Consider the following 144,179-nt stretch of genomic DNA (forward strand, 5'->3'; position numbering starts at 1 on the left):
GGCAATACAAAGAGATCTGGGTGTTCTTGTACACCAGTCAATGAAGGCAAGCATGCAGGTACAGCAGGTAGTGAAGAAGGCTAATAGCATGCTGGCCTTCATAACAAGAGGAATTGAGTATAGAAGCAAAGAGGTGCTTCTGCAGCTGTACAGGGCCCTGGTGAGACCACACCTGGAGTACTGTGTGCAGTTCTGGTCTCCAAATTTGAGGAAAGACATTCTGGCTATTGAGGGAGTGCAGCGTAGGTTCACGAGATCAATTCCTGGAATGGCGGGATTACCTTACACTGAAAGACTGAAGCGACTGGGCTTGTATACCCTTGAGTTTAGAAGACTGAGAGGGGATCTGATTGAGACATATAAGATTATGAAAGGATTGGACACTCTGGCAGCAGGAAACATGTTTCCGCTGATGGATGAGTGCCGAACCAGAGGACACAGCTTAAAAATACGGGGTAGACCATTTAGGACAGAGATGAGGAGAAACTTCTTCACCCAGAGAGTGGTGGCTGTGTGGAATGCTCTGCCCCAGAGGGCAGTGGAGGCCCAGTCTCTGGATTCAGTTAAGAAAGAGTTGGATAGAGCTCTCAAAGATAGTGGAATCAAGGATTATGGAGATAAGGCAGGAAGAGGATACTGATTAGGAATGATCAGCCATGATCATATTGAATGGTGGTGCAGGCTCGAAGGGCTGAATGGCCTACTCCTGCACCTATTGTCTATTGTCTATTTTCTATTGTCTATTGTCTAACTCTAATGATAACTCTAACTCTAATTCTAAATCCAATTCTAACTCTAACTCTAATTCTAACACTAATTCTAACTCTAATTCTAATTCTAACTCTAATTAATTCTAACTCTAACTCTAATACCAACTCTAACTTTAATACTAGCTCTAATTCTAGCTCTAATTCTAATTCTAACTCTAATACTAACTCTAATTCTAACTCTAATTCTAACTAACTCTAACGCTAAGTCTAATTATAACTCTAATTCTAATTCTAACACTAACTCTAATTCTAAATCTAACTCTCACTCTGATTCTAACACTAATTCTAATTCTGACTTGATCTCTAATACTAACTCTAATGCTAAATCTAACTCTAGCACTAACTCTAGTTTTAATACCAACTCTAACGCTAATTCTAACTCTAATTCTAACTTGAACTCTAATTCTAACACTAACTGTAACTCTAAATCTAATTCTAACTCTAATTCTAACTTTAACTCTAATTCTAATTCCAATAGAATTCTAATTCTAACTCTAATTCTAAATCTAATATTAACTATTATTTGAAATTTAACTCTAATGCTAACTCTAATTCTAACTCTAATTCTAATTCTAATTCCAATTCTAATTCCAATGCTAATTCTAATACTAACTGTAATTCTAAATCTAACTCTAATTCTAACTCTTACTCTAATTCTAAACCTAATTCTAACTCTAATTCCAACTAATTCTAATTATAACTCTAATTCTAACTCTAACACCAATTCTCACTCTAACTCTAATTCTAACTCTAACTGTATTTCTAATTCTAAACCTGACTAACTCTAACTCTAACTCTAATTCTAACTCTATTTCTAACTTTAATTCTAACTGTAACTCTAATTCTAACTCTCACTCTAATTCTTACTCTCACTCTAACACTAATTCTAATTCGAACTCTAATTAGTCATAGAGATGTACAGCACGGAAACAGACCCTTTGGTCCAACCCGTCCATGCCGACCAGATATCCCAACCCAATCTAGTCCCACTTGCCAGCACCCAGCCCAAATCCCTCCAAACCCTTCCTATTCATATACCCATCCAGATGCCTTTTAAATGTTGTAATTGTTAGAGCCTCCACCACTTCCTCTGGCAGCTCAATCCATACACGTACCACCCTCTGTGTGAAAACATTGCCCCTTAGGTAACTTTGAAATCTTTCCCCTCTCACCCTAAACCTATGCCCTCTAGTTCTGGACTCCCCGACCCCAGGGAAAAGATTTTGTCTATTTATCCTATCCATCACCCCTCAGCCTCTGTCACTCCAGGGAAAACAGCCCCAGCCTGATCAGCCTCTCCCTATAGCTCAGATCCTCCAACCCTGGCAACATCCTTGTAAATCTTTTCTGAACCCTTTCAAGTTTCACAACATCTTTCCAATAGGAAGGAGACCAGAATTGCACGCAATATTCCAACAGTGGCCTTACCAATGTCCTGTACAGCTGCAACATGACCTCCCAACTCCTGTACTCAATACTCTGACCGATAAAGGGAAGCATACCAAACGCCTTCTTCACTATCCTACCTACCTGCGACTCCACTTTCAAGAAGCTATGAACCTGCACTCTAAGGTGTCTTTGTTCAGCAACACTCCCTAGGACCTTACTGTTAAGTGTATAAGTCCTGCTAAAATTTGCTTTCCCAAAACACCGCACCTCGCATTTATCTGAATTAAATTCCATCTGCCACTTCTCAGCCCATTGGCCCATCTAGTCCAGATCCAGTTGTAATCTAAAATAACCTTCTTCACTGTCCACTACACCTCCAATTCTGGTTCTAATTCTAATTCTAACTCTTAGTCTAATTCTATTTCTCACTCTAATTCCAATTCAAGCTCTAACTCTAATTCTAATTCTAACTTTAACAATAATTCTAACCTAAATTCTAACTCTAACGCTAACACTAATCCTAACTCTAATTCTAATTCTAATTCTAATTCTACTTCTTGTTAAGTGCTCCGCCATGAGCCCTGGGCCTAGCGGTCAGGTGCCAGTCTTTTCTGCCTCACCACCATCGCTCGAATGAACGTCTTCACACTTTTGCACAACCTTACCTCTGCCAACGCTCTCACCATTCTGAGTAGGCAAAAGTAAGGACTGTAGATGTTGGAGATCAGAGTCTAGATCAGAGTGGTGCTGGAAAAGCACAGCAGGTCAGGCAGCATCTGAGGAGCAGGAAAATCTACGTTTTTGGCAAAGGCCCTTCATCAGGAATAGAGACTGGGAGCCTGCGGGATGGAGAGATAAATGGGAGGGGTTGGGGCTGGGGAGAAGGTAGCTAAGAGTACAATAGGTAGATGGGGGTGGGGATGAAGGTGATAGGTCAGAGAGGAGGGTGGAGCGGATAGATGGGAAGGAAGATTAGCAGGTAGGACAGGTCATGAGGACGGTGCTGAGCTGGAAGGTTGAAACTGGGGTAAGGTGGGGGAATAGGAAATGAGGAAACTGGTGAAGTCCACATTGATGCCCTGGGGTTGAAGTGTTCTGAGGCGGAAGATGAGGTGTTCTTCCTCCAGGCATCTGGTGGTGAGGGAGTGGCGGTCAAGGAGGCCCAGGACCTCCATGTCCTCGGCAGAGTGGGAGGGGGAGTTGAAATGTTGGGCCACAGGGCGGTGTGGTTGATTGGTGCGGGTGTCCCGGAGATGTTTCCTAAAGCGCTCTACTAGGAGGCGTCCAGTCTCCCCAATGTAGAGGAGACTGCATCGGGAGCAACGGATACAATAAATGATATTGGTGGATGTGCAGGTGAAACTTTGATGGATGTGGAAGGCTCCTTTGGGGCCTTGGATGGAGGTGAGGGAGGAGATGTGGGCGCAGGTTTTGCTATTCCTGCAGTGACAGGGGAAGGTGCCAGGATGGGAGGGTGGGTTGTAGGGGGGCATGGACCTGACCAGGTAGTCACGGAGGGAACGGACTTTGCGGAAGGCAGAAAAGGGCGGGGAGGGAAATATATTCCTGGTGGTGGGGTCTGTTTGTAGGTGGCGGAAATGTCGGCGGATGATTTGGTTTATGCGAAGGTTGGTAGGGTGGAAGGTGAGCACCAGGGGCATTCTGTCGTTGTTATGGTTGGAGGGGTGGGGTCTGAGGGCAGAGGTGCGGGATGTGGACGAGATGCGTTGGAGGGCATCTTTAACCACGTGGGAAGGGAAATTGCGGTCTCTAAAGAAGGAGGCCATCTGGTGTGTTCTGTGGTGGAACTGGTCCTCCTGGGAGCAGATATGGCGGAGGCGGAGGAATTGGGAATATGAGATGGTATTTTTGCATGAGGTAGGGTGGGAAGAGGTGTAATCCAGGTAGCTGTGGGAGTCGGTGGGTTTGTAAAAAATGTCGGTGTCAAGTTGGTCGTCATTAATGGAGATGGAGAGGTCCAGGAAGGGGAGGGAGGTGTCAGAGATGGTCCAGGTAAATTTAAGCTCGGGGTGGAATGTGTTGGTGAAGTTGATGAACTGTTCGACCTCCTTGCGGGAGCATGAGGTGGCAACCGATGCAATCATCAATGTAGCGGAGGAAGAGATGGGGAGTGGTGCTGGTGTAATTATGGAAGATGGACTGTTCTATGTAGCTGACAAAGAGACAGGCATAGCTGGAGCCCAGTCTTCACTGGATCTCATCGATGCAGATGCCACTGATGCCATTGGGTACCGCACCCACCTGAACCCAACTCCGCCACCACCATGAGACCCCTTCGGGCCTACCTCACCGACAAGTCGCCTAACCTGGAAGACTCTAGAAGGTTCTGTGGAGAGCATTCTCACAATGTGCCAGAACATTTTTCACAAACCCACAAGAGTGTTGACAGCTGTGGAGTTTATTGATTGAAACACAGAAACACAGCAAGGTTCCATAAAGAGGGGACAAATTATCCCACCCACACCACTCAGGGACCCACTGCTAAAACCAGAGTTGGAATTTGAATTACAATCCATGCAGTTAATGGTTTCTGAATGTGAGACAATAACATGCCTTTAGACTGCTCACAGCACTCTACAAGATTCTTTGATCTGACTACTGAACCTCAGATATTTCATCGTAAACTGAGCAAGGGGGGACAGACCTCTGAGTTTCCATTTTCAGGTCCACACCTAATGACAGGTTCTTGTGGAGGGTGGGGGAGGTGGGTTGGGATAGAAAGTTCTGGAGAAACTCAACAGGTCTGGCAGCGTCTCTGGGAAAGCAAACGAAAATAACGCCTCGAGTCAAAACAGGATTCTTCGCTCAACCAAATGCTGCGAAATGTTTCCTACTGGCAGGGTGAGAGGACAGGCTCTCTGAGGTTACCCACCCTGGAATAAGGAACTGAAAACTGGTGTCTCTGATCTGCTGAGCTGGCCCTGCTAATCTAATCTCCCCAGCTCTGCAAACTCCTGGCCCAGACTGAATCCAGATCTGAAACTCTAGAATGAGTAAAGTGTATCACTCCATGTGTACACTACAAAATCCAGATGGATCCCTGCTCTAAGCAAATCATTATAATTCCAGACACAGCTCCAACAGTCACTTGTCAACGAAGGTAATTCCGAAATTTTGACTGTGACTTGATTTATACTGAGGTTCATTGAAAATATAAGTGTCAGCAGCACGATATATACACATGGAACAAGGCATTCCGTAGATCATACAAAGTTAGTTCAGCCAAAGGTGTGCTACGTGCTCACTTTGGAAAGGATGTGGTTGCATCTGAGAGAGTGCAGAAGAGATTAAACACAGACGTTTGAAACAAAAGCAGAGAAACTCCCCAGGTCTGGCTTCATTTATAGAAAGAGAAGCCAGAGTTAAGGTTCCAACTCCTGTGACCATTCATCAGAGCTGACACTCTCCAGTACTTCGCTGGTTTTGTGTCAGACTGGAGTTGGGACATCACATTGAGGCTGTACAGGACATTGGTCAGGCCTCTTCTGGAATAATGTGTCCAGTTCTGGTCGCCCTGTTACAGGAAGGAGATTAAAAAGGTAAAAACAATGACTGCAGATGCTGGAAACCAGATTCTGGATTAGTGGTGCTGGAAGAGCACAGCAGTTCAGGCAGCATCCAACGAGCAGCGAAATAGACGTTTCGGGCAAAAGCCCTTCATCAGGTTCAAACTTCCAGCTCAGTAACTGTCCCCATGACTTGTCCGGACTTGTCCTACCTGCCTATCTTCTTTTCCACCTATCCACTCCACCCTCTCCTCCCTGACCTATCACCTTCATCTCCTCCCCCACTCACCCATTGTACTCTGTGCTACTCTCTCCCCACCCCCACCCCCACCCTCCTCTAGCTTATCTCTCCACGCTTCAGGCTCACTGCCTTTATTCCTGATGAAGGGCTTTTGCCCGAAACGTCGATTTCGCTGCTCGTTGGATGCTGCCTGAACTGCTGTGCTCTTCCAGCACCACTAATCCACAGGAAGGAGATTGTTAAACTGGAGAGGGCTCAGAAAAGATTTATCAGGATGTTGCATGGTTTGGAGAGTTTGAGTTATAAGGACAGGCTAAATAGGCTGGGACTTTTCATTCACTGGAGTGTAGGAGGTTGAGGGATGATCATAAGGAGTACAGGTAAGGTGACTGGAAGGTGTCTTTTCCCAAAAGGGGTGGGGGGGGGATTTCAAGACTGGCGGGCATATTTTTAAGGCACGAGGAGAAAGATTTTAAAAAGACATGAGGGGCAATTTTTTTACACAGGGAGTGGTTAGTGTGTAGAATGAACTTCCAGATGAAGTTGTGGGTGCAGATGCAATTACAACGTTTAAAAGCTATTTGGATAAGAACTGTTTAGAGGTATATGGGCCAAGTGCAGTGAGGTGGGACGCATTTAACTTGGGATTACAGTCAGCGGGCACTGGTTGGACCAAACGGTGTGTTTCCATTCTGTATGACTCTATGACTTTATTTCCAGCATCTGCTATTATCTGTGTTTACTTTACTAGGATGTTGCATGGGGTTGGAACAATTCAACTGTAAAGAGAGACAGGATAAGCTGGAATGGCTTTCCTTTGAGCAGAGGAGGAGGGGGAAACTTGATTGAGATGTACAATATCCATAGAAGGTACAGAAAAAAGAACAAAGAAAACTTACAGGCTAGGAACAGGTCCTTCGGCCCTCCAAGCCTGAGCCGATCCAAATGTACTGTCTAAACCTGTCGGTCAATTCCTAACCATTTGTATCCCTCTGCTCCCCACTTACTCATGCATCTGTCTACCGTGCCTGCCTCTACCACCTCTGCTGGCAACTTGTTCCAAATGCCCACCACCCTCTGTGTGAAATACTTGCCGCGTATATCCCCCTTAAACTTTCCACCTCTCCCTTGAATGCGTGACCTCTTGTTATTGAATCCTTCACCCCAGAAAAAAGCTTGTCTCTATCCACCCTGTCTATACCCTTCATAATTTTATAAACCTCAATCAGGTCCCCCCTCAATCTCCTTTTTTCTAATGAAAACAATCCTAACCTACTCAACCTCTCTTCATAGCTAGCACCTTCCATACCAGGCAACATCCTCGTAAACCTTCTCTGCACCCTCTCCAAAGTGTCCACATCCTTTTGGTAATGTGGCGACCAGAACTGTACACAGTATTCTAAATGCGGCTGAACCAATATCTTGTACAATTTTAACATGACCTGCCAGCTCTTATACTCAATACCCCGTCCAATGAAGGCAAGCATACTATATGCTTTCTTGTCCACTCTATCCACTGTACAGCAACCTTCAGAGTACAACGGACCTACACTCCCAGATCTCTCTGCCCATCAACATTTCCCAAGGCTCTTCCATTCATTGTATAATTCGCTCTAGAATTAGTCTTGCCAAAATGTATCACCTCACATTTGTCTGGATTGAAAGCCATCTGCCACTTTTCCACCCAACTCTCCAGTCTATCTATATATCCTCCTGTATTCTCTGACAGTCCCTTATGCTTTCTGCTACTCCACCAATAGAGACAAGGTAAATCAGGAGAAACCTTTCCCCTTTAGTACAGGGGTCAATAACCAGGTGCCACAGTTTTAAGATAAGGAGCAGGGGGTTTAGAGGGGATTAGAGGGGAAAATAACAATCACCTGAAGGCGAGTGAGAGGTCACTGCTGAAAAGGGTGAGACAGGCAGGAACCCTCAAGTCATGACGATGAGCACTTGAAGCACCACAGAATACAAGGCTATGGGCCAAGAGCTGGAAAATGGAATGAGAATAGACAGATATTTGGTGACCTGCAGGGACACAATGGGCCAAAAGGCTTCATTTGTGCTGTAAGAACTTCGTCTGTGTTTAGCAGATGAGATCAGCCATGGCTTCTTTAATGGCTGAGCAGACTCGATGGGCTGAATGGCCCACTTCTGTTCCTATGTCTTAAGGTCTTTTGTTCCAAATGAGCCTCCTCCCACCCTCCTGATTATCATGTTCTCTTCCATCAGTCTCCCTCATGTGGGTCTAGCTTTCTCCTTGCACATTCTCACTCTGTCTTCATCGTTGGGTGAAAGTACACTGAAACATAGGAGCAGGAGAACTCTGTCTGGGCCCCTCAAGCCTGATCTGTCATTATTGCTCAGGGCTGGTCACTTACCTCAATCCCATATTCCTCAATCTCATTAGTCTCTAATCATGCATTACAGAGTCATAGAGATGTACAGCATGGAAACAGACCCTTCAGTCCAACTCATCCATGCCGACCAGATATCCCAACCCAATCTGGTCCCATTTGACAGCACTTGGCCCATATCTCTCCAAACCCTTCCTATTCATATACTTAACCAGATGCCTTTTAAATGTCTCAATTGTACCAGCCTCCACCACTTCCTCTGGCAGCTCATTCCATACATGTACCACCCTCTGGGTGAAAAAGTTGTCCCTTAAGTCCCTTTTAAATCTTTCCCCTCTCACCTTAAACCCATGCCCTCTAGTTTTGGACTCCCCTACTCTGGGGAAAAAAACCTCGTCTATTTACCTTATCCATGTCCCTATTTTATAAACCTCTATAAGGTCACCCCTCAGCCTCCCCCTTCCAGGGAAATCAGCCCCAGCCCATTCAGCATCTCCCTATAGCTCAAACCCTCCAAGCCTGGCAACATCTTTTCTGCACCCTTTCAAGTTTAACAACATCTTACTTACAGCAGGGTGACCAGACCTGAATGCAGTGTTCGATTCCTGTCTAGGAGAAAGTGAGGACTGCAGATGCTGGAGATCAGAGCTGAAAATGTGTCGCTGGAAAAGCGCAGCAGGTCAGGCAGCATCCAAGGAGCAGGAGAGATTCCTGAAGAAGGGCTCGTGCCCGAAACGTCGATTCTCCTGCTCCTTGGATGCTGACTGACTTGCTGCGCTTTTCCAGCAACACGTTTCCAGCTCGATTCCTGTCTGCCAATTTCATAATGACTGTGGTTTCAGCAGCTGGAGGATTACCAAAGATTCATGGTCCCTCTCAGGGAAGGATTCCTCCTCATCTCAATCCTGAATGACAGGATTTTGTTTTGGAGACTTTGTTTGGAAACCACCCCTTCTACATCTACACTGCCTATCCGTACTAGTAGTTACTAAGTTTCTATGATGTGCTCTAAAAACATGATTACGTTTGTCAAACACAATTTCTTCTTCATAAATCCTTCTGGTTCCACCTAATTCTGAGATTTGTTTACTAAGTATCCGGTAAGCACATCCATAGTAATAGTATTTTCCCTGAAACTGATGTCAGTCCGGCCAACAGAAAGTTGTGGTTTCCTGTTTTCTGACATGGTTTTGCTTGAAAGAGTGGGATTAAATTTCCAACCTTTCACACTGCCAGCACGTTTTTGCACAATTAATTGAAGATTGAGAGACAACCACAATTTGTCACCCCAAGGTGAAGGTCATCAGCTATTGGAGAACTCTCAGTACCACTCATTTCTCCAGTACTACCTTTCGTTTAAGAAAAGACCGATTTATTTCAGTTCCACACTCTCTCTAGACTCTTGGATTTTAATTGTGTCAAGTTTAAGGTGAGGAGTAAGTGTTTGAGGAAAGAATTTTTCACACCCATAGGATGGAAGAAATATGGAAGATGTTGCCTGAGAGGGTGGTGGAGCCAGATACACTTGCAGCATTTAAGAAGCATCAGGATGAACACTTAAAATGCCCCAGGGCACTGTCGGTTACGGACCAAATGCAAGTAAATGGGATTAGTGCAGTTTGGTGGTTGTTGGTCAGCACAGACATGGTGGGACGAAGGGCCTGTTTCTATGCTGTGAGACTTTATGATTATCTGACACTTCTTCTGCAAAGGCAAACACAAGGTGCCTTCTCAAGGACAACTGGGGACGGGCAATAAATGCTGGCCCAGCTAGCGATGCCAACATCCCGCAAATGAATTTAAAATGATTCAGCTTCTCTTCTATTTTTCTGTTTCCTGTCACTGTCTGTCAAGGATATACATTTGTCTTTGTTATTGTTTTGATTTTACTTTTCGCAAACCCCTAAAAGCTTTTACGCTCTGTTTTTATGTTTCTTGCTAGTTTCGATTCACAATCTATTCTCTCTTTCGTTATCAGTTTCTTGGTCCCCACGGAAATTCCAGAATTCTCTCGATCCACACAGCCTGACTTTTTTTCTGGAAATCTAATAAACCTCCTGGATTTTTCTAATACAACTTATGGGCCAGGCCAGGCCTATTCAAAATATTTGAAGAAGGTAGCCTAGACCCTAACTTTTCTTATTTTAAGGGAGGTGTGAAGTGCTGTGGTATGGATGCGATGTGACTCGTCAAACTACAGAGGGACATCAATTATCCAAATGACACAAGTAAGGAGTATTTTGTTGGGATAATCGAATGTCCGGATAATCGAATGCTGGATAATACAATTTTGCCAAGCATTGGGACTTTGCGATCTTGTCTGGATAATCCATAATTCGGATAATTGAATGCCGGATAATCAAGGTTCCTCTGTCCTCGATGCTAAGAAAAACACAACTTATTTAAAACACTATAATTACAAACAAAAGAAAGAATAATTTAGACTAACAACTATTGGAACATTTAAACAAATAATAGATACGGTACCTATTACTAAATAACTGTTCTGATATAGTAACATCCAGTAAACACAGCCCTTGGCAAAAAGGCAAATTCAGACACAGATTGTCACATGCAGTTCTCCAATCCGGGAGGAAACAACATCAAGACAGAATTTTTTCTGCACCCTTTCAGGTTTAACATCTTACCTGTAGCAGGGAGACCAGACCTGAATACAATATTCAATTCCTGGAATTTTATAATGACTATGGTTCCAGCAGCACCCGGGCTGGAGGATGCCAAAGAGTCACGGCCCCCTCTCAGGGAAGGATTCCTCTTCATCTCAATCCCAAATGACTTGATTTTATTCAGAGAGTGTGGAAGCTAGAGCACATCCACTGAAGCTTCTTTTAAGACCCTGAACAGCTTCCGATGTTTACTGAAAAAAAAACCCCAGAAATCTGGATTTTGAGAACCCATTCAGGTTGTGTCCACTGGTCCAAGTTTAAAAATAAAAGCTGAAGGCCTCCAAAGGTGTTTATGAAAGACATCTTTAGGAGTCAACTTGGTACCTCTGCCTTACAACCTCTGTTCAAAAACAAAACCCAGGACAAAAGAATCTTTTAAAGTGACACACACATCTTGTTAGCCTTCACTCTTCCTGTCGAATAGTGTTACCTTAAAGCAACGTGCGTTGTTTTTTTTGAATTGGAAGCTAGTTTCTGTGTCGGATATCGTGGAGGGAGATGGTTCATCAGAGGGATGTTGTGAGAGCCAGGTTTGTGGCATCGCAACCGGTTTAGCAGCAAAGATGACTGGGAAGAAGAGGGGCAAAGGAAATAGTAAAGCCATGAAGGGCATGGATCGGGGTAAATAGACAAAGTCTCTTCCCTGGGGTGGGGGAGCCCAGAACTAGAGGGCATAGGTTTAGGGTGAGAGGGAAAGGTTTAAAAGAGACCTAAGGGGCAACTTTTTCACGCAGAGAGTGGTACGTGTATGGAATGAGCTGCCAGAGGATGTGGTGGAGGCTGGTACAACTGCAACATTTAAAAGGCATCTGGATGGGTATATGAACAGGAAGGGTTTGGAGGGATATGGACTGGGTGCTGGCAGGTGGGGCTAGAATGGGTTGGGATATTTGGTTGACATGGACAGGTTGGACTGAAGGGTCATGCTATACATCTCTATGACTCTTGTGGATGATTTGATAGGCATCTTTGTAACTCCATGTGACTCCAGGATGGTATGTTGTCCTTGGTGCTAGGGTCAAGGATATCACATAGCAGCTGCACAACATCCCTTTGGGGGCAACTCAAAGACCCTGAGATTGGAGCTGGGTCACTTTGGCATCAATAACATTGGTAGAAAGAGGGAGGAGATCCTGCAAGTAGCATTTGGGGAGTTAGGCAAGGGACTGAAATCAGGACCTTCAAGGTAGTAATAGCAGGAGTGCTTCCAGGCTCAAGTGCTCGTGAGTTTAAAAAGAGGAGGAGTGAATGAGTGAAGGTATGGCTGGAGAAGTAATGCAGGAGAGAAGGCTTAAGGTTTCTGGGACAGAGAGAGATCAGTTGGGGCAACACAGTGGCTCAGTATTTGGCACTGCTGTCTCACAGCGCCAGGGACCTGAGTTTGAGTCTACCTTTGGGCATTTGTCTGTGTGGAGTTTGCAATTCTCTCTGTCTGTGTGGGTTTCCTCCGGGTGGTCCAGTTTCTTCCCAAAGTCCAAGGATGTGCAGATTAGGGTGAATTGGCTATGGGAAATTGCCTGTAGTGTCCAGGGATGAGCAGATTGGGTGGATTGGCCATGCCAAATTGCCCATTGTGTCCAGGATGTGCAGGTTAGGTGGATTACTGGATTAGTGGTGCTGGAAGAGCACAGCAGTTCAGGCAGCATCCAACGAGCAGCGAAATCAACGTTTCGGGCAAAAGCCCTTCATTAGGAATAAAGGCAGTGAGCCTGAAGCGTGGAGAGATAAGCTAGAGGAGGGTGGGGGTGGGGAGAGAGTAGCATAGAGTACAATGGGTGAGTGGGGGAGGAGATGAAGGTGATAGGTCAAGGAGGAGAGGGTGGAGTGGATAGGTGGAAAAGGAGATAGGCAGGTCGGACAAGTCAAGGAGACAGAAACTGAGCTGGAAGTTTGAAACTAGGATGAGGTGGGGGAAGGGGAAATGAGGAAGCTGTTGAAGTCCACATTGATGCCCTGGGGTTGAAGTGTTCCGAGGCGGAAGATGAGGCGTTCTTCCTCCAGGCGTCTGGTGGTGAGGGAGCGGCGGTGAAGGAGGCCCAGGACCTCCATGTCCTCGGCAGAGTGGGAGGGGGAGTTGAAATGTTGGGCCACGGGGCGGTTTGGTTGATTGGTGCGGGTGTCTCGGAGATGTTCCCTAAAGCGCTCTGCTAGGAGGCGCCCAGTCTCCCCAATGTAGAGGAGACCACATCGGGAGCAACGGATACAATAAATGATATTGGTGGATGTGCAGGTGAAACTTTGATGGATGTGGAAGGCTCCTTTAGGGCCTTGGATAGAGGGGAGGGAGGAGGTGTGGGCACAGGTTTTACAGTTCCTGCGGTGGCAGGGGAAAGTGCCAGAATGGGAGGGTGGGTCGTAGGGGGGTGTGGACCTGACCAGGTATTCACGGAGGGAACGGTCTTTCCGGAAGGCGGAAAGGGGTGGGGAGGGAAATATATCCCTGGTGGTGGGGTCTTTTTGGAGGTGGCGGAAATGTCGGTGGATGATTTGGTTTATGCGAAGGTTTGTAGGGTGGAAGGTGAGCACCAGGGGCATTCTGTCCTTGTTACGGTTGGAGGGGTGGGGTCTGAGGGCGGAGGTGCGGGATGTGGACGAGATGCGTTGGAGGGCATCTTTAACCACGTGAGAAGGGAAATTGCGATCTCTAAAGAAGGAGGCCATCTGGTGTGTCCTATGGTGAAACTGGTCTTCCTGGGAGCAGATACGGCGGAGGCGGAGAAATTGGGAATACGGGATGGCATTTTTGCAAGAGATAGGGTGGGAAGAGGTGTAATCCAGGTAGCTATGGGAGTCAGTGGGTTTGTAAAAAATGTCAGTGTCAAGTCGGTCGTCACTAATGGAGATGGAGAGGTCCAGGAAGGGGAGCGAGGTGTCAGAGATAGTCCAGGTAAATTTAAGGTCAGGGTGGAATGTGTTGGTGAAGTTGATGAATTGCTCAACCTCCTCACGGGAGCACGAGGTGGTGCCAATGCAGTCATCAATGTAGCGGAGGAAGAGGTGGGGAGTGGTGCCGGTGTAATTACGGAAGTTCAACTGTTCTACATAGCCAACAAAGAGACAGGCATAGCTGGGCCCCATACGTGTGCCCATGGCTACGCCTTTGGTCTGGAGGAAGTGGGAGGATTCAAAGGAGAAATTGTTAAGGGTGAGGACCAGTTCGGCCGTCCCCAACAGTACCCTTCCACCGACACTCTCATTTGTTTACAGAATTACAGAACTGTCTTGAGAAGGCAGAATCAAAAACAGAATACATGCAGTGCTGGCAACAAGACGGTCAAATTGATATCACCACGAGAGGCAAAAGGATATCAGAGTGTCCCACAGAGACACGTTGGCCATGGCTGGGAGCTGGATTTCAATGGATCTTGTATAGTGAGGGGGTATAGACAGTAAAAGGAGTTGGATTGTGCTGATAGTAAGAGACAGTGTTTGATTGAGAGAGTATCTCTGATCAGAACAAGACTGTTCAGGTTGAGCTCAGAAACAGTGAGGGGCCGTGGTGATGTAGGGCATGGCTTTAATGAGGACATTAGAGGTGGATATCGCAAGGGGAATGCAGCAATCTTGAGTCCTGACCATCTACAGGTGCATTGTCAATGACCTTCCCACCGTCTGTCAGGTGCAGGATTTGGAATGTGCTGCCTGGGACAGTAATACAGGTGGGTTCTGTAGGAGCTTCCAAAAGACGAAAGTGATGAGTTTAGAGGGCTATGGAGATCGGGCTGGAGGGTGGGACTAGCTGGGTAGCTCTTTCAGGAGCCAGGACAGACATAATGGGTCTAATGGCCTCCTTCAGTACTGTAACGTTTCTATGACTCAGTGATTCCAAGTGGGGATGTTCACTGATGATTGTACCTGTCTGTCTCTGCCTGTCTGGTCGTGCTCTGCCTTGATGACTCTTTTGTTAAACATGTTTCCTCCATGGATTTCAGCGTTGTGATGTGTCATGGTAACTCCATTTGTGTTTCAAAACTTGGAGCTCTTCCTGCTCATCGCTTCCTCCTCCTCCCGGTCTTGCTGCCTGCTGGTCTCTGGAAAGCAAATCTTAGCAGGACTTATACACTTCATGGTAGGGATTCTGCATTAGTGGTGCTGGAAGAGCACAGCAGTTCAGGCAGTATCCAAGTAGCTCCTTGGATGCTGCCTGAACTGCTGTGCTCTTCCAGCACCACTAATCCAGAATCTGGTTCCCAGCATCTGCAGTCATTGTTTTTACCTACTTAATGGTAAGGTCCTAGGGAGTGTTGCTGAACAAAGAGACCTTAGAGTGCAGGTTCATAGCTCCTTGAAAGTGGAGTCTCAGGTAAATAGGATAGTGAAGAAGGCGTTTGGTATGCTTTCCTTTATTGGTCAGAGTATTGAGTACAGGAGTTGGGAGGTCATGTTGCGGCTGAACAGGACATTGGTTCGGCCACTTTTGGAATATTACGTGCAATTCTGGTCTCCTTCCTATTGGAAGGATGTTGTGAAACTTGAAAGGGCTCAGAAAAGATTTACAAGGATGTTGCCAGGGTTGGAGGATTTGAGCTATAAGGAGAGATTGAATGGGCTGGGGCTGTTTTCCCTGGAGCGTCAGAGGCTGAGGGGTGATCTTATAGAGGTTTATAAAATCATGAGGGGCATGGATAGGATAAACAGACAAAGTCCTTTGCCTGGGGTGAGGGAGTCCAGAACTAGAGGGGCATAGGTTTAGGGTGAGAGGGGAAAGATATAAAAGGGACCTCAGGGGCAACTTTTTCCATGCAGAGGGTGGTGCGTGTATGGAATAAGCTGCCAGAGGAAGTGGTGGAGGCTGGTACAATTACAGTATTTAAAAGGCATTTGGATGGGTATATGAATAGGAAGGGTTTGGAGGGATATGGGCTGGTTGCTGGCAGGTGGGACTAGATTGGGTTGGGATATCTGGTCGGCATGGACAGGTTGGAGCGAAGGTGCTGTACATCCATGACTCTTTGACTTTAATCCTCTCAGTGTTGCTGACTGCCTGAGTCAGTATCTCCTCTCTCCCACTCCTACATGACCTGCTGACTGCCTGTCTCTGTCTCTTACAGGTACAGCATTAATTAACGAGTCATAAATTTATAACAATCAGTTTCAGATGGCAACATCTCAAGCATTAAATCTTTCAAACTCTTAAAGGTGTTCCTGACCCTTCATTTCTGAAGGTAAAACCCCCAGACCCATTCAATTAAAAACCCCAAGGTCAGGGATAACCAGGTGCTGAAAGAGTGTGCATTTAACGGGTTGGAACTCCTGTGATGGCTCTGCCTTCATGTGTTCCATATGACAGTTCCCTCGTGCTCTCTCTCACTGGCTCACTCTCTCTCTCACTCTCTCTCATTCACTATCCCTCTCTCTCACTCTCTCTCTCCCTCAGTAACTCTCTCTCTCCCTCAGTCACTCTCTCTCTCACTCTCTCTCCCTCCATCTCTCTTTCTCTTACTCATTCACTCACTCACTCTCCCTCAGTCACTCTCTCTTACTCATTCACTCTCTCTCTCCCTCAGTCACTCTCTCTCTTACTCATTCACTCTCTCACTCTCTCCCACTCTCCCTCTCTCACTCTCTCTTACTCATTCACTCTCTCACTCACTCAGTTTCTTATTCATTCTCTCTCACTCTCTCTCCCTCAGTCACTCTCTGTCTTACTCATTCACTCTCTCACTCTCTCCCTCTCACTCACTCTCTCTCTCTTATTCATTCATTCTCTCACTCTCTGTCTCCCTCAGTCACTCTCTCTTTCTCATTCACTCTCTCACTCTCTCACTCTCTCTTACTCATTCACCCTCTCACTCACTCAGTTTCTTATTCATTCACTCTCTCACTCTCTCTCTCCCTCAGTCACTCTCTGTCTTACTCATTCACTCTCACTCTCTCCCTCTCTCACTCTCACTCACTCTCTCTCTCTTACTCATTCATTCTCTCTCTGTCTCCCTCAGTCACTCTCTCTTTCTCATTCACTCTCTCACTCTCTCTCACTCATTCACTCTCTCACTCTCTTTCTTACTCATTCACTCTCTCACTCTCTCTCTCCCTCATTCACTCTCACTCTCTCACTCTCCTTCTTACTCATTCACTCTCTCACTCTCTCTCCCTCTCTCTTACTCATTCACTCTCTCACTCAGTTTCTTACTCATTCACTCTCTCACTCTCTCTCTCCCTCATTCACTCTCACTCTCTCTCACTCTCTTTCTTACTCATTCACTCTCTCTCTCTCTCTCACACACACACACACACACTGTCCATCCTACTCCCTCCCCCTTCTGTTCAAACCGATCCAATTTCGGGTCGGGTTCCCTGAGCAGCCTTCCCACTGCAGAAGTAGCTGTCAGGCGAAGCAGATACACACACATACACACACCGCGCTCTGCGCCCTGGAGCAGACAATTACCGCCAGATTTTCCGCCTGTCCACCGGAGCTGCCAGACTCTCTGAAATGGACCGACCCTTTCTCCAGCTCGCCTTGTGTCTCCTCTTGTCCCCACTGGTAAGTCTGATCTTCCCAGAACTGTACAGACAGATTGAATATTCTATGCACACTGGAAACGGGGTTAATGCACTATCTGACTGCTTCTGGAGTTGGGACTTTGGACAGTCGAATCTCCTCCTGTCTTTATTTGAATTGTACTCTCCACTTGAGTGTGTTTTGAACCAAGGGGAGTGAGGACTTCAAAAATATAGAGCTGAAGTTTACGGATTTTTGGAACTGAGGGGGTCAGTAAACCAGATGCTTTTGGAAGAGGGACTCAGAGCAGTGTGTGCACGATTTTGAATTACCAGCCCAACCTGAACTACGTCTGACCTCCATCCCCTGTCAGAACCAGGGCTGAAAGCTGCACTTTCAGTGAAGGTGATTTGAGGTGAATAAGTCCCCATTTCTCCCCTGAACCGCCTCGCCTCTCGATTCCAACCTCGAGGGTTTATAAATCCCTGTGTCAGAGGCGAGTGTTTCTCTCTGTCCACCCCTCTGAATCCCACCAACGTGAGAAGCGCTTCCACCCTCGTCTGTACCCGACCAGACAGGTTTATGAAGGCTGCTTGCTCTCCATGTCGATTGGTCAGCTTAAAGGAGCTCTTGGTGTGTCGTTGGGTCTCCCTGCTATCGGAAAGATGTTGTGAAAATTGAAAGGATGCAGAAAAGATTCACAAGGATGATGCCAGGGTTGGAGGGTCTGAGCTACAGGGAGAGGCTGAACAGGCTGGGGCTGTTTTCCCTGGAGCGTCGGAGGCTGAGGGGTGACCTTATAGAGGTTTACAAAATCATGAGGGGCATGGATTGAATAAATAGACAAAGTCTTTTCCCTGGGGAGTCCAGAACTAGAGGGCATAGGTTTAGGGTGAGAGGGGAAAGATATAAAAGGGACACGAGGAGTAACTTATTCACACAGAGGGTGGAATGAGCTGCCAGAGGAAGTGTTGGAGGCTGGTACACATTCCAAAGACGTTTGGATAGGTCCATGACTGGGAAGGGTTTGGAGGGATATGAGCCAGTTGCTGGCAAATGGGACGAGTTCAGGTTAGGAAGCCTGGTCAGCACGGATGTGTTGGGCCAAAGGGTCTGTTTCTGTGCTGTGTGGCTTAGTGACTGTGGTCTTGAGTCTCTCCCACACAGGGCGACAATCTCTCTGCACCCGCCCTGTCACAGTCTTGTCTGCTTGAGCAATTTCACCACTAGCCTGACCTACTCAACCTCTTGTCCGAACCGAATCCCTCCGTGCCCAGCATCAGCTGAGTGAACCGGCTCTATTGTGTATATGGTCACTGACACCTGGACTCTCTGAGTGAACTGCAAACCACCAGCCTGTTGTTTTTAAATCGACTCTGCACTTGTATCTTGCAGTCCTTCACGTTTCCATTCCTTCTCCATGCCTTGCCAATACTCTGATTTGTCAATCGCCGGTCCAGAATAGATGGCCATATTGAAGCCCACCTGATACAATTTGCCCACTCAGTCAATCTGTCAAGGTCTCTGCCTGAGGTTGGAGGGTCTGAGCTACAGGGAGAGGCTGAACAGGCTGGGGCTGTTTTCCCTGGAGCGTCGGAGGCTGAGGGGTGACCTTACAGAGGTTTACAAAATCATGAGGGGCATGGATTGAATAAATAGGCAAAGTCTTTTCCCTGGGATGGGGGAGTCCAGAACTAGAGGGCATAGGTTTAGGGTGAGAGGGGAAAGATATAAAAGGGACACGAGGAGTAACTTATTCACACAGAGGATGGAATGAGCTGCTCTCATCTCACAATGTACTGTCACTTTTAGAACCAGAGAGGTGATAGAGCACAGAAGGGGATCGTTCGGCCCGTCTGGTCCATGCCGATCCAAAGATACCCAGCCTCCTCTTTTTAACCCCATCTTGCTGCATACGTCCCTGTAGTCCTGCAGCTTACAGTCCTTAAAGTGCAGCTGCAGTACTTTGCTAAAAGAGTTTAGGCTTTCTGCCCCCACCCCCAACTCAGGCAGCGAATTCCAGACCCCCACCACGTTCTCTGCAAACAAGCTGTTTCTGCACATCCCCTCTAATCCCTCTGCCGCTGAGCTCGAATCTATGACCCCTGGGTTATAAAGTCTCTGCCAAGAGAAATGGCTTCCTCCTGTCTACTCTATCTGTACCCCTCACAATTTTGTATACCTCAATCATATCTCCTCCTCCTCCGCGGCCCCCCCCCCCCACCGCCCCACCTCAGCCAAGCCTGTTGCAAGGAAAACAACCCCAGCCTCTCCATCCCCTCCTTGTGGCTACAATTCCCCAGCTCTGCATTAGCGTTTTTGGAGAAAGCAGTTCTCTCCACATTTGTCCAAGCCATTAGTAAATGTTTTGGAGTTTCGGGACCCCTAGTTCAGATCCCCAGGGAGTGACACATACCACATGCGGTCAATCCAAGGCTCCCTCATGTAAAAAGTCACAGTCAACAATTACTCTTGTTCGTCCCTGGGCTATCTCTAATTCTATGCTCATTCATTTTTTTTCCAACAATCTTTTCTGGGGATCCCTACATCCATGGTTCTAATAGATAAGCAACACCTTTCCCTCTTTCATCAATACCCTCATCCAAAAATTCAGCTGAGTTACTGAAGCTGCTGTTATCTCAAGCGTAGCTGAGCTCATTCTCTCTGATCAGCTTGGATTCGGTGAGTTGCTCAGCAAACATATCCAAAATGTTCTGTTAGTTTCATCACATAATAACAAGCCATAAACTGCTGTCTTAAAAGTGCTGGATAAACTCAGTGTTGGAATCCCGTCAATAGTGGGGTGCTGGAAAAGCACAGCAGGTCAGGCAGCATCCGAGGAGCAGGAGAATCGACGTTTCGGAAAAATGCCCTTCATTAGGAAGCCCCTCTAGTTGGAATGCTGTATCCAGTTCTGGTCACCATGCTATAGGAAGGTTACTATTAAATTGGAACGGGTGCAGAAAAGATTTAGCAGGCTGTTACCAAGTCTGGAGAATGAGGGGCAGAAATAAGGCAGAATAATAAATGTCTTTTTCCCAGCGTTCAAAACTAGAGGGCATTATTTTAAGGTGAGAGGCGAAAGAATTAAAAGGACCCAAAAGGCAGCTTTTTCACATAGAGGGGGGTTTGTATATGAAATGAACTGCCTGAGGGAGTGGTAGATGGAGGTACAGTTACAGCATTGGAAAAACATTTTGACAGGTACGTGAATAGGAAAGGTTTAGAGGGATATGGGCTAAGCATAGGTAGGTGGGACCAGTTTAGTTTGGGGAACTCGGTCAGCATGGACTGGCTGGACTGAGGAGGCTGCTTCTGTGCTGTATGACTCACTGTGGTCTGGCAGCATCTGCACAGAGAGTTCTCTGAAACCTGCAATCCTGTGCAGCTATGAACAAAATGATGAATTATAATCTTGTAGTGGTTTGGAGAGACTGTCCAAAACGCTTGTTGTAAAGCACTCCAATTCACTGGAAAATTCAATCAGCATTAGATTTAATCCTGAGGAACTGACGTATTCTCTTGTGGAAATCGAAAGTGCAGGTTTCACAGAGTTTGCTTATATCTGGGTGGCACAGTGGCACAGTGGTTAGCACTGCTGCCTCACAGCGCCAGAGACCTGGGTTCAATTCCTGCCTCAGGCGACTCTCTGTGTGGAGTTTGCACGTTCTCCCCGTGTCTGCGAGGGTTTCCTCCGGGTGCTCCAGTTTCCTCCCACAGTCCAAAGATGTGCAGGTGAATTGACCATGCTAAATAGTTAGGTGAAGGTGTAAATGTAGTGGAATGGGTCTGGGTAGGTTGCGGGTTGGTGTGGACTGGTTGGGCCGAAGGGCCTGTTTCCACACTAAGTAATCTAATCTAATCTAATCTGCAGGAGGTTGGTACATTCCTTTCACTACTTTTCATGCTTGGCTTAATCAGTCAGGTGTTAGAAAGCAGGGGGTGTCCCTCCCCCCCACCACCCCCCAAGAACTCAAACTGAAAGATCCAAATAGGAGCACCTCTCCCTATAACCTGGATAAGGAGTGTGCAAAGTGTTGTGACCTGCTTTTCAGCAACTTCTAGTGGTTAGATAAATTAAACCCCTGACACTCACTTTAAAATCAACAAGTAACAATGTATTTATCTAACTCTAACAGTAAACCAATTGACAAAACTAATAACACACCGAATAAATCCCTTCTAACTTGTAACTATCCACGAATAAAGCAAGATTCTAATCGTCTGCTGTTTCAATAAATACAAATCCCATTCATATGTAGAGAAAATAACATTTACGATCTCAAAACTAAAGCCAGGTTACGTGTCTTCCAGAATGTTCTGTGGCTTCTCCGTCGATTCTTCTGTCAGGAATGTCTTTGCCATCGATGGTACTGTTGTTAATTGGATGGTGCTTTTTCTAACAATTAGAGGAGATTGTGAGAGCCACTGATTGTGAGGGCTGTTAGCTCTGGCAGACGGCAGCTAGCTCTGGGGTCCTTGAATGCCTGCCCCCTTCTTTTATATTCTTGATGACATATCAATATTTCATATCATATGTTGTCAAAACCACCAGATTTAGATTTAATAGGTTTTTCGCTTTCAGTATAAATGTTTCAGTTCTGGCACTCTGTGTACTTGCAAACTTCCAAGCTGCTGCTCAGAAACATCCATTTTAAATCCCTAAATGCAGAAAAAGCACACGATCGTTTAAAGGGACCATACAATGCTCCACCACCACTACCACCCCCCACCCATTCCCGACATTCTACAATATTACAGTTTTACAACCACCAAATGCTAACTTCCTGCCTCCCAATCTACAATTGCCGTAACCAACTTCGTGACTCAGGGCATAGAGTATAAAAATTGGCAAGTCATGTTGCAATTGTGTAGAATTGCAGTGAGGCCACATTTGGAATATGGTGTACAGTTCTAGTTGCCATCCTACCAGAAGGATGCAGAGGCTTTGGAGAGGGAACTGAAATGATTTAGCAGGATGTTGCCTGGTTTGGAAGGTATTAGCCATGAGGAGAGATTGGACACACTTGATTTGCTTTCACTTGAACATCAGAGGATGAGAGGGTGACCTGATCAAAGTGTACAAAATAATGAGAGGCACAGATAGAATGGATAGTCGGAGTCTTTTTCCCAGGAATAGAAATGTCATTAACTCGAGGACATGGGTTTAAGATAAAAAGGGGCAAGTTTAAAGGAGATAAGTTTTTTTTTACACAGAGGGTGGTAATGGACGCAGGTAATACCAACTCTTAAGAAGCACCTTGACAGATACGTGAATAGAAGATTACAGATTGCCCCATGATTTCTGTGCCTTGCATCTTGTCTGAATGTAATGTGGAGGTTGTCTGGAAACCAAAGCACCCAGAGTAAACCCCACAGGGGGGACGTGCAAATGCCACACAGACAGTCGTCAGAGGCTGGAATTGAACCTAGGTCCCTGGCGCTGTGAGGCAGCAGTGCTAACCACTGAGCCACTGCACCATCCTGTGAGAAAGTGTAAAGCTACAAATGTTTGATTTGCATGGAGACAGCTCAAAACATGGTGGTTTGAAATTACAGACATTTCCTTCCAAAGTGACTTACCTGTCAACACTTTCTCATCCATTTATGAATTGCATTTATTTATTTAAAAGGCAGAATTAACTTGCATTTACCCAGGGACCGCTGTTAACGGTAACTTCCACTCTCCAACTCTCATTAACCTTATTTTGACGGACTCTAATGTAGTTACCGTTGTCCAGGCAGAAGCAGCACCCATGCACAGCAAGATCCCACAAACCGCGCGGCGGTAACTATCAATATCACAAAGGGCACCAGCATAACGTCATACATAAAAGTGAGAGACTGCAGATGCTGGAAATCTGAAACAAAAGCATTGAAAAAGCTGGAGAAATTCAGCAGGTCTGAAGAAGATAGAAACAGAGTTAATGTTCTGAATCTGGTGTGACCGTTATTCAAAGGAGACTCATACAGGACATTATCTCTCTCCATTGTTACTCTGGTATAATATGCCTTCTATATTTGAATCTTTTTAATTTCCCTGCGAGGGATAATTTTGATCTCAGCACTGCACCAGAGCATCAGCAATGATATTTCTTGCTACCTCTGTGGAATAAAAATGTGCGAACCCTGGCAAATTTTATTCAGACCATAGAATCCCTACAGTATGGGAACAGGTTGTCAACCTACACTAGCCCTCAGACCCACACTCCTACCCTACTGCTGTAGCCCTAGATTTCCCATGGCTAATCAACCAAGCCTGCACATTCCTAGACACTATGGGCAATTGCCCATGACCAATTCACCTAACCTGCTCATCTTTGTACTGAGGGAGGAAACCAGAACACCCGGGGGAAACCCATGCAGACACAGGGCAAATGTGCAAACACCACACAGTCACCCATGGCTGGAATCGAACCTGGGTTCCTGATGCTGTGAGGCTGCAGTGCTAACCACTCAAGTTCTTCCTGTTCTGGGCATTCTATGAAATTAGCGTCACAGACCCATTTCCCTTTAATCTGGGATCAGACTGGGCACAGACCCAAGAACCTTCTACACAATGAATCATAGGATAGAATCCCTAGTGTGGAAACAGGCCCTTCGGCCCAACAAGCCCATATCGACCTTTGAAGTGTAACCCACCCAGACCCGTTCCCCTACCCTACTACTGTACATTTACCCCTGACCAACCTACACACGCATCTAACCTACACATCCCTGAACTCTATGAGCAATTTGGCTTGGCCCATCCACTCTAACCTGCACATCGTTGGACAGTGGGAGGAAACCCACACAGACACGGGGAGAATGTGCAAACTCCACACAGACAGCCACCCGAGGCTGGGATCCAACCCTGGTCCCTGGCGCTGTGAGGCAGCAGTGCTAACCACTGAGCCACCATGTCGCCCAGTAAGATTGATGCCTTTTCATATGAGCTCACTGATTAATTCTAACAGACATTTCCGTTTGTTTTGTATCTTCTTCACATGCACACTTTCCTCGCTCTTTGGGAAATAGCAAGGATGAGCTGGCTGATTGACAACTTATTAAAACTTCCATAGTCCGGAAACCCGAGAGTGGGACCTTCAACCCAAAGGTGCTGGCTGAGAGACGGAGGGTGGGGTGGGGGGGCAGGATGTTCTATACACTCAGTCAGACTGCAATCTGCAACCTGATTAATGTCTGGGGGATAGAATCCAAGTTGTTTGCTGCACATGATGACTGTTCACTGAAAAATATAATTAGGATCTGCTTTCTGCAGTTACAAACCGGTGAGTACTATCCACAAGACGCTCTGCAGAAATTCGCCAAAGATCCTTCCAAAACCATGACCATTTCCAAATAGAAGGACAAGGGCAGCAGATACGTGGGAGCCACCACCCCCTGGAAGATCCCTCCAAGACATTCACCATCTTGATTTGAAAATATATTGGTGTTCCTTCAGTGTTGCTGGGTCAAAATCCTGGAAACCCCTTCCTAAGGGCATTGTGGGTCACCTACATGCAGCAGTTCAAGAAGTCAGCTCACCCCCCACCTACTCAAGGGCCCAAAGGGTTGGACAATAAATCCCGGGACCAGCCGGCAACATCCACATAGAGTCATCCAGCACAGAGAACCAGTCCATGCCAACCATAATCCCAAACTGAACTAGTCTGCCTGTTCCTGGCCCATATCCCTCCAACCCCTTCCTATTCATATACCTGTCCAAGTGTCTTTTAAACATTATAACTGTACCTGCATCCACCACTTCCTCTGCAGATTCAGTCCACACCTGTGAACCACTCCCTGTGTGAAAGAAGTTGCTCCTCTTGTATCCTTTTTAAATCTCTCTCCTCTCACCTTAAGAAAGTGCCCCGCCAGTCTTGAAATCCCACGCGCCAGAAATAGATTTAAGAGAACCATCCAACAGTGCGACTATTGCATTCCCCAGCACAGGAAGCAGACCATTCTGCCAGCAGAGTCTGTGCTGGGTTTTCGAAAGACTCCCCATTTGCTCCCAACCCCCCGCCCTTTATCAAATATTGACCCACTGCCCTTTCCAAAGATGTGGTCAACTCTGCCTCCCCGTGCCTCCATTATTCCCAATAGATCAAGTAGTAAGCTGCTTTGCATGAAAGTATTGCTCCCGCGTGTCCTCACGGTAACTTGGAGAATGTCCATGTGATCACAGTGGCTTCATGCCAACAGTCCTGTTCAAAATCACCCTCATTAAAACTCTCCATAACCAGATATCCTTCAGCAAAACTAAATAGTGATTCATTTTCGAGGGAGACAAGAGGGAAGGCGTTCAAAATGAGACAGTCCCATTTTTACAACAGGGGCAGGGTCAGCCACAGCTCTTTGCAAGAGAAATGTTTGCAAGTGACAACCAAGTTGAGAAAACCCCTCAGGATTTATAAATAGAGTAGCAGCGTACTGAGACAAGGAAATTCTGCTCAAGATTTACAACCTAGTTAATCTTCAACTGGAATGCTGTGTTTCTTTCTGGACCCCACCCTTTAGGAAGTTGTCAAGGGCTTGGAGAACTGCCAGAGCTGAAGGACTCCAGTGACACTGAATGACTGGAGCACTTCAAGTTGCTGCTCTTTCGACCAGATAATTAGTTAAAGAGAGGGCTCAGGAAGGAGATTATCTTGGAGGAGAAAGTGAGGACTGCAGATGCGGGAGATCAGAGCTGAAAATGTGTTGCTGGAAAAGCGCAGCAGGTCAGGCAGCGTCCAAGGAGCAGGAGAATCGACGTTTCGGGCATCAGCAGGTCAGGTGAATTGGCCGTGCTAAATTGCTCACAGTGTTAGGTGCATTAGTCCGAGGGGAATGGGTCTGGGTGGGTTACTCTTCGGAGGGTCAGTGTGGACTTGTTGGGCCAAAGGGCCTGTTTCCACGCTGTCAGGAACCTAATCGAATCTAGTCTAAAACTCCAGAAATGACTAATTTTGAGATCCTAGAAGGGCTGATGCCCGAAACGTCGATTCTCCTGCTCCTTGGATGCTGCCTGACCTGCTGCGCTTTTCCAGCAACACATTTTCAGCTCTGGAAGGGATTACTTGAGTAAGGAGGACCTCAAAATTAGTCATTTCTGGAGTTTTAGATTAGATTCGATTAGGTTCCCTACAGTGTGGAAACAGGCCCTTTGGTCCAACAAGTCCACACCGACCCTCCGAAGAGTAACCCACCCAGACCCATTTCCCTAATGCACCTAATGCACCTAACACTACGGGCAATTTCCCATGGCCAATCCACCTGACCTGCATGTCTTTGGACTGTGGGAGAAAACTGGAGCACCCGGAGGAAACCCACACAGTCACGGGGAGAACGTGCAAACTCCACACAGACAATTGCCTAATGGTGGAAACAGACTTGGTCCCTGGCGCTGTGAGGCAGCAGTGCTAACCACTGAGCCTCTTTTCAAAAGTCATTTAGTACAGAACTGCTGATAAAGACACTTTTTGTTTGTGGGCGACACGGTGGCACAGTGGTTAGCACTGCTGCCTCACACCGCCGGAGACCCGGGTTCAATTCCCACCTCAGGCGACTGACTGTGTGGAGTTTGCACGTTCTCCCCGTGTCTGCGTGGGTTTCCTCCGGGTGCTCCGGTTTCCTCCCACAGTCCAAAGATGTGCAGGTCAGGTGAATTGGCCATGCTAAATTGCCTGTAGTGTTCGGTGAAGGGGTAGATGTAGATGTAGATGTAGGGGTATGGGTGGGTTACGCTTCGGCGGGGCGGTGTGGACTTGTTGGGCCGGAGGGCCTGTTTCCACACTGTAAGTAATCTAATCTAATCTAAACCTTTTTGCCTTGCACTGATTGGGACTATTCATAAGAATACCAATTTAAAGTGAAAGGTTATAACATATGACAACAGGGTGTTGATGGGTTAGAATCATAGAGACCTCTACAGCTTGGAAGCAAGCCATTCAGCCCATCAAGTCCACAACACCTACCCTCTGAAGAGGATCTCATCCAGACTCACCCCCGCCCCCGCACTCTATCCCTGTAACCCTGCACCCTCCCATGGCTAATCCACCTCACCTACACATCCCTGAACACTATGGCCAGTTAGGCATGGCCAATCCACCCTGACCTGCACATCTTTGGACTGTGGGAGGAAACCGGAGCACCCAGAGGAAAGCCACGCAGACACGGGGAGAATGTGCAAACTCCACACAGTCAGTCACCCGAGGCAAGAGTCAAACCTGATTCATGTGATGGGGCAGTAGTTGGCTGGGTTGAATTGTTCTGCTTTCTGTGTACAGAACATATCTGGGTGATGTTCCACACTTGTGGGGTAGATGCCAGTGTTGTAACTGTACTGGAACAGCTTGGTTAGGGGTGCGGCAAGTTCCAGATCACAAGTCTTCAGTACCATCGCTGGAATGTTGTCAGGGCCCATAGCCTTTGCAGTATCCAGTGTCTCCAACCATTCCTTGATATCACGTGGAGTGAATGGAATTGGCTGAAGACTGGGATCTGTGATGGTGGGGACCCACTGGGGGAGGCCGAGATGGATCATTCCCTCAGCACTTCTGGCTGAAGGTTGCTGGGAAAGCTTCAGCCTTATCTTTTGACTGAAGTTCTAAGGCTCTCCTATCGCTAAGGATGGGGAGTTTTGCGGAGCTTCCTCCTCGAGTGAACTGTTTAATTCTGCACCAGCATTCGGAGTATTTGGTTGTGGAGTCATGTTGCTTTGGCCTCAGAGTACAACGGGATCTTGATCAGGTGGGCAACAGGCTGAGGAGTGGCAGATGGAGTTTAATTTCGATAAATGTGAGGTGCTAGAAAAACAAATTAAGGTAGGACTTATACACTTATTAATAAGGTCCTCTGAAGTGTTGATGAACAAAGAGATCTTGGAGTGCAGATTCATTGCTCCTTGAAAGTAGAGTCACAGGCCGATAGGATGGTGAAGAAGGTGTTTGGTATGCTTTCCTTTATAGGCCAGAGTATCGAGTATAGGAGTTGGGAGGTCACATTGTGGCTCTACAGGATGCTGGTTAGGCCACTTTTGGAATATTGCATACAATTCTGGTCTCCCTGCTATAGAAATGATGTTGTGAAATGTAAAAGGGTTCAGAAAAGATTTACCAGGATGTTGTCAGGGTTAGAGGGTTTGAGTGATAGGGAGAAGTTGAATAGGGTGGGGCTGTTTTCCCTGGAGCGTCAGAGTCTGAGGTTTGTAAAATCATGAGGGGCATGAATAGGGTAAATAGACAAAGTCTTTTTCCTGGGGTCGGGGAGTCCAGAACGAGAGGGCATAGGTTTAGGGTGAGAGGGGAAAAATTTCAAGAGACAACTTCTTCACGCAGAGGATGGTACGTGTATGGAATGAGCTGCCAGAGGAAGTGGTGGAGGCTGATACAATTACAACATTTAAAAGGCATCTGGATGGGTATATGAATAGGAAGGGTTTAGAGGGATATGGGCCAAATGCTGGCAAATGGGACTAGATTAATTTAGGGTATCTGATCGACATGGATGAGTTGAATCAAAGGGTCTGTTTCCATGCTGTACATCTCTATGACTCTATGACCTATGCTTATTCTGTCTTGTCTGTAAGTCATTCTGTACGTGAACGCTTCAAAAGGACTAGAAACTGAAAGACAAATGCTGGAGAAACACAGCAGGTCTGGCAGCATCTGTGGAGAGAGAAACAGAGAGAGAAACATTGGTACTTCAAAACATGACTCGAAACATTAAGTCTGGTTCTCTCTACAGATGTTGCCAAATTTGGAATTTCTCCGGCACCTTTTGGATTCAAGGTGTTTCGGAAAGGAGGGAGAGTTAAATTACAAAGCACGGCGGATCAGTGGTTAGCACTGCTGCATCACAGCGCCAGGGTTCCATTCCACCGCTGGGGGACTGACTGTGGGGATTTTGCCCATTCTCCCCGTGTCTGCGTGGGGTTTCCTCCCACAGTCCAACAATATGCAGGTGGATTGTTCATGGCAAATGGGGACAGAATGGGTCTGGATAGGATGCTCTTTGGAGGGTTAATGTGGACTTGGTGGGCCAAAGAGCCTCCTCCTGTCGAGATTTCATTGATTCAGGAGAGCACGGTAGTAACAGAGAAAGCAAATGTCCCACTGGGGTTAAGGATAGAATTAATTTGGCCAGATTAAAGAAAGGATGCACATCGTAGTCCCATCGCTTTGTGTAAACTTAATGCCAACAACTCATGAGAAGGGTGGAGAGGAGCACATTTGGAAGGGAAATGCAGAGTGGTCTAAAATTTGTAAGGTGTTTTTAATGGGAAATTCCAACTATCTAAGTATAGACTGGGATAGTAGTCGTGTGAAGGGCAGAGTGTATTCAGGAAACGTTTCTGCATCAGTATATTTCTCAAGTCAAAAGGTGTGGCGCTGGAGAAGCACAGTAGGTCAGGCAGCATCAGGAAAGTTGATGATTCGGGCATAAGCCCGTCACCAGAATGAAGAAGTGGCTGGCAAGGTCTGGCAGCATCTGTGAAGAGGAATCAGAGTTAACCTTTCAGGTCCGGTGACCCTTCCTCAGAACTGATGGTAACTAGGTAGCAGGCAGCAGGTAGGGTTGGGGGGGGAGGGAGTAAGGAATAAATGGTAGGTGGGGATAGACCCCAAAGGTAAAGAAGAACAGTTGGACAGACACAGGGGTGGATAATGATCTGGCTGGGAGGGTGAATAGCTGTTAATGGGAAATGTTAGTGGCTAACGACAGGTAGATTAGGTTAGATTCCCTACAGTGTAGAAACAGGCCCTTCGATCCAACCAGTCCACACAGACCCACTTCCCTCTAACTGATGCATCTAACACTATGGACAACTTTAGCATGGCCAATTCACCTGACCTGCACACCTTTGTGACTGTGGGAGGAAACCGGAGCACCCGGAGGAAACCCACGCAGACACAGGGAGAATGTGCAAACTCCACACAAACAGACACTTGAGGCTGGAATCGAACCTGGGATCCTGATGCTGTGAGTGTGTAATGTTAGACTATATGATAAAAAGGCCTGGTGTGTGGGGTAGCTTTAACATCCCACTGTGTTCCCTGTCCAATGTCTCTGTCTCAGGCTTGCTGCAGTGTCCAGTGAAGCTCCGCACAAGCTGGAAGAACAGCATCTCAATTTCCCCTCGGGGACCCTGCAGCCTTTGGAACCCAATATCGATGTGGAGATATTAAAACTTGTGAGATTAAGCGACAGTATAACAGGGGTTAGATTTGCAAATGCTAATGCTCGTGTAAGATATTGACTTGCAAGTGCGGTAACATTGGCTTGAAGCAGAAAGGAACATACAGGTTGTTGCCTGGATGTTGTGGCTAGGATGTGGTGAACAGCTAACTCATAAATAAGCTAAAAAAAAATCCAAAACAGGAAAACTATTGCTGTGCAGGACTCAACATGTAACTGTCTGGTCAACATCCGAAAAGAAATGAAACCGATTATTTGAAAACCCTCGTGGACTTGTTCATTCTTTTTTAAGAACCTGACAACTTGGCGTAGTCGGCAGGATTGCAAAGATGAATGTTGGGACACTGAAGACTCCCTACACCCTATCGGAGAGGTAAGGACTCCTCGATTCTAAATGTTCTCTGGTGATAGTGAAAGCTCAGGCCTACTTCATCTACCGTCATCCGTATTCCATCCACGATCTCCGACTTGAGCCCATATTATGTACAGACGTCTACAACTGGCAGAGAAAGAGTGTGAACCCTGGCCTATGGCTCATCAAGTCTCATCAGCTCCAAGTCCATATAAATAACCAGAAACAGTGTCCAAGTCCGAATAACCTACGACAGTGAAAGGAGGACAGACCCCACCTGATATTATTGAAGCCAAAGTTCCCCAAAACATGAAGGAATACATTGAACAACAATTTGACCTCTTGAAAACTTCGACTGAGATCCATCAGAAGTGTAGAACGTCCACGGGACAATGTTCCCTGGATGATGTGAAACATATTTGGGGCAAAACCACTCGACTAAAAAATAAAAAAACAGATTCGCTGGTCTCTGTGTGCAGTATGACAAATTAAACAGCGACAAAACAAAACATCGATAAATCTAATCTTGATTGTGAAATAAATAATCTAAAGGAACAACTGAAAGCTGCTTGGGAAATGACAAAATAAAAATTGGCTGAGAAGCAAGAAGCTTCACTCATGAAAACTCCTCCACCCTCACCCTATCTGAGTACTCCCCTGATCTCTGGGATACCCTGAGACATGGGTAAAGTGCAGGTTCTGGGAAATGGGAGCGAACAATATGGTCCCAGCTCTACTGAGTCTGAAGAAGAGGACCAACCATTTAATTTACGGCCTGGTACAGACCAGGGCCCACAAGGAGGGACACATAAAGGATGATATTAGAGTCAGCAACATTGGGCGAAAGTGAGGACTGCAGATGCTGGAGATCAGTGTCTAGATCAGGGTGGTGCTGGAAAAGCACAGCAGGTCAGGCAGCATCCAAGGAGCAGCAACATCGACGTTTCGGGCAAAAGCCCTCCATCGGGAATCATTCTGCAGATGCTGGGTATCAGATTCAAGATTAGAGTGGTGCTGGAAAAGCACAACAGGTCAGGTAGCATCCGAAGAGCAGGAAAATCGATGTTTCGGGCAAAAGCCCTTCACGGTGGCTCAGTGGTTAACACCGAAACCTTACAGCGCCAGGAACCTGGATTTGATTCCAGCCTCAAGTGGCTGTCTGTGTGGAGTTTGCACATTATCCCCGTGTCTGCATGGGTTTCCTCCCACAATCCAAAGATGTGCAGGTCAGGTGAACTGGCTGTGCTAAATTGCCCGTAGTGTAGGTTATTAGTCAGAGGGGAATGGATCTGGGCGGGTTACTCTTCAAAGAGTTGGTGTTACTTGTTGGGCCGTTGGGCCTGTTTCCACACAGTAGGGTTTTAATTTAAGTGACTGTTGGACAAACACATGGACGGCAGTAAATTTAGGGGTGTGTAGGTTAGGTTGATCTTGGATTGAGATAAATGCTTGGCACAACATCGTGGGCTGAAGGGCCTGTACTGTGCTTTTCTAGGTTCTATGTTCTACGACAAAGGTGTAGTTAAATATGGGCAACTCACAAACCTCCCAATCCCTAACAGGTAGAAAGATGTTCCAAAGAGCTGCCTCACCCAAAAAAACAGGAGACATGCAAAAGGTTAAAAATATCCACCCTGCGGATGGAGTACAAGGGTTGTCTATCATGGTAGGAGGCAATGCAAACAGGAAACTGGAGAAGGAAGTTAGAGAGGGACTAGGTGACCATGGTTCAAGACCTTGATGATGAATGGAAAGCTATTAGGGATTGACTGAAGGTTAATGGCCCACCACTTAAGAGAGGTTGGAGTCAAACCACAGCATCCCAGCAAAAAAGCAATGAGGAATTATGGGACTACGCAGAAAGGCTTGTGGCCAACTGGATAGAACATTCCGGCCTGGCAAGGGGGCACAGACATGACAGAAATTGGCAGTAGTTGTCTGGCGTCCTGAAAGCGGCCTTTGTCGCAGGATCAAAACGCGAGCTGGCAAAAACGTTAAAGGTGACGGTCCCCGATTGGGAGAGTGGATTGTGAAATCGTTGAAGAGGACGGAAAGGGGTATGGAATCTAAACTTAGAACCGCGCAGTCTGTGGTAACAACTGACGGAGTTTCGGCACCTAGACTCCTGGGTAAATGTCACAACTGTGAGCAAGGTAGACATTGGGCGAAGATCTGTATGGTCAAGAAGATGGCTGCAGGTGGACCGAAGCCTGCACTGAGACAGGAATCTTATCCATCGGGGACTCTGTGACTGAATGGGCCTAACTGGAACACGTCGAGGGCATGTCCTCAGGACAGCAGAAGGCACTCCTGGATATATTGTCTTTTGGACACTGGAATTTTGGAACTGACTTGCTTACCTTTTGATAGACATAATCTGCTCTTTGATGGTGAGCGGCAGACTGCAGTCAGAATAGGGGGAAAAGGAAAGACCTGGGAGTGGCTGGTACAGGTATGAAGGAAAACAAAAACAGAGAGAGAGGGACAGAGAGACCAGCTTTTGATGTTGTGTTCACTGAACTAAGTGTTAACTCTTTGTGGTCTGGTTTGAATGCACCTTTGTTCATTGGTGGTGAAGTGTTGTCTTCTGTAGTATTTGTGTTTGCGTTTCGAGATCCAGGAACGCTTTGAACTTGGTTTGCATTTTGGGAAGGCGTGGTGATTTGTGGAACATGTGTGGTTACATCCTTTTAAGGCAACATATGTAGCAGTGTAAAACAACAGTCTGCAACAAAATGTTGATTTAAAAATTAGGGCGTTAAGCTTGGTTAAAAAAAAACTCCTTGGATTTGGAAATGGTCACGTTTGGAATTTCATTTTCTGGCCAGAGTGAATTGGGTGTTGCCAGAGTTGGAGGATTTGAGCTACAGGGAGAGGCTGAATAAGCTCGGGCTGATTTCCCTGGACCATTGGAGGCTGAGGGGTGACCTTATAAAGGCTTATAAAATCATGAGGGGCATGGATAGGATAAATAGGCATCCCTGGGGTCAGGGAGTCCAGAACTAGGGGGCATAGGTTTAGGGTGAGAGGGGAAAAATATTAAAGGGACCTAAGGGGCAACTTTTTCACGCAGAGGGTGGTACGTGTATGGAATGAGCTGCCAGAGGATGTGGTGAAGGCTGGTACAATTGCAACATTTAAAAGGCATCTGGATGGGTATATGAATAGGAAGGGTTTGGAGGGATATGGGCCAAGTGCTGGCAAGTGGGACTAGATAGGGTTGGGATATCTGGTCAGCATGGACAGGTTGGACTGAAGGGTCTGTTTCCGTGCTGTACATCTCTATGATTCCAAGACGTTAGTGAATCTTTAATTGTGGATGATGAGATTGGCTCGTTGTAAGTGTACTTTGGTGTGAAATTATCCAAGAAATAGGAAAATTGGAATTTTCAAAATTAGGAAACTGATAGCAAGGAGTTTTAAAAAGGAGACAACAATCTAACGAAGGAGGGGACCTTTCCCTTGTTAGTTATCACATACTCATTTTCTGTCCAGCAGGAAGAGACACACACGGTCAACATAATTATTCCCAGCAGTTTCATCCCAACCGTTAAACCGCATCTAGTTAATTCATTCTGCTTGGAGTGGAATGGATGGATACGCTTTGGTTTTGCAGATAACAGTATGAACTTCTGAAACTGTCTGCAACGTTGCAAAGCAGTGATCGTGAGCTGAAGTGAAAGCTGATGTCTCAAAAATGAGAACTGGGGAATTCCGAGTCCATGTGCGATGTTAACAAGCAACCAGTGACTGAACTTGAAGCTTAATAAGAACTGTTATAATAGCCCACGATGGGCAGGTTGATCGAATCACTTCTTATTGTCGTGATTTTGATTCTGTATTTCTTGTCGGCGTTGCTTAACTGTTGTATTCAGTAAAAGCTGTAGCTTAAAGTTCGGTACTTTACTGCTCTTTAACTCTCTAGGCGCCCTACTTATTATTATTAGCTTGTGTGATTCTGTGCAGAAAGAATCAAAGGGGGCGGAGTTGTGGAGTACACTGAAAATTGTATGATTTAAGCCACAGAGTTAAAAATCTCACAACACCCGGTTACAGCCCAACAGGTTTATTCGAAAGTACAAGCTTTTGGAGCGCTGCTCCTTCATCAGGTAGCTACCTCCAAAAGCTTATACTTTCAAATTAATCTGGAGAAAGTGAGGACTGCAGATGTTGGAGAGTCAGAGTCGAAAAGTATGGCGCTGGAAAAGCACCATACTTATGCCCAAAAAGTCGACTCTCCTGCTCCTCAGATGCTGTCTGACAGGCTGTCTTTTTTCCAGCACCACACTCTCGACCCTTCCAAAAAAAAACTGTCGGACTACAACCTGGTGTTGTGTGATTTTTAACTTTGTCCAATCCAGACCAACCTCCACATCATTGTTACAGCATAACAAGAGTTAGATTTGCAAATACTAGTGCAAGACAATGACTTGCAAATAGGATTGAAATTGGTTCAAAGGAGCGTACGTGACAAACAAGTTGTTGCCTGGATGTTGTGGTTAGGATGTGGTGAACAGCTAACTCGTAAGTAGATTCAAAAGAAATATATGAAAAACAGGGAAAGAGCTATTGCTGCAGCGGTCTCAACCGTCTGGTCAACATCTAAAAAGAAATACTTTCGGGTATTTGAAAAAGATCGCAGACTCATTCCTTACTTTTTAAGGAATCTAACAGTCAAGTTCAATAATTCTATGGCCGGAACTCTTCCATGTCCTAGCCCCCAACTCCACACACCAGGCCTTGTTGCCATATGGTCTGCCATTACACGCTACCTATTGTTAGCCACAGGTAGGAAGTCCTGTTTGACAAAACTTTTAGAGTTTTCAAAGAGGTAACGAAGAGGGTAGATGAGGGTGAGGTGGTGGATGTTGTTTCTATGGATGATAGGAAGGCCTTTGACAAGGTCCCGCATGACAGGCTAATCATGAGGGTTAGGTCACATGGGATCCAGGGAGAGTTTGCTAATTGGATTCAAAATTGGCTCGAAGTTAGGTGATGGTTGAAGGTTGTTTCTCAGCCTGGAGGCTTGTGACTGGTAGTGTCTCACAGGAGTCGGTGCTGGGACGTTTGTTATTTACATAAATAATCTGGATGTGAATGTACAAGGCATGATTAATAAGTTTGTAGATGATACTATCATCGATAGTGAGGAAGGTTATCGAAAATTACAGAAGGATCTTGATCAGATGGGGAAGTGTGCTGAGGATTGGCAAATGCAATTCAATACAGATAAGTGTGAGGTGTTGCACCTTGGAAAATCAAACCAAGGTAGGACTTGTACAGTAAATGGTAAGGTGTTGAGGTGTATTGTGGAACAGAGGGACCTAGGAGTACAAGTACATAGTTCTTTGAAAGCGGTGTCACAGGTAGACAGAGTGGTGAAGAAGGCGTTTACCATGCTGGCCTTCATCAGTCGAGGCATTGAGTATAGGAGTTGGGACGTTATGTTGAAGTTGTATAAGTTGCTGGTGAGGCCACGCGTGGAGTATTGTGTATAGTTTTAGTCATCCTGTTACAGGAAAGGCTTAGGTAAACTGGAAAGAGGGTGAAGAAGATTACAAGGATGTTGCCAGGACGGGTAGGCCTGAGTTATGGGGAGAGGTTGGCCAGGATCGGAGTTTATTCCTTGGAATGTAGGAGAATGAGGGATGACCTTATTGAGGCGTGTACAATCATGACGGGCATAGATAGGATCTATGTATTTAGTCTTTTTTCCCAGGGATGGGAAATTGAAAACTAGAGGGCACAGGGTTAAGGTGAGAGGGGAAAGGTTAGGAAGGACCTGAGGGGTGACTTCTTTACACAGAGAGTGGTGCGGGTATGGAGTGGGCTGCCAGAGAAAGTGGTTAAGGCAGGTACAATAGCAACATTTAAAAAACATTTGGATAAGTACATGGATGGGAAGGGTTTAGAAGGATATGGACCAAATGCAGGACATTAGGACTAGCTGAGTGGGCACCATGGTCAGCATGGGTCAGTTTGGGCTGAAGGGCCTGTGTCCACTCTTTGTCCAACTCTTTGCTCCCTTTAGCCTCTATCCCCACCTATTATGTATTCCTTACCCACCCTATCTTCTGCATATAAACCAACAGTTTCCAACCTACCATCGGCTCTGAGGAAGGGTCACCGGAACTGAAACGTTAACTCTGATTTCTCTCCACAGTTGCTGCCAGACCTGCTGAGCTTTTCCAGCAACTTCTGTTTTCATTCAGGAGCAGTGATCCCTGTACGGTAAAGGTTAAGATGGGTGTGCTGTTCGATCTCTTCGACTGGTTTTTGAAGAGGAACGTGTTATACAGGCATTTGGCTTCAGAAAACCTTTGTTTTGGAAGTAATATTTTGCAGAAAAAAAACTTCAGTTTGGCGGTCTACAGGAGGTTGTGTATTTGACAGTAGAGTAACTTAAAGCCTTTGAACTGCCCTGTCCCAGCCTCAACATCAGCGGCACGGTGGCACAGTGGTTAGCACTGCTGCCTCACAGCGCCAGACACCTGGGTTCAATTCCCACCTCAGGCGACTGACTGTGTGGAGTTTGCACATTCTCCCCGTGTCTGCGTGGGTTATCTCCAGGCGCTTTGGTTTCCTCCCACAGTCACAAAGATGTGCAGGTCAGGTGAATTGGCCATGCTAAATTGCCCGTAGTGTTAGGTAAGGGGTAGATGTAGTGGTATGGGTGGGGTGCTCTTCGGCGGGGCGGTGTGGACTTGTTGGGCCGAAGGGCCTGTTTCCACACTGTAAGTAATCTAATCTAATCTAATTCTGAGACTGTGGCTTGTCCTGGGAAACATAGTGAGTCCCTAAGGCGTAAAACGGGCCTGAGCAGACAACAAAATAGGAGAACTTCAAATTGATGACTATTGTGTTTAGAATGCTGACTGCCTCAGCCAAACTACAATGCAGCACTCAAACCTCAAACCACAACTAGTCAGCCCTCGTGATTGGAGAGATGACTCATCAGTCAGAGGAAGTTTCAGGAATAACTTGTAAAAAGAGTCATGGGGTCAATGCCAAAACAGGTCCTTTGACCCATTGCGTTGAGGCTGGTCTAAAGCAAACAATTGACAATTTCTAATCCCATTTTTCAGCACATGGTCCATAGTCTTGTACACCTTAGGCACCATCCGAATACTTCATAGAATCCCTACATTGTGGAAATAGGCCATTCAGCCCATCAAGTCCACACTGACCCTCTGAAGAGCATCGCAACCCCCTTCACTAACCTATCCCTGTAACCCTGTATTTCCCATGGCTAAGATGAAAATGTGTGGCTGGAAAAGCACAGCAGGTCAGGCAGCATCCAAGGGGCAGGAGAATCGACGCTCATACCCAAAACATCGATTCTCCTGCTCCTTGGATGCTGCCTGACCTGCTGCGCCTTTCCAGCAACACATTTTCAGCTCTGATTTCCAGCATCTGCAGTCCTCACTTTCTCCTTTCCCATGGCTAACCCACCTAGCCTGCACATCCCTGGACATTACGGGGCAATTTCCCATGGCCGTTTCCTTGGGCGGCACGGTGGCTCCGTGGTTAGCACTGCTGCCTCACAACTCCCAGGTTCGATTCTAGCCTTGGGTGACTGTCCGTGTGGAGTTCGCACATTCTCCCCGTGTCTGCATGGGTTTCCTCCCGCAGTCACAAAGATGTGCAGGTTAGGGTGGATTGGCCATGCTAAATTGTCCGTAGTATGAGGTGCATTAGTCAGAGGGAAATGGGTCTGGGTGGGTTACTCTTGGGAGGGTCGGTGTGGACTTGTTGGGCTGAAAGGTCTGTTTCCGTGCCGTAAGGAATCTAATCAATCCACCCTGACCTGCACATCTTTGGTCTGTGGGAGGAAACCAGAGGCACCCGGAGGAAACCCACAGCCTGAATGTGGGTTTTCCCCTGAGGGTGAATCACACCCCAGTCCTTGGCTCTGTTAACCACTGAGCCACTGTGCCACCCATCTTAAGTGCCCACTTCTTAAACGTTTTGATAGTTTCTGCCTGGACCACGCTTACAGACAGCGAGTTCTAGACTTCCGCCATCCTCTGGGTGAAACAATAATTTTTGAGAAGTTGATTTTGCTGGTGATAATGGCAGCTGTGAAACATGATGGTGAAAGCAATTGGTTGGACATGGCTCATGATTTCATAAGTTCATAAGACATAGGAGCAGAATTAGGCCATTCGGCCCATCGAGTCTGCTCCACCATTTGATCATGGCTGATATGTTTCTCAACCCCATTCTCCCCATATCCCTTCAACCCATTCCCAATTAACAATCTGTCTAACTCCTCCTTAAATTTACTCATTGTCCCAGCATCAGCCGCACTCTGGGGGAGTGAATTCCACAGATTCACAATCCTTTGGGAGAAGTAGTTTTCCATAACTCTGTTTTAAATTTGCTGCCCCTTATCCTACCACTATGGTTTCTTGTCCCAGAATGCCCCATAAGAGGAAGCATCTGCTCCATGTATATCTTATCCTTACCTTTTATCATCTTGAATACCTCAATTTGATCTCCCCTCATTCCAGAGAGTATCGGCCTAAACTGTTCAATCTATCTTCATACAACAATCCCCTCACCTCTGGGAGCCATCCAGTGAACCTCTTCTGAATTGCCTCCAATCCTCTTACATCTTTCCTCAAATAAGGATCCAAAACTGTGCACAATACTCCAGGTGTGGTCTTCCCCCGCAAAGATAAAGGACAGCATGCTGTGTGTTTGTGAGGGCAAATTCCTTGACTCATAGGGTCATTAATCCTTTCAATGTTCCAAGCCAAAGAGAATGGAATCTGAATTAGAATGAGTTGTCGAGGCTGACTGAGACAGAAATTTGATCAACAAGAGAGTCAAAGAGTCATAGAGAAGTACAGCATGGAAACAAACCCTTCGGTCCAACCCATCCATGCCGACCAGATATCCCATCCCAATCAGCACCCAGCCCATATCCCTCCAAACCCTTCCTATCCATATACCCATCCAAATGCCTCTTAAATGTTGCAATTGTACCAGCCTCCACCACATCCTCTGGCAGCTCATTCCATACACGTACCACCCTCAGCGTGAAAACGTTTCCCCCTCACCCTAAACCTATGCCCTCTAATTCTGGACTCCTCTGCCCCAGGGAAAAGACTTTGTCTATTTATCCTATCCATGCCCCTCCTGATTTTATAAACCTCTATAAGGTCACCTCTCAGCCTCTGATGCTCCAGGGAAAACAGTTCCAGCCTGTTCAGCCTCTCCCTATAGCTCAAATCCTCCAACCCTGGCAACATCTTTGTAAATCTTTTCTGAACCCTTTCAAGTTCCACAACATCTTTTCGATAGGAAGGAGACCAGAATTGCACACAATATTCCAACAGTGGCCTAACCAATGTCCTGTAGAGCTGCAACATGACCTCCCAACTCCTGTACTCAATACTCTGACCAATAAAGGAAAGCATGCCTAGAACCTTCTTCACTATCCTATCTACCTGCGACTCCACTTTCAAGGAGCTATGAACCTGTACTCCAAGGTCTCTTTGTTCAGCAACACTTCCTAGGACCTTACCATTAAGTGTATAAGTCCTGCTAAGATTTGCTTTCCCAAAATGCAGCACCTCACATTTATCTGAATTAAACTCCATCTGCCACCTCTCAGCCCATTGGCCCATCTGGTCAAGATCCTGTTGTAATCTGAGGTAACCTTCTTTGCTGTCCACTACACCTCCAATTTTGGTGTCATCTGCAAACTTACTAACTGTACCTCTTATGCTCACATCCAAATCATTTATGTAAATGATGAAAAGTAGAGGGCCAAGCACCGATCCTTGTGGCACTCCACTGGTCACAGGCCTCCAGTCTGAAAAACAACCCTCCACCACCACCCTCTGTCTTCTATCTTTGAGCCAGTTCTGAATCCAAATGGGTAGTTTTCCCTGTATTCCATGAGATCTAACCTTGCTAACCAATCTTCCATGGGGAACCTTGTCAAACGCCTTACTGAAGTCTATATAGATCACATCTACTGTTCTGCCCTCATCAATCCTCTTTGTTACTTCTTCAAAAAACTCAATCAAGTTTATGAGACATGATTTCCCACACACAAAGCCGTGTTGACTATCCCTAATCAGTCCTTGCCTTTCCAAATACATGTACATCCTGTCCCTCAGGATTCCCCCCAACAACTTGCCCACCACTGACATCAGGCTCACTGGTCTATAGTTCCCTGGCTTGTCCTTACCACATTTCTTAAACAGCGGCACTATGTTTGCCAACCTCCAGTCTTCCAGCACCTCACATGTAAGTATCAATGATACAAATATCTCAGTAAGAGGCCCAGCAATCACTTCCCTAGATTCCACTTGCTGAGAATCTTTTTTATTGGTTCACGGGATGAGGGCATTGCTGGCCAGGCCAGCAATTATTACCCATCCCTAATTGCCCAGAGGGCAGTTAGAGTCACCCACAATGCTGTGCGTCTGGAGTCACATGTAGGCCAGACGGCAGTTTCCTTCCCTAACCAGCATTAGTGAACAAGACAAGTTTTTTTCCAACAATGAACTCATGACATCAATAGACTCTAAATTCAAATTCCACCATCTGCCCATGGCAAGATTTGAACCTGGGTCCCCAGAACTTGACCTGGGTCTCTTGATTAACAGTTGAGAGTGTGGTGCTGGAAAAGCACAGCCGGTCAGGCAGCATCCGAGGAGCAGGAGAATCAACGTTTCGGGCCAGAGCCTTCCTTCCTGATGAATGGCTCATGCCCAAAACGTTGATTTTCCTGCTCCTTGGATGACCTGCTGCGCTTTTCCAGCACCCCACTCGCAACTCTGATCTCCAGCATCTACAGTCCTCACTTTCTCTGGATTAACAATCCAGTGGCAATATCACTAGGCCGTCACTGAGCATGAACTCTAAGGCACCAGTGTTTGTGTAGATGGGCACCATTGTGAAATATAAAACAAAGAGAATCACCAGTAATGCAGATTAAATCAATGTGACATATTGTATTCAGTGAATGAATTATTCATGGGCACCTTTAATCACGGAACCTTAGAATTAATCGGCTTGTGATGCACCGAATTCATCACATTCACTCAAAGTGACACTGACTGTCATTCTCAGGCCCCACCTTTTGCAGGCAGAAAATTCCAGTCAAGATTAGAGTGGTGCTGGAAAAGCACAGCAGGTCAGGCAGCATCCAAGGAGCAGGAAAATCGACGTTTCGGGCAAAAGCCCTTCACCAGGGCCCTTCCTGATGAAGGGCTTTTGCCCAAAACATCTAACCTTGACTCTAATCTCCAGCATCTGCAGTATCCACTAGAAAATTCCAAGTCATTCTTAGTCACATGGAAAAACACCCTTCCTTGTATTCTCTCTGTATCCCTTTTTCCCAAAACCTCGGACTCTGGTGAGTTGAAACACACAAGATTCTTAGCAGACTTGGCAGGGTAGATGTGGGGAGGAAGTTTCCCCTTGTGGGAGAGTCCAGGACCAGAGGGGGCATAATCTCAGAATAGGGGGTCGCACGTTTAAGACAGAGATAAGGAGAAATTTCATCTCTCAGCAGGAATTATTTATCTCTCAGCAGGAATTCTTTACCCCAGAGGGTTGCAGAGGCTGGGTCATTAAGTATATTCAAGGCTACGATAGCTTTTTAGTCAATCAGAGAGTTAAGAGTTGTTGGGGAAAGACAGGAAAGTGGATTTGAAGATGATCAGATCAGCCACGATCTTGTTGAATGGTAGAGTAGACCTAATGGACTGATGAAGGGTTTCTGCCTGAAACATCAACTGTCCTGCTCCTCGGTTGCTGCCTGACCCGCTGTGCTTTTCCAGCACCACACTTTTCAACTCTGACTCCAGCATCTGCAGTCCTCACTTTCTCTTAATGGACTGAATGGCCCCCCTCTTGCTGCTATATCTTATGGTCTTCTGTCAATCCTGAAAAAGACACTCTCTAACTGATTAAAAATCTACCTCAGCGTTGAAAATACTAAATGACCCAGCCTCAACAGCCCTCCACAGTAAAGACACATCTATACCTACTCTCTGTTTTCTGCTAGCCAGCCAGTCTTCTATTCAGGCTGGTGTGTTACCCCAACACCATGAGTTCCAACTTTGCTCAATAACTTTTTCTGTTGGACCTGATATGGAAATCCATATACAGTACATCAACAGGGTCCCCCTGATCTGCACCATGTTCTTCCTTTATAGCATTCCAAATAAATGGTTAAGCACAATTCTGGAGAAGGGACCCCAAAACATTGACTCTGCTTTCTCTCCATGAATGCTGGTGAGTTTCTCCAGCAATTTCTGATTCTTATTTCAGATTTCCAGCATGTGCAGATCTTTATTTTATTTTATATGAATATACCATCCTGTCCCAATATTAATTCAATAAATTTATGCAGAACCATAGAATGGTCACAGTGCAAAAGGTGGCTATTCAGCCCATCCTGTTCACCCCTGCTGACTAAAAGCAACACAGCTAGTGCTGCTTTCCCCTGTATACCTGCAACTTTCTCACAATAATGTCCTTTTAAAAGGTACAATTGAAGCTGCCTCCATCAAACTCAGAGCTGTCTCTGTCTCCTCTCATCTTAGATTTAGAATTTTTTTTTTAGATTTTACATTTCATTGCCACGTGTACTCAAGTGCAGGAGTACAGTGGAAAGTGTCTAATGTCACCCCACACTGCACCATATTAGGTACCTCGGTACAAAAAAAGCTTAGGTACAAAGTAGTAAAAGTTTTTTTTTTAAAGATTAGATTCCTTACTGTGTGGAAACATGACCTTTAGCCCAACAAGTCCACACTGACACTCCGAAGAGCAACCCACCCCCCCACGGGACAATTTAACATGACCAATTCACCTGGCCTACAGGTCTTTGGGAGGAAACCGGAGCAAACCCACACAGAGAACATGCAAACTCCACACAGACAGTCGCCCAACGCTGGAATCAAACCTGGGACCCTGGTGCTGTGAGGCAGCAGTGCTAACCACTGAGCCACTGTGCCACCCCAGTGCTTGCTAAAAAGTTAAGCATTACTTCATAGAATAGTAGAAAAATAAAGAAAGCAGTAATAGTTTACCTTAAAGTCTTTCACAGTTTAAACTGGGAAGATAAAGGAATCAGCAGCTATAACTGTCTTTGATGAGTCCTCTCGCTCTGCTGTCTGACCTCGATGCTGCTGCCCATCCCGGATACTGTCGCTGAAACCGCCTCCTCTCCAATCTCCCCCAGACTCTCGGGAACATGTCTGAGGAGGATCCACTCACACACCACCATGAGACCAGGGTGGAACCAGCCGAGAGACCAGAGGGGCAAGGGGAAGAAACAGGAGGAGTGCAGGAGCTCCAGCTGGAGGCTTCTACTCTGCCAGCATCTTAGCCAGAAGCACCCTTTGAACCTCCACTCAATTGCACATGCTATTTCCGCTCCTGTATCTGAGGATAGAATCCCCACGCTGTGTGGGAAAGAGGCCACTCGGCCCATTGAGGCTGCAGTAGCCCAGTGAAGACCATCCCACCCTAGCTCAGGCCAGCACCCTATCCCTGTAACCCTGCGCTTCCCATGGCTAATCCACCTCATCAGTCCATCATTGGACTGTGGGAGGGGACCAGACACAGGGAGAACATGCAAACTCCACACAGACAGTCACCCGAGGCTGGAATCGAACCCAGGACCCTGGCGCTGTGAGGCAGCAGTGCTAACCACTGAGCCACCCCAGAACACTCAGGCTCTTCCTGTTCTGGACATTCTATGAAATTGGAGTCAGAGCCCCATGGTGTTTACCTTTAATCTGGTGTCTGGGTTCGTTTGTACCAAGGTACCTAAGATGGTGCCATGTGGGGTGACATTAGACACTTTCGACTGTACTCCTGTACTTGAGTACACATGGCAATGAAATCTAAAATCTACATAAGTGTTGTGATGCAGCAGTGAGCCTATTTTACACTTAGCAATGAATAAACTCATTCTTCGTGTGAACTTGAGAAAGCCCAGTTAACCTGGATAGTTTTAAACAACAGAAAAATTAGACAGTGTTGACAGTAGGATAAAATCACAACAGGGCATGGACAGATGAGATAGCAAACAAGCAGCAGATAGTTTTAACATCAGCAAGTGTGACGCTGTGCATTGCAGACTGAGCATGGATCGATCAGGGTATTTTTAAAAGACACAAAGTTAAATACAGTGCATGTCCAATAAGATTTGGGGGCTTCAGGTATTTAGCTCTTGGTCAGAGAGTCATAGAGATGTGCAGTACGGAAACAGACCCCTCCGACCAACCCGTCCATGCCGACCAGATATCCCAACCCAATCTAGTCCCACCTGCCAGCACCCGGCCCATATCCCTCCAAACCCTTCCTATTCATATACCCATCCAGATGCCTTTTAAATGCTGTAATTGTACCAGCCTCCACCACATCCTCTGGCAGCCCATTCCATACACATATCACGCTCTGTGTGAAAAAGTTGCCCCTTAGGTCCCTTTAAAATCTTTCACTTTGCACCCCAAACCTATGCCCTCTAGTTCTGGACTCCCCGAGCCCAGGGAAAAGACCTTGTCTATTTATCCTATCCATGCCCCTCATGATTTTATGAACCGCTTTAAGGTCACCCCTCAGCCTCCAACGCTCCAGGGAAAACAGCCCCAGCCTATCCAACCTCTCCCTACAACTCAAATCCCCCAATCCTGGCAACATTCTTGTAAATCTTTTCTGAACCCTTTCAAGTTTCACAACATCCTTCAGATGAAAGGAGACCAGAATTACACACAATATTCCAATAGTGGCCTAACCAATGTCCTATACAGCTGCAACATGACCTCCCAACTCCTGTACTCAATACTCTGACCAATAAAGGAAAGCATATCAAACGCCTTCTTCACTATCCTATCTACCTGCAACTCCACTTTCAAGGAGCTATGAACCTGCACTCCAAGGTCTCTTTGTTCAGCAACACTCCCTAGGACCTTACCATTAAGTGCATAAGTCCTGCTCTGATTGCTTTTTCAAAATGCAACACCTTACATTTATCTGAATTAAACTCCATCTGCCACTTCTCAGCCCACTGGCCCATCTGATCAAAATCCCATTGTACTCTGAGGTAACCTTCTTTGCTGGCCACTATACCTCCAATGTTGGTGCCATCTGCAAACTTACTAACTATGCCTCCTGTATTCACATCCAAATCATTTGTATAAATGACCCAGCACCGATCCTTGTGGCACCCCACTGGTCACAGGCCTCCAGTCTGAAAAACAACTCTCCACCACCACCCTCTGTCTTCTACCTTTGAGCCAGTTCTGTATCCAAATGGCTAGTTCTCCCTGTATTCTGTGAGATCTAACCTTGTTAACTGGTCTACCACGAGGAAACTTGTCGCATGCCTTACAGAAGTCCATATAGATCACATCTACTGCTCTGCCCTCATCAATCCTCTTTGTTACTTCTTCAAAAAACTCAATCAAGTTTGTGAGACATGATTTCCCATGCACAAAGCCATGTTGACTATCCCTAATCAGTCCTTGCCTTTCCAAATATATGTACATCCTGTCCCTCAGGATTCCCTCCAATAACTTGCCCACCACCGATGTCAGGCTCACTGGTCTATAGTTCCCTGGCTTAACCTTACCACCTATCTTAAACAATGGCACCTTTCAGCCAACCTCCAGTCTTTGGGTTCCTCACCTGTGACTATTGATGTTACTAATGCCATGAACAGATGCAGAAAAATAGTCCAGATGGAAAATTCTAACAGGACTAGACAGGGTGGATGCTGGGAGGATATTCCCAATGGTAGGTGTGTCCAGGGGGTCACAGTCTGAGGATTTGGGGTGGACCATTTTGAACGGTCCCACAGGAAGGAGTTGATGCCGAAACATTGAATGTATCAAGAGGCGGCTGGATACAGCACTTGGGGGGAATGGGACCTAAGGTTCTGAGGAGAAAGGAGGATTAGACTATTGAGTTGGATGGTCAGCCATGATGGTGATGAATGGCGGACCAGGCTCGAAGGGCTGAATGGCCTCCTCCTGCTCCTATCCTCTCAATTTCAATGGTCCTCATGGCTAAAGGGCTGGAGTATAAGGATGCCGACATTATGCTGCAGTTGTACAAACCTCTAGTTGGACTCCTGGTAGAGGCGCCACACCTTAGGAAAGCGATTATGGCCTTTCACAGGTTCAGGAAGGATGAGACCTGGACTTCAGGGGTTACGTTTCGAGGAGAGATTATACAAATGCTGTCTGTTTTCTTCAGTGTTTAGAAGGTTAAGGGGTGATCTGATTGAAGTATCCAGGATGTTAACAGGGAAAGACAGGGTAGGTAAAGACAAACTATTTCCACTGTTTGGGGATTCTAAAACTACAGGCATAGTCTGAGAATTAGGGCCAGACCGTTCAGGGAGAGATGGCAGGAAGCACTTCGACACACAGTGGGAGAGGTTTGGAACTCTCTTCCGCAAACCGCAGTGGATGCTGGAGCAGTAGTTTGTTTTAAATCTGAGAGAAATACATTTTCTCATTAAACAAAGGGTATGAAGGGATATAGACCTAAGGTCTATGTGGAGTTAGGGCGATAGATCCGCCATGATCTTATTGAATGATGCAGCAAGCTTGAGGGGCTGAATGGCCTCCTCCTGTTTCTAGAACGTGACCTCGTTTAGGTCCAGCAACAAGTGCAGGAATTCACTTTCAACTTGACCTTATTGCAACCAAACCGGGGGGTTAAGGAGGTCTTCAGTCAAACATTATGGTGCTGGGAAAGCACAGCTGGTCAGGCAGCATCCAAGGAGCAGGACAGTCAACGTTTCAAACATAAGCTCTTCATCAGGAATTCCTGAATTCTTGGGATCCCTCCACATTCCTGATGAAGGACTTACACCGGAAACGTCGATTCTCCTGCTCCTCGGATGCTGCCTGACCTGCTGTGCTTTTCCAGCACCACACTCTCCAATCTGATCTCCAGCATCTGCGGTCCTCACATTCTCCCCGAGGGGGTAAGGAAGAGGAGCTATTGCATTGATCCTCACCCAGGGGGCTCAGTGGCTTGGGATAATGTGCCTGGGGTCTGGGATGGATTGGGGGGTCATGTGCCTGGGGTCTGGGATGGATTGAGGGTAACGTGTTGGGTCTGGGATGGATTGGAGGGTAATGTGTTGGGTCTGGGATGGATTGGAGGGTAATGTGCCTGGGTTCTGCGATGGATTGGGGGTAACGTTATGGGTCTGGGATGGATTGGGGGCAATGTGTTGGGTCTGGGATGGAGTGGGGGGTAACATGTTGGGTCTGGGATGGATTGGGGTGTAATGTGTTTTGGTCTGGAATGGATTGGGGTGTAACGTGTTTGGTCTGGAATGGATTGGGGTGTAATGTGTTGGGTCTGGGATGGATTGGGGTGCAACGCATTTGGTCTGGAATGGATTGGGGGTAACGTGTTTGGTCTGGAATGGATTGGGTATAATGTGAGGGGTCTGGGATGGATTGGGGATAACGTGTTGGATCTGGGATGGATTGGGGGTAACGTGTTGGGGTTGTGGATTGATTGGGGGTAACGTGTCTGAAGTTGGGGTTAGATTGGGGGTGACGTGCTGGATGTGGGATGGATTGGGGGTAACGTGCTGGGTCTGGGATGGATTGGGGGGTAATGTGTTTGAGTCTGGGATGGATTGGGGGCAACATGTTGGATCTGGGATGGATTGGGGGTAATGTGTTGGATCTGGGATGGATTGGGAGGTAACGTGTTGGGGTTGGGGATTGATTGGGGCGTAACGTGTCTGGGGTTGGGGATGGATTGGGGGTAACGTGTTGGGTCTGGGATGGATTGGGGGTAAAGTGTGGGGGTTAGGGATTGATTGGGGGTAACATGTTGGGTCTGGGATGGATTGGGGGTAAAGTGTTGGGTCTGGGATGGATTGGGGGGTAATGTGTTTGGGTCTGGGATGGATTGGGGGGTAATGTGCTTGGGTATGGGATGGATTGTGGGGTGACATGTTGGGGTCGGGAATGGATTGGGGTGTAATGTGTCTGGGGTCTGGGATGGATTAGAGGGTAACGTGTCTGGGGTCTGGTCCCCACCCCAGCCTTCCCATCCTGCTCTTGGGGGATCATGCAATACCCCCACCCCTGTTTCCATTCCCTCATCTCCTGTCGGAGTGGACCTCCTCCTGCACCCCCTCCATCCCAGCATCCTCTGGGGGCTTGGGACTGACCACGCACAACTCTCTGAGCACCCAGAGGGGTGTGGGGCATAGGGGTAACTTAGGGGCATTGAGTAATATACCCCTCATGGTGAAACACCATCCCAACCCCTGACCATGGCTGGTCCTAATGTGCTTAGGGAAGATGTATCTTGCTGCAAACAGACATAAGACGTTTATTAGCTTAAACTTGCAAAGTGAGTTATTGATTTGCTGACTTACATCCTGTTTAATATCTTTGGAAGGGAATGTGTCAGCTGTTCAGCACCTGGAAGTTTTCATGTTACTGATCGAAGGTTAATTTAAGAGATTAAATCCAAACCATTACTGCCCAGCGCTTTGTGTGAAATCCCGACTCTCCTTCAGCGCCAACACTAACCAGGCAGGCCGGCTACGGTTTGACCTCCCTGTCAAAAGCAACTAGCATTTCTACAGCACCATTAACACGGTAAGGCGTTTCAGTCACAGAGTCATACAGCATAGGAACAGGCCCTTCAGCCCACCACATCTGTACTGACCAGCAAACCCCAAACTAAATTCATTCCATTTACAAATCCAGCCAATCCAGTCTCTCCTAATTTCAGGCAATGTCCTGATGAATCTCTTCTCCACCCTCTCTACCATAGGGTCGTGAACAGAGCATAGGATTTCACCTGCGGCCTAACCAAGGTTTTATGAGGTTGTAATAAGATGTCCTTGCTCCTGTATTCCATGCTAATGAAGGCAAGCATTCCTTTATGCCTTCTTCACAACCCTGTCTACCAGAAGGACACCCAGGGCCCCTCTGCACAGTGGTAGACCCCAGCATGTTGATACTAGAGTATTCAGTGATGCCATTGAATATTAAGGGGTGGTGGTTAGATTCTCTCTTGTTATAGAGTCATAGAGTCATGCAACATGGAAACAGACCCTTCGGCCCTACCAGCCCATGCCAAACACGGTCCCAAGCTGAACTAGTCCCACTTGCTTGCATTTGGCCCATGTCCCTCCAAATCTTATCCAAATGCTTTTTAAATGTCGTAACTGTACCTGCATCCAATGCTTCCTCGGACAGTTCATTCCACACACGAACCACCCTCTAGGTAAAAAAAGTTGCCCCTCTTGTCCTTTTCAATTTTTCCTCCTCTCACCTTAATGATGGATTTTGAAATCCCCAACCTTAGGGGAAACGCCTTTGCTCGTCACCTTATCTATACCCCTCATGATTTTATAAACCTGTCAACTCCCTACGTGCCGGTGAAAAAAGTCCCAGCCTATCCAGCATCTCATTATAACTCAAACGCTCCAGTTGCAGCAACATCCTGGTTAGTCTTTTTCAAACCCTCTCCAGTTTAATAGTTACCTTCTTATAACGGGGTGACCAGAACTGGATACAATACTCCAGAACAGGCCTCACCAATGTCCTGTACAACCTCAACATGGCATTCCCCCAACTCCTGTACTCAAAGGTCTGAGCAATGAAGCCCAGTGTGTTAAACGCCTTCTTAACCATCCTGAAAACCTGTGACAGAAATTTCAAAGAATTATGTACCCGAAGCCCGAGGTCTCTCTGTTTTATGCTTGGCATTGATGTGATACAGAGGTTACATGGCACTTCTTAGCCCAAGCCTGGACATATATGTCCAATTCTTGTTGCATTTGGATGTGTACTGTTGGTATCTGAGGAGTCATAAATGGTGCAGAACATTGTGCAATGTAACCTTATGATGGAGGGAAGGTCATTGATGGAGCAGCTGAAGATGGTTGGGGTCTAGGACGCTCCCCTGAGGAACTCCTGCAGAGATGTCCTGGAGCTGAGATGACTGACCTCCAACAACCTCGACCATCTTCCTTTGTGCCAGGTATGACCCCAACCAGTGGAGAGCTTGCCCCCTGATACCCATTGATTCCAGTTTTGCCAGGGCTCCTTGATACCACCCTCAGTCAAATGCAGCCTTGATGTCAAGGGCTGTCCCTCTCCCCTCACCCTCTGGAATTCAGCTCTGTGTCCATGTTTGACCCAAGGCTGTAATGAGGTCAGGAGCTGAGTGACCCTGGTGGAACCCAAACTGGGCATCACTGAGCAGGTCATTGCTGAGCAGGTGCTGCTTGATAGCCCTGTTGGTGACACCTTCCATCACTTTACTGATGATCGAGAGTAGACTGATGGGGCGATAATTGGTTGGGTTGGATTTATCCTGCTTTTTATGTACAGGACATACCTGGACATTTTCCACATTGTGGGGTAGATGCCAGTGTTGTAACTGTATTGGAACAGCTTGGTTAGGGGTGCGGCAAATTCCAGATCACAAGTCTTCAGTACCATTGCTGGAATGTTGTCAGGGCCCATAGCCTTTGCAGTATCCAGTGTCTCCAACCGTTCCTTGATATCACGTGGAGTGAATGGAATTGACTGAAGACTGGGATCTGTGATGGTGGGGACCCACTGGGGGAGGCCGAGATGGACCATCCCCTCAGCACTTCTGGATGAAGGTTGCTGGGAGAGCTTCAGCCTTATCTTTTGCTCTGATGTGCTGGGCCCTTCCATCGTTGAGGAGGGGGATATTTGTGGAGCCTCCTCCTCCAGGGAGTTGTTTAATTGCCCACCACCATTCACAACTGGATGTGACAGGACTGCAGAGCTTAGATCTGATCCGTTGGTGGTGGGATCGATTAGCTCTGTCTATCACTTGCTGCTTCTGCTGTTTGGCAGGTAGTCCTGCTTGGTGGCTTCACCAGGTTGACACCTCATCTTCAGGGATGCCTGGTGCTGCTCCCAGCATGCCCTCCTGCACTCTCCATTGAACCAGGGTTGATCCCCTGGCGTGATGGTAATGGTTGAGTGGGGGATATGCCGGGCCATGAGGTTACAGATTGTGCTGGAGTACAGTTCTGCTGCTGTTGGTGACCCACAGTGCCTCATGGATGCCCAGGCTTGAGTTACTGGATCTGTTTGAAGTCTGACCCATTGAGCACGGTGATAGTGCCACACAACACCATGGAGGGTAGTCTCAATGTGAAGGTGGGACTTTGTCTCCACTAGGACTGTGCGGTGGTCGCTCTTTCCGATACTGTCATGGACAGATACACCTGCAGCAAATGAAGATTTGGTCAAATAACATAATAATGTGAGATTAGAGAAATATACTTGTCAGCCAGGATTCAAGTCTAGGTGACTTGCTGTGTGGTTCCACTAAGTGTACTGTGACAATCTCTGGGGTGTCTGATGCCATCATCTAGTGGGTGATGTTGGCATACTCACAGAGGGGTGCCACCATTACCCACTGCCCAAAGCCTGCCCCTCCTTCCCCCCCGCCCCCCCGTCACTTTAGCAGGTGGTTCTGTCTTGGTCTCGCCACCCAACCTCACCCACTACTCCACAGCCACTGCCCCCCCAAATGCCACTCCTCACCCTGGACTTGTGGGCGGGCCAATGTCAGGAAGAGGGTTCATGGATTTCCCATTTGGGATGGCCTCATGGGACCTTCAACTCGATTGGTCAGTTTGAATCTTACTGTTTGCCATCAGCGATCGAAAAAAATCGACTTGCCCATTTCCTCACAACAACAATATCGCTGGAGAAACTCAGCAGGTCTGGCAGTGGAGAGAAAGCAGAGTTAATATTTCAAGTCTGGTGTTTCTTCATCAGAATGGCCTACTGCTACTTCTAATTAACACGCTCTTAATAAATTCAATGAACTGTCAGAAAATTACAATAAATCTTTGACTGCCCACGTTAGGTAACTGTGATTGCAACCCCCTAATATGCACGAGTAATCCCCAGTGACTTATTCCCATACGTATCTCTCAATGTCAGTAAAAGTGATCTGTACATTGTTGTTTTGGGGGGGGGGGGGATCATAGCTATTTAGATTAGATTCTCTACAGTGTGGAAATAGGCCCTTTGGCCCAACAAGTCCACACCGACCCTCCAAAGAGTAACCCACCCAGACCCATTCCACTGTATTTACCCCTAACTAATGCACCTACACGATGGGCAATTTTGCACTGCCAATTCCCCTGACCTGCAGGTTTTTGGACTGTGGAAGGAAACCCACGCAGACACGGGGAGAATGTGCAAACTCCACACAGACAGTCGCCCGAGGCTGGGATCGAAGCCCGGATCCTGGCACGATGAGGTAGTAGTGGAGAGTGGGGACATGCGGATGCTGGAGATCAGAGTCGACAGTGTGGTGCTGGAAAAGCACAGCCGGTCAGGTAGTATCCGAGGAGCAGGAGAGTCGATGTTTCGGGCATAAGTGGGAATCAAACCCAGGTCCCTGGCGCTGTGAGGCAGCAGTGCTAACCACTGAGCCACCGTGCCGCTCCGTGGCATTTGGGCATCTTGGTCCTTACAATGCTTTAAGAAGTTGTCAATTGCCTGGGTGACTGTAGTCATTAAAATGCTGCAAAATGTTTGATGTTAATTTCATGCTTACAATCTTCTTTCGGTTGCTGGAGTGATTAACCGCTATTATAATAATAATGTGTTTGTGTTTTATGGTCACAGGCAAGCACTATACATCCAACGTGTGAAATTCTTCAACGCATCCTAGAGAATAAGGCCAGCTGTACACAGATCATAGCAAACCAGTCGAGAGAATTTAACAATGCCACTGCCGAGTCATCTGGTATGTGGCTTTGCTTCTGTTCTGTCCCAGCGTGCGCACTCTGTGGAAAGACAACCACCCCCACCACCAAGTTGCATAATTCCCAAATGAGAAATGTTCCTATTTTTAAGGTGCTATGTCAGAGAGACATGGAGGTGTAGGGCACGGAAACAGACCCTTCGATTTAACCTGATTTGATTTGCCGTCACATGTCCCGAAGTACAGTGAAAAGTTTTGTTAGAGAACAGTACGGACAGATCGTAGTAAGCAAGGACATACAGCGCATAGGGTGAAAAATAACTTGGACACAGTAAGACATCCATATTACAGTGCACAGGACGTGCACTAGATAAGATCAATATTAACAAGGTCAGCATTATTTGAAATTAGGGAATCCATTCATCAGTCTAATAACAGCTGGGAAGAAGCTGTTCCTGATCCTGCTGGTGCCTGTGCTCAGGTTTCTGTCCCCTCTGCCTGATGGAAGAGGCTGTAGGAGACCATTCCCGAGGTGGGAAGGGGGTCAGTGATGATGCTGGCACCCTTTCATCAGGAAACGCCCTTCATCAGGAATGAGGCATATTGTCAATTCCCATTCACACTATCTGTAACAGGTTTAAAATTCAGAGGATTTCAGTTGACACAAACCGATTCTGACAAATTTAAATGGGATGGATCACCAGTTTCCCCCAGATATAATTGCTAATAGGTGTGTCCATCGAGTGTAGGCATCTGTTCTAATGCAAGTGGTCCACGAAGCTCCCTTGGTCATGGGGGAGATCATGGGGGAAGGCTGTGAGGAGAGGTCACAAAGAGAGATGTGGGACAGTCACAGAAGGAGGTCTACAGAGGGGTCACAGGGAGGTCATGGGGAGGGTACACGGGGGGTCACAGGGAGGTCATGGGGAGGGTACACGGGGGTCACAGGGAGGTCACAGGGAGGGTACGGGGGCGTCATGGGGAGATCATGGGGAGGGTTCATGGGGAGGGTACACGGGGGGGTAATGGGGAGGTCATGGGAAGGGTACACAGGCGGGGTCATGGGGAGATCATGGAGAGGGTACACGGGTGCATCATGGGGAGATCATGGGGAGGTTACACGGTAGTCACGGGGGGCTCATGGGGAGGGTACATGGGGGATCATGGGGAGATCATGGGGAGGGTACACGGGGGGGGGTCATGGGGAGATCATGGGGAGGGTACACGGGGGGGGTCATGGGGAGGGTACACGGGGGGGGTCATGGGGAGATCATGGGGAGGGTACACGGAGGGGGTCATGGGGAGGGTACACGGAGGGGGGGGTCATGGGGAGGGGACACGGAGGGGGGGGTCATGGGGAGGGTACACGGAGGGGGGGGTCATGGGGAGGGTACACGGAGGGGGGGGTCATGGGGAGGGTACACGGAGGGGGGGTCATGGGGAGGGTACACGGAGGGGGGGGGTCATGGGGAGGGTACACGGAGGGGGGGTCATGGGGAGGATACACGGGGGGGGTCATGGGGAGGGTACACGGAGGGGGGGGTCATGGGGAGGGTACACGGAGGGGGGGGGTCATGGGGAGGGTACACGGAGGGGGGGGTCATGGGGAGGGTACACGGAGGGGGGGGTCATGGGGAGGGTACACGGAGGGGGGGTCATGGGGAGGGTACACGGAGGGGGGGGTCATGGGGAGGGTACACGGGGGGGGTCATGGGGAGGGTACACGGAGGGGGGGGTCATGGGGAGGGTACACGGAGGGGGGGTCATGGGGAGGGTACACGGAGGGGGGGGGTCATGGGGAGGGTACACGGAGGGGGGTCATGGGGAGGGTACACGGAGGGGGGGGTCATGGGGAGGGTACACGGAGGGGGGGTCATGGGGAGGGTACACGGAGGGGGGTCATGGGGAGATCATGGGGAGGGTACAGGGGGGGTCATGGGGAGGGTACACGGGGGGGTCATGGGGAGGGTACGGGGGGGGTCATGGGGAGGGTACACGGGGGGGTCATGGGGAGGGTACATGGAGGGGGGGGTCATGGGGAGGGTACACGGGGGGGGTCATGGGGAGATCATGGGGAGGGTACGGGGGGGTCATGGGGAGATCATGGGGAGGGTACAGGGGGGGGGTCATGGGGAGATCATGGGGAGGGTACAGGGGGGGGTCATGGGGAGGGTACAGGGGGGGGTCATGGGGAGATCATGGGGAGGGTACAGGGGGGTCATGGGGAGATCATGGGGAGGGTACAGGGGGGTCATGGGGAGATCATGGGGTGGGTACACGGAGGGGTCATGGGGAGATCATGGGGTGGGTACACGGAGGGGTCATGGGGAGATCATGGGGAGGGTACAGGGGGGTCATGGGGAGATCATGGGGAGGGTACAGGGGGGTCATGGGGAGATCATGGGGAGGGTACAGGGGGGTCATGGGGAGATCATGGGGAGGGTACACGGGGAGGGGTCATGGGGAGATCATGGGGTGGGTACACGGGAGGGGTCATGGAGAGATCATGGGGATGGTACACAGGGGGGGTCATGGGGAGGGTACATGGAGGAGTCATGGGGAGATCATGGAGAGGGTATCATGGGGAGGGTACGGGGGGGTAATGGGGTGGGTACACAGGGGGGGTCATGGGTAGATCATGGAGAGGGTACACAGGGTATCATGGAGGGATCATGGGGAGGGTATGGCGTGGTCTCAGGGAGGTCATGGGGAGGGTACATGGGGGGGGGGGGGGGGGAGGGGGGGTCACAGACAACGCCACACTCACAGGAATCCGATTCACGAGAGAGGAAGAAAAGGACAACCAACTCCCATTCCTAGACGTGATGGTACAGAGAACACCGAACGGAGAATTCACCACAAAGGTTTACAGGAAAGACACACACACAGACCAAGTCCTAAACTATGAAAGCAACCACCCCAACACACACAAAAGAAGTTGCATCAAGACACTGTTCAAAAGGGCCACAACACACTGCAGCACACCAGAACTGCAAAAAGAGGAAGAAGAACACCTATACAATGTATTCGCCAAAAACGGATACCCCCGCAATTTCATCAACAGATGCCTAAGGGAAAGACAACGGAATGAGGACATGCCACAACCCAAAGGACTAGCCACGTTACCATACATCAAAAACGTTTCTGAACTGACAGCCAGACTACTGCGACCACTAGGACTCATAACAGCACACAAACCAACAGCCACGCTCAGACAACAACTCACCAGAACGAAGGACCCGATACCCAGCATGAGCAAAACCTACGTAGTGTACAAAATCCCATGCAAGGACTGTACAAAACATTACATAGGACAAACAGGAAGACAGCTAACGATCTGTATCCATGAACACCAACTAGCCACGAAACGACACGACCAGCTATCCTTAGTAGCTACGCACGCAGATGACAAGCAACATGAATTCGACTGGGACAACACTACTATTATAGGACAAGCCAAACAGAGAACAGCCAGGGAATTCCTAGAGGCATGGCACTCATCCACAGACTCTATCAACAAACACATCGACCTGGACCCAATATACCGGCCACTGCAGCGGACAGCTGGAACTGACAACCGGAAGCGGCAGAGACAGGCCACTACAAATGCCAGAGGAAAGATCACAGAAGTGCTTCACAGGAGGCTCCCAAGCACTGAGGATGTCACCTAGACAGGGGACGAAACGTCTGCAACACAAATTCCCAGCTTGGCGAACAGAACCACAACAATGAGTCTAAATATTCCATTACATCAACGCAATGCAGATGGCTTTATTATTAGGTGGGCGCATTGTAAAGGATGAAGGAGTCCATTTGAGTGGAAAGGGAGTCCTTGAAAACCAAAGCATCATCCTAAAAGGCAAAAATATTCCTTGACAAATTCTCAAAGGGGTGCATGAACAAAAATGTTATTTTGAAATGGGTTCAGTTCTCTGGTGACAGTACTGAGCTTCCATCACTGAAACATCACTGTGCAGTTTGCCAACAAAATGGCTCAACTCTGAATATTCTGAGGTAAAAACAATAACTGCAGATGCTGGAAAGCAAATACTGGATTAGTGGTGCTGGAAGAGCACAGCAGTTCAGGCAGCATCCAACGAGCAGCGAAATCGACGTTTCGGGCAAAAGCCCTTCATCAGGAATAAAGGCAGTGAGCCTGAAGCATGGAGAGATAAGCTAGAGGAGGGTGGCATCTCCTCCCCCACTCACCCATTGTACTCTATGCTACTCTCTCCCCACCCCCACCCTCCTCTAGCTTATCTCTCCACGCTTCAGGCTCACTGCCTTTATTCCTGATGAAGGGCTTTTGCCCGAAACGTCGATTTGGCTGCTCGTTGGATGCTGCCTGAACTGCTGTGCTCTTCCAGCACCACTAATCCAGTATCTGAATATTCTGAGCTGAGGATTCACTGCAATGATCATGACAGAACAACAGATTTTTGAACGGATCTCTCATAGTTAATCTTTCTCTGCATCTTCTCTGTATCTGTAACACTGTATTCTGTATTCTGTTCTATTGCCCCGATGAACTTGTGTAAGGTATAATAGCACACAAAACAATACTTTTCACTGTATCTCAGTACATGTGACAATAATAACTCAAATTCATATGGTCGAAGGAAGGTGGGTAAAGATTCTCCGGTCAGGGAGCTTTCTTTAGAAGGTTTCACCTTGTATGAGGCATTGGCAATTTTTAAAATTTGTTCACAGGATGAGGGCCACACTGGCTGGACAGGCATTTATTGCCCAGAGGTCAGTTAAGGGTCAGCCACGTGGCTGTGAGTCTGGAGTCACATGTAGGCCAGACCTGGAAAAGATGACAGTTTCCTTCCCTAAAGGACATGAGTGAACCAGATGGGGTTTTTTTTCCATCAACTGACTCTAAATTTCAGATTTGTACTGAATTCAAATTCCACCACCTGCCCTGGCAAGATTCAAACGCAGGTCCCCAGAATGTTACTGGAGGCCTTGCGGTTAACAGCGCAGTGATAATACCACGAGGCCATTACCTTCCTTTGGTAAAGGGGAGTCTGTAAATGCTCATGAGGTAATATTGGAGGAATGACACTTACCTTGAGGCTCTGACATTTCTGTGGTTCCCTCTCTGCAGGTTGCCTTTGGGAATGGAGAACTTTGATCTGTTGGCCCTCAGCTATGATCGGGGAAGTAGTCAGCAGGCCCTGTCCGGACTTTGGGGACCCTCCTTCAGTGAAGACAAGTAAGCATTTTCTTCTGTTGGTAACATGTCCTAATCTTCATCTCAATGAGCAGCAGAACAGTGATCGAACTCTGGGCAGATCTTTTGAAAGAGCTGTCATAGTGAGAGTTAAGCAGTCACTTGCTGGCCTGTGAGATTCATCCTGTAAAGCTGATGATGGCTCCAGCTTGGAGCCTTTCCTCACTCATCTGGGGGTCGCTGGCTGGGCCCAGCATTTATTGCCGGTCGCTAGTTTCCCCCTTGAGAAGGTTGCCTTCTTGAACCGCTGCAGTCCACCTGCTGTGGGTTGACCCACAATGCCCTTAGGGAGGCAATTCCAGGATTCTGACCCAGAGACACTGAAGGAATGGTGATATATTTCCAAGTCAGGATGTGTGACTTGGAGGGGAACTTGCAGGTGCTGGTGTTCCCATGTATCTACTGCCCTTGTGCTTATAGATGGAAGTAATCAAGGGTTTGGAATATGCTGTGAGAGTAGAATTAGAACCAGGTTAGTCTGATAGAAGCCAAACTACTATTCCAAATATCAGGAAAACTGTTCAGTGTTTAGTGGATTGTGGGAAATAGCCTGAAACTAATAGTGGTGGTATGGTAATTTGTCTTATTAATGAGGCACTTAACTATGATCCAGTAGGATTTAGTGATGGTTCTATGGATGGAGAGAGTATTAACATCTTGCTATTGTGGATAATAATAAGAATGTATGTTGGAATTCAGTTAATTAAAGAGAGTATTGATGGGATTGGTGGTAATGAGCAGAATATTCTTTTTAGTTCACTGATGTGACATGCACATCACTATCCGGCCAATATTTATTATCCATCACTAATTGGCCTTGAGAAGGTGGGGGGTGAGCTACCTTCTTGAACCGCTGCAGTCCACCTGGTGTAGGTAGACCCACAATGCCATTACGGAGGGAATTCCAAAATCTTGACCCAGCAACAGTGCGAGAACAGCTGATGTATTTCTAAGTCAAAATGGAGTGTGGCTTAGAGGGGGATTTGCAGCTGGTGGTGTTCCCGTGTGTTGCTGTCCTTGTTCTTCTGGATGGAAGTGGTCATGGGTTTGGAAGCAGCTGTCTGAGGATCTTTGGTGAATTCCTGCAGTGCATCTTGTAGATGGTCCACACTGCTGCTACTGAGTGTCAGTGGTGGAGGGAGTGGATGTTTAAGGTGATGGATAAGGTGCCAATCAAGCGGGCGGCTGTATTCTGGGATGTTGAAACTAAATATTGGTGAAGACACAAGATTGACTTATCTCGAGGTTTCATGGTGGTAAAATGGTTTGAAGTACTTTACTCCGTTGCAAGCTCCATTCCGAATGTACCTGTATTTTGTTCTGTGATAGCTGGTGGTTTTACGAAACACTTTATAAAAACAAATCCTTCTTTATTTTCTCTTACATGCGATATTTTAGCTGCAGTTACCTGCACCGGTCATGTTAAAACTCTGAAACAGAGTTCTGTTTCTCTTTGAAAATGGAACAATGAATCTGCCCAAGGACAGAGTACAGGGACCAGAGGGGATCTCTGTTCACAATACTGTCTTACCATGGACTCCAAAGTGTAAGAGAGCTCATGGCCACTTATGACCCAGTCACAAATCGCTTTGACAACAAAATAAAGGTGGCATGGTGGTTAGCACTGCTGCGTCACAGCGCCAGAGACTCGGGTTCAATTCCCGCCTCAAGCAACACTCTGTGTGGAGTTTGCACATTCTCCCCATGTCTGCATGGGTTTCCTCTGGGTGCTCTGGTTTCCTCCCACAATCCAAAAATGTGCAGGTTAGGTGAATTGGCCATGCTGAATTGCCTATAGTGTTAGGTGAAGGGGTAAATGTAGGGGAATGGGTCTGGGTGGGTTGCTCTTTGGAGGGTCGGTGTGGACTTGTTGGGCTGAAGGGCCTGTTTCCACACTGTAAGTAATCTAATCTAAAGGCGGAGGTTATCTTACGAAAATAAAAAAGCTTGATGCCTCCATATTATCTTCGTTCTGTATGTTTTACCTTGCCAGCGTTAAATTCGATCTCACTGTTACTTCAGTCTTCATCCATTTGGTTTATTTTGTTTAGATGTCACTGGCGTGATATACCGCAAGTGCACAGAACATGGCTGGAGCAAACTTATTCCCGACTTCAATGAGACTTGTGAACTTCCGAGAGAACTCTCCTATGGATTCAGTAGTAACCTGGTGTGTGCATGTGGTGTTTAGGCATTTCCTGTCCGCAGCCTTTATTACGCGGCTACAGCACGTGAATTCCGAACATCAGAAGACCCTTATAAATTTAGTCCAGGAGGGTTGATTATTCTCCGAGGCTCATCGTTATTTATTTTTTTGATGAAGTGTGGCGGGGGGGGGGGGGGGGGGTTGTTTGTTGCCCAAGCCTGAATGACTCAAATTGAGTGGGTTGCTCGCCCATTTCAGAGGGCAGTTAGGAAGAAGCAGGAGCAGAGGGAGTTGGGTGGATATGTGCATGGGTCATTAAAGGTGGCAGGATGGCGAGAGGGCAGTGGGGCGAAACAGGTTGGCACTCCAGTCACTGGAGTTCAGGAGCGTGAGAGGTGATCTCATTAAAACATATGGGATACTTCAGAGCTCGACAGGGCAAATGCTGAGAGGATGTTTCTCCCCATTGGACAGTGTAGGAGCAGAGGGAGTAGTCTCAGAATAAAGGGGCAGCAATCGAAGACTGAGATGAGGAGGAATTTCTTTGAGTTGTAGAGTCGTACGGCACAGAAACAGACCCTTTGGTCCAACTTGCCAGTGCTGACCAGATGTCCCAATCTGACCTCGTTCCATTTGCCAGCAGCCGGCCCATATCCCTCCAAGCCCTTCCTATTCATATACCCATCCAGATTTCTTTTAAATGTTGTCATTGCACCAACCTCCACCCCTCCCTCCAGGCGGACGTGAGGACTGCAGATGCTAGAGAGTCAGAGTCGAGAGTGTGGTGCTGGAAAAGCACGGCAGGTCAGGCAGCGTCCGAGGAGCAGGAGAATCGACGTTTCGGGCAAAAGCCCTTCCACAGAAATGAGGCTGGGAGCCAAGGGGGCCCCCTCCCATTTATCTCACCACCCCCCTCAGCTCACAGCCCCTCACCACTTCCTCTGGCAGCTCATTCTATTCACAGTGCTACAAAGTTGCCCTTAGGTCTCTTTTATATCTTTCCCCTCTCACCCTAAACCTATACCCTATGGTTCTGGACTCCCCGACCCCAGGGAAAAGACCTTGTCTATTTATCCTATCCATGCCCGTCATGATTTTATAAACCTCTATAAGGTCGCCCCTTAGCCTCCGACGCTCCAGGGAAAACAGCCCCAGCCTATTCAGCCTCTCCCTATAGCTCAAACCCTCCAACCCTGGCCACATCCTTGTAAATCTTTTCTGAACCCTTTCAAGTTCACTAGCAGGAAGACCAGAATTGAATGCAGTATTCTAAGAATGGCCTCACCAATGTCCCAAACAGCTCCAATATGACGCCCGACTGAGTCTTTTGAATTTCTTGCCACCGAAGACAAAATAAGACACATAGGAAGCTGGAATCCAAAATGGACAAGCAGGAGGCTGGAAGAACACAGCAAGCCAGGCAGCGTCAGGAGGTGGGGAAGTCAACGTTTTGGGTACTAACCCTTCTTCAGGACTGGTAGTTGTGTCCTCCACCTCCTGACGCTGCCCAGGCTTGCTGTGTTCTTCCGGCCTCCTCCTTGTCTAACAATGAGTTATGGGGGCAGAGTCCTTGTGTATAACCAAGGCTGAGACGGAGATATTGTTGATCACTCAGGGAATCAGGAGTTACGGGGAAAGGATAGGACAGAGTGAATGTGAGGAATGTTGGATCAACCATGATCCTGTTGAATTAGCGAGTTTTGAGAAGATTTGTAGTTCAGGTTGAGTTTCTGGATGTAGGTTTGCTGGCTGAGTTGGAAGGTTCATTTCCAAATGTTTTGATACTAGTTACCTAGTAGGTGACGAAACATCTGGAAATGTACCTTCCAGCTCAGTGAGCAAACCTACATCTCGATCCTATTGAATGGTGGAGCAGGCTTAAGGGGCCAGATGGTCTATCCCTGTTCCTATTTCTTATGACCCTATGTGTCCTCGGCTTTATTAAGGGGGAAATAGTGTACAAGTGCAATGATACTTGAAAAGACCTTGACAAGTGTATTGTATACACTTGTGGGCACCGTACAGAAAAGATTTGAATACATTGGAGGAAGTGGCTCTAGAGATGAGAAACTTCAGTGCTGAGGATAGATTGAAGAGGTTGGCACTGGACTTCCTGAAAAGAAGAACATTGGGAAAAGATTGGAGAGAGGTTTTCAAAATTTTGAGTGGTGGTCACCCTGTGATGAGGGGTATTTTGATTTGGAAAGGATGTAGGCAAGATTGAAAGGGTTGTTACCGGGACTGGAGGGTTGGCGTTGGAGTAATAAGGAGAGGCTGGGATTTCTTTCACTGGAGCGCCAGGAAGTGACCTGATAGAGGTTTATGAAATCGTGAGGAACAAAGATAAGGTGAACAGTAAAGGTCTTTTCCCTGGGGAAGGGGCGAGTTCAGAACTAGAGGGCATAGGTTTAAATGTGAGAGGAGAAAGATTTAAAAAGGAAACTTTTTCACACAGAGGCTGGTTCGTGTGCGGAATGACCTGCTGGAGGAAGCGATAGATGCAGGTACAGTCGCCCCATTAAAAAGACAAGTACATGAAGGTATAAAGGGGTATGGCCCCAAGGGGCAGGCAAGTGGAACCAGTTTAGTTTGGGGAACGTGTTCAGCATGGACTGGTTGGTCTTTTTCCATGCTGCATGATTCTCTCGCTCTGTAGAGTCGATACGCTTAAATTGTCCCCTCTCATGGAAGGCGAGAAAAACCAAGAGGACACGGATTTAAAATGATGTCCAAACAAAGCAAGGACAGCGGGAGGGAAAAACACCGTCCTCACCCAGCATGTAGTGAGGGTGTGGAATACACCGCCTGGAAATGTGGTGGAGGCAGGTTCAACTGAGGCCTTCAAGAGGGGCATCGGATGATGCTTTGGATAGAATTGTTGCAGAAGGATAAGGGGAAAGGGCAGGATATCAGCGCTGTACAATACAACCAGAGCAGACCATCGTGCAGATGCAGGCACAGTGGATTTTGTCCACCCCATAATACTTCAGGGCATGAAGACTCCGTAGCATTGCTGTGGGTCTGGGGTCACATGGAGGTCAGACTGGCGAAAGGTGGCAAATTTCCTTCAGTAAAAAGGACATGGGTGAAGTCGAGGAATTTTTCTCCAAAAAGCCAGAAGTGGTTGCCCAGTCACTATTATTGAGGCTAACCGTTGATTTAATGAATTGAATTGAAATTATCCCTGGTGTTCTGGTGGGAATAGGAACCTGTGTCCTCCCTGGCCAGGTCACACAGCGGATCTCTGGATTAGTAGTTTGAGAAAAATACGAGACCACAGCCACCCCATTATCATTGTATATGCTTTATTTTTAAAATAAACTAATTCAGTTTCACAATTTACTGCATTTCCTTTGACAGTTTGGACTCACTCCCACTTGCTTGTTTTCTCGTGATGGCTATTCACTGCTTTGCTTCTTTGACTGTGCACCATAATTGTATTTACCATACTTCTCCAGCCCACTTTCATTTGTTTACGGAAGTAATTGTCAGTATCACTTTGTAATCCTACAGTTGGGTGACTTCAACAGTTGTGATCACTTAGATTAACAATCCTTTGCATAAACACTTTATTGAATCACTCCCCCCTTCTATGTTTCTTGTGTTTGAGCTAACTCTGTGCCAATTTGCTCCCAGTCAGCTGATGCAAATCATCTTGCAATCTTTCAAAAGAATGACTGATTCTCTATTGCGGGAACTGAAAACATCAGGTAGAATTGGACTCCCAGTGCGGTGATCTGTGTGGGCACACCGTGCGCAGAATATTCCTGCACAGGGTTTGAGCTTTAAGGAGAGGCTGAATAGGCTGGGGCTGTTTTTCCCTGGAGTGTCGGAGGCTGAGGGGTGACCTAATACAAGTTTATAAAATCATTGGGGGGAGGGGGAGGGGGGGGGTGCAGGGGGCATGGATAGGGTGAATAGACAAGGTCTAGATTAGAGTGGGGCTGGAAAAACAGGCAGGTCAGGCAGCAGCCGAGGAGCAGAAAAATTGGTGTTTCGGGCAAAAGTCCTTCATCGGGAAACCCTAGACTCTGATCTCCAGTCCATCTGCAGTCCTCACTTTTGCCTGAATACACAAGGTCTTTTCCGTGGGGTGGGGGAGTTCAGAACTAGAGGATGTAGGTTTAAGGTGAGAGGGGAAAGATTTAAAAGAGTTACTATATACAGATGTCATCCTCCTATGAGGGGGTGATAATGAGTGTGTGAGAGAACGGGAAACTGTAAGGTCACCTACTGGCCTCATATGAGATTCCTGTCTCTCCTCTCAATGCAGGAATGGCCCCAATCCTCCAGGTGAGTGGCCTGTTCCTCAAAAGGGTGACATTTTGACTATCCTACCACCCTGTGTGACTCAGCTACACCTAGATTTTCATTCTGTCATGGGATATGGGCATCACTGGCTGGGCTGCAATTAGTTAGCCATACCTAATTGCTCCTTGAACTGGGCAAGTGAGGGGCATCCAACCATCAGGCTGTGGGTCTGGAGTCACATATTCTGCAGACTGGGTAAGGATGGCAGATTTCCCTCTCCAAAGGATATTAAGTGAACCAGAGGGAAAGACTTTGTCTATTTATCCTATCCATGCCCCTCATAATTTTGTAAACCTCTATGAGGTCACCCCTCAGCCTCTGACGCTCCAGGGAAAACAGCCCCAGCCTGTTCAGCCTCTCCCAATAGCTCAGATCCTCCAACCCTGGCAACATCCTTGTAAATCTTTTCCGAACCCTTTCAAGTTTCACAACATCCTTCCTATAGCAGGGAGACCAGAATTGCACGCAATATTCCAACAGTGGTCTAACCAATGCCCTGTACAACCACAACATGACCTCCCAACTTCCCTACTCTTATACTCCAACCCTCTTGAAATAAGGGCCAACATTCCATGACCCTTCCTGATGACCTGCTGCACCAATGTGCTAGCTCTGTGTGTTTCATTTACAAGTATCCCCAAGTCCCTTTGTGTTGCAACCTTCCTGCAGTTTTCTCCCATTTAAATGATACTCTATTCTTTTGGTCTCCTCTCCAAAATGAGCCACATTTGCCCACATTATACTCCATTTTCCATTTTTTTTTACCCACTTACTTAAACTTATCAATATCTCTCTGTAAACTGCCTCCCTCTCGCAACCTGCCTTTCCACTGATTTTTGTATCATCTTTAAGTTTGTCTAAAATATATTTGCTTCCTTCCTCCAAGTTGTTAACATATATTATAGAACATAGAACAATACAGCGCAGAACAGGCCCTTTGGCCCTCGATGTTGCGCCGACCTGTGAACTATTCTCAGCTCGTCCCCCTACACTATCCCAAAATCATCCATGTGCTTATCTAAGGATTGTTTAAATCTCCCTAATGTGGCTGAGTTGACTACATTAGCAGGTAGGGCATTCCACACCCTTGCCACTCTCCGCGTAAAGAACCTGCCTCTGACATCTGTCTTAAATCTATCAACCCTCAATTTGTAGTTATGCCCCCTCGTACAAGCTGACGTCATCATCCTGGGAAAAAGACTCTCACTGTCTACCCTATCTAATCCTCTGATCATCTTATAAATGGTCCCAGCACTGATCTCTGTGGAACTCCACTGGCCACAGGTCACCAATGTGAAAAAGAAACCTCTGATCCCCACTCGCTGTTTCTTGCCCATAAGCCAATTCTCATTCCATGCCAATATCCTACCGTCAACACTGTGGTTACAACAGTGTTTTGCGAAATACCGTGTTAAATGCCTTTTAGAAGTCCAAATGCAACACATTAACTGGTTCCCCTCGATTCATTCTGGTTGAGACGTCCTTGAAATTAGTCAGATATAATTTCCCTTTTCCAAAGCCGTGCTGACTCTGCTTGTTCAGATTATGATTTTCTAAATGGTCTGTCATTGCCTCCTTATTAATTGATCCCAGTAATTTTCCAACAATGTTTGGTTATCTGGCCTGTAGTTACCTGCTTTTTGAATATGGATAACACCATTAACAGTTTTACAATCCTCTGGTACTTCTCTAGAATCCAGTGTCATTCAAGAAAAATTACAACCAATGCATTCACTATCTCTGTAGCTACCTCTTTCAGAATCCAAGGGTGCAAGCCATCTGGGCCAGAGAACATATCCATCTTTGTCACAAGTACTTAATGCCTGTATTCTTCAGTGTTAATGCAATGTTTGATGCAACCACCAAAGGGATTGATGCAAAAGACCACTTTAACTTCTCTGCCGTTTCTTCATTCCCCATAACCATCCTTCCAGATTCATGAAAGAATGTTCACTTTGACAACTCTCTTCCTTTTTATGTATTTTTTAAAAAACTCTTATTGTCAGTTTGTAGATTCCTCAAGTGATTTGCCCACATTGTTTATTTTCTCTGTCTTTACTATCTTCTCAGTCCTCCTTTGCTGAATTAATCCCAGGTTTTAGGATTATCATTGACTTTCACCTCCTCACACACTTTTTCTTTCAACTTTAACTTCCTGGGTTAGCCGTAGGTTAGACATGTTCTTTGTCCCTGGGGGGGTTGTTTCATTGGGAATCGTGAGTTGACATGTTAAATGTCTGCCAGTCCTTGCTTACTGTCATTCCAGTGACCCAGTGGTATCATTGCTGGAATGTTACTCCAGAGACCCAGGGAATGTTCTAGAGGAACTGAGATCGAATCCCATCACAGCAAATAGTACAATGTCCTTTCAATTCTAAACAAATCTGGAATTCAGAGTCTGATGATGACTATGAAACCCTTATCCATTGTCAAAATCCATCTGGTTCACTAATGTCCTTGAGGGAAGGAAACTGTCATCCTTACCTGGTCTGGCCTACATGTGACTCCAGACCCACAGCAATGGGGTTGACTCTGAACTGCACTCTGGGTAATTAGGGATGGGCAATAAATGTTGGCCTAGCCAGTGACACCCTCACCCTGTGAATGAACTAATCTATCTGCCCAATCCATTTAAAGAGATTCCAAATAGTTAACAATTTCAAAAAATGATTTTTATCCGGAGAAGGAAGATGGGAAAATGAGGGGATGGAGGTGTGTTACAGATCGACTATGGCCAAAAAAGATTACCTCAGAGTACAATGGGATTTCGATCAAATGGGCCAAATGGGCCGAGGTGCGGCAGATGGAGTTTAATTCAGATAAATGTGAGGTGCTGCATATTGGTAAGACAAATCAGGGCAGGACTTATACACTTAATGGTAAGGTCCGGAGGTGTGTTGCTGATCAAAGAGACTTTGGAGTGCAGGTTCATAGCTCCTTGAAAGTAGAGTTGCAGATAGATAGGATAGTGAAGAAGGCGTTTGGTATGTTTGGCTTTACTGATCAATGCATTGAGTACAGGAGTTGGGAGGTCATGTTGTGGCTGTAAGGACATTGGTTAGGACACTTTTGGAATACTGGTTCAATTCTGGTCTCCCTCCTTTAGGAAGGATGTTATGAAACTTGAAAAGAGTTCAGAAAAGATTTACAAGGAAATTGCCAGGGTTGGAGGGTTGAATAGGGAGAGGCTGAATAGGCTGGAGCTGTTTTCCCTGGAGTGTTGGAGGCTGAGGGGTGACCTTATAGTGGTTTATAAAATCATGAGGGGCATGGATAGGGTAAATAGACAAAGTCTTTGCCCTGGGGTGGGAGAGTCCAGAACTAGAGGGCATAGGTTTAGGGTTAGAGGGGAAAGATTTAAAAGGGACCTAAGGGGCAAATCTTTCACACAGAGGATGATGAGTGTATGGAATGAGCTGCCAGAGGAAGTGGTGGAGGCTAGTACAATTACAACATTTAAAAGGCATCTGGATGGGTATATGAATAGGAAGGGTTTGGAGTGATATGGGCCAAGTGCTGGCAAATGGGACTAGATTAGGTTAGGATATCTAGTCAGCATGGACGAGTTGGACCGAAAGGTCTCTTTCTGTGCTGTACATCTCTATGACTCTATGATCTTGCTCAGTGATGGATCAGGCTTGGGAAATTAACTACCTATTCCCTTAAAGCTTTCTGAAGAGTGAACTTGAGCTAAAATTGACATGCTCTGCTTTTAGTTGGTACAATCAACAGTGTGCACAATTTAAAATGTTTCTCTTTTTTAAAAACCTATATCAGAAGACTTATTATTTCAACGTTAAAAATGGGTACACAGTCGGATATGTTACATCCATGATCACCTTGATAATCGCTATCATCATATTCACAGCCTTCAGGTATGAGGTTTGATCGATTACAGATTTTGTTCATTCGGCCATTGTTTTGAGTGTGTCTGCGTGTGTGTAACAAATTGTCTATCACCTCACCCAGGAAATTTCACTGCACTCGCAATTACATTCACTTGAATCTCTTTGTCTCCTTCGTCCTCCGCGCTGCTTCAGTCTTGACCAAAGATGCCATCTTTTTCTCGAGCAACGCAATCGACCATTGCTCCATCTCAACGGTAGGACATCTTTATGTTAATTCTAATTGGCAAAGAGTGATATGCTTCTTGATTGAACCATGAAAATGGAGGACGTTATCCTGTCTCTCTCAGTCTGTTATACACAATCCCAGTGGAAGGGGGATACTGGGGGATGACTTTTGCTGGAGTCCTAGCTGAAGTAAACCCCAACGCTTTTTTTCTTTCTTTTTGTTTGGTTTATTCATGGGATGTGGGTGTCACTAGCTGGAGCAGCCTTTATTGTCAAATTACCCCTTGTTTTGAGTGTCTTGCCAGGGCCAATTCAGAGAATAGTTAAGAGTCAACCAGATCACTCAAGGTCTGCAGTCACATGTAGGCCAGACCAGTTAAAAACAATCGATTCACTTCGCTAAAGGGCATTAGTGAACCATATGGAACATACAAAATTCCTACAGTACCTCTTACGTAGGGCTAACATTGAGTTCAAATCTCACCATCTTCCCTGGTGGGATTCCAACTGATGTCCTCAGAGTATTGGGAGCCTCTGGGTTACTAGAGTGCAGTACAGTGGCTCAGTGGTTAGCACTGCTGCCTCACAGAACCAGAGACCCAGGTTCGATTCCAGCCTCGGGCAACTGTGTGGAGTTTGCACATTCTCACTGCGTCAGTACGGGTTTCCTCCGGGTGCTCTGGTTTCCCCCAGTCCAAAGATGTGCAGGGTAGAGCGGATTAGCCATGGGAAGTTGTCTGTAATGTTCAAGGATGTACAGGTGGAGGGACAGGTAGCATTGAGGAGGTGGGGAGGCTGTGGAAGGATTTGAGGAGAAAGTGAGGACTGCAGATGCTGGAGATCAGAGCTGAAAATGTGTTGCTGGAAAAGCGCAGCAGGTCAGGCAGCATCCAAGGGGCAGGAGAATCGACGTTTCGGGCATAAGCCCTTCTTCAGGAATGTGGAAGGATTTGGACAGGTTAAGAGAGTGGGCAAAGAAGGATGGAGTACTATGTGGGAAAGTGTGAGGTTATGCACTTTGGTAGGAAGAATAGACGCATGCATTATTTTCTTAATGGGGAGAGAAATCTGAAGTACAAATAGACTTAGGAGTTCTAGTCCAGGACTCTCTCACAGTAAACTTGCAGGTCGAGTCAGTAGTTAGGAAGGCAAATGTAATGATGGCATTTATTCTTAGAGGACTTGAATATAAAAGCAGGGGTGTACTCCTATAAGGTTCTGGTCAGACCACCTTTGGAATATTGTGCGCAGTTTTGGGCCCCATATCTCAGGAAGGACATACTGGCCCTGGAGCATGTTCAGAGGAGGTTCGCAAGAATGGTCCCAGGAATGTTATGCTTACCATGTGAGAAACATTTGAGAAGTCTGGAGTTCATACTCGATGGAGTTTAGAAGGATGGGGGTGGGGGGTATCTAATTGAAACAAACAGAATACTGAATGGCCTGGATGGAGTGGATGCTGGGAAGATGTATCTATTGGTAGGAGAGACTAGGACCTGAGGATATAAACTTAGAGTAAAGGGAAGACCCTTCAAAATGGAGATAAGGAGAAACTTCTTCAGCCAGAGAGTGGGGAATCTGTGTAATTCACTGCCACAGAAGCCTGTGGAGACCAGGTCATTGGGTATATTTAAGACTGAGATAGATAGGTTCTTGAGTAGCAAGGGGATCAAGGATTATGGGGAGAAAGTGAGAGAATGGGGGTGAGAAACTTATCAGCCCAGGATTGAATGGTGGAGCAGAGTCAATGGGCTGAATGGCCTAATTTCTGCTCCTATGACTTAAGGTCTTATGGTTGGGCTGGACTAGCAGGGACTGCTCTTTGGAGGGATTGGTGCTGGTTCAATGGGCCGTATGGCCTCTTTCCACACTGTAGGGTATTGTATAAGCCCAGTGATGTTATCACTGCAGCACCACCTCCTGGATATCTGGGCCCTAAGACTATAAGACAGAGGGGTAGAAGTAAGGCCATTTAATCATGGCTGATGGGTATTTCAATTCCACTTCCCCACTCTCTCCCAGTATGCCTTAATTACTTGAGAGATCAAGAATTTATCAATCTCTGCCTTGAAGAGATTTAACATCCTGGTCTCCACCGCGCTCCATGGCAATGAATCCCACAGGTCCACCACTCTCTGGCTGAAGAAATGTCTCCTCATTTCCATTCAAAATTGACCTCCTCTAATTCTAAGGCTGTGCCATGGGTCCTAGTCTCCCCGCCTAACGAAAACAACTTGCCAGCGTCCACCCTCTCTAAGCCGTGCATTATCTTGTAAGTTTCTATTAGATCTCCCCTCAACCTTCTAAACTCTAATGAATACAATCCCAGGATCCTCAGCCATTCATCGTATGTTAGGTCTACCATTCCAGGGATCACCCGTGTGAATCTCCACTGGGCACGCTTCAGTGCCAGTATGTCCTTCCTGAGGTGTAGGGCCCATAACTGGACACAGTACTCTAAATGGGGCCTAACTAGAGCTTTATAAAGTCTCAAAAGCACATGATTGTGCAATACTGCATTCTGTGCACATCCTATCACCTTCATGACAACAAATTGTTGCATTTCAATAAGTACTACACTCTGTGAAACGCTTTGGGATGCTCTGAGGTCAAGAAAGGTGCCATACAAATGCAACTCCTTGTCACAATGTCCGACTCAAATTGTCCATGTCGAACTGGGGTTTGTTTAAGTGGAATTATTGGGAATAAGCTTTCATCAGGTCCCTTCAGTGCCATTCGTCTCAACATGATCAGGTTGGCCCCGAGTTTGGAGGGACTGCCTTATCTTGAGCGACTGGATAGGCTGGGGCTAGACTCGGAGTTTGGCAGAATGAGAAGAGACATTATTGAAACACACAAGAATCTTAGGAGACTGGATAGGGTCGATGTAGAGAGGCTGTTTCCCCTTGTGGGAGAGTCTGGGACCAGAGGGTACGGTCTCAGAATAAGGTGTTGTGCGTTTAAGACAGAAATGAGGACTTTCTTCTGTCAGAGGGGAGTGAGTCTGTGGACTTCTTTATCTCAGAGAGCTTTAGAGAAAGGTCATTAAATTTGCTCAGGGCTAAGACAGATGTTTAATCAGTAAAGGAGTCAAGGGTTTTGGGGGAAAAAGGCAAGCAAGTGGAGTTGAGGGTTATCAGATCAGTCATGATCTCGTTAAATGGCGGAGCTGATTCGATGGGCTGAATGGCCTACGTAAACGGTCTAACCAAATGAAATAGGGATTGCTAGAGATGGTCACCCCCCCCCCCTTTGGTCAGCATCATTAATATGAGATGAACGATGTAAGAAAATATTATGAACTAAGGCTGGCTCTGTACTGACTGGAGTTTAGCAGAATGAGAGGTGATCTGGTTGATTCGGAGGGAGCATCACAGATCAGATACGCAAAGACATTTCCCCTTGGGAGGGAATGTAGAATGAGGGGGACACTTAAAAAATAAGAGATCGCTGTTAAGAACTGAGAGGACGGTGGTTTATTTTCTATCAGAGGGTCACAAGGGTCTGGACTGTTATTCCCAGTGAGCACTGGGGGCTGGGTCATTGAATATGTTCAATTCAGAATCAGATTATTGATAGATATTGGGACGTACAGCGCAACTGAATCTCTGTCTGGTCAGCCGTACTGGAGTATTGCGTGCTGTTTTGGTCACCACACTACCAGAGGGACGTGGAGGCTTTGGAGAGAGGGTGGAGAAGGTTCACCAGGATGTTGCCGGATCTCGAGGGTATTGGCTACGAGGAAAGGTTAAAAAGACGAGGATTGTTCTCACTGGGAAAACAGCGGCTGAGAGGAAACCTGATAGACATCGACAAAATTATGAGAGGCTTTTTCCCCCCAGAGTTGAAGTTTCAATTACAGGGGGAGTGTTGAGATTAGATTCCCTACACTATGGAAACAGGCCCTTCGGCCCAACCAGTCCACACCAACCCTCCAAAGAGTAACCCATCCAGACCCATTCCCCAACTATCCTAGATTTACCCCTGACTAATGCACCTAGCACTCTGGGCAATTTAGCCTGGCCAATTCACCCTAACCTGCACATTTTTGGACTGTGGGGGGGAAACCGGAGCACCCGGAGGAAACCCACAGACACAGGGAGAATGTACAAACTCCACACAGGCAGTCGCCTGATGCTGGGATCAAACCCAGGTCCCTGGCGCTGTGAGGCAGCTGTGCTAACCACTGAGCCACCGTGCCGTCAATTTAAGGGAGATGTGCGATGTAAATTTTTCACACAGAGAGTGGAAGGAGCCTGAAAAGCACTACCAGAAGAGGTGGTGGAAACAGGCAGGTTGGCAATATTTCAGAGGCATCTGGATGATGACATGAATAGGGAGGAAATAGAGTGATACGGACCGAATAAGGGCAGAAGGTTTGTTTTTTTTTTAGTTTAGTTAGAGCATGATGGTCGGCACAGCCTTGGAAGGCCGAAGGGCCTGTTTCTGTGCTGTGCTTCTCTTTTGTTCATTATTTAACAGTGGAGTAGATTCAGGAGTCAAAATGTCTGGTCCTACTAATATAGAGGGCATGCTCCCACTTGTGAAAGGATTGAGAACACAAGGCTCAGATACGAAGACACGTGCACAAGAGGCAAGTATGAATAAAGTAGAGAAAAATGGAGGTGTAGTGGGAAAAGAGTTCCATCAGGGCTCGACAGAGTAAACGCAGGAAGGATGTTCCCAATGGCCAGGGAGAATCCTGAACCAGGGAGTCACAGTCTAAGGATAACTGGAGTAGACCGTTTAGGTCCGAGATGAGGAGAAACACCTTTAGCCAGAGAGAGGTGAGCATGTGGAATTCTCTACCAAAGACGGCGGTTGAGACCAAGGCATTGAATGGTTTCAAGAAGGAGTTAGATATATCTCCCAGGGTTAAAGGGATGTGGGGGAAAAAAACAGGAAGAGGACACTGAGTTAGATGATCATGTTGAATGGTGCAGCAGGCTCGAAGGGCTGAATGGCCTACTCCTGCTCCTATTATCTATATTTCTGTGAATGTCACTAGATAAGTAACATAGAACATTACAGCACAGTACAGGCCCTTCGGCCCTCGATGTTGCGCTGAACTGTCATACCAATCTGAAGCCCATCTAAATTCTATTCATAAATCTGCAATTGAAAAGCTGGTCCATTGATAACGAATGAGATAGTCATCAATTGCTGGAAAAACTCCATCTGGGTCACTAATGTCCTTCAGGGAAGGAGATCTGCCATCCAAACCCGACCTGGCCCCCCATGTGACTCCAGACCCACAGCAACTTGGTTGGGTCCTATCTGCCCTCTGTAAGGGTCTGAGCAAGACACTCAGTTCAAGGGTCAATGAGGGATGGGCAACAAACACTGGCTTTATCTTTGAACCCCCCCTCCCCCACCATGTCTCATGAAAGAATTACTCTTTAACAAAGTGATAAGGAAGTTTTTTCAATGGGTGAGTGGTTAGAGTATGGAATGTACTGGCTGGAAAGATGGTGGAGGGCAGGGTCAAGATAAGGGCAGTGGGGGTTGGGTGGTTGTTTGGTGCAAAGGGGAATAGCAGTGAACCCTCAGCACAGGAACAATGGGCCAAATGGCCTCTTTCTGCACGACAGCAGTTCTGTGATTTGTTGTGGTCTCATGTTGGCAATCGATCTGGTGGGGGATTTAGTTGCAACCTCCATCCCTCGCTCAGAGTATGGGAATGTACCATCCCGTGAGGGAATGTGCCAGCCCGTGAGTGGAGAGTGAGGGAATGTACCAGCCCGTGAGTGGAGAGTGTGGGAATGCATTTCCACTGAACAGAAAACAAGGGGAGGCTGATGGAGGAATCAAGGCTGCGCAGAAATTCATTGAGGAGCTTGGAGACCAGTTAGCTCAAAACAACCTTTCCTTATTCTGGGTGGATCAATGTCATTTCCTCTTTTTCACGTTCTCCAGGCGACCTGTAAAGCTGCAGTCACCGTCTTCCACTACTGCACCCTGGCCAACTTCACATGGCTCATGGTCGAAGGATTGTACCTCCAGACCCTGCTCAGCCTTGCCTTTGTATCGAACAAAAAGTACTTCTGGTCGTACTGTTTCATCGGTTGGGGTCAGTATTTCACGTTTTGCGGAGGGCCGGGGATTGGATTGAGGTGGGAAGTTGGAGGTGGGGAGCTGGTTTTGGTCGTTGGGCCTGTGTGGGGATGTGACAGGGGAGGGGGGTGGAGCGTGCTGGGCATGACCATTGGTGGCTCACTCTGTTGGCATTTCTGGAAGAGGGGCTCAAGACTCAGAGTGGAGGGATGATCTGATGGTCGAATGGATATTTCTCCTGCCCAGCCTGGACTCCAAACGTTAACTTCACTCAAACAGAGTCCAAGTCCACAAGTTTAGCAGGAGCTTCATTTCGGTTAGTTGCTCCCCATAAAACCCAGCCTCCCCCACTCAAGACCAGCTCCCCATGCTTACATGACTGAGTGAGCCTTCATTAATACATCCGTAGCCTGGTTTCCCTCGTTTCGTTCGGTCTCAGCCATTCCTTCAGAGTAGGGGCAATGTTAGCACCAGCGGGTCGTGGTTCGGGTGTGCAACATCTTGTCTGAAAGGATGGTTGGGTTGGCACATTGGACCAGTGGCTGGCACTACTACCTCAGTGTGGGGCTGGAAAAGCACAGCAGGTCAGGCAGCATCCGAGGAGCAGGAGGATCAATGTTCCTTCATCAGGAATGAGGCTTGAGGGCCAAGGGCTGAGAGATAAATGGGGAGGGGGCTGGGGGGAAGGGAGCTGAGAGTGTGATAGGTGGGTGAAGGTGAGGGAGAAGGTGATAGGTCAGAAAAGAGCGTTGAGCTGATAGATGAGAAGGAAGATGGACGGAAGATGGACAGGTAGGAGAGGCCCAAAAGGCAGTGCCGAGTTGGAAGGTTGGATCTGGGATAAGGTTGGGGGAGGGGAGATGAGGAAGCTGTTGAAATCCACATCTATTCCGTGTGGTCGCAGGGTCTCAAGGCTGAATATGAGCCGTTTCTCCTCCAGGTGTCAGGTGGTAATGGTTTGGTGATGGAGGAGGCCCAGGACCTGCATGTCCTTGACAGAGTGTTGGGGAGGGGAGGGGGTGTTGAAGTGTTCAGCCACAGGGCGGTGGGGTTGGTGAGTGCGGATGTTCCAGAGATGTTCTCTGAAATGAACCGCAAGAAGGCATCCTGTCTCCCCGATGTAGAGGAGACCGCACCAGGTGCAACGGATACAGTAGATAACATTGGTGGAGATACAGGTGAATTTCTGATGGATCTGGAAGGATCCCTTGGAGCCTTGGACGGAGGGGAGGGGGCAGGTTTTACACATTCTCCAGTGACAGGGGAAGGTAAGTTTCCTCATTCCCCTCCCCGCGCCTTATCCTAGTCGCAACCTTCCAACTCAGCATTGCCCCCTCCTTGGCTTGTCCTACCTGTCCATCATCTTTCCCAGCTATCCACTCCACCCTCCTCTCTGACCTCTCACCTTCTTCGCCACCTTTATAGACATATCACATCCTTAGCGACCTTCCTCCCAGCCCTACCCCGCCCCTCCTCCTATTTATCTCCCTCGGCCCACAAGCCTCATTCCTGACGAAGGGCTTATGCCTGAAACGTTGATTCTCTTGCTCCTCGGATGCTGCCTGACCTGCTGTGCTTTTCCAGCATCACACTCTCAACTCTGATCTCCAGCATCTGCCGTCCTCACTTTCTCCTACTACCTCATCCCAGCCTCGGGCAACTGTCTGCGTGGAGTTTTCACATTCTCCATTTTCTCCCACAATCCAAAGATGTGCAGGTTAGGGTGGATTGGCCGCAGGAATTTGCAGATAGTGTGCAGGGATGTTCAGGTTAGGCGGGCCCTTCATGGGAAAAGTTAAAAATCACACAACACCAGGTGACAGTCCAACAGGTTTATTTGGAAGCATTAGCTTTCGGAGCGCTGCTCCTTCGTTAAGTAACTCGTGGGACAGGATCATAGGACACAGAATTTACAGCAGAAGATCAAAGTGTCATACAATATATTAGACAAACCTAGAAGGTTCCTCAGGTAAGGGGAGAGGTTGAGGAGCTGGGGTCTCCATGGTAACCTCAGCTGGCATGAGTATTGAACCCACGCTGTCACTATCATTCAGTATTGGAAACCAGCCGTCCAATCAACTGAGTAACCAACCCTTAACAGTAATCCTGCCATCACACCAATGGGTATTTGTAACCAGCTTACCTAGACACATATTGACACAGGTCTGGGGTGTGTGGGGACTGAAGCCAGATTAGATTAGGTTATTTATAGTGTGGAAACAGGCCCTTTGGCACAACAAGTCCACACCGACCCACTGAAGCGCAACCCACCCAGACCCATTCCCCTACATTTACCCCTTCACCTAACACTATGGGTAATTTAGCATGGCCAATTCACCTGACCTGCACATTTTTTTTGGACTGTGGGAGGAAACCGGAGCACCCGGAGGAAACCCACGCAGACACAGGGAGAATGTGCAAAGTCCGCACAGAGAGTCGCCTGAGGTGGGAATTGAACCTGGGTCTCTGGTGCTGTGAGGCAGCAGTGCTAACCACTGTGCCACTGTGCCATGCCAGATCTCTCTGGCTCAGAAGTGAATGCACTACCATAGAGTCATTCATCGTGGAAACAGACCCTTCATCCATGCCAACCCGTTTCCCAAACTAAACTCGTTCCATTTGCCAATGTTTGGCCCATATCCCTCTAAACCTTTCATCTCTTTAATCACTTAGAATGGGTATGCAGGTTTTGATTAATTAAATACAGGGATGGGGTGGGTCTGGGTGGGTTGCTCTTCAGAGGGTCAGTGTGGTCTTGATGGAGTGAATGGCTTGCTTCCACGCTGTAGGAATTCTATGACTCAAGGCAGAAACCCTCATAACATGTGCAAACAGTGGGAAAGGCACAGGTAGAATGGTGGCAAGGTCACTGGACTCGTAAACTAGCAGACCGAGGAGGAAGGGGTCCAAATCTCACAGCGACTGATAGAATGTAGATCTCATTGATTGAATAAATCTGGGATTGAAAATTCATCTCAATATTGACAACAGTGAGCACTACCATTGATCATTCTTAAAGTGAAGTGAAAGGTACATTACCTAAAACTCAACTGGACTTTCCACATCAACATTGTGGCTCCTCCCAAAGGCCTGTCCACCATCTCCAGGCACAAGTCAGGAGGGTGATGGAATACTCCCCACTTGCCTGGATGGGGGCAGCTCCAACAACACTCAAGAAGCTTGACACCATCCAGGACAAACCAGCCCATTTGATTGGCACCACATCCCCAAGCATCTACTCCCTCCACCACCAAGACTCAGTAACTGCAGTGTGTACTATCTACAAGATGCACTGCAGAAATTCATCAAAAATCCTCAGACAGCATCTTCCAAACCCACGACCACTTCCATCTTGAAGGACAAGGGGCAGCAGATACATGGGAACATCACCCCCTGCAAGTTCCCTCCAAGCCCCTCACCATCCTGACTTGGAAATATATCCCCATTCCTTCACTGTCGCTAGGTCAAAATCCTGGAATTCCCTCCCTCAGGGCATTGTGGGTCAACCCACAGCAGGTGGACTGCAGCGGTTCAAGAAGGCAGTTCACCCCCACCTTCTCAAGGGGGCAACTAGGGACGGGTAATAACTGCTGTGCCCAGCCAGTGACACCTATGTTCCTCAAGTGAATAAATAAGAATACCATTTAACCTGGTCTAGCCGACATGTGACTCCAGGCCCATAGCCTTGTGGTCAACTCTTAACTGTCTTCTGTCTTACCTACGTAGTGACCTCTTCAGAACAGGAGTAACGTTTTGAGTCCGGTGTAACTCTTTTTCAGAAGTGAAGAGGTGTCATGCCAGACTTGAATGTGAACTGTTTTTCTCTCTCCTGCTTGCCGCCAGACCTGCTGAGTTTCTCCAGGATTTGTTTGAGGAGACACGGTTGAGAGAAGAGGGAAACGAGATGGGCAAGGGATGTGGTGGGTGCTTGTGACTTAGGGCTGGGCCAACGCAGAGATTAAAATCCGACACAATTTGCTCACCTCCGCTGATTTTTAATCGATGTTGAGTAGTATCAATGCCGTTGAGGTAAAGTTTGAATATTTGATATATAATCAGAATAATGGCATGTTAACTGATACCTCAAAGCGTTTGAGGAGCTGAGTTGTAAACACCATTTTGTCCCATCTCTCATAGGGGCTCCAACCATTGTAATTGTGATTTGGATTATTGTGAAGCTGAATGTGGATAACAGAAAGTAAGTTAAAATCACACCAGGGCCTGACTTTAACTCTGCATGCATGGGGTGTGAGTAGAAACACAGAAATTAGGAACTGGTGGAGGCCATTCAGCCCACTCCCCCAATGTGATCATGGCTGATCACCCAACTCAGTGCCCTGTTCCTACTTTCGGCCCCTAAGGCCTCACTTATTTCACTCCCTCCCTGAGGAATTCATCCATCCTCAAAGTCCCACCAAACCCCTGGAGCTGCTGTCTCGTGAGGGAGAAACAGCAGGTGACGGGTTTAACCTGAGGGTCACCACATCCTTCAGGTGAGGGGAGAGGTCGAGAAGGTGGAATCGCCATGGTAACCTCAGCTGGCGTGAGAGTTGAACCCACTCTGTCACTGTCATTCTGCATTGGAAACCAGCTGTCCAATCAACTGAGCTAACCAACCCTCAACAGCAATCCTGCCATCACATCAATGGGTATTTTTAACCAACCTACCTAGACACCTTTTGACACAGGTCTGGGGTGTGTGGGGACTGAAGCCAGGTCGCTCTGGCTCAGAGGTGGGTGCATTACCATAGAGTCAAACATCAGGGAAACAGACCTTTCGTCCATTTTCCCAAGCTAAACATATTCCGTTTGCCAATGTTTGGCCCATATCCCTCTGAACCTTTCATATCCACATACCTGTCTGAATGCCTTTTAAATGTTGTAATTGTACCAGCCTCCATCACTTCCTCTGGCAGCTCATTCCACACACGTACCACCCTCTTTCCCCTTTCACCTTAAACCTATGCCCTCTAGTCTCAGATTCCCCGACCCTCGGAAAAAGACCTTGTCTATTTATCCTATCCATGCCCCTCATGATTTTATAAACCTCTATAAGGTCACCCCTCAGTCTCCGATGCTCCAGGGAAAACTGCCCCAGCCTCCCTTTCCAACTCAAACCCTGCACCATTTCATTCAAGACAATATACAAGTGAAAATTGAACTCATGAGGTCATAAGGTATAGGAGCAGAATTAGGCCATTCGGCCCATCGAGTCTGCTCCACCATTCGATAATGGCTGATATGTTCCTCACCCCCATTCTCCCCGTATCCCTTCAACCCATTTCCAATTAACAATCTGTCTAACTCCTCCTTAAACTTACTCACTGTCCCAGCATCAGCCGCACTCTGGGGGAGTGAATTCCACAGATTCACAATCCTTTGGGAGAAGTAGTTTCCCATAACCCTGTTTTAAATTTGCTGCCCCTTACCCTACCACTAAGGCTTCTTGTCCCAGAATGCCCCATAAGAGGAAGCATCCACTCCACGTCTATTTTATCCTCACCGTTTATCATCTTGAATACCTCAATTTGATCTCCCCTTCTACATTCCAGAGAGTATAGGCCTAAACTGTTCAATCTCTCTTCATACGACAATCCCCTCATCTCTGAGACCAATCTAGTGAACCTCCTCTGAATTGCCTCCAATCCTCTTACATCTTTCCTCAAATAAGGGGACCAACACTCCAGGTGCAGTCTCACCATTGCCTTGTATAGTTGCAGCAATACATCCTTCCCTCGATATTCTATTCCTTTAGCGATAAAACCCAACATTTCATTCGCTGCCTTTATTATCTGCTGTACCGACATTGCTAGTTTTCTGTGACTCGTGAAGAAGGTCACCAAGATCCCTCTGCACCGGAGCACCCCAAAGTCTCTCCCCATTTAGGTAATAGGTACCCTTCCCACTTTTCTGACCAAAATTGAACCTAGTTTAAAGGCAAATTACTGAAATGGGGTCCATGATAGAAAGTGACTGGGCGAAAGTGAGAACTGCAGTCAAAAAGGGTGGTGCTGGAAAAGCGCAACAGGTCAGGCAGCATCTGAGGCATAGTAGAGACGATGTTTCAGGCATAAGCCCTTCATCAGGAATGAAGGGCTGATGCCCGAAATATTGATTCTCCTGCTCCTCGGGTGCCGCCTGAGCTGCTGTGCTTTTCCAGCACCGCACTCTCGACTCTGATCTCCAGCGTCCACAGTCCTCACCCTCTCCTCATGGTAAAAAGCAGCGTTGTACAGTGACAGTAATTCATTGTGGAAGAGCCTGATTACCGAATATTAACGGACTGATTCTCTGCTAGATGTTGGGATGACAATGCGAATGAATACATCTGGTGGATATTAAGAGGTGCCATTCTCCTTACGGTTCTGGTACGTAAAAACCATTGGATGGAACGAATGAAGGGCCTGATCAAATTAGCGTATTAATGGTTTGTAGTCTGACACCACAATGCCGCACAAAGGGAAGCCTTGCTTACCCTCCGGATAAACCACCCCGAGCCACAAAGCCTGTCATCAAATCGTGTCAGTGCGGTAATGTAGGAAACACCAGCCTCCTTCTTGCACAGAAAGATCCCACAAATAGTTGCAGGCCTTTTGGCGAGGAGAGGGATCTCCAAAGAGCTTTTGGTAAACCTGCACTTTTGATCGTCCTTAAGGACAATCCGTTCTAACAGGTTGGTCAGTCAAGGGACAGCTACTGCTCAGAGTTCCAGGGGCAACACCACCAGGACTTGAACTGACATCCTGAACTGCTGTGCTCTTCCAGCACCACTAATCCAGAATCTGGTTTCCTGCATCTGCAGTCATTGTTTTCACCCTCATGCCAATGGGGTTACTCCCATTTGAGACCACGGGTCAGGCCTTGGTTGAAGATCTCAGCTCCAGCCGTGCAGCCCTCCCTCAGCACTGTGTATACTCAGCCTTTTGCTCGTGTACTCAATGTTTTTCAATGGAATGTTTTCAGGAGCATTCCAAATATTGCAGGCTCGTTGGTGAACAGAGCAGAACTGAATAGAACGGAAGACCCTTTATTGTCACGTGTACTCAAGTACAGGAGTACAGTGAGAAGGCTACAATACCACCACACACGGTACCATCCCGACTACAACGCACCAAAGTCCAGAACGCAGACACATAATACAGAAATAAAGGGAAGCAAAGGGAAAGAAGTTACATTACTCATGGTCACTTAGAGAATAACTGACAAACACGAGAACTAAAGTTAAAAAGACAGACATCCCAGCCTTTCCAGAGATAACCTGCGCTAGATCGGTGCAGGGCGGGGCTCAACATGTGGTCAGACCGGCCTCACAAGCTGCTGACCGCTGGCACATACCCAGTCCAACACCCATCCCCACTCCAGCCTCCCGCCACTGACCATCCCCGCTCCATGTCAGTCTCCAGCCACTGGCCGCCCCGCTCTGTGTGACCCTCCAGCCACTGACCATCCCCACTCCTTGTCAGTCTCCAGCCACTGACCGTCCCTGCTCTGTGTCAGTCTCCAGCCACTGACCATCCCTGCTCTGTGTCAGTCTCCAGCCACTGACCGCCCTGCTCTGTTTCGGTCTCCAGCTACTGACCGCCCTGCTCTGTGTGACCCTCCAGCCACTGACCACCCTGCTCTGTGTGACCCTCCAGCCACTGACCATCCCCGCTCCATGTCAGTCTCCAGCCTCTGACCGTCCCCGCTCCATGTCAGTCTCTGGCCACTGACCGCCCTCCTCTGTGTGACCCTCCAGCCACTGACCATCCCCGCTCCATGTCAGTCTCCAGCCACTGACCGTCCCTCCTCTGTGTGACCCTCCAGCCACTGACCATCCCCGCTCCATGTCAGTCTCCAGCCACTGACCATCCCTGCTCCGTGTCAGTCTCCACCCACTGACCGCCCTCCTCTGTGTGACCCTCCAGCCACTGACCGTCCCCACTCTGTGTGACCCTCCAGCCTCTGACCATCCCCGCTCCATGTCAGTCTCCGGCCACTGACCACCCTCCTCTGTGTGACCCTCCAGCCACTGACCGTCCCCTCTCCGTGTCAGTCTCCAGCCACTGACCACCCAGCTCTGTGTCAGTATCCAACCACTGACCGTCCCCGCTCTGAATCTGTCTCCAGCAACTGACCATCCCCACTCTGTGTGACCCTCCACCACCGACCACCCCCACTCTGTGTCAGTCTCCAGCCACTGCCCATTCCTGCTCCAAGTCAGTCTCCAGCCACTGACCATCCCCACTCCGTGTCAGTCTCCAGCCACTGACCATCCCGGCTCCGTGTCAGTCTCCAGCCACTGACCGTCCCCACTCCGCGTCAGTCTCCAGCCACTGACCATCCCGGCTCCGTGTCAGTCTCCAGCCACTGACTGTCCCTGCTCTGTGTAACCCTCCAGCCATTGGCCATCCCTGCTCTGTGTCAGTCTCCAGCCACTGACCATCCCTGCTCCATGTCATTCTCCGGCCACTGCCCATTCCCGCTCCATGACAGTCTCCAGCCACTGACCGCAGTGCTCTGTGTGATCCTACAGCCACTGACCGTCCCCACTCTGTGTCAGTCTCGAGACACTGACCGTCCCATTCCTTGTCAATATCCAGCCATTGACCGTCCCCGCTCTGTGTGACCCTCCAGCCACTGACCATCCCCCCTCCGTGTCAGTCTCCAGCCACTGACCATCCCCGCTCTGTGTGACCATCCAGCCACTGACCGTCCCTGCTCCGTGTCAGTCTCCAGCCACTGACCGCCACACTCTGTGTGACCCTCCATCCACTGGCCATCCCTGCTCTGTGTCAGTCTCCAGCCACTGACCGTCCCTGCTCTGTGTGACCCTCCAGCCACTGACCGTCCCTGCTCTGTGTCAGTCTCCAGCCACTGACTGTCCCTACTCTGTGTCAGTCTCCAGCCACTGACCGTCCCTACTCTGTGTCAGTCTCCAGCCACTGACCGTCCCTACTCTGTGTCAGTCTCCAGCCACTGACCGTCCCTGCTCCGTGTCAGTCTCCAGCCACTGACTGTCCCTGCTCTGGGTGACCCTCCAGCCACTGACCATCCCCGCTCTGTGTCAGTCTCCAGCCAGTGACCGTCCCCGCTCCGTGTCAGTCTCCAGCCACTGACCGTCCCTGCTCTGGGTGACCCTCCAGCCACTGACCATCCCCGCTCTGTGTCAGTCTCCAGCCAGTGACCGTCCCCGTTCCGTGTCAGTCTCCAGCCACTGACTGTCCCTGCTCTGGGTGACCCTCCAGCCAGTGACCATCCCCACTCCGTGTCAGTCTCCAGCCACTGACCGTCCCCACTCCGTGTCAGTCTCCAGCCACTGACCATCCCCGCTCTGTGTCAGTCTCCAGCCACTGACCGTCCCCGCTCTGTGTCAGTCTCCAGCCAGTGACCATCCCCGCTCTGTGTGACCCTCCAGCCACTGACCATCCCCACTCCATGTCAGTCTCCAGCCACTGACCGTCCCCACTCCGTGTCAGTCTCCAGCCACTGACCGTCCCCACTCCGTGTCAGTCTCCAGCCAGTGACCGTCCCCGCTCTGTGTCAGTCTCCAGCCAGTGACCATCCCCGCTCTGTGTCAGTCTCCAGCCACTGACCATCCCCACTCCGTGTCAGTCTCCAGCCACTGACCGTCCCTGCTCCGTGTCAGTCTCCAGCCACTGACCGTCCCTGCTCTGGGTGACCCTCCAGCCAGTGACCATCCCCACTCCGTGTCAGTCTCCAGCCACTGACCGTCCCCACTCCGTGTCAGTCTCCAGCCACTGACCGTCCCCACTCCGTGTCAGTCTCCAGCCACTGACCATCCCCGCTCTGTGTCAGTCTCCAGCCAGTGACCATCCCCACTCCGTGTCAGTCTCCAGCCAGTGACCATCCCCACTCCGTGTCAGTCTCCAGCCACTGACCGTCCCTGCTCTGGGTGACCCTCCAGCCACTGACCATCCCCGCTCTGTGTCAGTCTCCAGCCAGTGACCGTCCCCGTTCCGTGTCAGTCTCCAGCCACTGACTGTCCCTGCTCTGGGTGACCCTCCAGCCAGTGACCATCCCCACTCCGTGTCAGTCTCCAGCCACTGACCGTCCCCACTCCGTGTCAGTCTCCAGCCACTGACCATCCCCGCTCTGTGTCAGTCTCCAGCCACTGACCGTCCCCGCTCTGTGTCAGTCTCCAGCCAGTGACCATCCCCGCTCTGTGTGACCCTCCAGCCACTGACCATCCCCACTCCATGTCAGTCTCCAGCCACTGACCGTCCCCACTCCGTGTCAGTCTCCAGCCACTGACCGTCCCCACTCCGTGTCAGTCTCCAGCCAGTGACCGTCCCCGCTCTGTGTCAGTCTCCAGCCAGTGACCATCCCCGCTCTGTGTCAGTCTCCAGCCACTGACCATCCCCACTCCGTGTCAGTCTCCAGCCACTGACCGTCCCTGCTCCGTGTCAGTCTCCAGCCACTGACCGTCCCTGCTCTGGGTGACCCTCCAGCCAGTGACCATCCCCACTCCGTGTCAGTCTCCAGCCACTGACCGTCCCCACTCCGTGTCAGTCTCCAGCCACTGACCGTCCCCACTCCGTGTCAGTCTCCAGCCACTGACCATCCCCGCTCTGTGTCAGTCTCCAGCCAGTGACCATCCCCGCTCTGTGTGACCCTCCAGCCAGTGACCGTCCCCGCTCTGTGTCAGTCTCCAGCCAGTGACCATCCCCACTCCGTGTCAGTCTCCAGCCAGTGACCATCCCCACTCCGTGTCAGTCTCCAGCCACTGACCGTCCCTGCTCCGTGTCAGTCTCCAGCCACTGACCATCCCTGCTCTGTGTCAGTCTCCAGCCACTGACTGTCCCTGCTCCATGTCAGTCTCCAGCCACTGACCGTCCCTGCTCCGTGTCAGTCTCCAGCCACTGACTGTCCCTGCTCTGGGTGACCCTCCAGCCACTGACCGTCCCCGCTCTGTGTCAGTCTCCAGCCACTGACCGTCCCCGCACCGTGTCAGTCTGCAATCATTGGCTGAATAAAACAAATAGTGGATCTAAGATAATGTTTTATAAACAAAAGCAGAAGTTGTTTGCAATACTCAGCAGGTGGAGATTAATCAGCGTTCACCTTTTGGGTGTGGTGCCCCGTTCTCAGGACAGTGTAATATTTTCACTGTGTGACTGTGGTCTGCCTGTTAACAATGTCACACAAAATGTTTGGCCCATCTTCCATCAAGATTTGTACGTAGATTGTGTACAGCTCAAGGAAGGGTGCATCAGCGGTTTTCGGCAAAAGCCCCGATCTAGCAGTGTGTGCCGAGAGGGGGATGGTCAGAGAGCTGCAGGGTGATCTGGACAGACTGGCTGAGTGGGCAAATATTCGGCAAATGCAACATAACGTGGATAAAGGTGAGATTCTCCACTTGGTCTACAAAAACGAGAAGGCAGATTTTTTGCTTTGTTTTTTATTTATTACCCCCACACTACCGCCCAACAAAAGGCAGTTTATTACCTGAATGGGGGCAAGTTTAGGAAAAGGTGAGATACAACGAGACCTGAGTATCTTGGTGGAAGAGTCACTGAAGGTTGGCACGTGGGTGGTGAGAAAAGCTCATGGCATGCTGTCCTTCATAGAGAGAGGATTCTGGTATTGGAGTAGGGTTTTCTTGCTGCAGTTATACAGCGCCTTGGTGCGGCCACACCTTGCGTATTGTCTGCAGTTTTGGTCTCCTCGTCTGAGGAAGGACATTGAGGGAACCCAGCAAAGGTTCACCAGACTGGTTCTTGGGATGGCAGGACTGATATATGAGGAAAGGCCTGATCAACTGGGCTTGGACCTGTTGGAATTTATAGGAATGTTCAGGTGATCTCATAGAAACACAGAAAATCCTGATGGGACTGAACAGGCTAGATTCGGGAAGAATGTTCCCAATGTTGGGAAAGTCCAGAACTAGGATCACAGTCCAAGAATAATAGGAGATTCCATTCAGGACTGAGATAAGGGAGAATTTCTTCACTCCAAGAGTTGTGACCCTGTGGATTTCTCTCCCACAGGAAGCTGTTGGGGCCAGTTCATTCAATATATTCAGGAGGGAGCTGGAGTTGGCCGTTCCAGCTAAAGGGAACAACGGGTATGTGGAGAGGGCGGGAATGGGACACTGAGATTACATGGAGAGCGTAAGGACTGTAGATGTTGGAGATCAGAGGCGAGAGTCCGATGCTGAAAAAGCACAGCAGGTCAGGTAGCATCCGAGGAGCAGGAGAATCAACGTTTTGGGGATAAGCCTTGCATCAGGAATCCTGATGAAGGGCTTATGCCCAAAATGTCGACTCTCCTGCTCCTTGGGCGCTGCCTGACCTGCTGTGTTTTTCCAGCATCGGACTCTCAACTACAGAGCTTGCATGGTCAGCCAGGGTCAGATGGAATGGAAATGCAGGCTTGAAGGGCTGAATGGCCTCCTGCAATTTTCTGTGTTTCTACATTTCTTGCTGCTTCAACATTTTTAAGGTGTCTGTTATGGTGATGGGCTGCCGTGTTCAGAATTGTATAAGAATGTTGTGGATTGCCTCAGCAACAATTTGCCCCAGCCGTCAAAATAAGGGCAGAGTTTTCAGAGCAGTTTGCTGGACATGCTGGATTGTTGACTTCATGAGAGAGAAGGTCGTCCTAAAAAAGATTGCATCCTTCGATATTTGTCAACACCATGGCAACCAGACAGAGGACAGCCTAAAGGACGGCATACATCACTTGGTTAACACATTCGGGCAGAGCAATGTGCTCTGCTGAATGGCTTCAACATACCGAGTCATAGAGTCATAGAGATTTACAGCACAGAAACAGACCCTTCTGTCCAACTTGTCCATGCCGACCAGATATCCCGACCCAATCTCGTCCCACTTGCCAGCACCTAGCCCATATCCCTCCAAGCCCTTCTTATTCATATACCCATCCAGATGCCTTTTAAATGTTGCAATTGTACCAGCCTCCACCACTTCCTCTGGCAGCTTATTCCGTACCCGTACCACCCTCTGTGTAAAAGTGTTGCCCCTTAGGTTTTTTTTCCCCTCTCACCCGAAACCTATGCCATCAAGTTCTGGACTCCCTCACCCAGGGAAGAGACTTTGTCTATTTATCCTATCCATGCCCCTCATGATTTTATAAACCTCTATAAGGTCACCCCTCAACCTGCCAACTCCTGTACTCAATACTCTGACCAATAAAGGAAAGCATATCAAACGCCTTCTTCACTATCCTATCTACCTGCGACTCCACTTTCAAGGAGCTATGAACCTGCACTCCAAGGTCTCTTTGTTCATCACCACTCCCTAGGACCTTACTATTCAGTGTATAAGTCCTGCTAAGATTTGCTTTCCCAAAATCCAGCACCTCGCCATTTTCTGAATTAAACTCCATCTGCCACTTCTCAGCCCATTGGCCCATCTGGTAACCCTCTTCGCTGTCCACTACATCTCCAATTTTGGTGTCATCTGCAAACTTACTAACTGTACCTCTTATGCTCACATCCAAATCATTTATATAAATGACAAAAAGTAAAGGACCCAGCACAGATCCTTGTGGCACTCCACTGGTCACAGGCCTCCAGTCTGAAAAACAACCTTCTACCACCACCCTCTGTCTTCTACCTTTGAGCCAGTTCTGTATCCAAATGGCTAGTTCTCCCTGTATTCCATGAGATCTAACCTTGCTAATCAGTCTCCCATGGGGAACCTTGTCGAACGCCTTACTGAAGTCCATATAGATCACATCTACTGCTCTGCCCTCATTAATCTTCTTTGTTACTTCTTCAAAAAACTCAATCAAGTTTGTGAGACATGATTTCCCACACACAAAGCCATGTTGACTATCTCTAATCAGTCCTTGCCTTTCCAAATACATGTACATCCTGTCCCTCAGGATTCCCACCAACAACTTGCCCACCACCGAGGTCAGGTTCACTGGTCTATAGTTCCCTGGCTTGTCCTTACCACCCTTCTTAAACAGTTGCACCACGTTTGCCAATCTCCATTTTTCGGCACCTCACCTGTGACTATCGATGATATAAATATCTCAGCAAGAGACCCAGCAATCACTTCTCTGGCTTCTCACAGAGTTCTAGGGTACACCTGAACAGGTCCTGGTGATTTATCCACTTTTATGCATTTCAAAACATCCAGCACTTCCTCCTCTGTAATCTGGACATTTTGCAAGATGTCACCGTCTATTTCCCTACATTCTATATCTTCCATGTCCTTTTCCACAGTAAATATTAATACAAAATATTTGTTTAGTGTCTTCCCCACCTCCTACAGCTCCATGCAAAGGCCCCTTTGATGATCTTTGAGAGGCCCTATTCTCTCCCTAGTTACCCTTTTGTCCTTAAGGAATTTATAAAATCACTTTGGATTCTCCTTAACCCTATTTGCCAAAGCTATTTTGTGTCCCATTTTTGCCCTCCTGATAAGTTGATTTGCAACTGTGCCTCCTAATTCAAGATTCTCCCAGGCAAGAAGATAAAATGGAGAATGTCATCTGATGAAGGAGCAATGCTCCAAACGATTGTATGATTTCAAATCCACCCCAGTCCAATACCAGCACCTCCACATCTTAATGACAGAGAATCTGAATGTTCTGTTGGTTGTTATTTCAGATTAACTTCCTAATATTCCTGAACATCATTCGCGTTCTCATGCAGAAACTGAGATCACCAGATGTTGGAGGGAACTCCCCCTCCCATTTCATGTAAGTACCATGTGGAACACGATTGGAGATTCCCCTTTGGGAAGAAGTATTAATTGGGGCTAATACCGTTGTGAGAACGATGAATGTAGATTCACTTTCATAATGTGTTCTTTAAGTAAAGACAGAATTCACCAGTTAATGACGACTGGCAGTTAACTGCTTTGTTTCAATCAGATATGTTGACTCAGATTAGCCAGGGCGTCGTCACGGTCACAGAACCAAACAATGACTCTTATGTACGTTGCTGTGTTAGAAAGACTCAGTGTGTTTAAATGTATGTCCTTTTGTAAAGAATGATACTCTGTGCATCAGTACATGCAGCTTCTTATATACAGTCCACAGTCTCCTCTTGTACAAAATTAAGGTTGTTTCCCCTGTGTTTTGATATTCTTGCAAACTGTCCTGATCAGTGCAAGTTGAATAAGCTTCAATATGGATGTCTTTTTTTCAGAAATACCTCAGTTGTGCGCTACCAAACAATTAAAGACAAATCTTTTGTCCAGGGAGGTGTTTTGAAAAAAATAAACTTCCAATTTCTTTTCCAGGAGACTAACAAAATCGACTTTGCTGCTGATCCCGCTGTTCGGGGTCCATTATATAGTGTGTGCGTGTTTTCCCGATAACGTTGCAGAAGATCTGAAAATCTTCATCGAACTTGGCATCGGATCATTTCAGGTACCAACCCCACCCCCGCACCACCTACACTCAGCACACACTGCCGTCTATGTCACGCTAAAGCTGACTGTTCATCGGTGCCATTTACAAAGGCATGGCTCATGATGTGTGAAGATCAGGAGCTCACAGTTCAAGAAATCCTTACTCTTCACTGACCCTTTGGAATACTGAGTCAACATCAGGCAAGCAGTTCACCCCTTGCTTATTATAGCTACCAGAATGATGATTTTCTCTGTTCATTCATAGAAAGAAGATATCGCTGACCAGGCCAGTATTTATTGTCCATCCCTAATTGCCCAAAGGGCAGTTAAGAGTCACCCACAATTGCTGTGCGTCTGGAGTCACATGTAGGCCAGACTGTATAAGGATGGCAGCTTCCTTCCCTAAAGGGCATTAGTGAATCAGATGGAGTTTGTTTTTATAGACAATTGAGGATGGATTTATGGGCATCATTAGACTCTTAATTCCAATTTTTTTATTGAATTCAATTGCTGTGATGGAATTTAAACCCAGTTACCCTGAACATTATCAGGGTCTCTGGATGAACAGTTGAGTGATAATACCACTTGGACACCATCTTGCTGTAATGTATTTGTTAGTGAGCAGGAAAGGCCTCCAAACAGTAGTCAGGAGCTGGGGCGCAAGATACACCGGGAGATAGAAAAGATGTGTAGGAAAGGCAAAGTTACAATGATCATGGGGAGTTTTAATATGCAAGTGGACTGGGAAAATCAGTTTGGTAGTGGATTGCAAGGAAAGGAATTTGGGGAAGTCTGCAAGATGGTGTTTTGGAGCAGCTTGTGGTGGACCCCTCTAGGGAACAGGCAAAACTGGATTTAGTGTTGTGCAATGAGTCTGACTTGATAAGGAAGCTTAAGGTGAAGGAACCCTCTGGAGGCAGTGATCAAAATAGGATTCAATTTACTCTGCAATTTGAGAGGGAGAAGATAGAATCAGAGGTAATGATATTGTAGCTGAATAAAGGCAACGATTGAGACATGAGGGAGGAGCAGGAAAGACAGTGGAACGGCAAAGGCAGGAGTTTCTGGGATTAATTCAGGAGACACAGTAGGGATTCATCTCTAGGAAAACGAAGCATGATACTGGGAGGATGAGGCTGACTAGGGAAGTTAGGGATAAAATAAAAGCAAATGAGAAAGTGGCAAAGGGCAGTGGGAAACCAGAGGTTTGGGAAGCTTACAAAGACCAAAAGAGGGCATAAAAAAAAGGAAGATTAAACATGAGGGTAAGCTAGCCAGTAATATAAAGGAAGACTGTAAGAGTATCTTTAGATATCTAAAGAGCAAAACAGAGGCAAAAGTGGACATTGGGATGCTGGAAAATGATGCTGGAGAGATATTGGTGGGGAACAAAGAAATTGCTGAGGAACTGACTAATTACTTGGCATCTGTCTTCACAGTGAAAGACACAAGTAACATCCCATAAATTCAAGAGTGAGGGGGCACAGCTCAGTACGGTGGTCATCCCCAAGGAGAAGGTACTAGAAAAACTGAATGGCCTGAAGGTGGATAAATCATCTGGACCAGATGGACTATGCCCTAGAGTTCTAAGGGAGATAGCTGAAGAGATAGTGAAGGTGTTAGAATCGCTAGTATCAGGGAGGGTCCCAGAGGACTGGAAAATAGCTAACTGCTTAAAAAGGGAGTAAGGCAAAAGATGGAAAATTCCAGACCGATTAGCCTAATCCCAGTCATGGGTAAGATCCTGGAAACCATTGGGAAGGATGAGATTTCTGAATATTTGGAGGTGAATGGTAAAATAGGGTGAAGTCAGCATGGTTTCATCAAGGGCAGGTCATGTCTGACAAATCTGCTCGAACTCTTTGAGGGAGGAACAAGCAGATTAGACCAGGGAGAGCCCATGGATATCATCTTGGCAAAAGTGAGGACTGCAGATGCTGGAAATCAGAGTCTAGATTAGAGTGGTGCTGGAAAAGCACAGCAGGTCAGGCAGCATCTGAGGAGCAGGAAAATCAACGTTTTGGGCAAAAGCCCTTCATCAGGACAGTGGATGTTATCTACCTGGAGTCCAGATGATCTTTGACAAGGTGCCGCACAGGAGACTACTGAGTAAGGTAAAGGCCCACAGTGTTAGAGGCAAGGTGCTAGCATGGATAAAAACTTGGCTGTCTGACAGAAAGCAGAGAGTGGGGATAAAGGATCTTTCTCAGGATGGCAGCCGATGACAAGTGGTGTTCCACAAGTGTCAGCGTGGGACCATAACTTTTCACTTTGTACATTAACGATCTAGATGAAGGAACTGAGGGCATTCTGACAAAGTTTGCAGACCCTACAAAGATAGGTAGAGTGACAGGTAGCATTGAGGAGGTGAGAAGGCTACAGAAGGATTTGGAGTTTAGGAGAGTTGGCAAAGAAGTGGCAGATGGAGTACAATGTGGGAAAATGTGAGGTCACGCACTGTGGTAGGAAGAATAGAGGCATGGACTATTTTCTAAATGGGGAGAAAATTCAGAAGTCTGAAATGCAAAGAGACTTGGGAGTTCTGGTCCAGGTTTCTCTCAAGGTAACCTTGAAGGTTGAGTCAGTAGTTAGGAAGGCAAATGCAGTGATGGCATTTATTTTGAGAGGACTTGAATTATAAAAGCAGGGGTGTACTTCTGAGGCACTGGTGAGACCACATTTGGAGTATTGTGCGCAGTTTTGGGCCCCATATCTCAGGAAGGATGTACTGGCCCTGGAGCGTGCTCAGAGGAGGTTCATGAGAATGGTCCCAGGAATGAACAGCTTAACATATGAGGAACATTTGAGGACTCTGGGTCTATATTCAATGGAGTTTAGGAGGATGGAGGGGGATCTGATTGAAACACACGGAATACTGAATGGCCTGCACCGAGTGGATGTTGGGAAGATGTTTCTATTGGTAGGAGAGCCTCGGACCCGAGGGCACAACCTTAGAGTAAAAGGAAGACCTTTTAGAATGAAGATAAGGAGAAACTTCTTCAGCCAGAGAGTGGGGAATCTATGGAATTCATTGCCATAGAAGGTTGTGGAGGCCAGGTCACTGAATATGTTTAAAACTGAGATAGATAGGTTCTTGAATTAAGGGGATCAAGGGTTATGGGGAGAAAGTGGGAGAATGAGGCCGAGAAATGTATCAGCCAGGATTGAATGGTGAAGCAGACACGATGGGCTGAATGGCCTAATTTCTGCTCCTGTGTCTTCTGGGTTTGTCAATGAGATTTCCTTCTTAAAACTATTTCATGGAGAGCAGGTGACAGGGAATGCTGCTGGACTGGTATTCTCGACCCAGAAATCATTTGTTTACAATGTGGAGTGGTACCAACAGCACAGGCTCAAATCCCACATTGGCTCAGGTCAGCATTCAGGTCCCACCTTCTCACTCTCTCCCCTCACCTGAGGCATTGGGACCCTGAGGTTAAATCACCACCTCTCTCTCTCTCTCTCTCGCTCTCTCTCACTCTCTCTCTCTAATGAGAGTGGGGCCTTAGTAACTTTCCCGTCATTCCAGACCATTACTCAATGGGGTTTGGATTTGGGTCCCACAAATGTTGCAATTGAATTTTTTTTAAAGTCTAGAGTTAAAACAAGACAGTCCTGTGGTGATGATATTACCATTATTGATTGCTGCAAACACTCATTGCAGTTTAAGGGGAGGTGAGATTATTGCTAGACCATTAACCCAGAGAGTCAGGGAGTGTTCTAGATTCAAACGCTGCCATAGCAGTTGAATTCAATAAATATCTAGCAGTCTAATGGTGGCTACAAAGCTGTTTGTCAGGGAAAATCCCATCTGGTTCATTGAAGTTCCTGAAGGAAGGAAATATTCATCCTTAGCTGGTCTGGCTTATGTGTGACATCAGACCCACAGCAATGTGATTGATTCTGAACTGCTCTCTGGGCAATAAATGCTAGCCCAGCCAGTGACGCCCTCATCCTGTGAACGAATTGAAATAAAGCTGTCTTACCTTCTTTAGGGAAGGAAATCTGCCATCACTATCGAAATAGTGAGTGTTCTGGCGTGCAGAAAGATTTGGGTGCAAGAATTGCAAAACGCTAGTGTGCAGATTTAACAAGTAATCAGAAAAGCGAACAGAACACTCTACATTGTGAGGAGACATTGCAAACAAATCCAGGGAGGTTATGCTTTAATTACACTTGGAGTACTGTGAGCAGATCTGAGCACCACATCTTAGGATGGATATATTGGTCTGGGCAGTGTATGTTTGAGGAATGATACCTGGACTTTCAGGGGTTAAGTTATGAAGAGAGGATGAAATGAATTTGGCCTATTTTCTGTAGAATTTGGAAGGTTATGGGAGTGATTTGCTTGAAGTCTTCAAGATATTAAGATATTCGATTTCCACTGGCTTGGGATTCCAGAGCTAGGGACATAATTAGGGCCAGACCAAGTTTGGAAGTATTTCTATACGCAAAAGCATCGGAGAGGTCTGGAGCTCTCTTCCAGGAACAGCAGTGGGTGCACCGTCAGTTGTAACTTTAAATCTACAACCAACTTAATGTACAGGAAAGGCGTTAAGAGATATGCAGGTATCTGGGGATAGGCCAGTGATCAGCTCTGATCTCACTTAATGGTGGAATGGGCTGAATGGCCTACTCCTGATGGAGGAGCAGCGCTCCGAAAGTTAGTACTTCCAAATAAACCAGTTGGACTATCACCTGGTGTTGTGTGATTTTTAACTCGGTCCACCCCAGTCCACCACCACATCATGGCTACCTTATACAAGGCACCAGCGAGACCGCATCGGCAACGTTATGCACTGTATTTGTCACCTTCCTAAAGGAAGATGTAAGTGGGTGGTATACAGTTTAGAGAAGATTTACCAGACTAATACCTGGAATGACTGGGCTGCCTTATTTGAAACGTTAGACCGGCTGGATTTGTGTCCACTGGAGTTTCAAAGAGGGAGTAGCAACTGGATTGGAACATGTCAGATGTGAGTGGCCTTGACAGGGTAAATATAGAAGGCTGGTTTTGGTGATGGGTGTAGTTCCCGTGTGACTGGGGGGGGGGGGGGGGGGGGGGTGGTAGTGACGAGGCAGAGAGCAGTCAGACAGGTCCATGCATCCTCAGGCCTCTGGGAGTCCCAAAGTGAGCAAGTATCTGCCCACACTGCCACTTCCCTCAATGTTACAGTCTGCAGGAGGGGGTTGACAGGAAGGCAGTGTCCGTCTCCTGGGCAGCTGGTGGGCACCAAGGGGAGCTCACCTCCTTTGTAAGGGGTTCCTGCGCCCCAGGGGAAGGGCTCCTTTTCCCTGCCCGTGACCATCCCTCCACACCCCCCCCCCCCCCCCTGCACATGGCTCCTTGAGGTTGGGTCTACCCACCCCCCCCCCCACACCCACCTCCACTGGGTTTTCCAGGTAGAACCCATGCAGAGGTCACTCAGATTTAGTAAGTTTTTCTCTCTCTTCTTTGGGATGCTTGTAGTACCAGAAGTGACCACTAGTCTCTTCTAGCTCTGGTATACCACTGAACCCCCAGCCAAGGGAATTTGGGCCCAGTCAGAGTGAGCATCTAATTGATGCCCCAGCCCACTCCCAGTGTGTTATTGCTGCAGGACAGCCAGGGTCTCATGGCTTTTAGCTTGGAGGAGGCGGCCAAGGGAGAGGTAATCAGGAAAGCTAACAGAACATTAGATGCATTAGTCAGGGGTTAATGTAGGGGAATGGGTCTGGGTGGGTTGCTCTTCGGAGGGTCGGTGTGGATTTGTTGGGCTGAAGGGCCTATTTCCACACTGTAGGGAATCGAATCTAATCTAATATTAGTAGGAGAGTTGTCATTCCACTGGTTGGGCATTCTAGAGCGAGAGGCATAGTCTAAGGATCGAGGCCAAACCATTCAGGAGAGATATTAGGAAGCTTTTCGCTACACAAAGGGTGATAGATGTTTGGCACTCTCTTCCACAAATGGCAATGGGTGCAGTATCAATCGTAACTTTGAATCTGGAATGGATAATGTTTTGTTAAGCAAAGGTATTAAAGGCAGATATATGGAGTTAGGCCGCAGATCATCCACAATCTAAATGAATGGTGGAACAGGCTCAAGGGGCTGAATGGCCTACTCCTGTTGTTATGTTATACAAGACATCAGTGTTACCACATTAGGAGGAACCTGCCCCCTTGTAAAATCCAACTCAACAGCATTCGGGCCAGTCTAACATGTATCTGGTCTGCAGCTCTCTTTATTAAAACCAATCATGGAACATCGGAATCACTGGCTCAGCCAGCATCCCCAGTTGCCCCTCAAGAGTGTGGGGGGGTGAGCTGCCTTCTCGAAGTGCTGGACTGTAGGTTGACCCACAATGCCCTTAAGGAGGGAGTTCCAGCAACTTCCTTACTCCATACTCTACATTCAAAGCATTGCCCAAAGTTGTAATCTCCCTTCGGATCACCCACCTCACTGTCACTATGACAATGTGCTGCTTATTCTCCAAGGAGTTCACTGTTACTGGTAATAGATGCACCTTATTAATATTGAAAACTAATCAAATTGCACACTTTTAACTGATGGTTTCTAAATTTTTCTGTTTTATACAGGGCTTTATTGTGGCTTTACTATACTGTTTCTTGAATGGAGAGGTAAGGAATGATTTACTGCTTGATGACAGTATCAGAGATGGAAACAATCAAGGGGTGTGGAAATGTTTGGAATTTTCCCTCGGACTCTATCAAAATTCACCCACAGTGGCTTCAGGAGGAAGCAGAGGAAAATGGTTTCTAAAAACTTTAATTAAAACAGTCTCTAGTTAATACCACAAACTTTGTAAATAAACATCTCAAGCATTTTAATTAGATTCCAGCCTGTAACTCACTCCCAGGTATCTATTGTTCTATACACAACCCGCCCTGAAACCCATGATTCAATTCCAGACGATAACTCACTCCAGGGTGTCTGTTATTCTATATATAAACCAACCTGAACCCCCGATTAGATTCCAGTCTGTAACTCGCTCTAGGGTATCTGGTATTCTGTGTATAAAACATTCTGAATCCCTTGATTACATTCCAGTCTGTAACTCACTCTAAGGTATTTGTTATTCTGTATATAAAACACTCTGAAAACCTTGATCAGATTCCAGTCTGCAACTCATTCCCTGCATCTGCTATTCTGTATATAAAACACTGAAACCCTTGATTATATTCCAGTCTGTAACACACTCCCTGTATCTATTATTCTGTACATAAATCACTCTGAACTCCTTGATCAGATTTCAGTCTGTAACTCACTCCCTGTTTCTGTTATCCTGTATATACAACACTGAATCCCTTGATTAGATTCCAGTCTGTAACACACTCTAGGGTATCTGTTATTCATTATATAAACCCTTCTGAACCACTTGATTAGATTCCAGTCTGTAATTCATTCTAGGGTATCTGTTATTCTATGTACAACCCACCCTGAACCCCTCTATTTGATTTCAGACTATAACTCATCCCAGGGTCTCTGTTATTCAAGATATAACCCATGCTGAACCCCTCAATTCAATTCCTGTCTGTAACTCACTCTAGGGTATCTGCAATTCTATACATAAAGCACTCTGAACCCCATTATTAGATTCCAAACTGTAACTCACTCTAGGGTATCGGTTATTCTATGTATAAAACACTCTGAACCTCTCGATTAGATTCCAGTCTGTAACTCAGTCTAGGGTACCTATGTACAACCCCCCCCCGAATCCTTGATTCGATTCCAGTTTGTAACTCACTCCCAGTATCTGTTATTCTATATATAAAACACTTTGAACCCCTCAGTTAGATTCCAGTCTGTAATTCACTCCCTGAATCTGTTATTCATTATATAAACCCCTCTGAATCCCTCAGTTAGATTCCACTCTGTAACTCACTCTAGGGTATCTGTTATTCTATGTACAACCCACACTGAACCCTCGATACGATTCCAGTCTGTAACTCAGTCCCTGTATGTGTTATTCTGAATATAAAACACTCTGAACCCTCGGTTCGATTCCTGTCTGCAACTCAGTCCCTGTATGTGTTATTCTGAATATAAAACACTCTGAACCCCTCAGTTAGATTCCAGTCTGTAACTCAGTCCTTGTATCAGTTATTCTGTGGAGAAAGTGAGGACTGCAGATGCTGGAGATCAGAGCTTAAAAATGTGTTGCTGGAAAAGCGCAGCAGGTCAGGCAGCATCCAAGGAGCAGGAGAATCGACGTTTCGGGCATAAGCCCTTCTTCAGGAATGAGGAAGGTGTGCCGAGCAGGCTAAGATAAAAGGTAGGGAGGAGGGACTTGGGGGAGGGGCGTTGGAAATGCGATAGGTGGAAGGAGGTCAAGGTGAGGGTGATAGGCCGGAGTGGGGGTGGGGGCGGAGAGGTTGGGAAGAAGATTGCAGGTTAGGAAGGTGGTGCTGAGTTCGAGGGTTGGGACTGAGATAAAGTGGGGGGAGGGGAAATGAGGAAACTGGAGAAATCTGAGTTCATCCCGTGTGGTTGGAGGGTTCCTAGGCGGAAGATGAGTCGTTCTTCCTCCAGGCGTCGTGTGGTCAGGGTCTGGCGATGGAGGAGGCCAAGGACCTGCATGTCCTTGGCGGAGTGGGAGGGGGAGTTGAAGTGTTCAGCCACGGGGTGGTTGGGTTGGTTGGTGCGGGTGTCCCAGAGGTGTTCTCTGAAACATTCCGCAAGTAGGCGGCCTGTCTCCCCAATATAGAGGAGGCCACATCGGATGCAGCGGATGCAGTAACTGATGTGTGTGGAGGTGCAGGTGAATTTGTGGTGGATATGGAAGGAACCCTTGGGCCCTTGGAGGGAAGTGGAATGTATTACGGGGAACAAAGAAATGGCAGAAAAATAAAAGGGTACTTCAGATCTGTGTTCACTGGGGAAGACACAAGCAATCTCCCTGAGGTAACAGTGGCTGAAGGACCTGAACTTAAGGGAATTTATATTTGCCAGGATTTGGTGTTGGAGAGACTGTCAGGTCTGAAGGTTGATAAGTCTCTGGGGCCTGATGGTCTACATCCCAGGATACTGAAGGAAGTGGCTCGAGAAATCGTGGATGCGTCGGTGATTATTTTCCAGTGTTTGATAGATTCAGGATCAGTTCCTGCGGATTGGAGGGTGGCTAATGTTGTACCACTTTTTAAGAAAGGTGGGAGAGAGAAAGCAGGAAATTATAGACCAGTTAGTCTGACCTCAGTGGTGGGAAAGATGCTGGAGTCTATTATAAAGGATGAAATTATGACAAATCTGGATAGTCGTAACAGGACAGGTCAGAGTCAGCATGGACTTATGAAGGGGAAATCATGCTTGACTAATCTTCTTGAATTTTTTGAGGATGTAACTCTGAAGATGGACGAGGGAGATCCAGTAGATGTAGTGTAGCTGGACTTTCAGAAAGCTTTTGACGAAGTCCCACATAGGAGGTTAGTGAGCAAACTTAGGGTGCATGGTATTGGGGGCAAAGTATTAGATCGGATTGAAAATTGGTTGGCTGATAGGAAACAAAGAGTAGTGATAAACGGCTCCATTTCGGAATGGCAGGCAGTGACCAGTGGGGTACCGCAGGGATCAGTGCTGGGACCGCAGCTTTTTACAATATATATTAATGATATAGAAGATGGTATTAGTAATAACATTAGCAAATTTGCTGATGATACAAAGCTGGGTGGCAGGGTGAAATGTGAGGAGGATGTTAGGAGATTACAGGGTATCCTGGACAGGTTAGGTGAGTGGTCAGATGAATGGCAGATGCAGTTTAATGTGGATAAATGTATGGTTATTCACTTTAGTGGCAAGAACAGGAAGGCAGATTACTACCTCAATGGAATCAATTTAGGTAAAGGGGCAGTACAAAGAGATCTGGGTGTTCTTGTACACCAGTCAATGAAGGTAAGCATGCAGGCACAGCAGGTAGTGAAGAAGGCTAATAGCATGTTGGCCTTCATAACAAGAGGGATTGAGTATAGAAGCAAAGAGGTGCTTCTGCAGCTGTACAGGGCCCTGGTGAGACCACACCTGGAGTACTGTGTGCAGTTCTGGTCTCCAAATTTGAGGAAAGACATTCTGGCTATTGAGGGAGTGCAGCGTAGGTTCACGAGGTCAATTCCTGGAATGGCAGGATTACCTTACACTGAAAGACTGAAGCGACTGGGCTTGTATACCCTTGAGTTTAGAAGACTGAGAGGGGATCTGATTGAGACATATAAGATTATGAAAGGACTGGACACTCTGGCAGGAGGGAACATATTTCCGTTGATGGGGGAGTGCCGAACCAGAGGACACAACTTAAAAATACGGGGTAGACCATTTAGGACAGAGATGAGGAGAAACTTCTTCACCCAAAGAGTGGTGGCTGTGTGGAATGCTCTGCCCCAGAGGGCAGTGGAGGCCCAGTCTCTGGATTCAATTAATAAAGAGTTGGATAGAGCTCTCAAAGATAGTGGAATCAAGGGTTATGGAGATAAGGCAGGAACAGGATACTGATTAAGGATGATCAGCCATGATCATATTGAATGGCGGTGCAGGCTCAAAGGGCAGAATGGCCTACTCCTGCACCTATTGTCTATTGTCTATGATTAGGGTCACGGTTGGGGTCAGGTTTAGGGTCAGGATTAGGGTTATGATTAGGGTCAGGGTTAGGGTCAAGGTTAGCGCTAGGGTCAGGGTTAGAGTTGGGTTAGGATTTGGGTTAGGGTCAGGGTTATGGTCAGGGTTGGGGTGAGAGTCAGAGTTAGGATCAGAGATAGGATTAAGGTTCGGGTTAGGGTTTGATTTAGGGTTAGGTTTTGGTTTAGGCTTAGGTTTAGGGTTAGGATTGGAGTTAGGGTTGGGTTTAGAATTTAGGTTATGGTTAGGGTTAGGATTAGTGTTAGAGTTTATGTCAGGGTTAGGGTCAGGATAGGTTTAAGGATAGGGTTAGGGTCCGGGTTAGGGTTAGGACCAGCTTTGGAGTTTAGGTCAGGGTTAGGGTCAGGGTAGATTTAAGGATAGGATTAGGGTCAGAGTTAGGGTTAGGACCAGCTTTGGAGTTTAGGTCAGGGTTAGGATTAGGGTCAGTTTCAGCGTTAAGGTTAAGGTTAAGGTCAGAGTCATAGTTAGGATTAATATTAAGATCAGTGTCAGGGTTAGGGTCAGGTTTAGGTTTAGAGTCAGACTTAGGTTTAGGGTTGGGGGTTAGGATTAGGGTAGGATTAGGGTTAGTGTTCAGGTCAGGTCAGTGTTAGGATTAGGGTTTGGTTTAGGGTTAGTGCTAGGTTTAGGGTCATGGTCAGGGTCTGGTTTAGGATTAGGTTCAGGGTTAGAGTCAGGGTTAGGGTTTGGGTCAGGGTCAGGTTTAGAGTTAAGGTCAGAGTTAGAATTAGAATTAGAGTTATGATCAGGGTTAGGATCTGGGTTAGATTCAGGGTTGGGGTCGGGGTTAGGGCTAGGTTCAGAGTTAGAGTTAGGGTTAGGGTCAGGGCTAGGATCAGGGTTAATGTCAGGGCCAGTTTTAAGGTGAGGGTCAGGGTTTGGGTCAATGTCAGTATTAGGGTTAGAGTCATGTTTAGGGTTAAGATCATTTTTCAGCTTCAGGTTAGGGCCAAGAGTAGGGTTAGAGTTAAGGTCAGGGATAGGATTCAGATATTGACAGCATTAGGGTTAGGGTCAGGTTCAGGATAGGGTTAGGTTAAGGGTTAAGGTCAGGGTTGTGGTCAGGGTTGGGGTCAGGGTCAGGGGTCAGGGTTGGGGTCAGGGTCAGCATTAAGATCTGGATCGTGATTAGGATCAGAGTTGGGGACAGGGTTAGGGGCTGGATTAGGGTCATGATTAGGGTCAGGGTTGAGGGCAAGGTTAGGATCTGGATTAGGGTCATGATTAGGGTCACAGTTAGGGTCTGGATTAGGGTTCAGGTTGGGGTCAGGGTTAGCACTAGGGTCAGGGTTAGAGTTGGGTTAGGGTTTGGTTTAGGGTTAGAGTTTGGGCGAAGGTTAGGGTTAGGATTAGGTTCATGGTTAGGGTCAGGGTTGGGGTGGGGGTCAGAGTTAGGGTCAGAGAGAAAATTAAGGTTATTTTAGGGTGAGGGTTAGGGTTAGAGTTCATGTCAGGGTTAGTGTCAGGATAGGTTTAAGGATAGGGTTAGGGTCAGGGTTAGGGTTAGGGCCAGCTTTGGAGCTTAGGTCAAGGTTATGATTAGGGTCAGAGTTATGGTTAGGGTTAATAGTATGGTGAGGGTCAAGGTCAGTGTTAGGGTTTAGGTCAGGTTTAGGTTTACAGTCAGAGTTATTGTTAGGACTTAGGTTTAGGGTTGGGGTTTGGGTTAGGGTTAGGATCAGGATCAGGTTTTCGATTAGGTTAGGGTCATGTTCAAGGTCAGGGTTAGGGCCAGCATTAGGGTTAGGGTTAGGATCAGGATCAGGGTTAGGGTGAGGGTTCAGGTCAGGGTCAGGGTCAGAGTTAGGGTCAGGGTCAGGGTTAGGGTCAGTGGAGGGTCAGGGTTAGGGTCAGGGTCAGGATCAGGGTCAGGGTTAGGTTTAGGTTCAGGATCAGGGTTAGGGTCAGGACCAGAGTTAGGGTTAGGGTCAGGGTTAGGTTAGGGTCAGGTTTAGGATCAGGGTTAGGGTTAGGGTCAGGGATAGGGTTAGGGTCAGGATCAGGGTCAGGTTCAGAGTCAGGGTTAGGGTTAGGGTTAGGATCACGATCAGGGTCCCGGTTAGGGTCAGGTTCTGGGTCAGGGTTAGGGTTAAGATCAGGATCAGGGTCAGGGTTAGGGTTAGGGTCAGGTTTAGGGTTAGGGTTAGGGTCAGGATCAGGGTTAGGATTAGGTTCAGGTTAGGATCAGGGTTAGGGTCAGGGTTAGGATTTGGGTCGCGGTCAGTTTTAGAGTTAAGGTCAGAGTTAGAATTAGAGTTATGATCAGAGTTAGGATCTGGGCTAATGTCAGGGTCAAGGTCAGGGTTAGGGTTATGATTAGGGTCAGAGTCAGGGTTATGGTTAGGGTCAGTGTCAGGGTTACGATTTGGGTTAGGGTCAGGGTTAGGGTTAGGGTCAGGATTAGGGCTAGAATTAGGTTTAGGGTTAGGATCAGGGTCAGGGTTAGGATTAGGTTCAGGGTTAGAGTCAGGATTAGGGTCAGGGTTAGGGTTTGCATTAGGTTCAGGGTTAGGGTTTGGATTAGGTTCAGGGTTAGAGTCAGGGTTAGGGTTTGGGTCAGGGTCAGGATCAGGGTTAGGGTCAGGGTCAGGGTAAGGGTCAGGGTTAAGGTTAGGTTCAGGGTTGGAGTTATATTTAGGGTCAGGATCAGGGTTAGGGTTAGGGTTAGGATTAGGGGTTGGTTAGGGTCAGGGTTAGGGTTATAGTTAGGGTCAGGTTCAGGGTTAGGTTTAGGGTCAGGATCAGGGTTAGGGTTAGGGTCAGGGTTAGGGTTAGCGTTATATTTAGGATCGGTGTCATGGTTAGGGTTAGGGTCAGCATCAGGGTTAGAGTTAGGGTCAGGGTTCGGTTTAGTGCCAGGGTTAGGGTTATAGTTAGGGTCAGGATAAGGGTTAGGGTTATAGTTAGGGTCAGAGTCAGGGTTAGAGTTAGGATTAGGTTTAGGGTCGGGGTCAGGATCAGGGTTAGGGTCAGGGTTAGGGTCAAGGTTAGGGTCAGGATCAGGGTTAGGGTTCGGGTCAGGGTTAGGTTAGGGTCAGGTTTAAGGTTAGGGTCAGGGTTAGGGTTAGGGTCAGGATCAGGGTCAGGATCAGAGTCAGGGTTAGGGTTAGGGTTAGGGTCAGGATGAGGGTCACGCTTAGTGTCAGGTTCTGGGTCAGGGTTAGGGTCAGGATCAGGGTCAGGGTTAGGGTTAGGGTCAGGATCAGGGTCAGGATCAGGGTCAGGATTAGGGTTAGGGTCAGGATCAGGGTTAGGGTTCGGGTCAGAATCAGGGTTAGGGTTAGAGTTAGGGTCAGGATCAGGTTCAGAGTTAGGATTAGGTTCAGGGTTAGAGTCAGGGTTAGGGTCAGGGTCAGGGTTATGGTTAGGGTCAGGGTTAGGGTCAGGGTAGTGTTAAGGTTAGGGTTAGGGTCAGGGTCAGGATCAGGGTTAAGGTAAGGGTTCGGCTCAGGGTCAGGGTTAAGGTTAGGGTCAGGGTCAGGGTTATGGTTAGGGTCAGGGTTAGGATCAGGGTCAGGATCAGGGTTAGGATTAGGGTTAGGGTTAGGGTCAGGGTTAGGATCAGGGTTAGGGTTCGGGTTAGGGTCAGTGTCAGGGTTAAGGTTAGGGTCAGGGTTAGGTTGATGGTCAGGGTCAGGATCAGGGTTAAGGTTAGTGTTAGTGTTAAGGTCAGGGTTGGAGTCAAAGTCCTTGTTAGGATTAGGATCAGCATTAGGGTTAAGGTTAAGGTCAGGGTTTGGGTTAGGGTCGCGTTAGAGTTGGAGTTTGGGTCAAGATTGGGTTTGCAGTCAGGGTCATGGTTAGGGTTAGGGAATGGTTTAGGATTTGGGTTAGGGTTAGGGTTAGGGTTAGGGTAGGGATCGGGTTAAGGTTAGGGTTAGGGTTAGAGTTGGGGTTAGGTTTGGGTTAGGGTTAGGGTTAGAGTTAGGTTTAGGGTTAGGATTAGGTTTCTGATTTAAACTGTGCATTATAGGGTTAGGGTTAGGGTTAGGGTTAGGGTTAGGGTAAGGTTTCTGACCTAAGCTGTGCATTATAGGGTTAGGATTACGGTTAGGGTTAGGGTTAGGGTAAGGTTTCTGACCTAAACTGTGCATTATAGGGTTAGGATTACGGTTAGGGTTAGGGTAGGGATCGGGTTAAGGTTAGGGTTAGGGTTAGGGTAAGGTTTCTGACCTAAACTGTGCATTATAGGGTTAGGATTACGGTTAGGGTTAGGGTTAGGGTAAGGTTTCTGACCTAAACTGTGCATTATAGGGTTAGGATTACGGTTAGGGTTAGGGTAGGGATCGGGTTAAGGTTAGGGTTAGGGTTAGGGTAAGGTTTCTGACCTAAACTGTGCATTATAGGGTTAGGATTACGGTTAGGGTTAGGGTTAGGGTAAGGTTTCTGACCTAAACTGTGCATTATAGGGTTAGGATTACGGTTAGGGTTAGGGTAGGGATCGGGTTAAGGTTAGGGTTAGGGTTAGGGTAAGGTTTCTGACCTAAGCTGTGCATTATAGGGTTCGGGTTAGGGTTAGGGTTAGGATTAGGATTAGGGTTATGGTTAGGGTAGGGTTAGGGTTAAGGTTAGGGTTAGAGTTAGGGTTAGGGTTAGGGTAAGGTTTCTGACCTAAACTGTGCATTATAGGGTTAGGGTTAGGATTAGGGTTAGGGTTAGGGTAAGGTTTCTGACCTAAACTGTGCATTATAGGGTTAGGGTTAGGATTAGGGTTAGGGTTAGGGTAAGGTTTCTGACCTAAACTGTGCATTATAGGGTTAGGGTTAGGATTAGGGTTAGGGTTAGGGTAAGGTTTCTGACCTAAACTGTGCATTATAGGGTTAAGGTTAGGGTTAGGATTAGGGTTATGGTTAGGGTAGGGTTAGGGTTAGGGTTAGGGTTATGGTTGGGGTTAAGGTTATGGTTAGGGTTAGGGTTAAGATTAGGGTTTCGGTTTAGGGTTAGGGTTCAGATTAGGGTTAGGGTTAGTGTAAGGTTTCTGACCTAAGATGCAATCGGGTTAGGGTTAGGGTTAGGGTTAGGGTCAGGGTTAGGGTTAGGGTTAGGGTTCGGGTAAGGTTTCTGGCCTGTGATAGGGTTAGGGTTAGGGTTAGGGTAAGGTTTCTGACCTAAATTGTGCATTTTAGGGTTAAGGTTAGGGTTAGGATTAGGGTTATGGTTAGGGTAGGGTTAGGGTTAGGGTTAGGGTTCGGATTAGGGTTAGTGTTAGTGTAAGGTTTCTGACCTAAGATGCAATCGGGTTAGGGTTAGGGTTAGGGTTAGGGTCAGGGTTAGGGTTAGGGTTAGGGTTAGGGTTCGGGTAAGGTTTCTGGCCTGCGATAGGGTTAGGGTTAGGGTAAGGTTTCTGACCTAAATTGTGCATTATGCGATAGGGTTAGGGATAGGGTTAGGGTTAGGGTTAGGGTTAGGGTTAGGGTTAGGGTTAGGGTTAGGGTAAGGTTTCTGAACTAAGCTGTGCATTACGCAGCGATAGGGTTAGGGTTAGGGTTAGGGTTAGGGTTAGGGTTAGGGTAAGGTTTCTGAACTAAGCTGTGCATTACGCAGCGTTGTATAATCTAGCTTCTGGTGAAGTCATTCCTTTTTGATCTAATTATGAGCTGTGGTACACAGCCAGTAGAGTGTCAATGGGCTGACGTGCCTCTAGCTGTGATGCTGTGCTCAATTTCCCCAAGTGTGAAGAATTCAAGCTTTTTTTTCATCTTTCCACTCACTGCATTCCTTTATCCTCCAACTTCTACCTCGTAAAGCCTGGCCCAAATTGTAAATAATTCTGAGCCTTTGTTGTAATCGTGATTGTTGGCCAGTTTGTTGTTCACTGCTTTCTGTGCAGCAAGGGGTGTTTACGGGAAGCTTGTTGATCACAGGAATAAGTTCTGCACCGCTGTTCAACGGAAGACATGGACACTTTCAATGTCAAGTTGAGTTTGTTATGACATAAATCAGGACAAAGTACAATACAGACTTCTGCCTGTCCCCTGGGCAATTTAATTCTCTCTGCAATTGTATTTTTTTTTTGGTTGCGTGCTTCCACATGTGCAACCTTTCTCAAACAAAGCACAAAAATAAATCAACAAGACTGGAACAAAGTCATTGTTGGAAATGACTGGCTGTTTAGGTGGTTTAACCAATTCGTTCATAGCTCAGTCTCGAGACAGAAAGAAGGGATGAAAATGTTCTGCTTGCAAAAAAAAAAGTTCTGTCCCAGAAAACTCAGCAGTTTCCAATTGCCCACCACTTTAACATCCCGGCCTGTTCCCTGGCCAACATCTCTGTCTCAGGCTTGCTGCTGTGCTCCAGTGAATCTCAGCACTAGCTGGAAGAACAGCATCTCAATTTCCCCACGAGGACCCTGCAGCCTTCAGGATTCACTATCGATACTTTTCAAATGTGAACACCTTTCTCTATGCCCTTTCGTCCCCCCCCCCCACCATGTGACATGACATAGATTGCTTTCAGTACAATCAGGATCAGTGTGGCGCTGGAAAAGCACAGCAGGTCAGGCAGCATCCGAGGCGCAGGAGAATCGACGTTTCGGGCAAAAACCCTTCAACGATGCCCGAAACGTCGATTCTCCTGCTCCTCGGATGCTGCCTGACCAGCTGTGCTTTTCCAGCGCCACTCGCTTGACTCTGAAGTCCAGCATCTGCAGTCCTCACTTTTGTCTTACCTGCTTTCAGCACAGCCAATCCATTTTCTCTCACTAATGGGGGTCCCCAATATCTGCCCCTTTGCTTTCTCCTTGGGCTTACTCTCATCCATCCCTTTGTCTGTCTCACTGTCATTCTCTCTCGCTCTGGGCTCCACCTTTGCCTGTCTGCTCACTGCTGCCAACCCAGCACACCTTAACCTCCAGCTGCTCTCCCACCTTTTCCTAGCAACTATCAGCTCTGAGGAAGGGCCACTGAACTCAAGACGTGACTGCAAAATGCTCATCTAGACTGAAGACATTGGCTCACTCTGTCTGCGCGGGTGCTGCCTGATCTGTTGAGATTTCCAGCATTTTTTGATTCCAGTGTAGATTCCAGCATCCGAGTAATTTGCTCTCTCAAAATGTTAACTCTGCTGAAGGCAGTAGGTTAAGGAGTGGTAGGGAGGAGGGTGGAGTGAGCAGACAGAGGGAGATGGAGCCCAGAGAGAGAGAACAACGCTGAGGTGGGCAGTGGGATGGATGATAGTAAGCTTCTGCACTATTGCGTGCAATTCTCGTCTCACTCCTATCAGAAAGATGTCGTGAAACTTGAAAGGGTTCAGAAAAGATTTGCAAGGATGTTGCCAGGGTTGGAGGGCTTGGCTGAACAGGCTGGGGCTGTTTTCTCTGGACCGTCGGAGGCTGAGGGGTGACCTTATAGAGGTTTATAAAATCATGAGGGGCATGGATAGGGTAAATAGGCGAAGTCTTTTCCCTGGGGTGGGGGAGTCCAGAACTAGAGGGCATAGGTTTAGAATGAGAGGGGAAAGATACAAAAGAGACCTAAAGGGCAGCTTTTTCATACAGAGGGTGGTACGTGTATGGAATGAGCTGCCAGAGGAAGTGGTGGAGGCTGGTACAATTGCAACATTTAAGAGGCATTTGGATGGGTATATGAATAGGAAGGGTTTGGAGGGATATGGGTCTGGTGCTGGCAAATGAGACTAGATTAATTTAGGATATCTGGTCAGCATGGATGAGTTGGGCCGAAGGGTCTGTTTCCGTGTTATACAGCTCTGCGAATCTCCGCAGATGCTGCCGGGATTAGAGCGGTGCTGGAAAAGCACAGCAGGTCAGGCAGCATCCGAGGAGCAGGAAAATCGTCATTTTGGGCAGGAGACCTTCTTGATGAAGGGTTTTTGCCAGAAAGGTCGATTCTCCTGCGCCTCGTATGCTGCCTGACCTGCTGTGCTTTCCCAGCACGGCCCTAAGCTAGACTCTGATCTCCAGCATCTGCAGTACCTGCTTTCGCCGCAGATGCTACCGGACCTGTTGAGTTTCTGCAGCCATCTCTGACCGTGGTTCAGATCTCCAGCACAGGGAGCCCACGTTATGGAGATGCGTCTTACCTCTGTCTTGCCCTGTTAGGTTCTGGCCGAGCTGAGGAAGTGTTGGAGACGGCAGTGGCCCAAGAGAGAAAACCCCTTCAAGACAAGGCATAAACGGAACTTGTCGACAGAGAGCAGTGGGATAGCCTACGCCACACAGATCTCCTTGCTGGACAGATTCAGTCCGAAACGGAAAACATCAGACAGGGAAAACAGCCTCCACTCGTTCTGAAAAGGAGGGGTTCACACGCTACATTTGAGAAGCGATTTGTAAATGATGAAGATGAAATGCTGCATGTTACATCTCTTCCTGTAAAGTGACTTCTTTGGTTTATATTCAAACTTCCTGGTTTCAAAGCTGTTGGTAACGTTCCAGATGGTCTGTACATCAAGCGTCTCAGTGGGACAATACCCAGACCATTCTTTAGATGTTTCTGCCACTCCAAAGGTATCGCAATGGACCAAACTTCCCCTGAGTAGGATAGTCATGTCCCATACTGGAGACCCAGGGCCACATTTGGGTTGATGTTCCAGTGCAGTGCTGAGGGAGGGCCGCACTGTCAGAGGGTCAGTGCTGAGGGAGAGCCGCACTGTCGGAGGGTCAGTGCTGAGGGAGTGCTGCACTGTCATAGGGTCAGTGCTGAGGGAGTGCTGCACTGTCATAGGGTCAGTGCTGAGGGAGTGCAGCACTGTCGGAGGGTCAGTGCTGAGGGAGAGCCGCACTGTCAGAGGGACAGTACTGAGGGAGTGCTGCACTGTCAGAGGGACAGTACTGAGGGAGTGCCGCACTGTTGGAGGGTCAGTGCTGAGGGAGTGCCGCACTGTCAGAGGGACAGTACTGAGGGAGTGCCGCACTGTCAGAGGGACAGTACTGAGGGAGTGCTGCACTGTCAGAGGGTCAGTACTGAGGGAGTGCCGCACTGTTGGAGGGTCAGTGCTGAGGGAGTGCCGCACTGTCAGAGGGACAGTACTGAGGGAGTGCTGCACTGTCAGAGGGACAGTACTGAGGGAGTGCTGCACTGTCAGAGGGTCAGTGCTGAGGGAGTGCCGCACTGTCATAGGGTCAGTGCTGAGGGAGTGCAGCACTGTCGGAGGGTCAGTGCTGAGGGAGAGCCGCACTGTCATAGGGTCAGTGCTGAGGGAGTGCTGCACTGTCAGAGGGTCAGTGCTGAGGGAGTGCAGCACTGTCGGAGGGTCAGTGCTGAGGGAGAGCCGCACTGTCAGAGGGACAGTACTGAGGGAGTGCTGCACTGTCAGAGGGACAGTACTGAGGGAGTGCCGCACTGTTGGAGGGTCAGTGCTGAGGGAGTGCTGCACTGTCAGAGGGACAGTACTGAGGGAGTGCTGCACTATCAGAGGGACAGTACTGAGGGAGTGCTGCACTGTCAGAGGGTCAGTGCTGAGGGAGTGCCGCACTGTCATAGGGTCAGTGCTGAGGGAGTGCTGCACTGTCAGAGGGACAGAACTGAGGGAGTGCTGCACTGTCAGAGGGTCAGTGCTGAGGGAGTGCTGCACTGTCATAGGGTCAGTACTGAGGGAGTGCTGCACTGTCAGAGGGTCAGTACTGAGGGAGTGCCGCACTGTTGGAGGGTCAGTGCTGAGGGAGTGCCGCACTGTCAGAGGGACAGTACTGAGGGAGTGCTGCACTGTCAGAGGGACAGTACTGAGGGAGTGCTGCACTGTCAGAGGGTCAGTGCTGAGGGAGTGCCGCACTGTCAGAGGGACAGTACTGAGGGAGTGCTGCACTGTCAGAGGGACAGTACTGAGGGAGTGCTGCACTATCAGAGGGACAGTACTGAGGGAGTGCTGCACTGTCAGAGGTCTAGTAGCTGTCCCTGTTGGCCCTGCCCTCTCGGGGGAATGTCAGTGTGCCAGTGCCCTGATTTGTTGACAGTTTGGAAGTGACTTTGTGAGACGGTGTTAAGGGGGTTGCTGACATACACTTTGAGACTTACATAAGAGCTGGGAGCAGGACCCTCTCTGATCTACTCAGCAATTCAACCCGATCCTGTCTGCACTTTGCTGTCTAATTCCTGTATCCCCTTGAGCCCAGATCTCTATGCCAGCCATTAATTTACATAACCACTGGGCGGGAGAGTTCGGGAGTGGTGGTGATGGTATTAATTCCTCCCCTGTATTCTTTTGTATTAATGGGATGTTCAAAGTATGTTCCACTATGAAGAGTGATTGAAGATATCTGTTTAATTTCTCTGCTATTTCCTTGTTCTCAAAACCCCCATCTCCCCAGATTTATTTTCTAAGGGGGTCCATCTTCACTTTGACCCCTCCCTTCCAGAGGAATCTCAATTATCTGAACGAGATGGTTGGGCAGTATTTCGTTTAGATGATCGATTCAATGCCTTGTCTCTGGGGCTCAGAGTTTTTAAAGTCTGCTCCCCGTTCAGCAGCACACAACGCCCCCGTCCCCAACATCTCCCCCCAGCCCAGCCCCAACACTGCCCCCACTCCTGTCCAATACCAACCACCCAACCAGCCGTACAACACATTCTCCCCCCACCCCCAACACCGCCCCCGCCCCCAACCCTGTCCAACACCTCCCCCTGCACCAACACTGCCCCGCCCCCAAAACTGCCCCCACCCCCAACACTGCCCCCGCTCCAACACTGCCCCCACCCCCAACACTGCCCCCACCCCCAACACTGCCCCCGCCCCAACACGGCCCCCACCCCCAACACTGCCCCCACCCCCAACACTGCCCCGCCCCCAAAACTGCCCCCATCCCCAACACTGCCCCCGCTCCAACACTGCCCCCACCCCCAACACTGCCCCCACCCCCAACACTGCCCCCACCCCCAACACTGCCCCGCCCCCAAAACTGCCCCCACCCCCAACACTGCGACCACCCCCAAAACTGCCCCCACCCCCAACACTGCCCCCACCCCCAACACTGCCCCGCCCCCAAAACTGCCCCCACCCCCAACACCGCCCCCGCTCCAACACTGCCCCCACCCCCAACACCGCCCCCGCTCCAACACTGCCCCCACCCCCAACACCGCCCCCGCTCCAACACTGCCCCCACCCCCAACACTGCCCCCACCCCCAACACTGCGACCACCCCCAACACTGCCCCCACCCCCAACACTGCCCCCACCCCCAACACTGCCCCCACCCCCAACACTGCCCCCAACCCCAACACCGCCCCCACTCCTGTCCAATACCTCCCCCCCAATGCCGTACAACACATCCCCCCCACCCCAACACTGCCCACACCCCCAACACCGCCCCCACCCCTCAACCCTGTTCAACACCTCCCCTGTCCCAACACTGCCCCCACCCCAACACTGCCCCCAACCGCAACATTGCCCCCGCCCCAACATTGCCCCCACCCCAACACTGCCCCCACCCCAACACTGCCCCCATCTCCATCACTGCCCCCACCCCAACACCACCCCCACCCCCCAACCCTGTCCAACACCTCCACAACCCCAACACTGCCCCCGTCTCAACACTGCCCCCACCCCCAACACCGCCCCCATCCCCAACACTGCCCCCACCCCAAACAATGCCCCCACCGCCAACACTGCCCCCACCCCCAACACCGCCTCCATCCCCAACACTGCCTCCAGAAAAACACTGCCCCGGCTCCCACTCTGCCCCCACCCCCAACACTACCCCCACCCCAACACTACCCCAGCCCCAACACTACCCCAGCCCCAACACTGCCCCTGCCCCAACACTGTCCCCGCCCCAACACTGCCCCCACCCCCAACACTGCCCCCACCCCCAACACTGCCACCACCCCCAACACTGCCCCCACCCCAACACTACCCCACCCCCAACACTGCCCCCACCCCAACACTACCCCAGCCCCAACACTACCCCAGCCCCAACACTGCCCCTGCCCCAACACTGTCCCCGCCCCAACACTGCCCCCACCCCCAACACTGCCCCCACCCCCCACACTGCCCCCACCTCCAACACTGCCCCCGACCAACACTGCCCGCATCCCCAACACTGCCCCCATCCCCAACACTGCCCCCACCCCCAACACCGCCCCCACCCCTAACACTACCCCCACCCCCAACACCGCCCCCACCCCTAACACTACCCCTGCCGCAACACTGCCCCCCGCCCCAACACTGCCCCCCGCCCCAACACCGCCCCACCTCCAACACTACCCCCACCCCCAACACCGCCCCCGCCCCCAACACTGCCGCCCACACAACACTGCCACTGCCCCCAACACTGCCCCCACCCCCAACACCGCTCTCACCCCAACACTGCCCCCACCCCCAACACTGCCCCCACCCCAACACTGCCCCCACCCCCAACACTGTCCCCACCCACAACTCTGGCCCAACCCCCAATACTGACCCAACCCCAACACCGCCCCCCTATCCCCAACACTGCCCCCACCCCAAACACTGCCCCGGCTCCAACTCTGCCCCCACCCCCAACTCCGCCCCCACCCTCAACACTACCCCCGACCCAACACTTCCCCCGCCCCAACACTGTCCCCGCCCCAACACTGCCCCCATCCCCAACATTGCCCCCACCTCCAACACTGCCCCCACCTCCAACACTGCCCCCACCCCCAACACTGCCCCATCCCTAACACTGCCCCCACCCCCAACACCGCCCCCACCCCCAACACTACCCCGCCCCAACACTGCCCCCCGCCCCAACACTGCCCCCGCCCGAACACTGCCCCCATCCCCAACACTGCCCCCACCCCAACACTGCCCCCACCACAACACTGCCCACGCCCCAATACTACCCCCACCCCCAACAGCGCCACGCCCCCAACACTGTCCCCGCCCCCAACACTGTCCCCACCCCAACACTGCCCCCGCCCCAACACCGCCCCCACCCCCAACACCGCCCCCACCCCAACACCGCCCACACACCCAACACCACCCACACACCCAACACCGCCCACACATCCAACACCGCCCCCACCCCGACACTGCCCCCACCCCCAACATCACCCGCAACCCCAACAGCTCCCCCGGCCCATCGCTGCCCCCACTGCCAACACCGCCCCCACCTCCGTCACTGCCCCCATCCCCAACACTGCCCCGACCCCAACACTGCCCACGCACCCAACACCTCCCCCAACCCCCAACATTGCCCACACCCCAACACTGCCCACGCACCCAACACATCCCCCAGCCCCCAACACTGCCCCCCACCCAGCACTGCTCTGCCCCTACACTGTCCCCTCCCCAACACTTCTCCCGCCCCAACACTGCCCCCACCCCAACACTGCCCTCGCCCCCAACTCTGCCCCTGCCCCAACACCGCCCCCACCCCAACACCGCCCCCACCCCGACACTGCCCCCACCCCCAACATCGCCCCCACCCCCAACATCACCCCCACCCCCAACAGCTCCCCCACCCCCAACGCTGCCCCCACCGCCAACACCGACCCAACCTCGAACACTGCCCCCATCCCCAACACTGCCTCCGCCCCCAACATTGCACCCACCCCAACACTGCCGTGTTTCCAACACTGCCCCCACCCCCAACGCTGCCCCCAACACTGCCCTGCCCCCAACACTGCCCCCACCCCCAACACTGCCCCAACCCCAACACCGCCCCCACCCCCAACACTGTCCCCACCCAAACACTGCCCCCACCCCCAACACTGTCCCCACCCCAACACTGCCCCCACCCCAACACCTCCCCTCAACCCCAACACTGCCCCCAACCCAACACTGCTCTGCCCCAACACTGTCCCTGCCCCAACATTAACCCCACCCCAACACTGCCCCCACCCCCAACACTGCCCCCTCACTAACTCTGCCCCCACCCCCAACACCGCCCCCGCCTCCAACTCCGCCCCCACCCCAACACTGCCACCTCCCCAACACTGCCCATTCCCCAACACCGTCCCCGCCCCCAACACTGCCCCCGCCCCAACACCTCCTACCACCCCCAACACTGCCCCCGCCCCAACACTGCCCAACCCCCAAAACTGCCCCGCCCCCAACACTGCCCCCACCTTAACACCCGCCCCCGCCTCCAACACCGCCCCTGCCCTCTCCCCCAACACTGCCCCCGCCCCAACGCTGCCCCCACCTCCAACACTACCCCCACCCCCAACACTGCCTCCGCCCCAACACCGACTCGCCCTCGCCCCAACACTGCCCACGCCTCCAACACTGCCCCCACCCCCAACGCTGCCCCCACCCAACACTGCCCACGCACCCAACACCTCCCCCCACCCCCAACACTGCCCCCAACCCAGCACTGCTCTGCCCCAACACTGCCCCCACCCCAACACTGCCCCTGCCCCAACACCTCCCCCCGCCCCCAACACTGCCCCCACCCCAACACCTCCTACCACCCCCAACACTGCCCCCGCCCCAACACTGCCCAACCCCTAATATTGCACCCGCCCCTGCCCCCAACACCGCCTCCACCCCCAACACCGCACCCGCCCCCAACATCGCTGCCAACACCACCCCCACCACCAACACCTCCCCCGCCTCCAACACCTCCCCCACCCCCAACACCTCCCCGCCGCCAACACCTCCCCCACCCCCAACACCTCCCCGCCGCCAACACCTCCCCCACCCCCAACACCTCCCCGCCGCCAACACTGCCCTCACCCCAACCCTGTCCAACACCTCCCCCGCCGCCAACACCACCCCCACCACCAACACCTCCCCCGCCTCCAACACCTCCCCCACCCCCAACACCTCCCCGCCGCCAACACCTCCCCCACCCCCAACACCTCCCCGCCGCCAACACTGCCCTCACCCCAACCCTGTCCAACACCTCCCCCTGCCCCCAACACCACCCCAACCCAGTCCAACACCTCCCCCTGCCCCTCAAAACCACCCCCACATCCCCAACCCTGTCCAACTCCTCCCCCTGCCCCCAACACCGCCCCCCAACGCTGTCCAATACCTCCCCCGCCCCAACACTGCCCCCACCCCCCCAACGCTGTCCAACACCTCCCCCTGCCCCCCAACACCGCCCCCACCCCCCCAACCTTGTCCAACACCTCCCCCACCCCCCAAAACTACTCCTACCTCCCCAACCCTGTCTAACACCTCCCCCCCAACACCGCCCCACCCCCAACCCTGTACAACACCTCCCCCTGCCCCCAACACTGCCCCCACCCCCCCAACGCTGTCCAACACCTCCCCCTGCCCCAAAGACAGCCCCCCCAACCCTGTCCAACTCCTCCCCCTGCCCCCAACACCGCCCCCCAACGCTGTCCAATACCTCCCCCGCCCCAACACTGCCCCCACCCCCCCAACGCTGTCCAACACCTTCCCCTGCTCCAAAGACAGCCCTCCCCAACCCTGTCCAACACCTCCCCCTGCCCCCAACACTGCCCCCCCCCCCCCCACCCAACCATGCCCAACACCACCCCCACGCCCCTGACCCTGGACTGTCCCGGCAGCACCTTTAATCACTGTAAACAAACAACACGATCAGTGTCAGACACACGTCTTTGATGTAATGTGTCTGTCGGGATCTCAAGATGTCCTTCGGAAAATCCAATTTTGGGATAATTGGTATTCGGATAATCGAGGTCCCTCTGTATTTAAAGAAGCTCTTACTGTCAGCTTTTATCTCCCTCACAAGTTTGGTCTCATGGTTTATTTCCTCTCTCTTTATTAGTTTTCCCATCCTTCTTTGTTAGATTCTGCATTTATTCCAGTCCAAGGGGCTGTCACTCACTTTTGCGTCTTTATATGCCATGTCTTTCAACTTGACACCCTCCTTAATTTCCTTGGTTAGCCATGATTGGTTTACGCATCCCTTTGCATCTTTCCTCCTTAGTGAGATATTTTCAGAGAGTGCTTCATTGCTTGCTTACTGTCATTCCTGCTAATCCAGCGTCCAGGACCACTTTCGCTAACTCCATCTTCATTTCACTGTAATTCCTTTTGTTTAAGTTAAACACAGTTGTTTCTCACCCAAGTCATAGAGTCATAGAGATGTACAGCACAGAAACAGACCCTTCGGTCCAACTCATCCATCCCAACCCACTCTAGTCCCACCTGCCAGCATCCCTCCAAACCCTTCCTATTCATATACCCATCCAAATGCCTCTTACATTGTGTCAGTCTCCACCACTTCCTCTGGCAGCTCATTCCATACACGTACCACCCTCTGCGTGAAAAAAATTGCCCCTTAGGTCCTTTTTATATCTTTCCCCTCTCACCCTAAACCTATGCCCTCTAGTTCTGGACTCCCGCATCCAGGGGAAAAAAACCTTGTCCATTTATCCTATCCACGCCCCTCATGATTTTATAAACCTCTATAAGGTCACCCCTCAGCCTCTGACGCTCCAGGGAAAACAGCCCCAGCCTGTTCAGCCTCTCCCTGTAGCTCAGATCCCCCAACCCTGGCAACATCCTTTTCTGAACTCTGTCAAGTTTCACAACATCCTTTCTGTCGGAGGGAGACCAGAATCGCACGCAATATTCCAATCGTGGCCTCACTAATGTCCTGCACAGCAGCATTTTCTCACACTCACGCTGAATATTAAAGCCTGTTATGTTATGATAACTACTTCCTAACGGAGCTTCTACTCTCAGTTCATTGGTTAAATTTACCTCATTCCCTCTTGCCAGATCCAAGTAAGCCTGTTCTCCTGGTTGGCTCCATGTCATAGTGTTCTCGGTGATATTGTCTATGAATTCATTCCAACCCTTTCCAACTTGATTGACCCAATTAACATGAAGATTAAAGTCACCCTTACTCTAGTCCTTTTATATGCTGCTATGATTTATTCATTTATAACATTTTCTCCAACATTATACTGTTTGGAGGTGTATCCATGTCTTCTTTCCCTGGCTCTTAGTCACATCGCCCTAAGTATGTTCTCCACTCAATTTAGAACATAGAACATAGAACATAGAAGAATACAGCGCAGTACAGGCCCTTCGGCCCTCGATGTTGCGCCGATCAAAGCCCACCTAACCTACACTAACCCACTATCCTCCATATACCTATCCAATGCCCGCTTAAATACCCATAAAGAGGGAGAGTCCACCACTGCTACTGGCAGGGCATTCCATGAACTAACGACTCGCTGAGTGAAGAACCTACCCCTAACATCAGTCCTATATCTACCCCCCCTTAATTTAAAGCTATGCCCCCTTGTAATAGCTGACTCCATACGTGGAAAAAGGTTCTCACTGTCAACCCTATCTAACCCCCTAATCATCTTGTACACCTCTATCAAGTCACCCCTAAACCTTCTTTTCTACAATGAAAACAACCCCAAGTGCCTCAGCCTTTCCTCATAGGATCTTCCTACCATACCAGGCAACATCCTGGTAAACTTCCTCTGCACCCGTTCCACATCCTTCCTATAGTATGGCGACCAAAACTGCACACAATATTCCAGATGCGGCCGCACCAGAGTCTTATACAACTGCAGCATGACCTCAGGACTCCGGAACTCAATTCCTCTACCAATAAAAGCCAGTACGCCATATGCCTTCTTCACTGCACTATTTACCTGGGTGGCAACTTTCAGAGATCTGTGTACATGGACACCAAGATCCCTCTGCTCTTCCACACTACCAAGTATCCGACCATTAGCCCAGTACCCCATCTTTTTATTACTCTTACCAAAGTGAATCACCTCACACTTAGCTACATTGAACTCCATTTGCCACCTTTCTGCCCAGCTCTGCAGCTTCTCTATATCCCGCTGTAACCTGCCATATCCTTCCTCACTGTCTACAACTCCTCCGACTTTCGTATCATCCGCAAACTTGCTCACCCAACCTTCTAACCCTTCCTCCAGGTCATTTATAAAAATGACAAACAGCAATGGTCCCAAAACAGATCCTTGCGGAACACCGCTAGTGACGGCACTCCAAGATGATCCTTTGCCATCAACTACTACCCTCTGTCTTCTTCCAGCCAGCCAATTCCTAATCCAAACCTCCAACTCACCCTCAATGCCATATCTCTGTATTTTCTGCAGTAGTCTACCATGGGGGACCTTATCAAACGCCTTACTAAAATCCATATATACCACATCTACCACTTTCCCCTCATCTACCTCCTTAGTCACCTTCTCAAAGAATTCAATAAGGTTTGTGAGGCATGACCTGCCCTTCACAAAACCATGCTGACTATCCTTGATCACATTATTCTTATCCAGATGTGCATAAATCCTATCCCTTACAATTTTCTCTAAGACTTTGCCCACAACAGAAGTGAGACTCACTGGCCTATAGTTACTAGGATTATCCCTACTCCCCTTCTTGAACAAGGGAACCACGTTTGCTAGCCTCCAGTCCTCTGGCACTACTCCTGTAGACAAAGAGGACACAAAAATCAAGGCCAATGGCTCTGCAATCTCCTCCCTTGCTTCCCGGAGAATCCTAGGATAAATGCCATCAGGCCCAGGGGACTTATCTATTTTCACCCTTGCCAGAATTTCCAACACCTCTTCTCTACATATCTCAAAGCCATCCATTCTACTTATTCGTGCCTCAGTATTCATATCGACAACAATGTCCTGTTCCTGAGTGAATACTGACGAAAAGTATTCATTCAGTGCCTCCCCAATCTCTTCAGCCTCCACATGCAGCTTCCCATTACTATCCTTGATTGGACCTATTCCTTCCCTCGTCATTCTTTTATTCCTAACATACCTATAGAAAGCCTTAGGGTTTTCCCTAATCCTACCAACTAAGGACCTTTCATGTCCCCTCCTTGCTGCTCTTAGCTCTCTCTTCAGGTCCTTCCTGGCTACCTTATAACTCTCAATCGCCCCTATTGAACCTTCACGCCTCATCTTTACAAAGGCCGCCCTCTTCCATTTAACAAGGGATTCCAATTCCTTATTAAACCACGGCTCCCTCACACGACCCTTTCCTCCCTGCCTGATAGGTACGTACTTATCAAGGACACTCAATAGTTGCTCCTTGAACAAGTTCCACATATCAATTACGCTCTTGCCTTGGAATCTACTTTTCCAATCCACACATCCTAAGTCATGCCTCAACGCATCATACTTTCCCTGCCCCCAGCTATAACTCTTGCCCTGTAGTACACACTTATCCCTCTCCATCACGAGTGTAAAAATCACCGAATTGTGGTCACTGTCCCCAAAGTGCTCACCTACCTCTAGTTCTAATACCTGGCCTGGTTCGTTACCCAGAACCAAATCCAGTATGGCCTCACCTCTTGTTGGCTTATCTACATATTGTGTCAGGAAACTCTCCTGCACACATTGCACAAACACTGACCCATCTAACGAACTGGAGCTATAGCTTTCCCAATCAATATCAGGAAAGTTAAAGTCTCCCATAACAATCACCCTATTACTGTCACTCTTCATTTAAGATGTACCTAGACAGATACAAGAGTGGACAGGTAGCAGAGGGATACAAATCCTTCAGAAATAGGCGACGGGTTTAGATAGAGGATCTGATTCGCACAGGCTTGGAGGGCCGAAGTGCCTGTTCCTGTGCTGGAAGGTTCTTTGTGCTTTGTGACTGCTCCTCAGTAGTGTTCCACTGGCTGGGAAAGCCCTTGGCGACGGAATGCGTGCTGCTTTATTTTCCTGTGTGGTCAGACAATGCTGCGAATTTTGGCGAACTCCCCACAATGCAGCATTCTCGGGAGTGCTGTCGTCCCAGGGTCTGTTATGGTTCAGGAATCTTGTGAGGAAAAGCAACAAGCCAGAATGGTTTGGAAATGCCAACACTGTAAATAATGCCATGTGTATAAAAGCAAGTACTGAATCTTTGAATGGTATTTCTCAAGCCCACACCTGCCTGTGTGAATGTTTATTTAAGCTGCTGTAAATAGTTGTTATTGTATCATTCCAATTGTTTCCAAGATTAATTTGTTCGCGGCTAAATAAACATAAATCGGAAATAAATACCTGTCATTCTAAACCTCCACCTCGTTCTTCATGTAACCGCTCTACTTTTGGGATTAGATTAGATTACTTACAGTGTGGAAACAGGCCCTTCGGCCCAACAAGTCCATACTGACCCGCCGAAGCGCACCCACCCAGACCCACTCCCCTACACCTAACACTATGGGCAATTTAGCGTGGCCAATTCACCTAACCTGCACATTTTTGGACTGTGGGAGGAAACCGGAGCACCCGGAGGAAACCCACGCAGACACGGGGAGAATGTGCAAACCCCACACAGTCAGTCGCCTGAGGCGGGAATTGAACCCAGGTCTCTGGCGCTGTGAGGCAGCAGTGCTAACCACTGTGCCACCGTGCCACCCCAGAACACAATTGGCAGATGTTCCAGAACACAATTGGACACTCCCCAACCGTCTGGATTCAAAACTGAGTTCAACAATTTCAGACAGTAATCCTTGCCTCGCTTTATTTCCTCTTGTTTGCATGTAACATACAAATTAGGAGCAGAAGGAGGCCATTCAGCCCCTCGAGCCTGTTTCAATAGGATCATGATTTGGAGATGCCAGTGTTGGACTGGGATGTACAAAGCTAAAAATCACACAACATGAGGTTATAGTCCAACAGGTTTAATTGGAAGCGCTAGTTTTGGGAGCGCCACTCCTTCATCAGGTGATAGTGAAGTACACAATTGTAAGGCACAGAATTTATAGCAAATAGGATCATGGCTGATCTGATTACTTCACCTTCCAGTCTTAAATGGGTGACCCCTTATTTTTTGTGACTTTGTTAATTAGCGATACGGAATGGCTCCAAGGTGGTTTTTGCTTTCCGAATTGGATTCCTTTATTGGATTGATCTTTGTCGGATTTGCAAATGGAGTTTAATTTCAATAGATGCAAGGTGCTGCATTTTGGAAAGTCAAATTAGGGCAGGACTTATACACTTAATTAGATTAGATTAGTTAAAGTGTGGAAACAGGCCCTTCGGCCCAACAAGTCCACACCGACCCTCCAAAGAGCAACCCACCCAGACCCATTCCCCTACATTTACCCCTTCACCCAACACTACGGGCAATTTAGCATGGTCAATTCACCTGACCTGCACACCTTTGGACTGTGGGAGGAAACCGGAGCACCCAGAGGAAACCAACGCAGACACGGGGAGAATGTGCAAACTCCACACAGACAGTCGCCTGAGGCGGGAATTGAATCCGGGTCTCTGGCGCTGTGTGGCAGCAGTGCTAACCACTGTGCCACCGTGCTGCCCCTTATCTCAAGATTCATCATGTTCCTCTCCTCAGTGGACACTGATGCAAAGTAATCATTCAGAATCTCACCCATTCTCTCAGATACAGCACACAGCCTTCCTTCATTATCTTTTAGTGGACCAATCCTTTCTCTAGTTACCCGCTTCTTATATAAGAATAAAATGCTTTGGGATTTTCCTTAATTCTGCTAACTAAAGCTATTTCATGACCCCTTTTAGCCCGCTTGATTCCTTGTTTAAGACTTGTCCTACTCTCCCGATATTCCTCCAGGGCCTGTTCTGTTCTCAGCTGCCTAGACCTTATGTACGCTTCCCTTTTCCTCTTGGCTAGTTGTACAATTTCTCCTGTCATCCACAGTTCACGAATCTTCCCCTTCCTATCCTTTGTCTTCAACAGGACATGCCTATCCTGCACTACCTTTAACCTATCTTTGAAAACCTCCCACATCTCAAATGTGGACTTCCCTTCAAATAGCTGTGTCCAATCCACATTTCCCAGCTCCTGCCTAATTTTGATATAATTGGCCTTGGCCCAGTTTAATAATCTTCCCTTAGGACCACTCTCTTCTTTATCTATGAGTATTCTAAAACTTACGGAATTGTGGTCACTGTTCCCAAAGAAATCCCCCACCGCAACTTCTACCACCTGTCCTGGCTCGTTCCCAGTACCAGGTCCAATATGGCCCCTTCCCTCGTCGGGCTATTGACATACTGCTCTAGAAAACTCTCCTGGACATTTTGTCCAAATTCTACTCCATCCAGACCTCTGACACTAAGTGTATCCCAGTCAATGTTGGGAAAATTAAAATCTCCCATCACCACTTCCCTATTGCCTCTACATCTGTTCATATTCTGTTTACCTATTTGTTCTTCTACCTCACGCCTTACCTTACAGGGTCTTTTTCTTCCGTTCAGAGGAGGGGGCGGGAGGGAGATACTACCCGTGTAGTATTTCGGGTTTAGCCACTGCCCAAATGTAATACAGCCCCAACAATGTAACTGCACCCTTCTTATTTCTCAGCTCCACCCTTAATGCCTCACTGCTCCAGCCCTCCATAGTGTGCTCCTTTAGCACAGCCGTGATATCTTCCCTGACCAGCAATGCAACTCCACCCCCTCTTTTACTTCCCTCCCTGTCCTGTCTGAAGCGTCTATATCCTGGAACATTCATTTACCAATCATCATGCCCTTCCTTCAACCAAGTCTCTGGCAATAATGTCATACTCCCAGGCACCAATCCAAGCCCTAAGTTCATCTGCCTGACCCACTATACTCCTCGCATTAAAGTAGATGCATTTCAGGCCACCAGTGCTTTTACGTTCACCTGCTCTCTGCCTACTCTTCCCTTTTATTAATGTTATCTTCATAATTCTCACAGTCTCCAGTCTCCACCTCGCTGCCTACTTGTTTACTCTTCTGGTCCCCAGTCCCCTGCCACATTAGTTTAAAACCTCCCCAACAGCAGGATCAAAAACTCCCCCAAGGACATCGGTTCCAGTCTGGTTCAGATGTAGACTGTCCCTTTTGTAATAGCACCACTTTCCCCAGAACCGGTCGCAATGTCCAACAAATCTGAACCCCTCCCTCCTACACCATCTCTCAAGCCACGTGTTCATCCTGCCTATTTTTTTCATTTCTACACTGACTAGCACGTGGCACTGGTGGTAATCCCGAGATCACTTCCTTTGAGGTCCTCCCCTTTAACTTCTTTCCTAGCTCCCTGAATTCTTCTTCAGGACCTCATCTCGTTTTTCACTTATATCATTGGTGCCTATAAGCACCAAAACAACTGGCTGTTCACCCTCCCCTTTTCGAATGCTCTGCAGCCAATCGGTGACATCCCTGACCCCCGAGCTCCTGAGGAGACAACATACCATACGGGAGTCCCGTTTTCAGCCACAGAACCGCCTATCTACTCCCCTCACAATAGAATCCCCTATGACTATGGTCCTATGAGTCTTTTTCCCGCCCTTTTGAACAGCAGTGCCCACCACGGTGCCATGATCCTGGCAACTGCTTCCCTCCCCCGGTGAGCCATCACCACCTGTTTCGGAGGGAGATGACCACAGGAGACACCAGCACTGCCTTCCTACTTTATCTCTGCTTTTTGGTCACCCATTCACTGTCTCCCTCAGCAACTCTAACCTGCGGTGTGACCAGTTGGCCAGACGTACTACCCACGACCTCGTCAGCCTCGCGGATGCTCCACAGTGAGTCCGTCCACAGCTCCAGAGCCGTCATGTGGTCAAACAAGAGCTGCAGCTGGACACACTTCTTCCAAGTGTAAGAGTCGGGAACATCAGCCACGTCCCTGAGCTCCCACATCAGGCAAGAGGCACATGTCACGGGTCTGAGGTCCCTTGTCATCGTCAGCCTTAGCTTTATATCAACCAACTAAAACCAAACAATGCACTTAAATACATGAAAAAGAAAGATAAGAAATAAAAGCCTTACCTTACAGGGTCTTTTTCTTCCGTTCGGCGGGGGGGCGGGGGGGGGGCGGGGGGGGTGGGAGGGAGATACTACCCGTGTAGTATTTCGGGTTTCGCCACTGCCCAAATATAAATTTAGCCCTTACCTTCCCGGCAGCCCTGGCTTCGCTCCTCCTTCTCTGCTCGCCGCTCTGGCAAAATGGAGGGCCTTAATGGTAAAGTCCTAGGGAGTGTTGCTGAACAAAGAGACCTTGGAGTGCAGGTTCATAGCTCCTTGAAAGTGGAGTCGCAGGGAGATAGGATAATGAAGAAGGCGTTTGGTATACTTTCCTTTATTGGTCAGAGTATTGAGTACAGGAGTTGGGAGGGCATGTTGCGGCTGTACTGGACATTGGTTAGGCCACTGTTGGAATATTATGTGCAATCTGGTCTCCTTCCTATCAGAAAGATGATGTGAAACTTGAAAGGGTTCAGAAAAGATTTACAAGGGTTGGAGGATTTGAGCTATAGGGAGAGGCTGAACAGGCTGGGGCTGTTTACCCAGGAGCGTCAGAGGCTGAGGGGTGACCTTCTAGAAGTTTACAAAATTATGAGGTGCATGGATAGGATAAATAGACAAAGTCTTTTCCTGGGGATTAAGGAGTCCAAAACTAGAGGGCATAGGTTTAGGGTGAGAGGGGAAAGATATGAAAGGTACTTAAGGGGCAACTTTTTCACACAGAGGGTGGTACGGGTGTGGAATGAGCTGCCAGAGGATGTGGTGGAGGCTGGTACAATTACAACATTTAAGAGCCATTTGGATGGGTATATGAATAGGAAGGGTTTGGAGGGATTTGGGCCAGGTGGGACTAGATTGGGTTGGGATATCTGGTCGGCATGGACAGGTTGGACCGAAGGATCTGTTTCCATGCTGTATATCTCTATGACTCTATGACTCTAATTTGGTCAATACTGACATTTCCCTTGCAGTTACTCTCAAGTCTAAATCCATTCGTATCCTCGCTCCCTCATACACTTGCCTGCTTTCACCTTGAGTGTGATAAAAAGCTGATACTGACAAATCCCCTGCTCACTGAGTTCAGATGTTACTCCTGAATTATTTCTTCAGTGCAATCATGACCTTTTTGTTTTTATGGCTACTGCTTCTGGTAAGCCAGTGAACATAAAACATCTATCTGTTCATAATTTCCTAGACTTCAATTAGGTATCTGTACAAACAGCTTTTCTGTAAACAACTTCAGTCTGCCTTATTTCTTTCTAATATTTCACATCTCTTGTCCCTTGTTAACATTTTTGCAAATTTCTCCATCTTCTCCAGTGCCTCAATATTCTTAAAGTAACACGGAGACAAATAAAAAAAAATGGAAAGGCTACAGTGAGTTGATTCTAGTAATAAGCTTATGATCCAGGAACTAGAGTAGGCCATTCGGCCCCTCAGGGCTACTCTAACACTCAATAGGATCATGGCTGTTCTGACAATCCTCATGTCCATATTCCTGACCTTTCCCAGTAATTTGAATTCATGAAAAAAAAAGCCATTAAAGGGTTTAAAGGGAAACCATTGACGATTGTCGGAAAATCCCATCTGGTTCACTAGTGTCCTTTAGGGAAGAAACCGCCATCTTTACCTGGGCTGGCTTACACGTGACTCCAGATCCACAGCAATGGGGTTGACTCTTAACTACCCTCTGGGCAATTAGGGATGGGCAATAAATAATGGCCTAGAGACAGTGACACTCACACCCCATGAATAAATGAAAAAAGATCCCTTGATTGCCTGACTGATCAAGAATCTCTCTATCTCAGCCTTAAATATACAGGGAGCTGCTCACACTCCTCTCAGTGACAAGATGTTCCAAAGAAACTCCCCCTCATCTCAGTCTTACCTTGGCGCTGTCATATCCTCCAGCACCAGAGTCCATCTGGTACTGGACTCTCCCACGAAGGGAAACATTCTCTCAGCATTGACCCTGTCAAGCCCTTTAAGAATCCTATATGTTTCAAGGAGATCACCTCTCTCATTCTTCTAAACTGCAGTGTATAGAATCCCAAACTGTTCAGCATTTGTTCATAAGACAATCCCTCCAAACTGGGACCATCTTAGTGAACCTCCTGCATCCAATGAAATGATATCTTTCCTTAAATAAGGGAACAAAGCTGCTCCAGATGTGGTCTCCCCAGCATCTTGTACAGTTGCAGTAGGACTTCTCATACTCCAACCCCCTTGGAATACAGGCCAACTCCCCAGCACCTTGTACAGTTGTGGTAAGACTTCTCATACTCCAACCCCCTTGGAATACAGGCCAACATCCCATGAGCCTTCCTGATTATGATGACATGTTACACTCCATATTGTCTGGAGGCCTTAACTTTTGAAGGGCTGTGGAAAAGGGAATTTATTTCGAGTTTTGCAGAAATACTTGAAGTGGTTTATTTAAAAAGAGGTCAGGGGTACATTCACCGTGGGCTTTGAAGATTTTGTTTGGTTCAGTCGGAGGAAAGCCTGCTGGGGAGAAACTGCCCTCTGGAACCTCCAGTGTCCGAACGGGAAACCTTCTACCTCAGTCCAGGATGGAACTTATTTGTCCTCTTGGAAGAGTGATTGATTAAAGAAACATCTCAGGATTGTATTTGCCGAGCAAGCTGCATTTGCAAGACTTCAGGAACAATGGTGTGAGAATTCTAACAGGGACACACAAGCCAGAACATAATAAAAAGAATTTCCTCTGCTTTTCTCCATTTATCTTCAAAAATAACCTATTGTCTAAAGTACTTTCCTTATAATGCTAACCTTTGCAGAGAAATCAGTTCCTTTTTTCCCCTTCTTTCCTCAAGTACATGTTGGGAGGTCATGTTGCAGAGGTGTAGGACATTGGTTAGGCCTCTATTGGAATACTGCATTCACTTCTGGTCTCTCTGCTATGGGAAGGATGTTGTGGAACTTGAAAGTGTTCAGAAAAGATTTACAAGGATGTTGAAGGTTTGAGTTAAAGGGAGGGGCTGAACAGGCTGGGGCTGTTTTCCCTGGAACATCGGAGGCTGAGGGGTGACCTCATAGAGGTTTATAAATTCATGAGGGACATGGATAGGGTAAATAGACAAGGGGAAAGTGAGGACTACAGATGTTGGAGAATAGAGTCAAGAGTGGGGTGCTGGAAAACCACAGCAGGTCAGGCAGCATCTGAGGAGCAGGAGAGTCGACGTTTCGGGCAAAAGCCCTTTATCAGGAATGGACAAGGTCTTTTCCCTGGGGTGGGGGAGTCCCGAACTAGAGGGCATAGGTTTAAGGTGAAAGGGGAAAGATTTAAAAGGGACCTAAGGGACAACTGTTTCATGTAGAGAGTGGTACGTGTATGGAGGACGTGGTGAAGGATGATATAATAAGAACATTTAAAAGACATCTGGATGGGTTTATGAATAAAAAGGATATAGAGGGATTTGGGCCAAATGCTGGCAAATGGGACTAGATTAGGTTGGGATATCTGGTCAGCGTGGACAAGTTGGACTGAAGGGTCTGTTTCCATGTTGTATATCTCTATGACTCTATGACGCTAATTGAAGATTCATTTGTGTCTTTGATCTTGAAGTTGTTTAAGTGAGAAAAAGGAAATTTTAATTTCTTCTTATCCTTCTGTGGGATAACAGATGTCACTGGCTGGGCCCAGCATGTATTACCCGTCCCTAGTTGCCTCCTTGAGAAGGTGGGGGGTGAGCTGCCTTCTTGAACCGCTGCAGTCCACCTGCTGTGGGTTAACCCACAATGCCCTGAGGGAGGGGAATTCCAGGATTGTGACCCAGTGACAGGGAAGGAACGGCGATATATAGGAGAAACCCCATATCCACGGATGCGGTCTCTGCAGTTTCAGTTATCCGTGGATTAGCGAAAATATTACATGGAACATTCCAGAAATAATTCCAGGGGGCTGCCGGGTGGTAAATTTCCCATTTGAATGATAGGATCCTCAACTATCCCTGGTTTCAGGCCTTGGAATGTATCACCTGCGGATACGGGGTGGGGAGGGGGTTATTTCCAAGTCAGGATGGTGAGTGGCTTGGAGGGGAAATTGTATCTGCTGCCCTTGTCCTTCCAGACAGAAGTGGTCGTGGGTTTACAAGGTGGTGTCGGAGGGTCTTTGGTGAGTTTCTTTGGTACGCCATGCTGCTCCTGAACATCAATGGTGGAGGGGGTGGATATTGGAGGTAATGGCTGGGGTGCCAATCAACTGGACTGCTTGCCTTGGATGGGTTTGAGCTTCTCGAGTGTTGTTGGGGCTGCCCCCAGCCAGGCAAGTGGGGAGTATCCCATCACACTCATGCAAGAGGCTAGAGTCAGTTCGGAGTTAAGTGCGACAAAATATCCAGTCCATGACCCAGCAGTAAGCTGAGTATTTGCATGAGGAATTCAGATAGATTTCTGAAACCTGTTTGCAGTTTCACAGTGGCTGATGAAGTAATCTAATTTTACAAGCCAAAGGGCTCAAATATCTGGCATACAATTCAATTGGGACATTTATACTCTAATTAACAGTCATGGAATTATTATCATGACAGATCTATAAAACAAGCAAGATAATTGGGTTAAAGAGACAATGATCACAATCTCTCAGAGTGAACAGGATGATGAATGCAGTGAGATATTGGCTGTGTGGGATCGAATTTTGATGGAAAAAGTCTGACTCAGTGGGACTGCAGATCTGTTTGAATAGGGGTATGTATAAATTGGACAGCCCTTGTCAAAGTCAAGAGGAAATCGGAGCTAGCAAATGTTATTTCATTGCAATTAAGCTCTCGATTAACTTAGAGGGATAAAGCTCAAAAGGGGCCCTTGAGATATTATTGCTGTAGTACTAGAATCTGTTTCAACTCCAGGATGCAGACTGAAGGATTGAGAATGAAACAGCAACTTCAGAATAGATTTGGAAATATCAATTCAAGCTGAGCACGATTGACCAACAAAAGGGATGGTCAATCAGCGTCGGCCAAAGATGTGCAATACACTAGAGGCCGCAGGGAGTGGAGTGCATTATTTCCCCGTCCAACTCTATTTTGAGTTGATCCCTGCCCTCCCCTTCACTGTTTGATCACACAGCATTACCCTTTGATGTGAAGGGCACTGCTTGTCACTGCTCACTTGGGTGTTTCTTTTCTTCCTGGTGGTGGAAACTGAGTAAAGTTAAAAATCACACAACACCAGGTTAAAGTCCAACAGGTTTAGTTGGAAGCACTAGCTTTCGGAGCGCTGCTCCTTCATCAGGTCGATGAAGGGGCGTCGCTCTGAAAGCGAGTGTGCTTCCAAATAAACCTGTTGGACTATAACCTGGTGTTGTGTGATTTTTAACTTTGCACACCTCAGTCCAACACCGGCATCTCCACATCCGAAACTAAATAAAGATTTGTGCACCTAGTGTCTTTCTCTGTGTCTGCACACACACAACCTGGGTGCAGGGGAAAAATAAGCACTGCCATAAGTAGGCGGTAATGTGGGGGTAAAATTAAAGAGAACAGAAAAAAAAGAGAAAAAAAAATACTCTGTGAGGGAAGCAAGACGGGCTGTCCTTGAGGGGGTCGGAAGGTGTGTCAGGGTGGACTGAGAACTGGCAGGGGCATGGGGTGGACCAAGAGCTGGAAGGGACATGGGATGGACTGAGAGCTGGAAGGGGCATGGGGTGGACTGAGAACTGGCAGGGGCACGGGATGGACCGAGAACTGGCAGGGGCATGGGGTGGACCGAGAGCTGGAAGGGGTGCAGGGGCGGGCTGCCTTAGAATAGCCGTAAGGTGGGAGGGACAGGGGGCTTGCTGGGTTACTGGGGGTCTATATTTTATGCACTTTTTAATGTAATTGGACTGTCTTATATGTACTTACTGTTTTGTAATGATTGAAACTGGATTTGACGTTTGCCCTCATTTCCCTGAAAACTGGTTGAAGGCTAGGGTTTGGGGCTTGGGCGGCACGGTGGCACAGTGGTTAGCACTGCTGCCTCACAGCGCCAGAGACCTGGGTTCAATTCCCGCCTCAGGCGACTGACTGTGTGGAGTTTGCACGTTCTCCCTGTGTCTGCGTGGGTTTCCTCTGGGTGCTCCGGTTTCCTCCCACAGTCCAAAGATGTGCAGGTCAGGTGAATTGGCCATGTTAAATTGCCCGTAGTGTTAGGTAAGGGGTAGAAGTAGGGGTATGGGTGGGTTACGCTTCGGCGGGGCGGTGTGGACTTGTTGGGCCGAAGGGCCTGTTTCCACACTGTAAGTAATCTAATCTAATCCTCTCCCTTGTAGAATTGCTGTTTCTCTAGATACAGCTATTAATGCTAATCGTTTTGAAAAATGTGTATTGTTGAATAAAATTTAAAAAACACACTGTGAGCATCAAGTGAAGGAGAGAACTCAAAGCAATCTGGAATTAAGAGTCTAATGATGACCACGAAACCATTGTTGATTGTCAGAATAACCCACCTGGTTCACTAATGTCCCTCAGGGAATAAAGCTGCCATCCTTACCTGGTCTGGGCTATGGGCAGCACACTGGGACTCACAGCGCCAGGGATCTGGGTTCTCCTCTCAAGGTCCAATGAGGTGCAGGTTTGGCTGGATTGGCCGTGGGAAATGCAGTGGTACAGGGATGGGGTTGGGGGGGGGTGAATAGTGGTTGGTCTGGGTGGGAGGGTCAATATGGACCGAATGGCCTGTTTCCACACTGCAGGGATTCTAGGATATGAAACTGAGCCTTCTTGAGAAACTCTGTGAAATGCTAAGAATGGCCCTGGGTTGGTGGGTAGCCATGGCTGTGAAAAACAAAACCCATGTCGGGTTATGGGTATAGTTGGGACGCACTTAGGAGGGTCGGTGCAGACTAGGGATGGGCTGAATGGCCTCCTTCTGCACCGTAGGGATTCTATGACTCTGTATATGACTCCAGACCCATAGCAAAGGCTCTTAACTGCCCTCTGGGCAATTACGTGTAATGAACACTGGCTCCACCAGCGATGTCCACTTCCCACAAATGAAAAAGGGAAAAAGGGATAAAGACGTGGTTTCCTCCTGGTTTGTTTCAGAATGTCCCAAAGCTGGGGTGATGTTTCAGCTGGGGGGTGCGGGGGTGAATGATTGAGCTGCTCAGATCATTTCAGCGATGATTCGCAATGTCATCCCAGGATAACTGTGCTGACTGACTGCCTGGAGATGACCCTCTTGTTGGTCATTCAACAGTTGCGACTGCAGGTGCTGGAAAAGCACAGCAGGACAGGCAGCATCCGAAGAGCAGGAGAGTCAACGTTTCGGGCATAAGCCCTTCATCAGGAATTACATGCAACAGCCAAGTACATCAACACAGAGAATGTTTAATGAATATCAGCACATCGTGTCATCACCATTAAAAAAACTCTAATATGTACATCTATGCACATTGATTATGTCCCATCCCCTTGTAAACAGCAAATAACTAACAGCTTAAAAAAGTTCCCGATAGTTAAGAATATCACAACGACAGAGTTCACGGTGGTCTTCATTACCCTGAGAGTCACCATTTCCTTCAGGCGTAATCAGGACCACTGTCCACATCACAGAACAATATCTTTACCATGAGTATCAATCTATATAGCCTCTTTTCATTGCCAATTCTCTGCCCATCACAAAGAGCACCTCACAGAGTTAGTGGTTTCCCATTGAGTGGACAGCACAGTTCCACTCACATCGCCTGTCTTTGAAAAAAAGCATTCTGATTGGATGCCCCGCCCGCCCATAGCTTTTCCCTTTCCAATCTGTCGGGTTCCTTCCTGAAATTTGCTCTCGGGTTCCTAACCTTCATGGACTCGAGGTTCACCGAAACTCTGCTGCCCGTGTTTGAAATCATAGCAAGGCCTGGACTCTTCCATTGCATACAGAGATGTGGATAGATGTGGGCTCCCAGTCAAAGCATGACTTACTCATTAAACCCTTGCCCTTCTCTTCATCCTTATCTAGGAAACCACAACCTGTCCCATAACCCTCGGAGACATCGAAACTGCCTTAAACCTGGCCTCTTATTTCTGATTTTGGTTGCTATGCCATTAGTGGCTGTGCTACCCAGAATTCCCTCGCTTCCTTTACAACACACTCTTGACGGTGGCACAGTGGTTAGCACTGCTGCCTCACAGCTGCCAGAGACCCAGGTTCAATTCCCACCTCAGGCAACTCTCTGTGTGGAGTTTGCACATTCTCCCCGTGTCTGTGTGGGTTTCCTCCGGGTGCTCCGGTTTCCTCCCACAGTCCAAAAAAAATGTGCAGGTTAGGTGAATTGGCCGTGCTAAATTGCCCATAGTGTTAGGGTAAAGGGGTTAATGTAAGAGGATGGGTCTGGGTGGGTTACGCTTCGGCAGCTCGGTGTGGACTTGTTGGGCCGAAGGGCCTGTTTCGACACTGTAAGTAATTTGATCTAATCTAATCTAATGTGCTTGTGCCTAATGCCTCCTTGCGTGGCTCGCTATCATACCTTGTTTCATAATGTCTCTATGAAGCACCTTGGGGTACACAATGGCCTTGCGTTATTATCACTGGACTGTTAATCTAGAGACTCAGGCAATGTTCTGGGAACTGGGTTCAAATCCTGCCACAATAGACACTGGAATTTGTGGGCGGCACGGTGGCACAATGGTTAGCACTGCTGCCTCACAGCACCAGAGACCTGGGTTCAATTCCTGCCTCAGGCAACTGTCTGTGTGGAGTTTGCACGTTCTCCCCGTGTCTGTGTGGGTTTCCTCTGGGTGCTCTGGTTTCCTCCCACAGTCTGTAGGAATTGTCTGTAGTGTTAGGTAATGGGTGGGTTGTGCTTCGGTGGGTCAGTGTGGACTTGTTGGGCCGAAGGGCCTGTTTCTACACTGTAATGTAATCTAATTGGAATTCAATAAAAATCTGGAATTAAGGATCCCACGATGACCATGAGTCCGTTGTGGGAAAAACCCATCTGGTTCACTCATGTCCTTGAGGGATGGAAACTGCCATCTTTACCTGGTCTGGCCTACATGTGACTCCAGACCCACAGCAATGTGGTTGACTCTAACTACCCTCTGGGTAATTAGGGATGGGGCAGTAAATGCTGGGTCTAGCCAGCGATGTCCTCATCCTGTGAGCAAATACAAAGGATTCTCAGTATTTGCGAGGATTTTCTCAGGATTCAAAAGTCGATTCCTGAAGTTCAATTTAGAGCATTGTTAGACCAACAGCAGAACATATGCCTTGGGTTAAAGGTGAGAGGGGAAAGATTTAAAAGTCACTTAAGGGGCAACTGGGGGATGGCCAATAAATAAATGCTGGCCTAGCCAGTGACATCCTCATCTTATGAATCAATAATAATCGAAAATGTCATTGTCTGAAAGGCACAATAGAAACACAAAGTTGGTTTGGCTGCTGTTGTTGAACTTATATACACTGCCTGTTTTAGAAAATGTGATTTCATAAGAACTCCCTGTGCAAACATTTCGCCTCCACAACACCCTTTCCCTCCCCCTCTCTCTTGGACAACTATCTGAAATTTCTACTGAACACGCTGCTATTTAAATCCAACTTGAAATTTCAATGTCATCATTCCGAGGTATACAATTCAATCCCGATAGGATTGGTGGTTTGAGGTTTCTTGCCGTGCAGTGGTAGTGTCCTGGGCTGTGAGCCAGGAGACTGGCTTCAAGTCTCCCCTGCTCCTGAGCTGGGTCAACACCATACTGAGTAGGCCAATCAGATACTATCCATCTGGTGGTGTGTGGGCCTGTATCTGAACAGGAGGGTGAAATATTTAGAGTGTGGTGCTGGAAAAGCACAGCCGGTCAGGCAGCGTCCGAGGAGCAGGAGAATCGACATTTCGGGCGTAAGCCCTTCATCAGGAATGGTGTATGAATGTCCTGATGAAGGGCTTATGCCCAAAATGTTGATTCTCCTGCTCCTCAGATGCTACCTGACCTGCTGTGCTTTTCCAGCGCCACTCTCTTGACTCTGATCTCCAGCATCTGCAGTCCTCACTCCCTCCTCGGAGTGTGAAATGTGCCCAAGTGTACCCCTGGGTTAAGTTAGGGGGTGTGGGTGAGGAAACTAAGGAATCCTTCATTCTTCCCTTCACAAGGCTTCAACACTACAGAAGGTGCTGTTAATAACCTCCTCCCAAGTTCCCTACCTCTTCAAACCTACAGCCTTAGAAAACTCATGTTTGTTGTCACCTAACCATACATGATCCCACCTCATTGTAATCTTGATGGTCTGTTACCCGGCCTATTCAGTGGATAGTTCAGTTCTAAACTGATCATATTTCATACGAACACAAGAGAGAAGACATAAATGAGGCCATTCAGCCCCTCCCCAAGCCATCCATTCCATATTTTTGCAAGATCACTGATGATTGTCTCCCTTCGCTGGGTCCGAATTCTGGAATTCCCTCCCTCAGGGCATTGTGGGTCTACCCTACAACAGGTGGACTGCAGCGGGTCAAGAAGGCAGTTCACCCCCACCTTCTCAAGGGGGCAACTAGGGACGGCTGACAAATTCTGGCCCCTAGCCAGCGACGCCCACGTCCCGTGAATGCGAGAGAAAAAAAAAAGTCCTGTCTTGGCATCATCTTGCTGCCCTCTCTCTCCCATCTCTTAAAAATCTACCAGTATCACTCTTCAAAAGCTAAGCTTGGTGGGAATGGGAATTGGAAAGATTGGAGAAACCAGCCCTTGCCTCGTCCCAAGATGGCTGACCCCTAATCCTGAGACTGCAAGCCCAAGCTCTAGACTGTCCAGACACAGGAAGCAGTCTCTCAGCATCCACCCCGTCAATCCCTCTGGCCTATCAAAGGCCTTTGGTGTTCTTTTTTCACTCAATAATCAATGCTACAGATCACCTCTGATACATAATCCACCCCCATTAATGCCTGCCCACTCAATCCAAGGCATCATTTGGCTTCATAGATTGATAACACTTTGAGAGTCACATTTACATCATTAGCATGGCTAACACACTGAGAATAGTTCAGGGCTAATAAACAGGCTCTACATACACATTACATTTAATCACTTCAGCTCATGTTGGCTTTTCTGTAAAGAGACTGGATTTCACATTGAATAACCACTGCAACTCTTACGTATTTGTGTTATAAACTTTCAGGTGTAAAAAAATAACTTTGTTACTCAGACCTTAGGACCAAGAGAAAGGACAGGACACCAACAGCCATTTAGCTACCCAACAGGAAATGTGATGAATAGGATTCCTAATATCGCATCCTCTGAAGACGGTTTCTGCCTGGACCTGAATTTGTACAAAATTTCAAACTGATTGTCAAGAAGGACAGAGAGAGGGGATTCACAAGTGAGTGCTTCCCATTAATACTCCCCCCTTTGGGGTCTGGGCGAGATGCAACCCATCAACGTTCAGGGCCAGATTTGTCACCACCTGTCCTTGCCCCCTCCCCCGCCCCAATTAAATGCTGCCAACTTCATAGAGAGTGCCAAGTCCAGTCACTTGGATGTTCTTTACGAATGTCACGTTGGGGTGACTGCAACCCAGAGGAGAAAGAGGGCAGACTAGCCTTCTTAACCTTAATAAGTTTGGTAAGGACAGAGGATTGAATATAAAGCTGCAGCTGACCATTGGTTCACGGGCATTCTGGTTTAATACTGAAATGAAGCACCTCTCTGAATATTCAATGAAGGGCAAGACATGAGGAAGCTCAGAGAGACAAAGGGACCTTGGGGTGCTGGTCCACAGATCCCTGAAGGTGTGGCATTGACTGTCAGAGCTGGGAGGGTGTGTTGGGGCTGTACAGGACTCTGGTGAGGCTGCGGCTGGAGGACTGTGTACAGTTCTGGTCCCCACACTGTAGGAAGGATGTGAGTGTACTGGAGGGGGTACAGGGGCGATTTACCAGGATGCTGCCTGGGATGGAGCATTTCAGCGATGAACAGAGGCTGGATAAGCTCGGGATGTTTTCTACGGAGCAGGGAAGGTTGAGGAGGGGGGACCTGGTAGAGAGGTGTGCAAGATCATGATTGGCTTGGATAGGGTGGCTAGAAAGCAGCTTAGTTGAGGAAGGAGTTCTAATTTTAAAATGAAAGGCAGGAGGTTAAGAAGGAGAAAGCGTTTCACCCAGAGGGTGGAATGCACAGCCTGGGAGGGCAGTTGGGGAGGGAAACTGCACAAAACGTACTTGAGATGAGCACTTGAAGTGTCAAAACATTCACGGCTATATGCTTAACGTGGGAAAGTGGGGCTAGTGCAGGCAGGCGTGTACGTTTGGTGGGACAGACTCATAGCCTGTAGAGCCTCCTCTGTCCTGTAGGATCCTATGATCCCCATTAGCACTGGCAGGATTCTAAGGGATCAATTCTGACCTAACTCACTCAACTGGCCTTTGGCAAAAATTGGGCTCACCACTAGAATTAGCCTCCTGCCCACTTTCCCCTTAATTATAGATGGTGTTATAGAGTCAACGAGGCCTACAGCACAGAGAAAGGACCTTTGGCCCATCAACTATGTGCTGGGCAAAAGCAACCTCTTAACTATTCAAATCCCAATGTACCATGGCCTCCTACGCTTTGGATTAGCAAGTGCTCATCTAAATACTTCAAGTCACAGAGTCCAAAAGACGTACAGCCCAGAAACAGACCCTTCAGTCCAACTTGTCCATGCTGACCGTACTTCTTAAATATTGTGAGGATTTCTGCCTCTACCCCCTTTACAGGCAGTGAGCACTAAACCCATTGAGTCATGGAGTCAGATGGGATGGAAACACACCCTTCGGTCCAACTCTTCCATGCCATTCAGATATCTCACCCAATCTAGTCCCATTTGCCAGCACTTGGCCCATATCCCTCCAAACCCTTCCTGTTCATATACCCATCCAGATGCCTTTTAAATGCTGTCCTCCGTCATTTCCTCTTGTAGCTTATTCCATGCACATACCACCGTCTGTGTGCCCCTTAGGTCCCTTTTAAACCTCCCCCCCTTTCACCTTAAACCGATGCCACTCTAGCTCTGGACACCCCTACCCTGCGGGGAGAAAAAAAGAGACCTTGACTATTCACCCTATCCAGGCTCCTTATGGATGAGGCTAAAAATGGTCAGCTTCCCGAGGTTCAGTTGTAGAGAAACCTGACGTTTAATTTGAAGACAGTCCTTCATGGGTTTGTTTGAAGGGGAATACTTCACCAGAATAAGCAGAGAGGGAGGGGAAAGACAAAAAAAAAATGCTCTTGTTCCATCAGAAGATAAATTTAGGGGACCATCCCGTATCACTCACTTTCGGCTGACCTTTTAAAGAAAACAGACTTGGTTTGCCGTAATCACCAGAGATTTATCTCCCAAGTTCCATTTAGAGAACTTTGGCAGCAGATTGGAGACAGCTTAAAAAGTTAAAGAAAACCTTGCATGCTCTGACTAAACAGTATTATTCATAAGGTAGCACTGTTTATACAATGAAATGCTAAGTGCTAACTGTGTAATGAGTCACTGGGCTGCAAACACCGTGTCGAAAGCCTCTTTAGTAACTGTCTTTTTATTATCCAGATAATAAGCCTTTCTTATTTCTACTGGGCTCATCAGAAAGTTGCATTTACTTGCATTAAACATTTATGGGAGGGCTTTTGCCTGTTCAGACAGAGAGTTAAGACTCAGACTCCCAGAGATTTGGGACTGGGTTTCCCCTCAAGACGGTGGGAGACAGAGTCGGCGTCCATTCCCAGAAGCTAAATCCTATCCCCATGGTTATCCAGCTGTCCACCTGCCATCTAACAGGATGCCATCTTGGGGCTTATCTGATGTTACTTCGGAAGTGCAAAGTTCCACATACAAATCCCACGTGAAGGGAGGCACCAGTGCAGTGTTGAGGGAGTGTTGCACTGTCAGGGGGTCGGTACTGAGGGAGTGTCGCACTGTCAGAGGGTCAGTGCTGAGGGAGTGTCGCACTGTCAGAGGGTCGGTACTGAGGGAGTGGGCACTGTCAGAGGGTCGGTACTGAGGGAGTGTCGCACTGTCAGAGGGTCGGTACTGAGGGAGTGGGCACTGTCAGAGGGTCGGTACTGAGGGAGTGTCGCACTGTCAGAGGGTCGGTACTGAGGGAGTGGGCACTGTCAGAGGGTCGGTACTGAGGGAGTGTCGCACTGTCAGAGGGTCGGTACTGAGGGAGTGGGCACTGTCAGAGGGTTGGTACTGAGGGAGTGTCGCACTGTCAGAGGGTTGGTACTGAGGGAGTGTCGCACTGTCAGAGGGTCAGTGCTGAGGGAGTGCTGCACTGTTAGAGGGTCAGTGCTGAGAGAGTGCCATATCATCAGAGGGTCAGTACTGAGGGAATGCCGCACTGTCAGAGGGCCAGTACTGAGGGAGTGCCGCACTATTGGAGGGTCAGTGCTGAGGGTGTGTTGCACTATCGGAGGGTCAGTACTGAGGGAGTGCCGCACTGTCAGAGGGTCAGTACTGAGGGAATGCCGCACTGTCAGAGGGCCAGTACTGAAGGAGTGCCGCACTATCGGAGGGTCAGTGCTGAGGGTGTGTTGCACTATCGGAGGGTCAGTACTGAGGGAGTGCCGCACTGTCAGAGGGTCAGTACTAAGGATGTGTTGCACTGTCAGAGGGTCGGTACTGAGGGAGTGTCGCACTGTCAGAGGGTCAGTGCTGAGGGAGTGCTGCACTGTTGGAGGGTCAGTGCTGAGGGACTGCTATATTGTCAGAGGGTGAGTACTGAGTGAGTGCTGCACTGTCAGAGGGTCAGTGCTGACTGAGTGTTACGCTGTCGGAGGGTCAGTGCTGAGGGTGTGTTGCACTGTCGGACGGTCAGTACTGAGGGAGTGTCGCACTGTCAGAGGGTCAGTGCTGAGGATGTGTTGCACTGTCGGACGGTCAGTACTGAAGGAGTGCTGCACTGTTGGAGGGTCAGTGCTGAGGGACTGCTATATTGTCAGAGGGTGAGTACTTAGTGAGTGCTGCACTGTCAGAGGGTCAGTGCTGACTGAGTGTTACGCTGTCGGAGGGTCAGTGCTGAGGGAGTGTCGCACTGTCAGGGGGTCAGTAATGAGGGAGTGCAGCACTGTTGGAGAGTCAATGCCTAGGGAGTGCCACACTCTCAGAGGGTCATTAATGAGGGTGTGCCGCACTGTCAGATGTTTATTGCTGAGGGAATACTGCACTGTCGGAGAATCAGTGCTGAGGAAGTGCTGCACTGTCGGAGGGTCAGTACTGAGGGAGTACCGCACTGTCAGAGGGTCAGTGCTGAGGGACTGCTGCACTGTCAGAGAGTCAGTACTGAGGGAGTGTGGCACTGTCGGAGGGTCAGTACTGAGGGAGTACCACACTGTCAAAGGGTCAGTATTGAGGGAGTACCGCACTATCAGAGAGTCAGTATTGAGGGTCTGTATTGAGGGAGTGTCGCACTGTCAAAGGGCCAGTACTGAGGGAGCACCGCACTGTCGGAGGGTCAGTACTGAGGGAGTGCCGCACTGTCGGAAGATCAGTACTGAGGGAGCATCGCACTGTCAAAGGGTCAGTATTGAGGGAGTACTGCACTGTCAGAGGTGCCATCTTTCAGATGTACCAGGATGTGCCAACTGTAAGGCGCACTGCAACATCTTGCCAAAGATCCTCAGACAGCACCTTCCAAACCCATGACCACTTCCATCAAGAAGGCCAAGGGCATTAGATACACGGGAACACCACCCCCTGCAAGTCCCCCTCCAAGCCACCCACCATTCCAACTTGGAAATATTATTGTGGTTCCTTCACTGTCGCTGGGTCAAAATCCTGGAATTCCCTCCCTCAGGGCATTGTGGGTCAACCCACAGCTGGTGAACTGCAGCGATTGAAGAAGGCAGCTCACCCCCACCTTCTCAAGGGGGCAACTAGGGACGGGCAATAAATACTGGGCCCAGCCAGCAATGCCCACATCCCATGAGTGAATGAATAACGAAAAACCTGAAGGGCCTTTCTGCCCACTTTGGCGATGTAACAGATTCTGTGGCTATGACCATCTTGAAAAATAGTATCGCTCAATGAACATTTCTTGAAATTTCATTATCTGGGTCTTGATCACATCGATAACTACACCTATAAATGTTGGCAGGACACAGATATGTGTGACACTGACACACACAGACACACACAGAGACATATACAGACACACACAGATACACACACACATAGACACACTGAAACACACACAGACAGACAGACAGACACACACACATGCACACAGATACACACACACACACAGATACACGCATACACAGACACACACACGGGCACACAGACACACACACACACACAGACACACACTCAAACACACACACACAGACACACAGAGAGACACATACTTACACACATAGACACACGCACACACAGACATGCACACGCACACACAGGCACACACATAGACACATACTCACACACATAGACACACACGCGCACACTCACACACACAAGCACACACGTGCACACAGAGTCACACACACATGCACACACAGACACACAGAGAGACACATACTCACACACATAGACACACATGCGCACACTCACACACACAAGCACACACATGCGCACACTCACACACACAAGCACACACATGCACACAGAGGCACACACAGATGCACACACAGACACACACACAGACACACAGAGAGACACATACTCACACACATAGACACACATGTGCACACTCACGTACACAAGCACACATGCGCACACAGAGTCACACACACGCACACACACACAGACACACACACGCACACACACACACACAGACAGACACTGGGTTGGTCCTACAAGTGGCCAAAATTCCAATCCTATTTAAGCAAGATTGAGGCCGTCTCTCCAGTGCTATACTGTGGCAGTGCTGCACTGTCAGAGGTGCCATCTTTCAGGCACTTTACGAAACAATCTGCTCTGTGGGCTGGCTGTTAAAACATCCCAGGACAATAACTTAAAGAGAAGGACCAGCCTTCTCTCTGGCGTCCTGTTCAATAGCCACCCATCTCCCAACAACACATCCATCACTTTACTCTTTGCTATACTCTAATTCGCTGTCACATCTCCTCCAAGCCAACACCGAAAACAATTCAAAAGGAAAACAAAAGCAGGAATGCTTTGGAGAGAGTATTGGGGAAGCTTTTCCAGCACCACTCTAATCCAGAATCTGGTTTCCAGCATCTGCACTCACTGTTTTTACCAATATAGGGAAGATTTGCCAGGACGTTGCCTGGGATGGGGGATTTTAGTTATGAAGAAAGGTTTCACAGACTGGCTTTCACTCGAACGCAGGAGGTTGAGGGGTGACCTGATAGACGTTTATAAGATTGTGAACGGTATGGATAGACTGGGGAGTAAGAGATTTTTTTTCCCAGGTTGGAGGGATCAATTACTAAGGGGCGCAGGTTCAAGGTGCAGGGAGGGACACTTAAAAGAGATGCACAACGCAGGTTTTTCACACCATGGGTGGTGAGTGCGTGGAACACACTGCCAGAGGAAGTAGTGGAATCAGATACAATAGCAGCATTTAAGACGTACCTGGACGACTACACGAATGGGAAGGGAATAGAGGGATACGGATCCTGTCAGGGAAGACAGTTTTATAATGGAAGGGCGAAATGTGTCAGCCCAGGCCTAGAGGGCTGAAGGGCCTGATTCGCTGCTGTATTGTTCTTTGTTCAAAAACATTGCAGATGCTGGGAGTAAAAACAGCAGTACTGGAGACACTCAGCATTTACAGCGAGAGAAACAGAATTCACATTCCAAGTCCAGCATCACTCTTATGCAGAACTGAACGTTAACTCTGAGTCACCCTCCGCACAGGCTCCCAGCCCCTGATGCAGTTCCCTGGCTCCTTCTGTCTTCATCACCATTCAAAAGGTAACTTGTTGAAAAGCTGCAGTTACAAAAGGCTCTCTACAAAGTGGCGCAACCAATAATATACTACAAAAAAAACCGCTGGGTGCCATTACAATTTCCTCACCACTTTTGGTGAAGATATTTCTTCTGAATTTCCCATTGAATTTTTTTAGTGATGGTCTCATACTGATGAACCACTAATCCAGTATTTGATTTTCAGCATCTGCAGTCATTGTTTTTACCCAATACATTGGTGAGGCCACTTTTGGAGTACTCTGTACAATTCTGGTCATCCTGCAATAGAAAGGATATTGTTCAACTGGAAAGGATACAGAAACAAATTTGCAAGGATGTTACCAAAATGAGACAGTTTGAGTTTGAGGGTTTGATCAGCTAGGCTGTTTTCCTTGGAGCGTCAGAGGCTGAGGTGTGACCTTATAGGGGTTCATAAAATCTGGATTAGTGGTGCTGGAAGAGCACAGCAGTTCAGGCAGCATCCAAGGAGCAGCGAGACGTTTCAGGCAAAAGCCCTTCATCAGGAATCTGGTTTCCAGCATCTGCAGTCATTGTTTTTACCCCGGGGTTTATAAAATGATGAGGGGATGATAGGATAAATAGACAAGGTCTTTTCCCTGGGGTGGGGGAGTCCAGAACTAGAGGACATAGGTTTAAGGTGAGAGGGGAAAGATATAAAAGGGACCTAAGAGGCAACTTTTTCACGCAGAGGGTGGTACGTGTATGGAATGAGCTGCCAGAGGAAGTGGTGGAGGCTGCTACAATTGCAACATTTAAAAGGCTGGAGATTAGAGTCAAGATCAGAGTGGTGCTGGGAAAGCACAGCAGGTCAGGCAGCATCCGAGGAACAGGATAATCAACATTTCGGGCAAAAGCCCTTCATCAGGGCTTTAATGAAGGGCTTTTGCCCAAAACATCGATTTTCCTGCTCCTTGGATGCTGCCTGACCTGCTGTGCTTTTCCAGCACCACTCTGATCTTGACTACAGCATTTAAAAGACATTTGGACAGATACAAGAACAGGAAGTGTTCAGAGTAATATGGGCCAAATGCAAGCAAATAGGACTAGCCTAGTTCAGGAAGGTTAGTCAGCTTGGACTAGATGGACAGAAGGGTCTGTTTCCATGCTGTATGGTTCTGTGAGTCCATCTGGGTGCCTTTGGGTTGGCATGGACAAGATGGTCAAATGGCTCCCTTCATTTCTGTTCTACAGTAGCTGAGGAAATGTAACTTCAGTTACATAAATAAACCTAGAAGAGAAAAGCTGGTCTCAAAATAGTAAAATCTGCTGTAAAATCCCATCTGGCTCCCCCACATTCTCTTAAGAAAGGAAACCTGTCACCCATACTGTT

General features: G+C 48.3%; 1 protein-coding gene across 1 annotated transcript; it reads left to right on the forward strand.

Moving 5' to 3' along the window:
- The first annotated feature begins 17,331 nt into the window (after positions 1-17,331).
- LOC140480271 (vasoactive intestinal polypeptide receptor 1-like) lies at positions 17,332-110,347 on the forward strand. The gene is made up of 13 exons (XM_072574981.1): positions 17,332-17,458; positions 53,597-53,717; positions 58,786-58,893; positions 60,963-61,081; positions 69,146-69,243; positions 69,338-69,470; positions 75,358-75,511; positions 79,633-79,693; positions 81,794-81,863; positions 90,080-90,171; positions 90,717-90,846; positions 97,407-97,448; positions 109,514-110,347. The coding sequence occupies exons 1-13, from the start codon at positions 17,408-17,410 to the stop codon at positions 109,703-109,705; spliced, it is 1,371 nt and encodes a 456-aa protein (XP_072431082.1). The 5' UTR covers positions 17,332-17,407; the 3' UTR covers positions 109,706-110,347.
- Positions 110,348-144,179: the final 33,832 nt, after the last annotated feature.

Source organism: Chiloscyllium punctatum, chromosome 8, assembly GCF_047496795.1.
Source record: "Chiloscyllium punctatum isolate Juve2018m chromosome 8, sChiPun1.3, whole genome shotgun sequence".
NCBI lineage: Eukaryota > Metazoa > Chordata > Chondrichthyes > Orectolobiformes > Hemiscylliidae > Chiloscyllium > Chiloscyllium punctatum.

Bases quoted from the DNA above. Each gene is read 5' to 3' on its own strand.
- LOC140480271 (XM_072574981.1), top strand. From the start codon at position 17,408: ATGGACCGACCCTTTCTCCAGCTCGCCTTGTGTCTCCTCTTGTCCCCA. The intron at 61,082-69,145 runs GTGTGTGCATGT...AACCTATATCAG, and splicing joins ATGGATTCAGTAGTAACCTG to AAGACTTATTATTTCAACGT. The intron at 79,694-81,793 runs GTAAGTTAAAAT...ATTCTCTGCTAG, and splicing joins CTGAATGTGGATAACAGAAA to ATGTTGGGATGACAATGCGA.